Genomic DNA, 144179 nt, shown 5'->3' with positions numbered 1-144179 from the left:
GCAGGAGAGATGCCCTGAGAGGAGGTAGAAAGCTTAATAGAGAACATGACAAGCAAATAAATGTAAGAAAGATATTCCCAACTGTTATGGGTTTAACTGTGTTGCCAAAAAGTCCTCACCCTACAGCCTAAGAATGTGACCTTCAGAAATAGGGTCTTTTGCAGATGTAATCAAGTTACAATGAAGTCCTCAGGGTGGGCCCTAATCCAATATGACTGGAGTCTTTATGAGAAGAGATAAAGAGACAAGTTCCCACAGAGAGGAGAAAGCTACAGGCATATACAGACACACCGGGCAAAGGTCACATGACCACAGAGGCAGAAATAGGAGTTATGCTACTGCACCCCAAGGAACACCAAGGACTGCCCAAAGCCATGGAAACTAGAGGACATGGTCCTGAATTCAGCCTCTTAGCCTCCAGAACTGTTGGAGGATAAAGAGGTTTTAAACCACTCAATGGTATTTTGTTACAGCAGCCCTAGAAACTAAAGCATCAATAAAATGAATAAGATTGAAATAAGAGGATATTATTCCATAAGCTTCTAGGGAACAGAGAAGACAAGATGGAAACTATAATAGATGAGCCAACCATACTGCATCCTGAGTAACAGGTCATAGAAACAGGCCTAGTAAGAAGCAATGGAGCCTGACCAGCCATGGGAAGAGAGTGGAAAAGGGCAACAGATGCCAAAAATATACAAGGGGCAAAAGAGGCAATATGTGGAGATTGGCTTGATACGGTGAAGCAGGTACAAAGGAATGGAAGAAACCCCAGGTGATTTCACAGCTAAAATAAGGAATGGAAGCCAATTAGGAGCATAATAAGAGATTATGGACTCTGTTTTTGACATGTTGATAAACTTTTAGGACATAAAAATTTGTTCTTCCAGCAGTTAAATATGGAAATCTAAAACTCAAGGAAGATTCAATACACGAAGATAAATGTTGAGGAGTCAATCGTATAGATGACCATTAAAACCTCAGAGAGGGATAGAGTTATAGCTCAGTAGTAAACTGCTTGCCTAGCATGAGTGCGGCTGTGGGTCTGAATCTCAGCATCATGTAAAAACAAATAAACAGAACATAGGTTAAATTCTTTAAAAAACAAACAAACATGGAGAGTATTCAAAGTGGAAAAATTAATGGTCAAGGGGATAATCCTGAAACCCAATCGTTATGTAAGTGGGGGGCAGAAGAGATGCCCCACATAAAAGAAGAAAAAGGACAGGCAAGTTGAAATGTGAGCAGTAGGAGTGGAGACCTCTTGGAAGCTGTGAATTAGTCAAGGAGGCAAACATGGAGAATGGTGTTTAAAGGGTGGAGACCTGGAAACATGGGATTAAAGTCCTAGAGATGGCAGCAGTCATGGGGGAACTCTTTAGCAGAGTGGGGGACCAGAAGACAGGCTGTCCTAGGTGGGGACCAAATAGTAGATGGGACAGTGGGGACAGCAAGTTACCAAGCCCTTATAGACACATGGCAGAGAATGAATGAGAAAGGGAGTGTGGTCTCCAGAGAAGGACGGAAAGTCAAGGACCAGGTGAAGGAGACCCAAGCAAGCTACAGGCTAAGAGGCAAGACTTCAATGACATAAATAAGAGGATATTATGTTGAAGCAAAGGAGAGACAGGAAAGGACCTGAGACTAAATTAAGGGGCATTCCCAATATCACCAGGAGAGGGTGGTTAGGGGCAAGTAAGTCTGCATAGGAAACTGAAGAAGATCATTCCTTAGGGGAATTGTGTGTGCATGGGTGTGCATGTTGAGAAAGGGACAGGGTGGGGTCAGAGGGTGTAAGAATGGAGGTGAAGATCTAGAACAGATGCAAGGAGAATGAGGGAATAAATAAAAGAATTGTCAAGGGACAATCAAAGACCAGCTGAGGCTGGAGGCAGCACAACTCTGGTGGCACTCTTTGAGTGACTGATTTAGGATCTTGCTCTATCCTTATGGGAGGAACAGGCTCAGTCTGTGGTACCATGTATCAGGTACTTGGAGAGGTTTGGCTCATCTCTGTTATAAAATAGAATTATCTCTCAAGCCCAGCCACTTCCTTATTTTCCATACTTGCATATAGCTTCTGCCTCCCCTGCCAGCTTGACCCACAACCTCCTTTTCCCTAAGACCCTAAAACCACCTCCTCTCTGCCCATTTTTTTCATTGTTCATTGTTTCATCTCCCATGCTTGACTCAGCTCAACCCTGACCTCATGGTTTCCCTTCCCTGAAATTCCTCCTGACCTTGTTGGCTACTCACTGTGATGTCTCTGTACCTTACGATGGACTAGACTCTCTGGTTGGGTTATGAATACTCTCTGCAGCCAGATATGTGGAGCAGAAGCTAACAAATGGTGAAGACTGGATTGGAACAGAGGGATCCCAACAGAGAGAGGAGACAAGGTACAGGAATCTCAGGTATAAGATCTTCCTTCTAAAAAAAGACAAAGACAAAGCTGGAGCAAGAGCTATCCCCAGTATCTCCTCCCCAGCCATCCTCTACCTCCTCTCTTTGCTGAATCATTCCCAACAGTACTCAAACTTTCCCAAGCCAAACAAATCCTATGTTTGTCCCCATATGCCCTTTCAGCCATGGTCCCATTGCTCCCTGTCTCTTCTCGAGTGACCATTCACATAGCCTCCAGGTCCTCAACCCTCAGACACTCCCCAGATCCACCTGGCTTCCACCTCTGCCGCACCTCTAAAGCAGCTCTGCTTCCTGTTTTTAAGGAAATAAACATAGTCAGCAGCTCTAGGGAGGGCTAACAAACTTTTGTGTCATTTGAGAAAGGGATCAGCTGTGGAGTACACAATTTCCAAATACTCAGGTCATTTACAGAAGCTCAAGGTGCCTAATGCAGCTGGATATTGTGTTTGCATCCTTTCTTTGGTCTATTCTTGCTGCTACCACCTTTGATTCCAAGCTAAGCTCTCTCTTTAGTTTTCTGTTGTTTCTTCTCTGGTTGGTCCTCTAACCTTAGGTTTATAGCCTGCCATTCTGCAAGTGGTCCCCAGATGTCCTATAAAATGTTTTCTGTCCCAGAAACAAAATTTTTTGAGCCAAGTCCCTCATTAGCATCCTCATCAGCTTCCCATACCACCTGAGGTCCCCATTCATTTTCAAGACTTTCCTAAGCAGGGTCTCCCCTGAGGGATCTCAACTGATGACAAATCCCTCTGCTTCCTGTCCCCAAGCTGTCCAACTGATTATACTTCCTTCTGCCCCTGCTTGTCATGCCTGATTCTCTGCTTCCAAGGCAGCAGAGGCCTTGGGCAGAAGCTTTGTGGCTTTATTCCCACTTGAGGTCCCCAAGGTTTATCTTTGGCTTCCAGAGATGCCATGCATGTCTGCCTTATTCTTATAACATTTGCATGCTCAAATTCACCACATATAGGACATGACCAGCTCCCTGCGGGAAAAAGCTATTCAATCAAGGTGTGAGCATTAGAAGGAGAAGCACAGAACAGATAAAGAGAAGCCAAGTTTAGAACCAGGGAAATAGTACAACCTGAGAATATCTAGCAACTAAGAAAAAGTCAGAAGAAAAAGAACTACCAGGTCAACATGGCCAGGAAAGTGAAAGGAAGCACTGCCCTTGGGTGGCATCCAGTGTGGGTCAGACTGTCAGACCATTGCAGGACAGGATGCAGCTGGTTCACTGGTCATCTTCTGATGCCACACCATCAGCCATGGTCCTGAGTGGTAGACTAAGTAACATCCCCAAATATGTCCACATCCTGTTACCTTTCATAATAAAAGGAACTTTTGCAGAAGATAAATCAAGGATCTTGAAATGGAGAGACTATGCTAGATTATTCAAGTGGGCCCAAGACAGAGGCAAGAGGATCGAAATGAATAGTAGGACAGTAGAATAAATTTGACTTAACTTTCCTCTGTACATACATGAATACACCACAGGAATCTCCACATCATGTACAACCACAAGACTGGCATCCTAATTCAAATAAGTTGTACTTCACATTTGTATAAATACTTGAAAATTTACTCTATTGTCATGTATGACTAAAAAGAACAAATTAAAAATAAATAAATAAAAATAAAATTTTTAAAAGGGGAAAAAATGAGTATTAGAAGATGTGGAAATGGAAGCAAGATGGGAGGCAAAGAAAGGGCCAGAAGCCCCTGAATTCAGGTGCTTTGAGAATCTGAAAAGAACAAGGAAATGTAGGCCTGGGATATAGCTCAGTGGTAGAGCACTTGCCTATATGCCCACAGTTCTGGGTTTAATCCCAAGTACTGCAAAAAACAACAACAAAAAAGACAAGGAAATAATTTTTTCTCTGAAGCATCTAGAAGAAACACATCCCCTTTGACACCTTGATTTTGGCCTTCTGACATCCAGAACTGTAAAAGAATAGATTTGTATTGTTTTAAGACCCTAAGTTTAAGACAGTACATTACACAGCATTAGGCAACATATTCGTATAGTGTTGAAAGCCACAGCCGAAGCGGCCCCAGCAAACTTCCAGCTAATTGGCTCCTCTGCAGTGACGCTCATTGGACTGTTTCCCCGCCCTTTCAGACCACGAAGCTGCTCATTAGGGGACTCTTTTGGCTTCGCCCACGTGACCCAGCCAATCGGCCTCAAGTGCGGGAAGAGTGCCAGTTGAGTGTGCTCGCTGGAGGAGCCGGTGGTGGCAGTTGGTCTCTGAGGGAATTCCTGGAGAGCTCGCAGGGAATTCCTGGAGAGCTCGAATGGTGCAGTGTGTGTTCTAAAAATAAAGTTTGTTCCTGCTTGACATGTGGTTCATGAATTGTGCCCAGCCACGCTGCGGCATTTGGTGACCCATGCAGGAATGACTGAGGGTAAGTGATAAGGTAAACTGCTTGCTCCTGAGGGCAGGGCAAGAGGAATGGGTAGCCATTTTAAGATTCTTCTTTTGTTTTGTTTTGCTTTTGTTTTAAGTGGCCTGTCCCTGGAGATGCATGAGATGGAAGAAAAACCGCTCACATCTGAGGAAAAACTATTTGCATCTGAGGAACAGATAGGGAGAAAGGACGGATGGTCATTTCAGGAGGATAAAAAGGCTGATATAATGAATTTTTGTTCCATTTTTGTTTAATTTTGTCTCAGTTTTGTTTTGCATCATCTTAGTGAAGGGTATCTTTGTCACAGAAATATGGAATTAAAAATTAGTAAAAAACAAACCGAAAAAATGTTAAGTACATAGTTAGAGGAATGAGGCACCCCAGTAATATCAAGAACAATTAGGGCATACATTGAAAATTTAAAAAGGATAGAAAAGGAAAGCCCAGGAACTCTGCCAGTTGGCACATTACCATTATGGACATTGGTACAATCTTGTTTGCTTAGTCAAGGAGAAGACATTTTAGATCAAGAAAAAGAGGAGGCCTCTCAAGATAGTCAGAAAGGGGAAGAAAGTTTAGAGCAGAAAAAGCCATCAGGAGAGAAGTTACAACAGGAGGCTGCTACTAACACCTTTCTATCACCAGAGGGTATAAGTGTCCAACCAACAGTTCCACCTCCATATGCTGGGTGGCCCCCAACCCCTGTAGTTGATAGATGGGATCCTGAGACAGAACCTCAAAGATTAGCATGCCCTGTATTTGAGCAGGCAGAAGGGTAGTGAATTCACCATGCTTTAGATTTCAAAACAGTGAAGCAGCTAAAAGAGGCTGTAACAACCTATGGTCCTCAAGCACCCTTCACTGTAAGCATGGTCGAATCCATTACCAACTTGAACATGACGGCAGCAGATTGGACTAGTATGTGTAAAGCTGTGCTAAATAGAGGACAATACCTGTTATGGAAGGTTGCCAATGAGGAATTTTGCAAGGAGACGGCGAAGTGAAATGAAACAGCCAGTTATCCTCAGAGAAATCTAGATATGTTGTTAGGAAAGGGACCTTATGAGGGTCAGCAGCAACAAATTGCAAATGATCCTGCCATATACTCACAAATTGCTGTAGATGTGGTTAGGGCATGGAAGACTTTACAAGGACATAGAAATTTACAAGGTCAATTATTTAAGGTAATACAAGGAGCTAATGAACCTTACACTGAATTTGTAGATAGGCTTATTCAAAGAGCTACCAGAGTTTTGGGGGATACAGAACAAGCAATACCATTAATTAAACAGCTAGCCTATGAACAAGTGAACAGATGATGCAAGGAGGGCATTAGACCATGGAAATATAGAGATCTAAACACATATATTAAATTATATAGAGACATTAATGAACAAGGGCAAGCCTTGGAAGCTGCAGTACAATAGGCTTTAGATGCCAGGCCAAAAACATGCTACAATTGTGAACAAACAGGAAATCTTAAAAGGAATTGCCCCATAGGAGGAGGGTTTAACAAAACTAGGTATCAAAGGGGTAGAATACCGAGTATTTGCCCACGATGCCATAGAGGGAAACATTGGGCTAATGAATGCCATTCTCAAACCACTATAGAGGGTACTTCATTATCAAAAAATGGACAAAGACCAGGTGTTTACCCACAATATCATGAAGAAAGGCATCGGGCTCCATTGCCAAAAAACGGACAGGGGGGCCCAATGCTCCAGGGCCCACAACCACAAATATATGGGGCACTGGAGGAACCCAGCAACACCATCAGGGTAGTGCCCAGGACACATTATCCATTAGATCCCTCACTAGACAAACCAGAGGAAGCGCAGGATTGGACATCTGCGCCTCTGCCAGAGCAGTACTAATTCCAGATATGAAAGTTCAAATCATTCCCACAGGGGTAAAAGGGCCTCTTCCCCAAGGAACAGTAGGCTTATTATTGGGACACAGTTCTTCTACTCTAAAGGGACTTATGATAAGTCCTGGGGTAATTGAACCTAATTATGAAGGTGAAATAAAAATTATAACCAGTTCTCCAAAGGGTATATCAGTAATTTCACCAGGAGATAGAATAGCACAGTTATTAATAATACCCAGCCTGCATGATAACTTTTCCAGTAATACTGTAGAAAGAGGTTCCAGGGGATTAGGCTCCACAGGTGTAGATTGGGCTATGCTTTCTTTAAATATAGATTCTTTCCCCATGTTAAAACTAAATATTCAAGGACATGAATTTAATGGGCTACTGGATACAGGTGCAGACCTTAGCATCATCTCTTATCAAGAATGGCCAAAACATTGGCCATTACAACAAGCCACTCAAACACTTCAAGGCCTAGGAGCAGTGACTAATTCCCATAGAAGTGTGATGGTATTAGATTGGAAGGATCCTGAAGGATGTAAGGGAACTATACAGCCATATGTATTGGATCATCTTCCCATAAATTTATGGGGATGAGATGTCCTAGATTAATTAGGACCAACATTAACAAATAACATCAATTCAAATATGCCCACTATTATGCCTAGACAAGGTATTAGGAAAAGAAAAGGATTTGAAGAAAAAGCACAAAGTATAGTGGCACCAATAAAATAAATCAAGAAATAGATAGACATGGATTGGGTTCTCAGGAGGGGTCACTGAGACAATAAAAATTACTTGGAAATCAGAAAGACCAGTATGGGTTCCTCAGTTGCCCGTGACTAAAGAAAAGATACAAGTAGCCCATGATCTGGTCAAACAACAATTAGCGGAAGGACATATACAAACTTCTGTATCTCCCCATAATACTCCCATTTTTGTCATCAAAAAGAAATCTGGTAAATGGACATTTTTGCAAGATTTAAGAGCCATTAATAATGAGATGGTTATTATGGGACCTGCTCAATTGGGGATTCCTCAATTGTCTGCTTGCCAAAAACCTGATATGTTTTAGTTATAGATATTAAAGATTATTTTTTTTCAATTCCAATTCATCCTGAGGATACTTCATGTTTTGCATTTACTATCCCTGCACTGAATCATGAAGGTCCTGATCAGAGATATGAATGGAAAGTAATCCCTCAAGGGATGGATAACAGCCCAACTATGTGTCAAATTTAAGTTAACAAAGTAATCCAGCCACTTAGAAATCAAAATCCTGAACTACAAATATTTCACTATATGAATGATGTATTATTAGCACACAAAGATAAAAACACATTGCTAGAATGTTATGCTACACTTACAAACTTATTAAAAAATTATAATCTAGAGATAGCAATAGATAAAGTACAATTAAATTTTCCAATTAATTATTTAGGAGTTCTATTATCCTCAACCATGGTCCGTCCACCAAAAATTCAAATATGAATAGATCAACTCAAATCACTTAACGACTTTCAAAAGTTATTAGGAGACATAAATTGGATAAGGCCTTATCTAGGCATACCAACAGGAAAGTTGGGACCTTTATTTGATATCCTAAAAGGTCCATCAGATCCAAATTCACCCTGAATGTTAGCTCCTGAAGCAAGAAAGACATTAAAAATCATTGAAATATATATGGAAAATATGCATTTGGATAGAATTGATATAAGTTTACATTTATTATTTATTGTACTACCAACAAAAAATATTCCTACATGAGTATTTTGGCAAGAAGGTCCATTATTATGGATACATTTATCATATTCTCCTAACACTATTCTTACTAGGTATCCTGAGCCTGTAGGACAATTAATATTCAAAGGAATAAAAGCAGCAAAGGGAGTGTTTGGGATTTCTCCCAATAAAATTATTACTCCATATACTATGGATCAAATTGATGAGTTAGCTAATGAGTTAAATACTTGGGCAATAATCATGTGCAAATCTAATGTTTCATTTGATAACCACTTACCATCTAATCCTTTGTTGTCTTTTTGGTCTTCACATTCTGTAGTTTTTCCAAAAATGACAAGAAAAACACCTATCATGAATGCTCCAAATATATTCACTGATGGGTCAAATAATGGTGCAGCAGCAGTAGTTACCCCTGATCAAACTTTTACATTTTTAGTACCCAAACAATCAGCTCAAAAGGTAGAGCTTAATGCAGTATTAAAAGCTTTTGTGATGCTTAGAGATTCTGTATTTAATTTATTTTCCGATAGTATATAGTTAAGCTATAGTATCCCTTGAAGATGCTGGTAGGATTTCCCGTTCCTCTACTGTTTTTTCTTTGTTTTCCACTATACAAAGTCTAATCTGGGACAAAAAAGATCCATTCTTTATAGGACATATCAGGGCACATACAGGATTGCCTGGAGCCCTTAGTTTGGGCAATGATTTAGCAGATAAAACTACACATGACATACATATTTTCTCTACACTAGAAGAAGCTACAAATTTTCATAAAAGGTTCCATGTCAATGCTAATACTTTACAAAAGCGTTTTAAAATAAACAATGTCAAAATTGTGTGACCTTTTTATCACAAGTTAATCTTGGAGTCAATCCTAGAGGACTGATACCTAACCATGTTTGGCAGATGGATGTCACACATTTGCCAGAATTTGGAAAATTAAAATATTTGCATGTTACAGTTGATATTTCTTCCGGATTTTTGATGGGCTCCTGCTGCAGTCTGGCTGGGCACAATTCAGGAGTCACTTGTCAAAAGAAACTAACTTTATTTTTAGAACCACACACGCCAAACAAAACAGCTCCTCAGGAAAAACCCTCAGAACCCAACTGCCACCACCGGCTTCCCACAAGCCTCTCACCCTAACACATGCCTCTCCACCTCTCACAATCCTCCTGATCTTGAGGCTGATTAGCTGGGTCGTGTGGGTGGAGCCAAAAAAGTCCCCCAGTGAGCAGCTCCGTGGTCTGAAAGGGCAGGGAAACAGCCCAATGAGCATCATCGCAGAGGAGCCAATCAGCTAGATGTTGCTGGGGCCGCTGTAAACCAATCATCAGCTGGCAGTCTGAAAGTTTGCTGGCAGCTGGAAGTTTGCTGGAGCCCCTTCAGCTGTGGCTCTCAACATCTCCCCCTCTCTGTTTAAACAACAGCATGTGGCTTAGGGACCGTGCCTGCCTTAGGTTGTCCAATAGTACATATGGTCCTTACCCATCATTGGATGAGCTGACCTCAATGCATCAGCCTCCTGTCTTAGGTTGGTACCACTGCAAATGGATCTTACCCATCACTGACTACCGGTCCAGTATACAGCCACACCTGTGGAGAGGTCTTTGTACCAGCGGGGGGGCGGTGAGGTTCTTTGCCTCACCTCTGTTGGCCCCCAAATTTTAGCTTAACAATCATGACAGGCAGAAGGGAGGAAGATACACCAAGCCAATTGACGGCTCCTTTTGGAAAATTGTACCACCAATGACATCATCAACAAAAATACCCCAACACTACCACAAGTCGCTGCACCAACAGATAGCTCACAAGGCATACAAGTGAGTTCACAATGCATACAAGTGACACATAGTCTAGGCAAATTCTGCAAGCAGTTCAGTGATGGCTATTGCAGAAGCTGTAGATTGGTTTTATCTTTGTCTTCACCAGCACTGGGATGAAGATAGGAATTCTGGTAATAATGGCTAAAGAAAAAATTATGTAACATTCCAGAAGGCATTAAAAAAACAATTTTCTTAACAATTTACATTATCTTGAAGAGAATTATTAAATATAATGAAAAGGAAAGGTGAAAGTAAACAAACAGATCTGCTAACCTCCTTTTTTGTTCACATATTAAAACAATCCTCAACAGTTGTTTACCCAATTTAAATTAAACCATTTAAATCATGTGAATAAAAAAAAATATTTGGATCCATTTTTTCATGAGCGCGCATTATATATGATATATGGACATACGTACATTCAAATATATAACACAAAACACAAGTGTGCACACATAATATAATACATACAACACATAACATAATAGTAAAGGCCTTATAACTTTTTACAGGTGAAATCTCCATTGCAATGTTTAAAAACTCTATAGTCAAAAAATAGTACTGATCAGCAAAACATTAACCTAGGTCTGTATGAGCTCAAAAAACAAAATAGAACTTCATGATATGGGAAAGGGCAATCATAAAATAGATATTGAAAAAAGCATCCTGATTCTGTTCCAATGAGCATCACCACAGAGGAGCCAATCAGCTAGATGTTGCTGGGGCCACTGTGAGCCAATCATCAGCTGGCAGTCTGAAAGTTTGCTGGCAGCTGGAAGTTTGCTGGGGCCCCTTCGGCTGTGGCTCTCAACAGGCTCCTTTCATGCCGAAGACAAAACTAAAGATATTATAGCTCATTGCCTACAAAATTTTGCCACTGTGGGCGTTCCAAAACAGTTAAAAACAGATAATGCCCCTGGTTATACTTCTACCTCTTTTAAACAATTTTGCTCATCATTTGGCATTACTCATATAACAGGAATCCCATACAATCCACAGGGACAAGGCATAGTTGAAAGAGCTCATCAAACTATTAAAGTGTACTTATTAAAGCAAAAAGAGGGAATTGGGAAGGGGTATAAATCCCCCAAAGATAAAATAACCCTTTTTACTCTAAATTTTTAAAATTTGGATTCATCAGGGCTTAGTGCTGTGGAAAGGCATATGTATCCAAAAAATGTATATAAGCCCAAGGTACTTTGGAAGGATATTCTAACAGGACAATGGAAAGGTTCTGACCTAGTGATTGTCTGGAGTCAGGGGTCTGTTTGTGTGTTTTCACAGGGAGAACAGCAGCCGATTTGGATTCCAGAGAGATTAACTAAAGCGATTTCTACAGACCAAAAAGAAAATGATTTGGCTCAAATCCATAACAGCTGATATCCAGAACTCCAGTTTGCCTATCCTTACATCTGTGAGAGTGGTTCTACCACACCTGGAGGTTAATGAAACCAGGATGTTTTTTTCAATATCTATTTTATTATTGCCCTTTCCCACATCATGAAGTTCTATTTGATTTTTTGAGCTCATACAGACGTAGGTTAATGTTTTGCTGATCAGTTCTATTTTTTGACTATGGAGTTTTTAGATTGTAATAGAGATTTCACCTGTAAAAAGTTACAAGGCCTTTACTATTATGTTATGTGTTATATGTATTATATGTGTGCAGCACACTTGTGTTTTGTGTTGTATGTTTGTATGTGTGTATGTCCATATGTCATATATGATGAGTGCTCATGAAAAAATGGATCCAAATATTTTTTTTCTTATTCACGTGATTTAAATGGTTTAATTTAAATTGGATAAACAGGTGTTGAGGATTGTTTTAATATGTGAATTTAAAAAAAAGAGGTTAACACATCTGTTTATTTACTTTCAACTTTCCTTTTCACTATATTTAATAATTCTGTTCAGGATAATCTAAATTGTTCAGAAAATTGTTTTCTTTTAGTGCCTGCTGAAATGTTACATAATTTTTTCTTTAGCCATTATTTCCAGAATTCCTATCTTCATCCCAGTGCTGGTGAAAACAAAGATAAAAACAAACTACAGATTCTGAAATAGCTATCACTGACATGCTTGCAGAATATTGCCTCAACTATGTATTACTTATATGCATTGTGAACTATCTGTTGGTGCAGTGACTTGTGGTAGTGTTGGGGTATTTTAGCTGATGATGTCATTGGTAGTACAATTATTCCAAAAGGAGCCGTCAATTGGCTTGGTGTCCTGAAATTTTGTATCCTCCTCCCTTCTGCTTGTGATGGTCCTCAGTTAAAATTTGGGGGCCAACAGAGGTGAGGCAAAGAACCTCACCCCCCCACACACACTGGTACAAAGGCCTATCCACAGGTATGGCTGTATGCTGGACCAGTAGTCAATGACAGGTAAGATCCAATTGCAATGGTACCAACCTAAGACAGGAGGCTGATGCATTGAGGTCAGCTCATCCAATGATGGGTAAGGACCATATGTAGTATTAGACAACCTAAGATAGGCACGGTCTCTAAGCCACATGCTTGTTATTTAATTAAACAGAGAGGGGAGATGTTGAGAGCCACAGCCGAAGCGGCCCCAGCAAACTTCCAGCTGATTGGCTCCCAGTGGCCCCAGCAAACTTCCAGCTCATTGGCTCCTCTGCAGTGACGCTCATTGGGCTGTTTCCCCGCCCTTTCAGACCACGGAGCTGCTCATTAGGGGACTCTTTTGGCTCTGCCCACGTGACCCAGCCAATCGGCCTCAAGTGCGGGAAGAGTGCCAGTTGAGTGTGCTCACTGGAGGAGCCAGTGGTGGCAGTTGGGCTCTGAGGGAATTCCTGAAGAGCTCGCATACTGCCATGTGTGTTCTAAAAATAAAGTTGGTTCCTGCTTGACAAGTGGCTCGTGAATTGTGCCCAGCCACACCGCGGCAGTATAGTGGAGGAGGGTTGACGGGTACACACAGGTGGCTTTGGGCTCTGCCAAAACTTCAAGGCTAGGCTGCTCTACATATAGCTACTTCAGCACTTCCTGAAGTCCCCAGCCCCTTCTCTGGGTTGTTTACCCACATGGCAGAATGTTTTTTACATTTTGTGTGTGTGTGTGTGTGTGTGTGTGTGTGTGTGTAATTCAAAATGTACATTTTTAAATACATATATATACACACACATATATGTACATATTATGATACTTTTATGTATATTATGATACTTTAACAGCCTTTAAATTTTTTTTAATCTTTCTGGCTGGAAAGTACCCCCTTCTCAGCCTAGCCAATTTTTTGAGGGCCAGTCCCTGGACCCACCCATCTATCTCAGGTGGCAGTGTTCCTCTGCCTTCACCATTCCAAGCCCAGGTGCCAGGCAGCTAGGGACCACCCCTATAATGCTCAGAGCATTCCTAAATTACTCAAACTAGCCCATCCTGGACGGTTCACCCTGCTTTGCCAGCTCATCTCATTTAGGCCCCCATAAAGGCTTTCCCCTGGCTGCTGTATTCTGCTTCCTGACCACCCTGATGTCTTTCCCATGTGACCCTAAATGGCATGCTGTGCCTCTCACCCCTGGGAGCTGTAAGTATACATTTTGTTTTCCTGAGCATCTTTCCTCTCTTTGGTCACACCTGACTGACCATCACCTAAAAGGATACAGACTACTTTCTACACTACCAACAAGGACATTCTTAAAGTTAGTGAGATCAGAGCCCTTTGAAATACCTTCCAAGTTGGCAGGAATGACTTTGTTAGGGCCAGTTGGTGACAGACACTCAACCAGCCACCAAGCCTCTTACTTACAACATGGCTTGTCTCACCCTGTCAACTGTGCTCAGGGGGAATACTAGGGAGTCTGTTGCACTCTTCTTTCCTGGCTTGCACCCAGAGAATGCAAAGAAAGCCAGGAACAGCGAGTTCAGGAAGACTGCAGATGAAATAAGGGAAGCTCACCAGGCCCAGATGGCCCAAGAGGCCAGTATCCAGCAACAACATCCACGAAGGGCCCCTGCCAACTGCAACTGGCATCCCAGGCACTGCAAATTGAAGGCGAAGAGGTAGGAGACCTCTGGCTGCCAGCAGACTCCATTTCCCGACTCTGTAGGTCCCATTCCTACCATAAAGGCAATTTCCAAGCTACCTTCCTGCAGAGCAGCAATGTTAACAGGCTGAGCCCTGGCCCTGCCATCCTCATTCTTCATTTGAAGCACATGCTCATTATAGACTTTCTTTCAAGTAAATCACAATGCTGATTCTAAAGAATCTTTCTCTGGGCTCAAATGACAACTCAAGATATGACAACAGCACCCCAGTGTCCATCCCATGCCAGGCACCAGGACTTTACTGTCAAAAGCTGGAGAGTGCCTGGAATTATAATTGTGTTCCTACTGTGCTCATAAAATAAGGACCACAGATCCAGGAGTGCACATTCTAGAGAATATTAGTTTACATTCATCCACCCTGCTTGAAAGGAGACTAGAACACCAAGGACAGAAACTCTGGCCCCAGTCTGGGCCATTGTCCCAAGCAAAGGTGACATGGATGATCCTTTTTCCTAAAGCCCCCCAATCCCAGCATGCCTCCTAAAGGAAAGTATAGCTTTTGACATGAGGCTATCTAAAGTCACATTAGCCAAAGTCTTCATTTATGTAATTGTCTCAATTAAAGGAATGGAACAGAAAATGGTCACAGACTGATCAGAACTCCATGAAATAAATCCTGGCCATGTTTCATTAGTGGGCAGAGTTACTGGCCCTTAAAAGTCAGCCCCCGTGTACTTGCTTATGCACACATACCCTGATCCTCAGGAAGCTCATCTGGACCAGGGACAGCTTAGCTAGGGCTCCCTCTCCCACCTCCACTATGCCTGTAACTGAGTGGGAAATGTAGGCTGATGTCCTAAATTTTCTGGAAGTGGGAGTGAACTCTCTCTCTTGCATCTCCTATCTCTGCCTTGGGTGTTGTTGCTTCTGGCAATCAATAAAAAGGCACGTGATTTCCATTTAGCTTGAGGATAAACCATTCACCTGGTAACCACACTGGGTGTTTTAGTCAGTGTTTTCACTGCTCTGAGTAAAAGACCCAACCAGAACAACACAGAGAAGGAAAAGTTTATTTGGGAGCTCACAGTTGCAGAGGTCTCAATCCATAGGCAGCAGGTTCCACTCCTCAAGGATTGAGGCGAGACTGAACATCATGGAGGAAGGGTGTGGCAGAGGGAAACAGCTCATGGGATGATCAGAAAGCAGAAAGAGAGACTCCATGATCCAGATACAAATATATACTCCAAAGCCAAGCCCCTAATGCCCCACCTCCTCCAGCCACATCCCACCTGCCTTCAGTTACCATTCAGTTAATCCCATCAGGGGATCAATTCACTGGTTAGGTTAAGGCTCTCATAACTCAATCATTTCTTCCCTAGAGCTTCTTGCATTGTCTCACAGGTGAGCTTTGAGGGGGGACACCTTATCTCTAAACCATAACAAACACAGAGTGAAGCTTTCTTGGATCTCTTATCTCTGCATTGGAAGTTACTGCATCTGGCACATGAAGAGGCGTATGATTTTCATTTAGCTTGTGGCTAAACCCCGCACCTTATAACCACACTGGGAGGCAGGGTCATTGGGCCCAGAGCCTCTAATGGCTCCTATTTCCCAGAAAATCCTGCGGTCAGTGCTCACCCAGCAGGCGTTGGTCAGTGAGCACCATTAAATATAGAGGAAGGAAATAAGAATCCTGAGTGCTCCACACATAATCCTGTTGAGATTATATCATGGTATGCTGATATTATTAGAATGACTTGAATATTAGTCTTGATAATGATGGCACATGATTTTGATTTTGGATTGTGTTGTGGCCAAAACTGGCATGACAAGGGCAGGGCCTCTGAGGTAGGCAAAATAATTGCCCCTCAAGATGCTCAAAGGCTAGTCCCTGGAACCTATCAACATGTTAGGCTACATGGCACAAACAATTTTAGGTCACAGGCTGCTCATCTTACCTAAAGATAGCAGAAAATCGGATGGCCTGAAAATATCTGGGTACACTCAATGTCATCACAAAGGTTCTTGTAAATTAAAGGAGGAGGAGGAGAAGGAGAGCCAGAGTGATGGTGGCTTCCAAGGGATTTGACATTGAAGCTAAGGAGGGAGCCACAAACTGAGCTAGGTGAATGGCCTATATAAGCTAGAAAAGGAGAGGTGTCCCTCAGAGCCTTGGGAGGAGTGCAGCTCTGCTGACACCTTGATTTTTAGCCCAGTGAAACCTGCTTCAGATTGCTGACCCCCCACAGAACAATACAGAAACAAACGTGCTTTGTTTCAAGCCATTGTGTTTATGAAAATTTATTACAGTAGCAACAGGAAACTAATATTCCCTCTCAACCTAGGTTTCTTAGATTCAGCAACATTTATATTTTGCTCAGGAAATTCTTTGTTGCAGGGAGTGTCCTATACATCTTTAATAGGATTCTTCACTCTTTCCTACTAAATGCCAGTAAAACCTTCTTATCCAAGTTGTAACAATAAATGCATCTCTAAATAGTGCACCAGAACAGGATAGGAGAGGAAAGAAGGGGAAAATCACCCCTTGTTCAGGATCAGTACCCTAAACTCACCATGGATATCCATTTTAATGTATACTTTCCCTCACAGACATGGGTTTCTGTTGCTGCCATTTTATATGTGGATATCTTCTGGATGAAGTCTTTGATGTTGTCTAAAAATGAAGTGCGTAGGGAGATAACACACAAAGTTCTCATCAATCTTTGATGGCTCAGAGTGACTTTCTATCATTTCAAACAAACTACTTTAACAGGGAGAATGTGCTATTAAGTAAAAAGGACACAGAACTGAGATCTAGAAGGGTACAAGAAGAGATCTGACCACTTTGTGCAATATTCTTTATCCCATCTGCCATGTGCATAAGGTCTAAGCTGGACTCTGGGCTGCAGAATGTAAATGAAAAAAATTTGATATCTGTATTGGAGGACCTCACTGCCTCATGGAGGATATTTGTCCATAATTTGGGGGAAAAAATCTTTTATCAGATATTAAAAGGCCTATAAAGACACCATGGTCATATATTCCAAATCAAGAATCCACAAGGAGATCACAAGCTATGAAAAAGTTTAACCATGGGGCCAAATGTTTGAAATCAAGACTGCCTTCAAAAATGTGGCCATGTTGCCTGAAAGAAGAACAGGCAAATTGATTCTGACAGCATCTCAGAGCAGGGGGTTATGTGAACCAGAACTTGCACAAGTGAAGAAGGGGAGGAGGGAACCACAGTTTGTTAATTCATGCAAGAGAAACATATGCATGAAGACATATGTTTTCATATGTCTCCACAGGAAGACATATGAAAGGAATTGTGTGCCATATGCCACACAATTTAGAATTAATCAACAATTCCAGATCGATGTGACCACTTGAAAATAATTTCAAATATGTCACTAAACTTTTAAAAACAGAAAAAACAAAATTTCAATTATCTTTACCTAAAAAAAAAATAGCATTGAGTAAGAGATTATTCAAGAGTAGGTGCTTCCAATAATTTATCCTAGGTTCCCCTCTCTAACACCCCCACCATGTGGTCTTGTTCGAGGTACTCCTCTGCATGTCTCCCTATTTTTAAAATGAAACAATAATGTCTGTCCCCAAATTCATTGAAAAAGGCATGTATACATGTAAAGCCTTTGACAGCATGCCTGGAATATGCTAAGTAATTTATAATTGTTCTATCACTATTTGTGAAAATATTATGAACCGTGTTTCAAAATGGAGGAGACCACAGTTACTCTGCAGAACTTCTTGTTATAGGGTAGAGAGTTTGGTTTAATTCCACCAAGGCACAAGCACACACTGGTTGGGGAGAGATACAGGAAGAGGGAGGAGAACAACCTGTGAGTATGCCTGGGGCAGGTGTCTGGTGGAGCTCCATGGAGGAAATCCAAGCCTCCTTTGCAAACAGGAAAGGATAATGTATGTTTACAGTCTCATCTGTGTACTTCCAGCTCTCAGTCTGTGATGTCCCTCCCCTTCACACACAGCAGACCTCCTACAGTGTAGAAGGACTTGTTAATCTGCAACTGAGATGGACACTGGGGAGTGGCAAGACTTGTGGTGAACCAGGGGTTCAGATGCCTTTGAAAGAAGTCATCTCTCAATTCCAGCCAATTGTTGCCATATTGAAATATTAGAAGGTCTTCTCATTTTTCAGGAAAGGATAGCAATCGGAAATTGTGTGGGGAAATTTCCCAGGTTGAAAACACAGGTTAAATTAGAGTGTGGGTCTACAAGCCAATCACAGCCTATAGGCCACAGTTGTGTGATCCTGGCTTAGAGATTTATGAAATAATCCTCTTGTGATGCCCTTTGATGTGAGAACTCCATTGGCAAGAAGTCTGGGTACTTTTCTCATAAGATTCTAGTAAGTCCCAGTGAAAGAAATTATTTCTGACTTTTCTCTAGGAAAAGAATCCATATATTGATTTTAAAAAGTGTTACTACCTTAACACCACTCTTCCGACACTCTGGCTGGCTCAATCGGAAGCTCATCAATTTCTTCAAAGCCAGGAACGTAGGAGTCATTGGCTGTCTGCTTCTCTTTGCCTTCACAGGCATTCTGCAACCAGGTCCTAGAGTTGGCTTCAATATCTCATATATCTATTGCTCCCACTGACACTACAGGCAATGCCACCTTGTTACTTGCTGGCCAATCCTCATGTTTCCAACTGACCAGACCCTCCTGCATACTCTACTCAGCAAAGTCACTATCCAAGGCATGCATCAGGTACAACTGTCCCTATCATGTTTAGAACTCAAAACTTCCCTATCACAGGTCAGAATCAGAGCTCCTTGGCACAGCACACATACCCTGGTTTTGTTGAATAATTAGCTGTGCCTGGAGTACTGGGGTTGTCTGAGGCCAGGAACACTGGGCATGATCCGAATTGTAAAGACCCTTGAATGCCACATTAAGGACTTGGGGCCACATTATATAGGCAATGGGGAGCTGTGGGAGGTTTGATGCATAGAAGAACCTAGTCTGATCTAAATTCTGTAAACTTTACCACTCTTGTTTCCTTCCTAGCACCTCTTACAGTTTGTAATTATTTCATTGACTTTTTCTCCCATATCTTCCACTAAATTTTGAGCTATTCGAGGAAAGGAACTTTGTCTCTTTTGTACATGTTTATTTCTCTACTGCCCTAAACATGCCTGGAACACAGTAGGATTCAATAAAAGATTATTGAATAAATGAGTAAATAAATGATGAATGTAGTAATGGAGGAATAGAATCAACACAAAATTAACTCTGGGTCCCCTCCAACCTATTTATCATCATTTCTCTTTGTGTTTAAGATCCTTCTGAAATATATCATGATAAAATGCATATTACTGTGAAGCTCTGAAGCAGCAAGATACCGCATTAGTGACTGGATGTCAATTACATGCCTCTTATTGAATGAAACACGATGCAGGGCAGTAACTAGTAATTAATTAGAGAAATAAGACCTTCCAAAGTGCACACGTGCCATAATTAATTGCAAAATATGTTTAGCATTACTGGGAGCATAAATGCCAAGATTTGGTATTCAACTTTGTCTATGAGCATGAAAGATAAAGAGGACTAGCAGTCTTTATTCAGATGTGATTTCTTTTAAGTCAAATCAAGCAAGTTCTTGAACAATTTGGGCAAACATTAAAATATTATTGGGGTCTTCTATGTGTAGTAGGATTTTTCTCAATTATCCAAGTTTTTCATAAGCATGCATTACTTTAAAAATCACAAACACAAGAAAATTTTAAGAAATGATTCCCAAGAAGAGAATCAATTTATTATGTGTTGTCTGGAGCCCTATAATTAATATTTTTAAAAAGTCTTTCTAATACACATTTGGTCATTAAATTCATGAATTTTTATTTGTTTTGTTCTTTCTTTCTTTCTTTCTTTCTTTTTTAGAAACACAACTATTCAAAGTAGGTGGGTATCTTGCAAGATCATCTGTTATAGCTCCCTCATGTTCCACAGGCAGATTTTTTTTCATTTACCCAGAGTCCCTCTCTCACTGCACGTGATTCTCATAACTGTCAATCAGGAAGATGGGCAGAGTGTGGGGATAAGAGAGACTGAAGGACAAGATCCAAACTAAACACTTAACTCAGAGTAACTTAAATACTTTGTTCTTCTGGAAATGCTGATTAATTCAAATGTATTCACATCATTCAAACAGGACCAGTCAGATTGCTTCTGTTGGTGATGGGATTATTCGCTTTATCTTGAACTTCAAGTTGTGAGAAGATGTTGGTGTGGAACTGTCATTAAAATCTTGAGTGATAGATTTGCCTGACTCAACTGCTTAGACTTCCCCAAAGAGAATTAAGCCAATAAATTACACTTTTTTTGCTAAAGGTTTTGATTTATTTTCTGTCATAATGCATCAAAAAGAATTCTTAATAATTCTTAATAAATAACGACCCATAACTAATGCCACCTGTCCACTTTGTTAAGATCTCCTCCAGGCATGAGCACTCCACAATATTCTTGGATCTACCATTTCAATGACTTTTTAAAAAAATAAAACTGATAGCAAAACAATCATTCCTTATATTAAACTTAAATTTTCTACTATGACTTTAAAATGTCTGTTTCTAGCTGAGATAGAACAACAGGAATTGATATATCTACCTACCTTAATCGGCAAGAAAAACAGACAAAACATGAAACAAGGATTTCCAAATCAATAGGTATTAAGTAACAAAGGACAGTGATCCCTTAAATGGTTAAGTAATGAGGTGAGCTCTATTACACCCCCAAATTATCACCTTCTGAGAGTTTATAGGCTATAGCATAAAGAGAGAGAATGAAGGCAGGGCACAATAAATTCTCTGAAGTGAGGAAATATAGCTGAGAGTCTGGAGAGATGAAGAGAGACAGAGCTTGCAAGACAAGAGAATTGCACAGGGAGTGAACTGCAGAGGTTCCCTCTTAAGTATTCAGCAGAGTGCTGAGTAGCATATGTGTTTAAGGAAACTACCCAGGGCTGGGGGAACCATCTGGCAGATTTAGAGAACAGTGCCCAGTACACACACAGAACTGTGAGCAGAGCCTATTCCTACCAGTCACACTGGCAAAACACGTAATTCATGGCATACTGGCAGAGTGCTCAGGAAAGCCATGCCTCAATAGTAGAGGATAGATATTCCTAGGCTGATCACCTCTCTGGATCCACCTAAAAAAAGAATCATAAAATCAAGACCTAAAAGGACCAAATGGTTTCAAGGTAACTTAACTGCGTTCCAAAGCCAAGTTCAAGGATATTTTTAGAAATATAACAAATAATCAGCACCAAACAGAGTAATATTCATAATTCCTGGCATCTAATCAAAGATTATGAGATGTGCAAATAAACAGGAAAATATGATCCATAATTAGAAGAACAATCAATCAAAAGAATGGCCCAGATGGTAGAATAAGCAGGGAAGCAGAGTAGAGCATTTAATAGAAGGCGTTCCAATACGTTCACAAAGGTAGGAAAAGACAAGGTAATATATAAAAGAAGCTCCAAATGGAGCTTCAGAGAATGAAAAATGTAACTATAACTTTAGACATGAAAACTATACTAGTTGGCATTCACAGTGGATTAGACCTTTTAATGGAAAAGATTAATAAACTTAAAGACACAGCAATAGGAAGTATTTGAAATGAAACAGAATGTAAAAAGAATCCTGCTCACCTGACCCCATCCTCATGAAAGAAGCATCAGTGAGCCACAGGACAATGAGAAGCAGTTAACAACTATGCAGAATCTCAAGAAGAGACAAGAAAGAGAGGGATGCCGGCAGAAGATATATTTGAAGCTGGGCACAGTGGTGCACACCCGTAATCCCATCAGTTCAGGAGGCTGAGGCAGGAGGATCACAAATTCAAAGCCAGCCTCTGCAGCTTAGTGAGGCCCTTTGAAACTTAGTAAAAGACCCTGTCTCAAAGAAAAAAGGAGGGGGTGCTGGCGATGTGTGTCTCCTGGTTAAGCACCTCTCCATTCAATCCCCAGTACAGTACAAAAAAAAAAAAAGGAAAGAAAACACATTTGAAGCATAAAGACTGAAATTTTTCAAAATTTGATGAAAATGTAACTCCACAGATCAAAGAAACTCAATGAAATAAATCCAAGCATTCAAAACATGAAGAAAGTTTACTAAGGCACATCACAACCAAATGGGTTAAAAATTGGGAAAAAAATGGCCATTTTATAGCAGAAGAGCAAAGAGAAGAATTACAGCAGACTTTTCCTAGGAAATACTAAAAGCAAGAAGAAGCTAGAGCAACATTTTTAAAGTATTAGAAGGGGGAAAAAAAACTGTAAACCTAGAATTCTAAAGCCACTAAAAACATATCCCAAAACAAGGAAAAAATAAGATATTTTCAGTGATACAAGTACCATAAGAATTTATCACCAGCAAACACTCACTATGAAGAAAGGTTAAAGGAATTCCTTGATATGCTTTCAATATGAGGTGTCCTTCCTAAAGCTTCTCTGTTAATACAGAAACGTTCAGAGGTTAAACAATTGGACTGTGAGAACCGTAATTTTGCCTTTTACTCTCCAGTTTGGATGTGGTTACTCGACCCCACCCCATAGCACAAACCTTTACAATTCTATGAATCTGTGCATGTGTGGGCATTTGAACAAAATTTAAATCTTTAGATCATCAGTCTGCAGATCATTGCAGGGAAAGCAAGCTCATTGTGAAATTGTCATCTGAAAAGACAATGCTCAGAGGTGGCAGTTCTACTTGGAATTGGCAGCCATTTCCCTGTCATCACTTCGTCACTTCCCAGCTCAGCTCAGCAGGCAGGCCTGGCTCTGCTGGAGTGACAGATGCTGTGCTGAGCAGAGCCCCCAGCCCACCCCACCCTGCCAGCTCACTTCAAGTGAAGGCTGAGTGAAAGGGGCAGATGTGGAGCCCAGACTATTTTGACAGGAGGTTCACTGGCTCTTTCTCTCCCTCTCCCTCACCCCGCCCCAAGATTTCCATGTGTTTGGGTGAATTATTTCTGTTCTCAATGAAAAGCAAAGAGGAACAACAAGAAATGATTCTGGGTGGGTTGTCAAGGCACCTGGGAGGAAATGCACAAAAAGAAAACCTTGGGAGGTTTTCCGTATTAGAAATGGTTAGTAATCAGACCCTCCCAGCTCTGATTTGCTCATCTGCGCTGGCTGGGCATTGTGATTAAGGAGAGGCAGTGGTGGGATGTGATTTTTAAAAGATGCCTGCTGATTAAGCTTGATGGTCAGAAAAAATTCATCTTTAAAAGAATCCTGATCCTTTAGTCGGGGGGGAAAAATAAACCCTAAAGACACATTTGATTATAAACAGGAAGCCCCCTAGGAACAGATAGCCCAGATGAGAAGGTTGAACAAGGAGGAAATAAATTGCTCTGCAGAAAGAAGGGGAGTTTAGGATTTGGTCAGAAATGGCTCCCTAGGAGACGGAAGTGGGGAGGGAGCTCTTGACCACAGGAGGAATGAGATTGAGGGGGAGGGAATGACAGCATTCAACAGAAGGGCAGGAGCTAAGGAAGGACGCTTGACCAGTGAGAAATTTCCACTGTAGAAATGGCAACACATTGGCACTACTGTAATGGTTTGGATGCAAGCTGTTCCCCAAAAGCTCACAGGTGAGAGACAATGCAAGAGGTTCAGAGGAGATATGATTAGGTTGTCCTAACCCAATCAGTTATTTAATCCCCTGATAAGGATTAACTGAGTGGTAACTGAAGTGGTATGATGTGGCTGAAGGAGGTAAGCATTGGGGGGTGGCTTTGGGGTATATATATATATATATATTTATATTTATATTTTTTAAATATTTATATATATATTTTAATATTTATTTTTTAGTTTTCGGTGGACACAACATCTTTATTTTATTTTTATGTGGTGCTGAGGGTCGAACCCAGCGCTCCACGCATGCCAGGCAAGCGCGCTACCGCTTGAGCCACATCCCCAGGCCATGGGGTATATATTGTATATAGAGAGTGGAGTCTCTTTCTGCTTCCAGATCATCATGTGAGCTGCTTCCCTTCACCATGCTCTTTCGCCATGATGTCCTGCCTCACCTTGAGCCCTGAGGAATGGAGCCAGCTTCTAATGGATTGAGACCTCAGAAATCCTGAGCCCCTAAATAAACCTTACCTCCTCTACAATTGTGCAGACTGGATCTTTAAGTTTCAGCAGCAAAAAAGCTGACTAAAACATGTCCCTTCTCTCACCCCAAATCTCCATGGAAGCCTGTGACCTGCAGCATCCCAAGTTAGCAGTACTTGAAAGGCTTACAGGCAAACAGGCGGCCCGTTCGGCTCACAGAAAGAGAGAACAGTAATAGAGAGAGGTGACCATGAAGTCAAAAGCCAGCTGGATCACACAGTAACACATGTCCAGTCTCTAGACTGCTTTTATTTTTGTTAAGTGGAAAACCACGAACTGAGAACTTGTGGTAACTCGGTCATGAAAATGGTATCTCATTTAATTCTCATACCAAGGTACTGCAGAATCATTATTCTTATGTTACAAACATGGAAATATCACTTTAGAAAGGTCATTGCGTCTTTGAAGACTGCTTAGCCTTTTTAAGAGAATGGCCAAGCCAGATGGCATGCCTTGCTCCAGCCCACTCAATATGTGTGCTTTTAACCAGTCTACTTGTATACCCCCAGACTGAAGTCTGGGTCTCCTTGCTGGTAAGGAGTGTGTCTTCTTTATTCTATAATGCTTGCCCAATACCTGGCATGTAGCAAGTACTCATTGTGTGTGTGCTAAGTTGGAACATAAAAATGAAATTAGATTCTACAATTTTTTTTTCATGCAGATAGCTCAAAAGTAAATTGATCTGCCTGTAGTCATATAGACCTGTAGTCAGATAGAAAGAATGTAATGCACTGTGATGTGACTCCTATGTGCTCCACTATGTGTCTACTATATGCCAGCTTGAGCGACTCAGGTGAATAGCCAAGTGAAAAGCTAATGACAGCCCAGACATCTCCTGGTGTCAGGGGAGCACAGAGCAGGGTACCCCTTTGAGTGAGAGGAAGAAAAGGGAAGGATAGATTCTTGGCAGGTAACACCTGACAATTGACAGATGAATGAAAGTCACTCAGTTCCAAGTCTTGTAAAAGCCAAGGTTGAAGCAGGGAGGGATGGGGGGAAGCACTGACTTTTTTTCTCCAGCTAATGTGGGTCAAGTCTTTGTTAGAAAAGAGAAGCACAGGAGTCCTTCTCCATTGGTCAAGACCTCCCTGTCTGAGCTTGAGTCTTGGGAACCAGCCATCCTCACTCTATGGAATATAATCAATTCAAGAGACCCAACTTCTTGAAAGTTTTGAGCAGCCAGACATTGAGGGCTGGACTGTCCAATATGGTTGCCACTAGCCACATGTGGCTATTTAACTTTTAATTAAAATTAAAAAAAAATTTTAAATGTGTTTCCTTGATGACATTGGCCATGCTTCAAGCGTTTGATGGCTGCCTGTGCAAGAAGCCATCCTGATTGGACAGCACAGATACAGTATGTTTTCATCCCTGCAAAAACAACTATTGGACTCTGCTCCCCTGGGGCTCATTTACCCTCCCAGGATAGCCTGAACTCTGACCAGGAGGTATATGGTATTTCCTCTCTGGAAATCTTGCTGTTCCAATCTGCTTTTCAGTTTGGTCTGGTTTCCCATCCGGGAAGTTTGAGTCTGGACTGCACCTTCCTGGATGCATTAGATTGGCTAGCCCTCTGAATCCTTGTAGGTGGTGTCAAGCTCCCACACACTGTTCTAGCTCTCCTCCCCACCTCTGTTCCTGCACATGGCTGTTCAGCTTCTTCCCCAGCTGGGCAGTCTACACAGCAGATCTTCCAATGAAACCTATGCTTTTCCCTAATTACCTTTTTGAGGTAATTCTAGGAACTCTGAGCAAGTCATATAACCCCTTAGCGAAGAGAAAAAATACACTGAGAAAAATGACAAAAGTTCTAAAATCCTACCAATGCACCTTGGTTGATGTTCTTTTCCAGTGAGATGATAATCAGAAATCCTCCTGGCTTCTCCAGGGGGCTTTTACCTCCAAGGTTCATCTTGCCAACATGCCAGCCTTAGTGAAGGCGTGCCATATCCTACAGAGGGCTCCAGCTACCAAATCCTTCCTTTCCCTTCCACTCTGCCTCATTCTCAGCATCCTGATGCCTGAAGACTGACCCTTGTCTCATGTATATTGTGTTAGCTTTTCGTTGCTCTAACAAACAGCCAAGATAAACAACTTATAAAGAGAAAAGATTTATTTTAGCTCAGAGTTTGGAAGTTTCAGTCCATGACTGGTTGGTCCCATTGCTTTTGGGCCTGTGACAAGGGAGCACATCACATATGTGGCAGAGCAAAACTGCTCACTTCACAGCCAGAAGCAAAAGAGGGAAAGGAGGTGGCCCAGGGTCCCATAAGCCCCTTCAAGGTCACACTCCCAATGACCTAAAGACCTGCCACTAAGACCCAAACCTTAAAGTTTCCACCGCCTTCCAATAGCATCAAGCTGGGGACTAAGTCTTTAATACGAGAAGAGGCTCTTGCTAAGTTGTTTAGGGCCTTAGTTAGTTGCTAAGGCTGACCTTGAACTTGTGTTCCTCCTGTGTTAGCCTCCCAAGTTGCTGAGATTACTCTTGGGTACCAGCATGCCTGGCTCCATCCAGCTTTCATAAGAAGGAGGCTTTCCATCCAGATGCAGTAATGATGGTATCTGTGGAATGTCCTTGTTTGAGTGTTGGGCATCATGTGGGTACCTTGGCACTACCTCTTACAACAACTCTGCAAGGCAAGTAGTGTTAGTTCCACACTTTCTGATGAGGAAACTGAGGCTCACATAAGTTGAAGATTTTAGGTAGCAAGAAGCAAAGCTGGAATGAGAATCTGGAAGCATCTGGCTCAAGATTGACCTTTCCACCGGCCCAGACTCTCTACATTAATGACTCAGAGAGGCTTAATGTGTTAGAACTGCAGGGGCAGGTTTGCTTTCTTTTTCATAAAATTCTGGAAATAAATGTTAATTCAAAGACCATCTTTCTAATGGGTGTATTTATAGACACCTTGATAGGCAGAGGAGTCATATTTGGGATCAGCAATCTGCCTGGTACCCCTCAGCCAACCCCTGAGTGGCCCTGTGTAGGTACACAATGCCCCAGCCTTACACACCTCTCCCTTGAGTCAAGTGAAGGGGATTAAGTGGGATTAGGATGGTGTCATATAGGGCCCCCCTCCCTCCAGAGTAGGAATAGCATTCCAATTCTTTTCCACCCAGGGTAAAATTCCAAAATCAGGGAAAGATAGCAGTCAGTGAGAGCCGGGTTGAAGGAAAAGCAATTAAAAAGTTCATTATCCTTCCAAAAAGAAAATGCTTTGCCCACAGACTTGAAGGACGAAGCCTCCCAGTTTTAGGAAAATGGGTTTTGAGCAGAATATCTTTGTTCAACTAGAATCTTTTGGTTCTCATAGAGATCTTTAGGTGATAACAAAATCTTTGTGTGTCTGGAGTAAACAGAGAATACTGTAATTACTTGCATATATGCAAAGGGAATAGTCTGCTCATCTGGATCCAGAAATAAAATCAGTATGAATATTAGCAACGAACAGAAAAGGGGCATCAAGAAGACATTGTGCTAGAAACATCGGTGTGCTGTATCAGCAAGCATGCACACAGAAGTCCAGGACTCTATCACTCATGCCGGCATGTGATTTCCTGCCTGGGGATGTGTTGGGCTGATGATGTCACATCATTTAAGCCCCCTCATTTGCTGCTCTCATGGGTGAGATATAAGAAAGGAGGTAATATTTACATTTTTTAAATATAAATTTTTTGAAAATTTATATATAAAAATTTTGCATAAGATACTTTAGGAAAACTTTGAAATAGCCTTGCCTTATTAAGATGGGCCTTATTTCTTATCCACACTTTATCTAGGAGGAAATGGGTTTTGGGGAATAGAACTGATTTGTGCTAGTTCATATGACTAAGTGTCAGAGGCTGGACTTTAATCCAGATTCAATGTATTTCTAAGCCCATGTTTTTCCCTCCCATACTATGGTGAAGGGGATGTTTTTAGCTGAGACATAAGAATCAACTTTCAAACTTCAGCTTCACTACTAATTACCAGTGTGAGATGAGCTAAATCTCTTCTCCTAGAGCCTATTTCTTTATTATTTAAAAGTTGATGGCTTCAATCTTATCTGCAGATACTTTCTTCTAATGGCCTGTGATTTTATTACCTTAAGCGGCTACTGCTTAAGGACGACTGTTTCCTTCGTTTGGCTTTCCCTTCACACTGAACTGAGGGCCCATCAAGGAAACAAGGGAAATATTGCTTCTACTTGGGATTTTTCAGCTTTACAATGGTGCAAAAATGATGTGCATTTGTACAAAGAAACTGCATTTTTTATCTTCTCCCAGGCTGTAAGTATGCAGTGAAAACTATTCTTTCATATTGCTAGGAGCCACAGCAAGCTGCAGCCCCATGAGCTACTCAATCCCAAGAGGGAACAGCTAACACTGCAGTGCACTGTGCTGCTAACACTGCATTTTCAAGTTATTCTCACCTTATTGTGGGTTTATCAAGATATAGCCCCTTGTAAGTCTGAGAGCAAATATGCAATGTAATCACATACCCACCACTCAAGTTCAAGAATGTGACCTTTAACTTCAAAGACCTCCATATGCCACTTTCCATCTCATCCTCTAATCTATGCCCACTAACCAAGTTTGGTGTTTATAATTCAGCAAATAGCTTCTATATGTCTCCTGGTGTAGGGAGTCTCTGAGCAATCTGCGTGGAGTGAATACTCTGGTTCACAGTATGTGCACCTAAATTTACTGGATAAAGCCACTTATTTCAAAGTGCTGTTCTGTATCTCAGTACTAAAATTTTACCAATGCTATGAGCTAAAAATGATAGCATTATGGTTTTACTTTGCATTTCCTTGATTATGAGTAGCTTGGATATTTTTGGAAGTTAAGAGTAATTTTAATTTTGTTTTCAATATCCATGTCTTGGTTTTTTAGCATTTTTTCCCCTAGTTTGTGGTTCTCTACTCGGGTTCTAGTCCCTTGTCAGGTAGAAGAGTCATAAATATCTTCTGCACATCATGGTGTGCTTCATTCCCTTTATGATGTCTTTAAGTGACCATGAATTATTACCCTAGCAGCAAATTGAATAATCCTTTACAGATAATGGTTTTTTTGGGGGTGGGGGGGCTCTTAAGACATCTTTCTTTGAGAAACTCTTTGTTAAGGAGGTAAAGATATTTATCCTATATTGTCTTCTAAGTTTTATAGTATTGACACTTATGTTTAGATATTTAATCCATCTGGAATTTTATTTTTGTGTATGATGTGAGGTAGAGATTCAGTATTATTGTTTCCTGAGTAATCAATTATTGCAGCCTCATTTATTAAATGCATGCAGAGGTTTGCTCCTCAGCTATGTGTTATATTAAACAACTGTTTATATGCATCTTCCTATCTGGTAGGAAAACACTTGTTTTTCTAAGGACTTCTATTTCTTGTTTTAGTGTTGTATAATTTTCATTGTAGATGTCCTTCAACTCTTTTGATTCCCAAGTTTTTTTTTTAATGGCTATTTGTGAATGGAATAGTTTTCCTAATTTCTTTTTCAGCAGATTCATCATTGGAGTATAGTAATGTGATTGATTGATGAATGCTGATACTGTTTCCTGCCACTTTGCTGAATTCATTTATGGGTTCTATAAGTCTTCTGGTGAGTTTTTGGGTCTTCAAAACATAGGATCATATCATCAGCAAACAGAAAATTTGAGCTCTTCTTTTCCTATTTGTATTCCTTTAATTTTTTTTTTTTTGCCTGATTTCTCTGGCTAGTTTCAAGAACTATGTTGAATAGGAATAATGAAAGTGAGAATCCTCAGCTTGTTCCTCTTTTTTAGAGAAAATGCTTTCAGTTTTTCTCCATTCAGAACAATGTTGGCCTTGGGTTTGTCACATACAGCCTTTACAATGTTGAGGTAACTTTCTTCTATGTCTAGTTTTTCTAGTGTTTCAAACATGAAACTGTGCTGTACTTTATCAAGTGCTTTTCCTACTTCTATTGAGACAATTGTGTGATTCTTGTCTTTAACTGTATTTATGTGGTGAATTACATTTATTGATTTGCATATGTTGAAGCAATCTTTCATCCCTGGGGATGAAACCCACTTGATCATGGTGCACTGTTTTATTAAATGTGTTTTTGTATGCTGTTTGCCAGTACTTTATTAAGAATTTTTGCATACATGTTCATCAAGGATATTGATTTGAAGTTTTCTTTCCTTAATATGTCTTTGTCTGGTCTTGGTACTAGGGTGATACTGGCTTCATAGAATGAGTATGGCAGTGTTCCCTCCTTTTCCATTTCATAGAGGAATTTGAGGAGGATTGGTATTAGTTCTTCTTTAAAAGTCTAATAGAACTCATTTGAGAATCCATTGGTCCTGGGCTTTTCTTTGTTGGAAGGGTTCGATAGCTGCTTCAATTTCATTATTTGAAATTGATGTGCTGAAGTTTCTATATCCTTCTACTTCAATTTCGATGGGTCATATGTCTCTAGAAATTTGTCAATATCTTCAAGATTTTCTAGCTTCTTGGAGTATAAATTCTTAAAATAGTTTCTGATGGTCCTCTGGATTTAAATAGTATCTGTGGTGACATTTCCTTGTTCATCCTGAATTTTGATCATTCAAAATTTTCCCTCTTTCTTTTGGTTATTTTGGCTAAGGACTTAGTAATTTTGCTTATCCTTTTTTTTTTTTTTTTTAAAAAGAAACAACTCTTTCTTTCATTGATCTTTTGTATTTTTAACTCTCTCAATGTCACTGGCCTTCAGTTCTGATTTTATTATTTACTGTTTTCTACTGATTTTGGTGTTGGCTTATTCTTCTTTTTCTAGGACCTTGTTATGAAATGTTAAATTACTTATTTGGTATATTTCTATTCTTCTAATGTATGAGCTCAATGCTATGAACTTTCCTCTTATAATAGTGTCTGTACTGTCCCAGAGATTTTGATATGTTGTATCACTATTCTTATTTACCTCTAAGAATTAAGTATTAAGTTCTTTCCTGATTTCTTTTGCTATACATTCATTATTCAAAAGTGTATTATTTAACCTCCAGGTATTGGAGTGGTTTTTATTGATTTCTAATGTCATTCTATGATCTGATAGAATGCATGGTATTGTCTCTAATTTTTTAGTGCAAGGAATTGCTTTGTGGCTTAAGATGTGGTCTACTTTAGAAAATGTTCCATGAGCTGCTGAGAAGAAAGTGAATGGAGGAAATATTCTATAGATGTCTGTTAGATCCAAATTATTAATTGTATTGTTTTATTTATGTAGACTCTTTACTTAGTTTAGGTTTGGATGATTATACAGTGGTGAGAGAGGCAAGTTAAAAATCACCCACTATTACTGTATTGTGTTCTATTTGATTCTTAATATTATTAAGAAGAGTTTGTCTAATATGCATAGATACTCAATTATTTGGGGCATAATATTTATGAACATTTCTCTTGCTGATGTATGATTCTCTTAAGCAGTATGAAATGACCTTGTCTCTTCTGTTTAATTTTGACTTGAAGTCCACTGTATCTGAGAATAGCTACCTCTGCTTGTTTATGAGTCCCATTTGAATGATGTTTTTTCCCATCCTTTCACCTTCAGTCTATTGAAGTCTTTGCCTGTAAGAAAAGTCTTGCAGACAGCATACTGATGCACTGATTTTTAAATCCTGTCAATCTATGTCTTTTGATTGAAGAATTTAACTATTAATATTCAATGAAATTATTCAGAGATAAAATTTTTATTTCCTGCCATTTTGACTTATTTATGTTTAAATTGGACTTGATTCTCCTTTAATTGACTGTTTTCTAGTGCAATTCTTCCCTATGCTGTTTTTTTTCTTTTATTTTTTTTCATTTCTTCACAAATTATTCTATTATGTTTTTTAGTGTAGATTTTCTAGTTATAAATTGTATTCACTTTTGTTTATCATGGGAGGTTTTTGTGTCATCTTCAGTTCTGAAGCTTAATTTTGCTGGGTATAGTAAGCTTGATTGGTACCTATTCTTTTTCAGATAATGGTGTACAATATTTCAGAATATTGGTATACAATATTCCAAGTCCTCTCACTTTTAGAATCTAGATTGAGCAATCAGTTGAAATTCAGATGGGTTTACTCCTAAATGTGACAAGTTATTTTTTTCTTAAAGCTTTTAAAACTCAATCTTTATTCTGTATGTTAAAGTATTTTCATAATAACATATCTTGAAGTAAATCTATTGTGATTTTGTATATTTGAAGTTCCATCTCATTCTTAAGGTTTGGAAATTTTCCTGATATTTCATTCATTTAAATGATTGTTCATTCCTTTGTTTTGTGCTTCAAAGCCTTCATCTATCCTATTGAATGCTGTTTGTTTTTTAATGTTATCTCAGATTTCTTGAATATTCTGTTGATGGCCTCAATATCTTTTCTTTATGGTTGACTTTATTTTCATGATTATATATTTTGTTTTTGTGGCCTGAAAATCTATTTTTAAAGTAGAATCTGTTGATGATACACTTCATTAATTTTTTAATTTGGTTTATTGATTCTTTTGAGGGTTTCCATTTGGTTTCTTTTCAGAATCTCTTTATTGAAGTGATCTTTCACTTCCTGTATGTTCTTTGATGTCACTTCTTACATATTTTAGCTTATAGAACAGTTTATCTCTGAACTTTCTAAATCCCTCCTCTTACATATTCTCTACTATGTTGTCAATGAAGTCTGTTGTTGAAGCATTATGTTTGGGATGGTTTGTTTCTTTGCTCTTTCATATTTTTTGTATGTCTATCCATCTTTTGGTATAGCTCTTGTTGAGAGCCACAGCCAAAGGGGCCCCAGCAAACTTCCAGCTGCCAGCAAACTTCCAGCTGCTAGCTGATGATTGGCTCACAGCAGCCCCAGCAACTTCTAGCTGCCAACTGATTGGCTCCTCTGCAGTGATGCTCATTGGGCTGTTTCCCTGCCCTTTGAGACCATGGAGCTGCTCATTGGGGGACTTTCTTGGCTCCGCCCATGTGACCCAGCCAATCGGCCTCAAGAGCAGGAGGAGCGGGGGAGGTTGAGAGGCTTGTGGGAAGCCGGTGGTGGCAGTTAGGCTCTGAAGGTTTTCCTGAGGAGCTGTTTTGTTTGGCGTTTGGTTCTAAAAATAAAGTTTGTTTCTTTTGACAAGTGGCTCCTGAATTGTGCCCAGCCAGACTGCGGCATTTGGTGGCCCGTACGGGGAAGCTCTCACTTCTTTTAAGTAAAGGATTACTTTGCAAGCTTCTTTCTCTTAAAAGCCTTGGGTCAGGTGAATATCCAGATAATGATATTTAAGTCAGTGTGTGACCTCTACTGATGTAAATATCAGCACCACTTTAGGAGACACCACTGAGTCCTGTTTACTACAACCACTTCATAGCCAAGATTCATTCTATTCAATCTTATAAGAAACAAAAATTTGTTGCAATTGTTCTCCATGGTTTCTTAAATTTAGGTATGAACTTGTAATAAAGTTCTCTCACTTCTGCTTTTTCTTTGCTGCCTCCTTTCTGAGTTGTGAGGAGACCAGGACTTGATGCCCAATTCACTTCCACCATCTTCAAATCTATCTACATTTATTTTTAGCCTTGAGAGGATGCCATGATCTGGGGAACATTCACTCCTCTTCAGCAGCTTCTGGAAGTAGTGAGTGAGGGAACAAGCAGATGTGGGGGTCTGTATCCAAATTTATTTGCATTGTTTGTAATATTCTCCTCTTCTATGTTTATTCTCTGTAGCTTCTGTTATTTGCCATTAGCTAGTTTCCTATGCCTTCTCACTTTGCTCTTGATGATTTCAAACAATCAATTTCGATGTTCTTGATCTCTATTTAATCAATTTTTACTCCTTATTTCCTTCAATGAGAGGTGTTTGTAGTTATTCCACTATTATCTACATACCTGACAGATATTTTTGGCCTAATGTGTGCATTTTAGAATTAAAGGGGGTGGGGCAAAACCCCCTTAGATCTCAAGACATGCTTTAACCATGCTCCCTATGCTATTTGTGGTATATTTTTGTCTTATTTTTTTCTCAGATTATCATAAGTATTTTGTCTCATGGATTATTTAAAATAGTGCTTCTTCATTTTATATTGATTTCCAGTTTTAGGGTATGCAAAGTACACTACTCTAGAGTTTGTGTTATATTGGTGAACAAAGCACAGAAAAAAGTTTTCCTTCCCTAGAGCTCGTTTTATTATCAATTCTCAGAAATGTTCTATGTGTGAATAGAATGTATATTCTATATTTGTGGGGTACAGTTGTCCTATATCTGAGCATTAAGTCAAGATTGCTTTTCTAATTACTCAAATCATGCATTTTCTTACTGATCTACTAGCTTATTATATCAGTTTTGAAGGGAGATGAGTTAAAATTCCCTCCTGTGGTTTGTGTTCATCTCTTCCTCATAGTTCTCTATCCTACACTAAAAGGCATATTCTTTTGAAAGACAACTAATGCTCAAATGAAGAAACAGTCCTGTCTCACAAAGTATGTAAAGGATGAATCCAGAATTCCAATCTAGTTGCTTATTATCTATTATGATAATAGTAACTGTGCAACTGCTGTCATCTGTTTTACCTAACATCTTCACCTAATAACAACACACCAGTCTCTTCCCCTCCTTCGGGAAATCCTGACTCCCACTTTCACCAAATTACCAGGGCTCTCTGCTCCCTGATCAGTAGCAAATGTGCCCAGGGCTGGCCATCATAGTTTGTCAAACAACCAAACCCAGGTCAATGAAGACCTGGTTCACTGACTAGTAGTCAGATATACCTCTTTGCCATATTGTTTTCCAATGTTCCTCGCCAAGGTATGTTATGGAATCAATCTGTGCCTAGTTGTTTGTCAAGAACATTTTTTCTTCTATGGTATTAATCTCATCTGAAAATGCTCTGTGTTTTCTTTTCCTCTATGGCTAGAATACATTAACTTCTATTTCTTCTAGTTTTAAAAATATTTTTTTAGTGCCATCTGGAATTTACCACGTTGTAATATAAAGTGTGGCTTATTTCAAAAATCATTAAGCAGTATCACTTGCCAGGAACTGTGTTAGGAGGCATTGTGGATTTGGGATGGAATAAGACATATGTTCCATCTGTAAAGATACAATACAGTAGGAAGAAAATGTCAATGATTGTGCACTCGTGTAATGTAGGGGAGGTGGGAACATAGGTAGTTTGGGGTGGGGGGGATTTCTCTCAGTCAAGAGGTAGATAGTTGGGGCAGGCTTTACATAGGAGGTGACATTTGAGTTACATCTTGAAGTAGACACTGATCAAGAAAAGCATATTCTCGGAAAAAGAAGAAAGCAACTCCATAGAGAAGAAATGTGTGTTGTCCTCCACATTTTTTTTCTATTTTGGATTTCTCATTGACACTCCAATCAGTGCTCTCAAATAAGTGTTATGAACAGAGAATTAAAGTGAACAAATTCTTTCCTTAATAAATCTACTCAACTCTAAGTTCCATAATTAGTATAATGTAAATATTAGCTGTCATTCACTAATAACAAAAGAATATATAGCTGAGAGACTTGCTCACCATTTGTGCTTTGATTGGACAGCTTTGGGAAGGAGTGGATACAGGAAAGTGAAGCAGGCAGGGCAGGTTCTAAAATGTTAGCACTGTGCATCAGAACCACTGGAGACACAAAAAATTCCAAATCACAGAGCAAACCCTTCTGAGGGTGGGAAACTTCAGGATCTTTTAAATTCCCAAGTAATTTCATTGTGCAAACAAATTTGAGAATAACTGCCACAGAGACTTTTGATAGAAAATGCCAAATTCATTATCCATGTAAAGGGCTGGAGGGTAATCTATATTGCATCTCCTGGGAAAAAGATTTTCCTGGGCAAGAGGAAATATCTGAAGATGAAGTCTGGTGAATAAGAGATGCCAAAAGGGAAGACCTAAACGGTCAACACATAACCTCACATTCCAGGACAGCTCAGCCAATAAAGATGGGCTCAAGAGTCAGCTGCAACATTTTTTCTCCTTTAATCAGTTCCCAAAGCATGGTGCCAAATCCATTCAGAAATGGTCATTTTTTTTATATTCATTTCCACTTTTAAAATAAATGGATAAGGATTATAGCTGTCAAAGCAATCAGTATAACAACTAAATGAGCTTAATTTTGTTTAATTCAATTCTTTCCCCCAGTTATTAAATATGCAGACAACAAATAAAAAACAGCACCTAGGTATTAAAAATCAATGAGATGATATTACACTGTATTAAAGAGAGCATGCCTAGGTAAACAGAATATTGTGTATCATTATCATTTATTTGAAAGTCATTTTGACAACATTGTGTTTAGAGTAATTATAGAGTTTCCAGTTAGAGGGAACTGAGCACAGAAAACATCTGCTTTGAAAGCAATGCCAATACAATGCTATCCTGATCTCTTAATTAAACAAAGAAAAATCTTATCTCTTAGTTATACAACAATGACTCAAAATCTTAAGAGAAAAAGTCTTCAACTCTCCCATTCATTCAAAATTCTAAAATCCCTCTCATGAGAGAAATATAAAAGGAGTTTCCAAGACCATTCTGTACCATAATATTCCTTCCAACTTGGATTGCAAAAACATATTTGTCCTGATATAGTGCTTTGAAATAAAAACCAATTCAAGAGTGGAATGAAGTTTAAAAGTAGCTCCTCGTTTTCTGCTCTGAGAGCAATTTTACTGATTTAAATTAGGAACTTGTAGTTGGGGGCTGGAGAAGAGGAAGGCAGAAAAGAGAAGTAGGTACTCTGTGACCTCATACTGATTCTCAGCTGCCCTTTAATAGAAGGAGAAGACTGAAAATTTCTGGGGCCAAAACAAAAGTAATAAAGTGAATAACTAAGTATACCTGTTTTCTCTTAGGCAAAGTAACATTACAAAAGAAAGTTGTATTTCAAAACATCTCACCTCTAAACTGAAAAGAAACAAGGACTAATTTACAACTTCAAAATATTTAAATGACAGTCAGGTGTGGTGGTGCATGCCTATAATCCCAGCAGCGTGGGGACTGAGGCAGGAAGACAGAGAATTCAAAGCTAAACTCAACAACTGAGCAAGACTCTAAGCAACTTAAGAGACCCTATATAAAAAATATAAGACTCTCAATATAAAAAATTAAAAAGGGTTGGAAATGTGGCTTAGCAGTTAAGTACCACTGGGTTCAGTCCTGGTATAAATAAATAAGTAAGTAAGTAAGTAAGTAAGTAAATAAATAAATAAATAAATAACAATCCATGACCCCAAAGTACTCTAGTTAAAAATTACCATTTGACCCAGCTATCCCACTCCTCCGTCTACACCAAAGGACTTAAAATCAGCATACTATAATGACACAGCCATATCAATGTTTACAGCAGCTCAATTCACAATAGATCAACTGTGGAACCAACCTAGATGCCCTTCAATAGATGGAAGGATTAAGTAATTGTGGTACATATACACAACAGAATATTACTGAACATTTAAAGAGAATAAAATTATGGCATTTGCAGGTAAATGGATGGAGTTTGAAGATTATCATGCTGAGCAAAGTAAGTCAATCCCAATAAACCAAAGGCCAAATGTTCTCTCTGAAAAGTGGATGCTAATCCATAATGGGGGTTCGGGTAGGAAAAAATAGAGGAACTTTGGGCAAAGGGGAAGAGGGATGGGGAGGAGGTATGGGGACAGGAAAGATGGTGGAATGAGATGAACATCATTACCCTAGGTATATGTATGACTGCATATATGGTATGATGCTACATCATGTACAACCAGAGAAATGAAAAATTGTGCTCCATTTGTGTATAATGAATCAAAATGCATTCTGGTGTCCTACATACCTAATTAGAATAACTAATTTTAAAAATAAAAAGTTTTATGTTTGCTCCTTGCAAGACCAACTGAAGAAATGCCTTCCAAGAGTTAAAACGGGAACTATGAATAATTAATTAGTTCCAGACATTGAAATAACCCAAATGTGCATGAGTAGGATGTCATGTTAGAAATGGAATGTGCCTTAGAGGCCAGCCTTTCAGGTATGGAGCAGTTGTTCTCAAGTGTCATCCTAAGACAATGCCACCTAAGAAATGCAAATTCTGTGATCCTCATCTTAGGCCAAGGGAATCAGAACTTTTGTGGGAGGGCCAACAATCTGGATTTTCCAGGTGATTCTGATGCCTGCTTATTTTGAGAAGGACTGGGTTAGAAAATCTCATGTCCCAAAGATGTCAGAATCAAGGTGTCTCTGTTAGGAAATTAGTTATGCAGGAATGAACAAAGCTAAACTGACTTTCCTCCAAAGGGGAAAAAAAATAATGCAAAAACATGGAGTTACAATTTAGATACCAAAGCATGATACCAAACTGCAGTTTAATATATAAAAAAATAAAACTTTTAGCCACTATGTATTTATCCCTAATGCTTATGTCCCTTGCTGAAAATGATATAAAGTGACTCTTGCCATAAATATAAGAAACGTCTGATAATGCCCATGCCTATCATCACCAATGAAGAACAGGAGTTTCATGGAACATACTAAAGTTTCTTCCTTTTTTAAAAAACTACAATCTGAGTCAAACCAGTTCATAGTTATCTGACTATAAAAGAAGACTGCACATGTTCACTGTCAAGGTAGAAATGAAAATAGAGGCAAGAAAACCACTTCCTACATTTTCATGATCTTTTTTATTTAACATAGATAGTACATGTAAACAAGTGGCATAAAATTCATAAAAATACAATACTCCTACACAATATCAATTTATTCCTGATACATCCTTTCATTTTCTCCTTAATGTCACTGGCCTACTTTAAACAGCACTTTTTCTGCCAAGCATTTTTAGAGGCTTATCTTTTTATGGAAACACTGCCCCAGCTTTGTTTTTTAAAATATCACAGCAATAGCATTTTCAATCGCCTCTTTGCCCATCTTTCCTTTTCCCCTACTAAAGCAAAAATATTTTTAAGTGCTAAAAATATGTAAAATACTGAGTTTTAATACTGCTTTGTCATGTATACTGAACCTATTACTACTCCATGTTACCATAAAAGTATTTAATATCTTACAGCACCGGCTGCTACTGGAGGTGCTCAAGGCTGAGTGTGCCATGGTCCCTCAGGCTTCTGCTCTAAACAGACTCACCTAAAATAGAAGCAGAGATTGCTGGTGGAGTTACATTAAGAAATATTGTTACAAAATAATTCTTCTGGAAAAAACTAATTTAGACTGCTTTTAATGTTTCCCAGCATATGAAACAATTTGTAACAGTATTTTTTTTTTCTGTACAGAATTTCCAATCATTACATGTGAACTTACTAGGAAGGGAATTGTTAGAGGGTGAGAAGAATAGAGAATGACTTTAAAAGTACGGTTGAAAAACTATCCTGAACTGCTGGATATGCAACAGCAGGTGCACTTGTTGAGGAACAACTGCAGATAATGCAGCACACACCTGCCCTCTCCCACCCATGCTGACTCTTCTCTTCAGCCCCAAATGCCTTCTTCCCATTTTTCTGGATTGCTGCATTATTGATCAAATGTTACTCCTAATCCAAAAATTCCCCAGCTGCTTCCATACTTTTGGGCAACTGGCAAAGCCTAAGAAATAAGATGGTCAAGTAGCAAATGAAAAAGAGTGACTGTACATCTGCAGAACACTGACAGAAGCAATCTCCTGAGCTGACTCCAGATAAGGAGAAGCCCTGGGAGGTGCCGGCTCTGGAGCAAGGCTGGAGATGGTGCCCCTCTCGGAGGGTACACTCAGCTGTGCATGCTCTCTCTGCAGCTGATCAATACAAGCAAACTAGTGCTTCCCCCAGACCAGGCTTGTCCTTGGGCTCTGGTAAGAAGGCAGAAAGAGAACAGCTCTTCTGTGGCTCCCAGGAGTGGGCACCGGAAACCATCCCTGAGGACTCAGGTCTCAAGGACAATCCACAATGAGGTTAATCTGCCTGTGGTTAATAAAGAGAACACTGTATAATTAAATGTGTAGTCAGCCATAATCATGGTTTGCTTAGAATTTAAAACCTGAAAACCCTTTCTCAAAATAATGAAGATTCATCATTTTGAACAATTTCACTTCACACAAATTAATTTCTAAGAAACAAAAATTTATATGAGGAATTCAAAGCAGGTTTGGAAATTTTTCAAAATAAAAATAGAAAAGGATAAAGAAGAAGATGGAACGTACTTATTCCTCATACTCAAATGATGGTTTTTAGAACCAAAATTATAACATAAGGCTTAAGGCTTTGTCTTAATAAAGACAGGCAATCTGAAAGTAAAACAGAAAAACTCATTCGTTTATCATTATTCATTTACTTTTTTGACAGAAAAAATTAGTCATGTTTCATTGTATCTTAGTAGTAAAAGAAGAATTACCATATGCTACAGTCTACTATATATTATGTCAACCTGAATTTACATTAGTTTGTAGATGCAATATATTTGGGGTTGTTCAAAATAGTTTGTTTTTTTAAAACTAGAATTAAACATGAAAAATTTTAAAGTGGTTTAAAGTCATTAAAATATAAACATTTGAATAATACTAAAAATGAGAAAAATACAGTTACCATTATTATTATTATTATTTTTACTAAGAATAAGTACTTGATAAGCAACTTGGGTAAATAGCACTTATCTGAAAAAACCTTGTGAGTGGTATAGAGACACAAGAATGCCATATGGTTGGAAGTTAGAGGGATTTGGTCCTAACCATTAGCTTCAAGAGTCTGGATTAAAAATGGGCAGAAAAGGCCTCATTCACAAGAGCAAACAGAGAACAAAATGAACATGAGGAAATGAGATGAACAGATAATTCCAGAAAGCAAATACCCACATTTGTGCCATTTACTAGAACTCAAGTAATGAGAGGACTGGCAGGACTGAAAACCTACATGAACACTGCACTGTCCAAAGACAAGAGCAGGAGGCGAAGAAGTAAGCAAGGGGCGTTAATAGTCCACAAACTGTAAGGGAAGCCCCAACAGAATTCAGAACTGATTACATTTTCATATCGCCTTTGTCATGACCATCATATATTTTTTACATTGCTGGCTTTGCTCACTTTAGCACAAATATTGAAGTACAAGCACAAGCATATACTCATTTGCATAGCAAATTTTAAGGGGTGCATTAAAATGGTAACCAACCGATGATGGTATATGCCATTTTCACAATCAGAATAACATTCAAATTTACCAAATAAAATGTTTTCTATTTGAAAACAGTTACCTATAAAAATTTTGGGGATTTGAATTAAAAACAATACATGACTTATTAGCAAAACATTAAAACCATTACTGATGTAATTCTCTGTAGGAGGCAGGTCATGAAGTAGTAGTCATTCTTTTATAACTTCTAGAACTTTGTAAACACTGTTCTGGAATACAGTGGTGAAGTGAGGCTTTGATTCCTTCACCAAGAGATTACATAAGGGAGTTTTCCCAGCATTGGCAGGATCTTCCACATCCCAAATTTCAGGCATGCTGCAACCAGGCCTAGGAAAAAATGAATGTACCCATTAAAAATCAGTGCACATTATATATCTACAGATAAAGCAGAGCATACTTTTTATATTCCTGATCTCATCTCATTTTTTTCTTCTTAACTTAGTTTTTAAAAAAATGACAGTTATTTATATTTTGGTAATCTGCTGTAATTCCTCTTTAGGACAAGGTAATGCAGCAGAAGTGACTATAAAAAAAGAAAACAGACCTGCAGAATACATGCATGCAGCTGCTGGAACAAGAGAGACCTCAGTGAAATTCTGTCCCAGTTACTTACCAAGAATGAAGTGTTGGGCTGTTTCCTTCACTCATCTCAGTTTCCACATTTGTGAAATGCCCATGACATAGATTTGTTGTGAGGATTGAGAGAAACCAGATATCTAGCATCATGCCCAGCACATAAAAGTATGTATTGATTTTTTTAAAAAATTATAAATGGTAATTATGTTTAGTTTATAGGGAAGTTGCATTAATTATATTCTACATGCATGAATTTAAAGAAAATTTGTAGTTTTAAGTTTATATCTTAGCAAAATGAAGAATTCAATCTTAAAAGCAATACATTTTTATAAAGAATGGTGTGAGAGAGTTTGGTACCAAGTAATATTTGCCTAAATAAGTGCTTCAAAAAAGCTTCATCCTTTATTTTAAATCAAAAACACTTTTCACAGATACAAGGTCTAGAGTCTGATAAAGTTCACTTTCTTATTTGGTTCTGGAGAAATCTTACAAAACAGAAAAACTATAGAGAATTGACCACTGCTTATGTTTTGTTATAGTTGCTTCACTTGTTTTTGAAATAACAGAAAAAAACATTTCCAACGAGTTCTGGGAGTTCCATGGCAATCTCACCCAGCTTTCCCCAATGTAGTAGGAGAGTAGCTGCTTCCTCTTTTTTAATAACAGCTTTAACCTTAAAGTAATTTTGCCGTTATAAAAATATCAAAATACAGAACTAAACAAAGTAAAAAACTGAAAGTCACTCTTATCTCCAAAGTTATTTCCCAGAGGTGACATCTAATAAGCATTCAGCATATATTCTGCAAAACCTTTTTGTAGATCATATACATAAACAATTACAGACAAGAAAATATTTATATACACAGATGTTCCAGGGTTGTTTTCATAGAAATGGGATTATTTTTAAAACTTGGAAAAATAAAATGAGGCCATTTTCCCCACCTTAGTAGATAAAAACCTACTTCATTGGTTTTAATAGTTTTTAGATTAGTGTTATTTAACTTTTCCTTTAAGAATATAATTGTTTTCAATTTTATAATTAAAAGCAATGCTATTATCAACATTTCTATGCCTATCTTTCTTTTTTAAGTTAAACATCTGGAAGCAGCATTATCATTCAGTCAAAGAACTATACAACTTTTCATTTTGTCAGATTAACTCTCAGGGAAGTTTTGCCAATGAATATCCCCAAAAGGTGGGTTCCAGTGCATATTTTTGGGTGTGTCCTCAATAATACTGAATTCAATGCATCTTGAATATCTATGGTAATATGGCTGGGCTTGGGGTTTCCACATTTTAATTTTCAAGCAAGTCAAGATCAATCTATTACAACACTGAAGAGCCAGAAATGGTAAATAGTGAGTAATATAGGAAGTAGAAAACTACCCTGAGTTTTCCAGAGTTGGACAGCTTTTAGGAAAAATAAAGGGCAAAAACTGCTTTTGTGAACTCTATGAGCCAGCTACAATGCCCTTCAGTCCTTCTGTGAATTCCCTGAGGTTTCCCCAGGCTAGTCAGCTGTATTTTCTAATAACATTAGTGATGCTGGACATGGTGGTCAGTCCACACCTGTAGTCCCTGCTATCTAAGGATAGGAGTACAAACAAGCATTAATGAGAATCTGAGTTATTTTCTTCTGAATATATGTATTTTACTTTTAATTTTATGTCCACTCTAAAATTAGAATTACTGAAAGAAAACAGGGAACTGAAAATAAAAGAGTAGTATGCTAAAAACTCACCTACAATTTACATTCAGGTATATTTTAGTATTTGTATTTGTAGACAGAGTGTGATGTATGCAAGGACTAATCAAGGCATTGATGAAGCCACTTGCAATAAGATCATGTACATTCAGTGCTCATGAATGTGCCAGGCACAAATTGAGCACTGAATAAACATTAGTCCCTCTTCCCTTTCCTTTTCTGAGTTCCCATTTCCTTCCCAGGTTCTGACATATTTTTATATTCCAATAATCTAAAAGTGTACCCGGCTGGCATAACCAATGGAGAATGAAGGTCACAGCGATAAAGAAAACCCCAATTCTGGTAGAAAGTTTTGTCAAGAAACTCAGTTCTGGGCTGGAGTTGTAGCTCAGTGTTGGAGTGCTTGCCTAGCACATGTGTGGCACTGGGTTTGATCCCAGCACCATATAAAAATAAATAAATAAAATAAAGGTATTGTGTCTATCTACAACTAAATAAGTAAAAAAAAAAAAAAAAAGAAACTCAGTTCTTTATACTGTAGATATCAACATGAAATAAATATTTGTTCCTCTTCCTTTTCCTCTCAAGTGTCCCATTTACTTTCTGGTCAGAGGAGAAAGCACAGTTTTCGTATTGTTTCAGATTGCTCATAGTGGACCTGCCCACGGTCTCTTGAGAGCATATAGTTTGGCTGAAAGCTTGAAGTAATTGACAGTGTTAATGAGTGGGGAAAACAGATAAGAGAAATGCTTCTGGACACCTGCTGGAACCAACACAACTATGGCACATCCAGGTCCTGATGGGGGAACCCAGCACCCAGCTTGTGAGTCTAAGTGCTCATAAGTGATCTGAAGCCAGTTGAATAGCCGCTGTCTTTATATTCCTGCTTATGTACATAAAACAATGTTCTGACTATCAGAATATGACATTACTACAGTTATGCAAATCCAAAGAGCTTTCCTAACACTTTAGAATGCAAAGCCTCTGCAATTTGCACATATTCAAAAGGGTCTAGAAAAATAACTGAAGAATCTTGAGTCAAGGTTCACTGCTCACTTAGAAGATAAAAATACTATAAAAATTATTTTTATGTTCCAATAACCTGAAGGAAAGTGAAGCCTAAGAAAATAAATACCCCAATTCTGTAGAAAGCTCTTTCAAGAAGCTTTCTTCCCATTGCAAATTTTGCCCACTACTGATTTATTATAATGATCTTATAACACTATTATAAGAGATGCTTATATCTTTTTTGTCCTAAATTTATAAATTAAAGGTAGTACGTGAATTTCACATATATATCATATATATTTCAATTGACATTGTCGTAAGTACTTAACAGGATTTTCTAAACTATAAGAACAATAGCATTTTCTATGAATCATGATTAAATTCAAGTAATCTGGTACATATTCATAGAAAAAGCAGTTAACAATTATTTAAGTTCCTTTTGGGCAAAGCTGAGTAGATGTTATGTAATAGAACTATTTGCACACAATTTTGTCTTAATAGCCTTGTATACTGATGAAGTATATGGTGGGAAAGTATAATCAAGCCATAGATACAGCACAGAAATAGCAACAGATACACTGAGAATCTTTAATATGATAGTGTTTCATAAAATAGTCTTGATTTCTGGTGAAACTGCTCATGAGCTGGGCTCCTCCTGGAGGAAAGCTTTGGTCCTTTAATAGTAGGCTTCTGTCTGTCATCTGCTGTCTAGTCACCCAAGTGTAGCATTTCTACACAGTCAACTCAGAGTCTACATTTGCTTTTGGGATATTACTGATACCTGTAGCTATACTCTGCTTAGTAAACTCTGTGAGAACAGAAACTTTTAAACTATTGTTTAAAACTATTAACTTTCAAACCATAAACTCCATGAGTCACAGTTGATTTATTTCCTGCTCATTTAAGACGTGATATATCAAGAAGGAAAAATTTCATTCTCAGTTGATGAGAATCCATCACATCCATTCACTGGACACCGCACAGTACAGACATGTGGTTTAGACCAGAGAGGCCCTGATTCTCAGCTGCTTGGACCACTTTACTACAATGAGACTACCTATTATTTGGTTTCAGACTCTGGAAGTCTTTTGAAAGAAAATAAATCCAGCTTTAAGTAAAAGTTTTTTAAAAATATCAAAGACAAATATGAACAATTTGGGAGATTATCAGTTCTAATATCCCTTTAAAGTTGTTGAGTGCAAATAAATCATTAGAAAAGATACTTAAAACAACTAGAAAAGACAACTCCAAATAATAATATAAAAAGCTTTTCCACTTCTACTTTACAAAGTTTTAAATATATATGTATATAAAATATATGTATACTATATAAATATATATTTTAAACATATCACCAGCGAAATGCCTGTCATGAGCCTACATTGACTCTTCATGTTTCAGGATTATAAAATATTAACTGTGTTAAATACTCACTTGGATCTTCTTATACACCATGACTCTTCTAGAATGTAATAATTCACTTTTAACTTTACCAATTCTTGCTTCACTTCTTCAGCTGCTTTTCGACTATACATTGAGTATACTATTTTCGTTCTGGCTCTTCAAACAAAAATATGTGGGCAGAAAAAATTAAGTTTAAAAGGACAGAGCTAGTATTATTTAAAAGAAAACATGGAATGAGACTACAAGAAAGGATCATGCAGAAGAATCAGGACAATAATAAATTCCTCATAGTAGTTTCTACTAAGGGGCAATGGTGAGATTGAAAGCTGAAGGCAGACTAGCATGAGAGTCCTAAGAGAAGAAATGCAACTTTAACACAGGTCAGCAATTTGTTTTTGTTAACTGTTTTTAAATTCTTCATCACTCTATCACCCATAAGAGTGAAGAACCCTTTTGGTGGACAGGGATGATCGACAACAAACACAACAGAACTATTCTAAAAGGGCAACAGTCTCAAATCTTGATATCAATAACACTCAGCATTAAATGGCTTTCCATCCGACTTCTAGATTTATGAAAAATTAAACTTATTTTAAAAAATTGCTCTGGAAATTAGTTTATTGTAATTGATTTTTAAATGAAAAGCTTTTTGTTTGTAAAATTTACTTCCTGCTATTATGCAAAATAATATGCTAAGAGGATTCACCTAATCATTTAGGAAATAAATAGCTTTACCTACCCTAGAATACACATCAAAATTAAATATATTTTCTCTTCTAAGAGAACACAAGTTTGTAATTCATGGGAGAAAAAAGTCTCCAAAAACAATCAAGGATCATTCTAGCAGGTAAAATTGGTGAAAAGCAGAAAAAACTCTCTGGGAATGAGATTGTATTTCAACTGACTCAGAATTCAAAAACAATGGCCTGCAAGAAAACTGGGAGCCAATAATTTTCTGGGGGAACTTCAAGATAATGACTAAGAACCTGGGTATTTTGGAACTTGTTAACCTCTACATAATTGATATATGATTTCTTTCTTTCTGCCTTGTAGAAAAGACAACTCCAAAGGTTATAATCTTACTGCCCTTACAGTCTTCTTTTGTTTGTTTTCTCCCTAGCATAGCAGTCTTATTTCAGCATTCCAACCCTGATAACTGAAAATCTCAGTTCACTATCCACTTTTTGAAACTTCCTCATTTTGCTTGTTTCTCCACACACGATTTATATAGGAAATTTGTTTTGAACAACATAAGAGGTACTAACCTCAAGCCTGCATCTTCATAATGTGGATGGTTCACAACCGGCCGAAGGGCAGACAACTTCACACTTGCCATAGTGGGCATGGCACCTGCAAACACTGCATCTGGAAACAAGCAGAAGGCCCAAGGAGGATACTGGTGAGCGTGAGAAGGGGTTTCCTTCTAGTTCAACACAATCACCTCACAGGTAAGAGCTGAGGCCCAGGGACATTCATTACTTAAAGATTTAGTGGCAGAAAGCATGAAGCCACGTGGCCAATAAAGCAGAGGTCAGCAACTAGGCTTGGATAAACTGTTTTCTTGGAAATTAGAGCTTTATCACCTCATCATTGAGGATTTCTTTTCTTTTCAATATCTCAGAGATCTCACCTGATTCAAATCGATGAGGAAAGTTTCATAGCACCAAGGAATTCTGGAAAATGGTTTTAATATTCAATCATATTAAATGATTTAATATTCAATGCTAGTATCATAGTTCCCTTTTTGGTACATGAATAAAAGATTGTATTCCATGAGTTCAAGAAGGAATGTAAAGGACTAATACTAAAAACTTATTAAGAAAAAAGTGCAATAAATTTATTTTTAAATGTAGCATTTACAGTTTTGGATAAAGTTTGAAAAAAATTCAAATATATGGAAAAATAGCAGAATAAATTACCAAGAAAATATGCACGACATTAACATTTTCCCTGCAAACCATTTAATAATAGTCAGGAATAACATTTACTATCTGATGCTTTCTCTGTGTTTTTGGATACACTAGAAGCAGCACTACTTAGAAACAATGACCACTGGAAATAACTTGGGGAAGGTTTTTCAGTAGTATATAAAATTTTGAGAAAAACTCCCATTGAATGTCTTTTTACCTGGTTTGGTACTATATTTGATCCATTCTATAAGTTCTTCTTGTGGCAAATTGCTGAACTCCCCTACAATATTCCACTGGGTTTGAAGATTCGCTGAACCTTGAATTGACATTGCTGCTAGTACAGCAAAAACAACAGCACCAGGATGTACTTTGCAAAAGAGCCATCCAAATAACTAAAACCAAATTAAGAATACATCGATAATTGTTAGTACAAAACAGCAAGTATTCAATAAGGAAAAGATCTTCCCAGAAAAGAGCACACTTTCTGCTACAGCACAAGATAAGGAATAACTATCCTAAGAAAAGGTCCCAGAGACATTGATTCATAGGATCAAATGAATTCTACTATTAGCTTTATATAAGAGGGATAGGACTTAAGAAGCCATTCTCTCAACCAGCTCTCTATACTCCATATCCAGGTGAAGCCAGGACCAGCTACACAATTTAAAGGCCCTTGTTCAAAATCATTAAGTATGTTAGAAACAGCAAGAACAAATATTACCCAAGTGCAAGGTCCTTCTGAGCTCAGGGCCCCATGCTGAGATGACACAAGAGGCTCCAGTCCTGGGAAGCCAGGCCAGGGTGAGGCTCTCTGTTACTTGGCACATTGTGGGATGGGTTTGAAGATAAATGACACCCAATCAGCCTCCTTTCCTGGCTCAGCCTAGAGAAGTCAGAAACCAGGGAAGGTGGTGCCCCTCCAATACAGTTCCAACATTCTGATGGGAAAACTTGAAGCTGGTCATTTATTCCATACTCAGATAGTCCACCCTCAATATCAGCACTTTGTTCTGAATGTTCTCTCCTAAATTTTTTTTTTTTGTATGTCTGCAGAGTTGGCTCTCAAGCTTCTTGAGGTCATATATATAAACTTTTTTTTTCCTGTCCATTACTATTCCCATCCCTAGATACCTGTGGCTTAGTAAATATTTGCTAAATTTGAGAGAGGTGCTACTTTTGCACCTTGGCTGGTTGACTGATGAGAGGGTGACACTATGGAGAAGCATAAATCAGTGAAAGCAGAGCAAGGGGGCAGTTCCCAGAAAATACAAGCAGTAAATAACCAAGGATGGATTAAACTAAATTTCAAAAAGTGAAAATCAGGAATGGAAATAGAAATGTACACTCAGTAAATGAGAAAAATAAGCTTGATACTGAAGAACATATTATTTGGAAGAATTTTTATAACTTGAAGTTAATTATTAGAATTCTTTTGTGACATGAATGTTAAGGAAATTATTTCTATAATTAAGTCCTGCTTTCTATCAACACCTGCATTTATTCCTCATGAATTCAGCATGCACAGATTAATGTGTTGAATAGTGCCAAGGACTATTTTAGAAGTTAGAAGACTAGGCAGTGATCAGTGTAAGTCCTTACACCTTAAAAAGCTGAATACAAAACCATAAAGAAATTTAACTATAATGACTTACAGAACCATGGGTAACTCAACATCACTTTAGGGCCACTTAATAATTAAAGCTGGGGTCAAATTATTACAGCAGTTAAAACTCCACCATTATGACCATGTTACCTGTCTAGAGCAGATCAAGGAAGCCATAACACACATGTGTGGTGTCAAGAAGAGTTTTAGTCTCATAATCAAAATGCCAAGGGCTGTATAAGCTAACAGTTGCAATGCATGATAAACCAGCTGAAAGAGAAAAAAAAGTATTTACTCCTGCTATTCATAAAGTTTAAGAATATACCATTAAACTGGGAAGTATACAGAAAAGGTTCCCTTTTTCTTTGTAACAAAGATTAATACTATTTTCATTTCTGAAATTTCTAAAGCAGTTCTTAAGATTTACTTTCAAACTGTATCATTTTAGTAAAAGGCTAAAAATTTAAAGTCTCTAAGACAAATACTTCTGTAATTCCACTGAAGTCAAGACTGCTGTTGATAAAGCTTACATTTCTGACCCTACCTTGGTGCTACCAACAAACTAAGGCAAGGAGAGTGGTAAGAGAAATGATTGCTCCTGAGGTGCCAAGGAAGCCTGTGGCACAACATTGAAGCTGCAGGACCACGTAAGCTCAGAGGAAAAGTCGTTACCAAATCACACAAAGACACCTCACTCAATGGGCTCCAGAAATCAGATGCTGTTACTATGAGGATTATCCAAGCAAAGCAAATGACTTTCCTACTTGTTTTAACAAATGAGTGGCCAGTAAACCTACATGTAGCATTCTCATAAAAACATATACTGGGCTATTTTGAAGATTATTAATGACAATTGTCAATAAATCAAGAAACCAAAACTAGAAAGGAAGATCAAATATATATATCATATGTATATATATAAACATTAAGATAATTGTTAGTAATGTTAAGTCTTTACCTCTCCATGATCAAACTGATGTTTTCTGAAACAGAAAAAAAATACTACTATTATATCATTACTGAAGCACTTACTTCATTAATTTGTATTTTTATGTTGTGAATATGAGTTTTACAATCTCTATAGTATTCCCCCAGGACACATATATGTAAATAAAAATAACTAAAATTTATACACCAAAACTGGTATTATAACCACTTAAGACAGTTTATTTATTAAAATGACAATGTTGTATTATATCCTGAATATATGACTACTTGGTATTTATTATTATGACAATAATAGCATGCTTTGTGTACCAGATCCCTCACTGGTGATATGCTAGCAGAACAGAGAGTGCAAAAGAACTCTGTGGCTTCACATTCCCACACACCTGCTTCCCACCCCCAGTGAAGTGGGTCCCTCACTTTCCCCATATTCTGCAGCTACAGTAGAGACAACTGAAGGTTGGGGGATCACATACTAGATTTTTCTCAGCACTGGCTGCAGAATATACAAATATGCACAACATTCCACCTTTAACTTTTCTTGACAGCCCTCATTTCTCTAGAAAGATCCATGCTTAGAGGCTGATGACTCTTACCCACATCTCTCCCTATCCCTCCACTGATTCTCATCATAGCAGTAAAAGCAATCTTTTAAAAATGGTAAGGTGGTCGTGCCAGTCTGTCTTTAAAGTCTCTGATGGGCACCCTTTGCAATTAATGTAAACTTGCAAATCCCACCAACTGCACATGGTCTTCCCAAGCTGGCCCCACTTGTCTCTTCCCATACTGTCTCTAGTGCTCTTACCACAGACTAGTTCACCCCTTACTATATAGAGAGGCCTCTGGCTACCCTATATCCAGTGTCCTCACCTTGATCATTCCTACACCTCTTCCCTGATTTTTCTTACACAGAAAATGTTCTCATTAGTAGTGTGCTTGATTATCACCTGTCTCTATACTAAAGTGAACCCTTCAGGAGTTCAGGGTACACATCTATCCATCCACTCAATTTCATTGAGCACTAAACACTCTGGAGACAGAAGATTAACAAGAGAAAAAAAAAATTCACCCTCACAGAGCTTACATATAAGTCAAAGGAGACAAACAAAAAGCTAATACACATGTCACACGGTGACAAATGCTGCAGAGAACGGGAAACAGAGTGAAAGATGCAGGGAGCATGGGGTGCCTGGAAAGGCATGCATTAACCAGCCTGATCACCTAGTCATCAGAATATTTGTATATTCTACAGCCAGAATCTAGTATGTGATTCCCCAACCTTCAGTTGTCTCTACTGTAGCTGCAGAATATGGGGAAAGTGAGGGACCCACTTAACCTGAAGGAGCTAAGGGGAAAGCACTGAAGACCCTGAAGGGAAGAGTACTTCAGGCTGAGAGAGGAAAGGGATGTAAGAGCTCCATGGCAGGGAGGTTCTGATGTGCTTACCACAAACTCAGTATGTTGAGACAAGAGGGAAAGCAGAGAATGAGGAGGAGCATGATGGGACAGATCACAGTGGATAAGAGGCCAAAAGACACAGGACACTAGAGACCAGGATGAGGGCTTTGATTTATTCCAAGTGATTTGGAAAGCTGCTTGAAGACAGCAGTGACACAGTTTGCCTTCTGTTGAAAGGCTTTTTGCTTTTCAACAACAGAACAGGCCTGGGCAGCAAGAGCAGAGGCAGAAAGTCATCAAGGAGGTCAGGAGGCAACAATTCAGGGGAGGTACTTGTGGTATGGACCAGGATAGAGGCGCTCAGTGGTACTCAGAGTCTGCATATAATTTTGAAGGTAACAATGGCAGGATTTGCAGATGGATTGGGTGTAGAAGTGAATAAAGAAGAGAGTCAAGAATGAGGCCAGGATTTCTGAGCTGAGTCATCAGGGGGTTGAAGATACCATATGGAATGGACAGTAGGGCAAACAGTCAGAGGTTCAGGTCATACATGTATAATTTGAGATTCTCACTAGATACCCAAGGAGAGATGATTTTTTAAAAAGTCTGGAGTTTAGGAGAGAAGTCTGAGCCAGAGACAGAAATGTGTGAACTGACAATCTACATCTTCTCTTGTGAATCACTGGTATATCACCAAGACTTAGAACAATACCTGAAACTTAGAGCTCAACACTTTTTGAATGAAAGAACAAATACATCAGTAAACCCCTACATGTGTTTCATGTAATATATCTGATTTAGGAATTTCACTCAAGAATATCTATAAATTATTATCAAATTCAGTATGTATATGGATAAATAAAAGAGGGAAAATGGTCCCTTCATTCTTCTTCTTTCATGACAAGTAAAAATTAGCAGTTTCCAATGTTAATATGCACTTATTATTGCAATTTACAGTCAAAGAAGGGGAGTTCCACAGCTACCAAATGTTACCAGGACTACATTTTGACTGGCTTCAGAGCTCATACAGTTTCTACCACATGATGCTGCCTCTACTTCACTTTGCCTCCTAGGTCTTTGAATGAAGGGAATACAGGTACTCATGCCTTGATCAGTAAAATGTATCTTCAACTCCTTGCCTTTTTATAATGACATGACTTTGATACTTATGCAAAAATGAAATGTCAATATACCATTTCTTTTCCAGAAAAGAGCTCTAACTCTTCTTGAACTGAAAACCTCATGAAGCTCAGTGTATTTCTATAGCTGAGTTGTCTTGAAGGGACAGTTTATTTCTGTGAAAAGTTATACCTTCTTCTTTCAAAGCTACATACTACAGGCTATAACTTGATACCTTCTTCCTGAGCTCTTCAGAAATAATCTTATCTCAAGTGAAGAGAAAGTTTGGCAATATATGCCAGAACCCTTCTCCTTTCTCCTATCAACTCAAATGCTTCAGGTTCAGGTGAGAGCACAGTCATAGCACTATTTCCAAATGAAAACAAGGATCCTCTTAAAAGCACATGCAATAAGCTATCACTGTGTTAGTAAAAATTATGAGGTGAAGGACTAGGCTGTGTATATTCTTGCTATAAAAGAAAATTCAGACACACAAAAAGTAAGTCAACAATCCCTACCTGCCCACATCCCCAAATGCAAAAGAATAAAATTAAAACATCCTTCACTCAATCTTCCATTCCCATATCTTAACAGTTGTGGATTTTATCCTTCCAGATCATTCCTATGAATAAGTAAATATATAAAGTCTTCATATTTAAATAAAAAAGTATAATTGCTCTACATGTATATTGTTTGGCAATTTTTAAATCTACTGATATATGATGAAACTGTTTTCATCAAGATGGCTCAACATTCCACGCTATGACTGGATCAAAATTAAGTCAATTCCTTCCTAATACATATTCTGGTTGTTTAAATTTTTTCACATTGCCCATGATAGATAGATAACATACTAAACATATTTTTACCATTATTTCTACATTTCCATGAGCATTTCTATACAATTAATTTACATTGTGGGAACCTGCTGGCTAAACTCCAGGCCCACTGCATTGTTTGCTATGTACTGTTAAACTGCACTCCCACCTATTTATTCCAGTATGTACTGAATATTATTTTTACAAATCTTTTATGTAAAAAAGCTTTTTTTATATTGTAAGCATATTCTCTGTGTTTATTTTTGTTTTTACTAAATTTTAATATTGGCTTTATCTGGAATTGACTTCATGTAGAAAGTGAGATATGAATCCCAGTTTTATATTATACTGCTCATTTCTTAAAAATAGGTAGTTCATTGGTCCACAAACCACTTGCAGAAAAATTTATTTTCCCTAATTAACTGAGAAAACTATGTCCTTCAAGTACAGAAGATGTGCAGGGCTACTGTAACATTGTACTGAATAAAATATGAGGGATACGTAATTGATGTGCTGTGCTCTCCACAAGTAGGGAACAATGAGAAAAGCTAAGAGAAGGAATGAAAACAATAAAAAATATAAATTATCAAATGCTGAGTACACAAAATGTAAATATAAAATTAAATAGCTAATAAATAGAAGAGGTAACAAAATTATTTTCTTTTAAATATTTTTTAGTTATAGATGGACACAATACTCTTATTTACTGATTGATTTTTTATATGGTGCTGAGAATTGAACCCAGTGCCTCACATGTGCCTGGCAAGCGCTCTACTACTGAGCCACAACCCCAGCCCCCACAAAATTCTTAATAACATGTTTACCTTATATGTGTCTGTTGTTTAGCTAAGATGCTCCACATATCACTAATAATCTGTAAATAGATTTTTAAACACTTTAGTAAAGACAGTTTAAGAAAACAGCATCTTCTAAACTTTAAAACTCTTAGTTAAAAATATGCTTAGAAATAACAGAACACCCAAAAATAGTAATTTACAGCAACATAAACTTATATTTGTATAATATTTGCTCATATATAATACTTAATATTCCTATTAGGTAAGTTATACTACTCTCCTTTAGTAAGTAAGCAAGAAGCTCTGAAGGATCTCCCTAAAGGAAAACAACTACTAAGAAGCACTGCTGATCTTGAAACCAGATATTCTGGCTTCAGATTCACATTTGGTACTGCTTCCATTATGCAAAGGTGTTGGGAATTATCTGTCCTTAATCACATATATACAAAACTAGAGAACTGGCTCAGACATAATTACAGTCAGAGCATTCAAAAGCCAAAATCACTCACTATTCTTTTGTACTTAATAGTAACTGGGAAGTCATCTGATCTAAATCCTATCCCAATATGGATGTTTCTACAGCATTGCCAACAGTTTTCAGACCTTGGCAATATTACCTAGCTGCTGCTTGAATCTGTAACACTTTCCTAATTAACCAAGATCATTTCTGGTTTGAAGTCTTTCCTTCCTGGAATTGGCCATAACTTTAAGGAACCAGAATAAATGTAATCTTATACATGGGAAACTTTTAAATATTTGAAAATAATTATCCTTTCTCTAATTGCATCTTTTCTTCTTTAACCAAATACCCCAGCTTTCTTAACCTGATCTAATAGTTTCTATTATCTCTTGCCATCCAGGTTGCTGTCTTATGAATACGTTCTGGATGGTCAATGTCCAATATTTTTTCCATATCTACCAGGTGCACACCACCAGTAAGTATACAAAAGAGCAAAGCAGGCATGTGCCTGGCACACAGTGGGAACTATGACCTGACTGAAATTGAAAAGTGAGTCCAGAGTTGAAAACTACACAGCACTCACTGAAGGAGATGGTGTAGAGCCCATCTTGTTCTTTCCTTATATTTTAGTGGACACAATAATCTTCTAAATCAGCATGTGTCAAATGGGGATGGTGATATCTACCTACCCCACAGGGATGTCAATAACCAATTGAAATGTGCATGTAAAAAATGTTTTGAGAGTGTACAAAGCACAGACTAAATGTATCATATGAGAAATAATTATAGTCCATAATATTCTACAAATATATGATATTGGGTTAACACATCAATCACTAGTTACAATTCAGAACTTTTAGGGCTTACTGCCTCTTTATTTAATCACAGGTTAATATCAATTCATTCTCTTAAAATACTCAAGAGTTACAGTGTTTACAAATTACTAAAAAAATTGAGAGTATCATACCTGTTCTTCCCTGAAGACTGGACCCTCTTGGGCTTGGTTTACATGTGGGCTTAGAATTGCATTATCAAAGCCAACCTGGAAGCCTAAACGTTATCTAGCTTATCAGTACATTGTTAATTCTTTTTTCTTTTGAATAAAGACAATTCAAAAGTCACTGACACTAATCAAATCATCTAGAAAGGTATATGTTAAAATATTTTGAGGGAAATATTACATAGAAGTTAAAAGTAATAATTTGCATAGGCAAAACTAACTTGTGTCTGGGTTAATACAGTCTCTGATCATGTCTTCCAAAACTACATGACTATCAAACTGGAGTCTCCCTGTTCCTATGTCTATGTTACAGTAGCAGAGAACAAAATATTTTTAAGATTCATAAACATTCATTAAAGGCTATTAATAAGAAAATATAGAATGTTTCAATAAATCAATACAAAACATTGATTATTAAATAGCCAAATATATGTAAGTATTATGCAAAAAACAAGTGAATATTTTATTGTAAGAAAGAGATCTAAAGTACATGCATACCTTTCTAACGATTGCAATGAATACTACAAGTACAGCTGGGAGCAACAAAGTCTTTGTATATCTCAGAGGAGTCTGCAATTGAGAGAGACGCTTTATTAAATGGAAATGTAGTTTTACTAAATAAAATTATTTCAAATAATGAAACAGGTAAATTTCTAAATGCATAAGAAGAGCAATATGAACATTCCACCTATCAAAGGTCCAATCTACTACTGACTCTCATCATAAAAATGAAGGTGTATTTCCATAGAAACAAATTTCACCAAAGCATTGAGTTGGAAACACTAAAATACAGTTCCCAAATACTTGTAAGTGTGAAATGTGAGCAGAGATTGCTTTTCATTTTTTGCATGCTACTTGCTTACTACTCATCTGAGATTAAGTAGAGAGCCTTTAAGTGGATCAAGCTTCCCTGTGCATTTTGTGGGGGGTATCCACAATCTTTTTTGATTCATTCATCCCCCACAACTCACAAAAAAATATACATATGACAAATATTTATGAAGGAAACAAAAAGATATTTTTACATTTGCTTTAATAACAAATAAAAAACTACAAAAATGTTTTTAACAACAAAGCCTCTACACATCATAATACTGTGTACCTCTCGATTATCTCCCCACCCCAAACCAGTGTTAAATTTTGATCTCTTATACTTTGTGTGTTAATTATAGGTAAATAATATCCTACCATTTTATTCACTCCATAATACATCTCAAACATTACATGTTAGTATGGTACCATAATAGGGAATAACTTGCTAAAACTGTCCTTCCTCCACACTGAATGGATATACATTCCCTAAGATGGCACCTCAGGACTGTGTCTCAGAAGCACAGTTCCTGAATTCAGATACCCATGGAAATGGGGAATAGCATGTTGCCAACAACTTTTCTGTTTGCTTCAAGTTGAATGAAGTCTGCTATGCCTTGGTAAACAATTTGCTTCATCACAGAACCAATTAATACTCTCAGGTTGTAGTGGCACATATGATGTCTTTAATAATATTAAGGGACTTCTACCATACCCTACTTCTCCACTGGTGTGGAGAAGAAGGAGTTTACCTTCTATTTCCTTTGCCACTTCCCTGAAGGAGGCTTTACCTTCTGTGAATATGTATTTTCATTTTATCTTGTAAAAAGTACAAGATACTCTTTTGATTCTTTCAGCAGGTTCAACACCATAATTCATAAAACTTTTACCAGCCATTATATGTCAAAACCATAAACACAATAAATGAAAACTGAAAGACCAACTGGAGTAAGCTGGACATCTTCAGGATATACTTAGCACAGAACGGCTGGTGGGTAAGTTTGCACTATGGTCCACTGGTTTGGAACTCAGGACAATGGGATAACAGTGGTACTGCAGAGGAAACAAGTATGTCCATAAAATACTGTTGGCCATTTTTTTTGGGGGGGGGGGTACCAGGGATTGAACTCAGGGGCATTTGACCACCAAGCCACATCCTAAGCACTATTTTATATTTTATTTAGAGACAAGATCTCACTGAGTTGCTTAGCACCTCGCTTTTGCAGAGGCTGGCTTTGAATTCACAGTCCTCCTGCTTCAGCCTCCCTATCCTCTGGGATTATAGACATGTGCCAACAGGCCCACCACTGTTGGTCAATTTTATACATTCATACATACAGGCTGAATAGAAAATGTGTAACAGATAATAAAATTCAAGAAATCAGTGCCACATTGCTGGTGTTTAAATGGCAAATATATGCATGTTTATTGAACCAAACCAGCTTATAAAGTATTCCCAAATAATATTTTATTTAAAATACCAAAACTACTTTCTATAACATCTCATTTTATCTTCACAATATCTGTTTGTAGTGTGCCACTAGAAACTAGTAAACTCTAACACAAAGAATGAGATTCACTTGTTCAAGACCATTAAATAATATTGCAGACTCAAATCCACTAACCTACTCTGGTTTCCTTCTAAACATATGAATAAAGTTTTAGAGAGAGAAACATTGTTGGAATGAAAACCTGTGCTCAATGATATTTAAAAGCAGTGAGATCATTCAAACCACCACAAAATGAATGGAAATGTAAAAGCTTGAGAGGGCTGTCACTAAAAAGACAGAACTTGAAAATGCCCCTGTGTTTACTCATCCAAAAAACTGTGGCTAGTCTGAATGCATATTTCGAAATTACCAAAATGAAAAGAGACCATATATTTCAGGGAGCTATACTAATGTAAATAGAAACATCTTCCTTTTAGCTGCCAGATTTTCCTTTTCCTTTAAACTGAGATAATAGTACATATAGAATCTGAAATAACAGGGAACCCTTAATGAAAAATACAGGGGCTAAAATCCATTGAAAGAAAACTAGAAATCACATCTTACCTCCTTTTCCATAAAATCGAACTCTGCTGCACAGGTATACAATAAAGTATCAAAATCCTTATAACTGAAGAATTTTGATGTTAATAAGTTGCCAATATGAGCCTATTAAGAAATAAAGTGAGGAACCATTACATTAAACCAATTATTGTCATAATGCACTTTAATCTTACAAGTATTTACAAATAGTTTTTACTGCATTACAGAGCTCATTGTTTCCATACTAGACTTTTTTGTTGACGTTAAGTGCTATTCCCTCTCACAGCAGCCCCTTCTTTTGCTGATCAATGATAGTTCCAACACCATCCCATCTTCCACTCTCATCAATGTGCCAAAGGCTTCTTACTGGGTTTTCCTGTCACTGTGCTAAACCTGGTGAAGCCAACCAGGAAGTATGAGCTTTGGAACTCAGACAGACTTAAGTCCATCATACAGGAACCTAGGCTATGGAGTGAAGAAGGGAAAATATTAATTCTGAACTCTGGAAATGGGATTTAAAAAAGACTACATGAAGAAAATAAAATGGTAAGGTGTTGGAGTAAAAGTACCTTTTGACCAATAACCAACCCTCGTGTAATTCTTCACATTACCAAATGCACTCACTTACAACTGCCCACAAAAAGCAAGACAAGGGAGGTGGGATTATTTTCAATTTATAAATGAGAAAACTAGGGCTTAAAGACAAAACAATTGCCAAACTTCATTATTGTCTAAAAAAGCAAAGACAAAAGAAAAGAGGGGAAGTTATATCTAAGACACACCAAACCTAAAATTCATGTGACATCTACATGAAGGAGAGGAACAGAGTGAGAATAGAAACTGAAGTGTGGTAGGAATGTGATGATGCAGTGCAAAACACTCTGTCTTGCTGAGGGAAGACATGTATGGTGATAAGTTTAAGCAATCAGTAGGGAGGATATATGGCACCTAAAATAGCAAAAGAAAACAAATCCCAAATAAAATGGAAGAAAAGGACCCTACTATTATGTTAATTGCCACATATGCAAAAAGATTAAATTCACTAATTAAAGGACAGATGCTCAAATTGGGATTAAGGAAATAAATCCACTATTATGTTTTGTATAAAAGATATACTTAGAGATAGAAAAGTTGAAAACAGAGAATAGAAGAAGATAAATCAGATAAATTTGAAACAAAGAAATCTAGGTTTGTTATTATAATATCTCACAAAACTAAATTCAAGCAAAAATATATAAAAAGAGACAATGAATAATATTATGAGCTAGTAAAATTAACAGAAAAACAAAATTATACACATCATGAACATATTTGGAAATAACCATCTAGTCAAAATATATTAAAAAAAACTGACAAAGCTGTAGGAAGAAACGGATAAGCTGACAGTGTTCATTAGAAATGTTAAACCCTGCTCCCTAGAACAGAAAATGCTGACAAAATTAACATAAAATTTGAATAATATAATTAATTAGCTCATAAACACTACAGAATATGAACTTCACAAAGAGATCATACACATTTTTCTTTAACACTGCAAAAATTTTTAAGTGTTCTTATACCATTTATTTAGCTGATTCCAAAATATTGATAATTTTTTTTCCTGATGATTAATGCAATAAAACTAGAAAATAACTAGGATGGCTTTTAAAATCATATTGTTTAGAAACCAAATAACATAAAATGTAATACTTTTTAGATTAAAGACAATCATAAAATGATCAATTTGTAAAATACACAAAAAAGTACTACTTATAGTAAATTTTTAGCTTTAAACCATTTACCAGAAAATAAGGGCAGTGACAACAAAAAAGGTAAGTGCTCCCTCAAGTTTGATCTCATTCATATGAGAATCTAAAAAAACTGTTATCACAGAAGTATAAGAGTGATTCCCAGAGGCTGCAGAGAGCAGAAGGAAGAAGGGTGGTAGGAGAAATGTTTTATTGCATTACTGATCAGAAAACAGTAACAGATAGGAGGAATGAACTCAGGAGATGTATTACAGCAAGGTGATTAGAGTTAATGACAGTTTATCATACTTTTGAAAAATGCAAATAGGGTGTTTTTAAGTGTTCTTACCACAAAAAATGCTAATGATATAATAATGTATAGTGTATGTACATTTATATGTATATACTTAGACACATATATACATACACACACATATAAAATGAAATGGTTAAATCTAGTTATTTAAGTTGACTAATATATATCAATATAAATATATATTCCAAAACATCAAGTTGAACATAATAAATACAATGTTATCTGTCACATTAGAAAATAAAAACTTGTAAATTTTCAAAAGTTAATAAATACATAAGTGAACATTTCCCATATATGCACATATGCAAAAATTTCAGTAATTTTTAAATCTAATTATATTGAATGTTTTTAAAAAGTTCAACTAAATTATCAAAGCTTACTCCATATGAATTAGAAAGTTTCCTAAAGACGTTTAAATTGAAGTGAAAAACCTACTCATAAAGAAAACTCCCAGCCCTAAGGGCTTTCAATATTGAATTTTACCTAATATAAGGAAGAAATATCAGTTCTACAGAAATTCTCTCTAAAAACAAGGGAACTAAACATATTCCCACAATTTTATGGGGTTATTACTCTAAAACCAAAACCAGACAAAATCATTATAAGAAAAGAAACTATTACTAATCATCATGAATATAGGCAAATTGTATAAAAAGATGAGCCTAGAAAATCCAGCAATATATAAGAATAGCACAATGTGAGCAAGTAAGGTTTATCCCAGGAATACAAGGCCAGATCAAACTCAAATATCGGTCAATGTGGGATTTTCAGACATGGAAGAGGTAAAAAAAAAAAAAAAAAAAAACAGGTAAATACCCTCCCCCAAACAACATAAAATTGAACAAAATTGCCACTACCAATCATATCAGGTTCTAGAAATCAACCAAAAGGAAACAACCCACTGAGAATTATTCAGTGGTTTAAAAACACTCAAATTTTGGTAAGAACTGTAGGATGCTGCTTTCCTGCCTAGGCTACCCCACTCACCATCAGTTCCACCACCACCGCCCCAGATAAGTCAGTGCAATGGTCCTACCAGGTAGAGCTGGCCAGGAAGAAACCAAAACTTCACCTGGAAGAAGCTGCATTGATTTGGGCACAGAGCAAAAACACACCTGAGTTCAGAGGTATTATCTGTAAAAGCAGTAAACTCAGTAAGAAATAAAAGGCAAAAGACTTTCTTCCTGTCAGAGCCTAGGTTGCAATCCCAATGAGGTAAACAGAGGACTGTCAGACTAGTCAGAAATTCTACAGAAAGAAACTGGAAATAAGGTAACCATCATGGCCACAGATAAAAGTTTTCATATCCTTGGAGGACTGGAAACCTGCATACATGCCCAGAGGAGATCCAAGAGACCCTTAACTCTCCAAGAGTCTTTGGCTGGCAGGATGGAAAGTGACACGCACATTCATTAAAGACCCAAGAAGGCATGACAGGTAGGAAAAAATGGGACAGAAATGAGTTATTTGGCCAAATAGGCCTGAATGTGACCATTTGAAAAATCTGCTTGCAAGTTGGCCACCTGGATTTTAGAAGAGTTCCCACTGCTATAACCAGTAAGAGTGACTTATTATACCTGATGTATACTAATAATGTGGTTTATTTATTTATGAAAACCTACATTCCTTCTAGGAGTCTGGAATTTTGATATGTGGTAGGCAAGGATGCCAACATGACCAACCCCCAGTAAAATCCTTGGGCATTGAAGTCTCTATAGTTTCCCTGGTAGATAATATTTCATGCATTTTGTCACAACTCATTGCTGGAAAATCTAAGGGCATCCCATAGCTAGTAGGGAAATGTTAGAAGTTTCTACTTGGTTTCTCCCCAACCCATGACTTGTGCCTTTTCCCCATCACTATAATAAATAATTGTCATGAGTATGACTATATGCTGAGTCTTGTAGTGCTTCTTAGTAAGTATCAAGCTAGGAAACACTGCAACACACTCAAAAACAGTCTGCAGCACAGAGGTTCACACTTATGATCCCAGCAGCTCAGCAGGCTGAGGCAGGAGGATTGCAAGCTCAAAGCCAGCCTCAGCAACTTAATGAGACCCTGTCTCAAAAGAAAAAATAAGAGCTGGGGATGTGGCTCAATAGTTAAATGCCCCAGGGTTCAATCCCTGCAACAATAACAATAAAAACAAAAACAAACAAACCAAAAAATCCAATCTTCACTCTGAATTTGCTCACCAACCCACATTCAGATCCATCAGGAAAGAGCAAAAGATATACTGCTTCAAGATATCTGAGCTACAATTCTGATTACTGGCTGAACACTAATTTATACAGACAGGAGAGTGACATCTAGAAAGTCAAGCTAAAAAACAGTAATAAAACAAAAACAAAAACCAGAAACATTCTACCACTGAAGTATATACATCCTCAATTATTTTTCAAAATTTTATTTTGAGACAGAGTCTCACTGAGTATATACTTCAATGGTAGAATATTTACCTAGCATGCTCAAGCCTCTGGGTTCAATCCCCAGTACTGGAAAAAAAGAAAGAAAGAAAGAACTTATAAATAAAAATAAAATAAAATATCCCAGTTTTGGAAAACTTAGACATGCAAATGTCTAAGTCTGACACATATTCAGGAAAAAAATTCATCAATAAAAACTGACTCTGAGGGCTGGAGATATAGCTCAGTTGGTAGTGTTTGCATCACATGCATAGGCCCTGGGTTCAATCCCCAGTGCCACCAAAAAAACAACAACAACAAAAAAAAAATCAGTGACTCTGAGAAGGCTCAGATATTATACTTAGCAGACAAAAACTTCAAAGTGGCAATTACAAATTACAAATATGTGAAATTTTTAAAATCACATTAAAAATTAAAGCATTATGCTAATGACTCAGAAAATAGCAAATTTCAAGAGAAAATAGAAATTTTGATAAATGAAAACTCCAGAGTTAAAATGTATAACTGAAATGGACACTTCACAGGATGGGCGGAACAGCCAGTGTCAAAAGGCAGTATAATCAATAAACTTAAAGACAGGTTAATAGAAATTATCCAGTCTGAAAATTACAAATAAAGAGACTAAAGGAAAAAAAACAAGCTGAGCGTAAGGTGCATGCCTATAATTTTAGCTACTTAGGTTACTGAGGCAGGAGGATTCCAGTTCAAAGCCAGCCTGGGCAACCTAGCAAGACCCCTTCTCAAAATAAAAAATAAAACATGGACTGGGGATGTAGCTTAAGTGGTAGAGTGCTAAGACATACCCCAGTACCAAAGTAAGTAAATAAATAAATACTGGCAGACAGACAGAAAATAGAGGGGGAAAAAAAGAAAGAAAAACAAACAAAGCCTCAAAAACTGAATATTAAGCACATAAACATGTTAATGGAGACATTAAAAAATGAAGAATGTTTGAAAAAATAATGAACAAAATCTTCCTAATTCAAATGAAAAATTGTAACTTATAGAAATTCAATAAACATCTAGAAAGATGAACAAAAGATCCACATTCTGACATATGGTGTGTGTGTATAAATGTGTATGTGTGTATGTATACACAACGATAATAAATGACAATAGCAACAGTAATATAAAATAACAATGATAACAACAACTAATATTTATGAAGTACTGACCCCATGTTATTCTGCACAAAAACTTTATACTTATTGCCTGAGATCTCACAAGTAAAAACAGGACAATTAGGATTTAAACCTAGGTCTGTCTGACACCAGAGCTCATAAACTTAAAGGTTGCACTTTGCTGAAAAGAACAACTGGTTTACAAAGCAGAAGTTTTAAAGCCTCTAGAAAGTTACAAAACAGAAAACTTATCATTTTAATTTTTCTCATAGTCAAACATCAAAGCAAAAACACCTCTATTAATAAGCCTAACTTAGACTAAATTACCTACAATGGCTTATAAATAGAGCATTCACAACATTGACCAGAAAACTCAAAGTGGGAGCAGTGAGGATCTCCAGTTGAGGCTCTGAAGATAGCATCTTTATCTGTTACAAAAGGGGATAATTAAAAAGTCAGAGGCTCCATAGACCTTAAAATCTGGGCTTTAATTTCTACTGTTTCTTTGCATTAAATATTTAAATATTTGTGATGTAGAAGATATAAAAAGATACAAAAGAATTATGCCAAGATTAATTCTGGAGAATAAAAACTATATACATAATCACATTTGCTTTCTATCATATTAAATAATAAAAAATGGGTGAATAGACTTCACCTAGAATTAGGTTTAAATAGTAGCACTTTAATAACTCAAAAATTTCATTCTCAGCCTGTTTTGAGTCTTCTCACGTCTTTTAAGTGAAAACTTACATCATCTGCAATCCCAAAGATTCTAGATGTCAAATATTTGAGTATAATGGTTCCAAACAACCAAAGACATCCTTGGATAATCTACAAAATAAGTGAATGAATAAATAAATAAATAATTTAAAAAGAAACAAAATGAACTTTGAGGCTTCAAATTCTATAGCCTAAAGCTTTAAATGTCTCTAAAAGAAAATGCTGCAAAATGTATCTCAATTTTAAATAAAGCATGGTGCTCCAAAACGAGGGACACTAGCTACAAGTGAAAATATATACTTAAAATTTTATTAACAAAAATTAATTACTGGGGCTTTGTATGAATTCTCCTTCTATGGAGATTACTTATATATGTGCCATTTCTCAAAAGAAATGTAGATAATAAAACTGGAACTATCCTAGACTAATCTTAACTTGCTTCATGAAAAGGGCAAAGTGGTACATTAATATTGAGTCTTAAAATATAACAAAATTGTAAGATATATTAAAGGTAAAACATAAAATTCAAAGGTCAAATGTTTTCTCTTATATGTAGACTCTAGAGTAAAATAAAGGGAAGGGGGAGGGAAGGAGAAGATAACATAAAGAACCAATCAAATATAAATTAATACATGGGTGAAAGGAAGTCTAGTAGAGGAAGGAGAATGGGAGAAGGGAGGGAGGACAGGAAGAAAAAAAGGAAAAAAAAGAGGGGATCTTGAAATGAAAACTATTTCCATGCATATATGAGTTTGTCGGGATGAACCCAACTACTACTATTATAACCATAAAACTTTAATAATAAAAAAAGTAAAACATAAAACCAAAATATTTTAAAGAAAAAAACATATGCATTAAAATAGACTGATTCTTACCCATAAACTAAGCTCAGACACATTTATTTTCACAAAATGTGGTTTCAATGCCAGCATGCCCTGAATAGAGAAAATAACAGTTAATAGAATTTCAAGAAACAAATAATTACTCTAAATAGACTCTTAAGCATCTAAGATTCAGCACACTGTTGATTTTCCACATAGTATTACTATATACTCATTTCTGTAGTCAGTAATTTCAAAACATAGCCTTTATTATATCCAAAGATTAGGTCAGTTAGTAACTCTGCAAAATTGAAAACAGAATCACCAGATAGAAATTTCTAGGATTGTTTTTACATATCTGATTTACCTAAGAACCAAGAAGCAAGTAACAAATGCAGAATTTTAGGCAGCAGTCATATAGGCATAAGATTTTATTTAAACTAAAAATTATTGGCTCCTGGGAGCACAAATGTGATTTTACTGGATCAACTAAATACTTCTCTGACAAATCTAAAGTCTTTCCAAGTACATGAACTCCCAAAGTATATCACCTTTAGAGAACAAAACCTAATTGAAACTTGGCAAATATAATTAGATACCAAAACACATATATTTGAACCCAAATTAAGTCATTTCAGAAGTTTTCTGAGCATTTGCGAAAGTGATACAATTCAGGTTTCAAAATCATTAAACACAACAATACACAGGCAAATATACATAAATATACAATATTCTATAACTGTTAGTATTATTTATATACCATGTAGAAAGTACACATAAATCTGCTTAATTCATACCTAAGACAATGTCAGTGTCAAGCATCTGGCAGTGTGCCTGACACACTGTCAAAGCTCAAATGAACTCAAAAGAAATTTCTTACAAAATGAACTTATATGAGATTGTATTCACATGCATTATTCAATTCAATGACTTCCCTGTACACAAGTACAAGGAATTATATATTTTATCTTAAGGAACTGCAACATTTGCTAACATAGGCAGGTAATTTATAGAAGTGAGTATAGTGTCACATTTCCTAATTATAGAGTATACTGATTTTAAGAACTAAACTCATTACTGCCAAAAGCACAACAACTCAGTTAATGACTTTTGTTGAAAACACTGCATAGAACATGCTATTGATTTTCCACATAGTATTACTATATTATATTACTATTTTTGTGGCTAAATACATTCAAGTCACACATCTAAAAAGGGTAGGAGCCCAGATTAGGAAGAGGAATATTTTTTGAAAATGGGCTTTTTATAATTATTATTTGTAAAATGGGATAAACATTAGGAGCTACAAATGTATTGATGGGTTCTAGTTTGTAAATAATTATTATTTGTACAATGGGATGACAACATAGGAGACTCCAAATTTGTTAATGGGTTCTAGAAATCAAGAAAACCAACATAATCTAGAGTAATTTAAATGATTACTCAAAAAGTAGAACACATTCCAATTAAGACAATGCAATATGCTTTTGTCTTCAAGAAACTGGCCTATACTAAAATGCATATATTTTAGATATAAGGAATAACTTAGGTTTGCAAAACACTGTAATAGTGAAACCCAATGGGAAAAAAAGTCACAACTACCTCTGGAAGAGATAACTTCTTATTTAGAATGAAACTGAAAAAAAAGAAAGAAAAAAAGAAAAGAAAAACAAACTTGTACCCTCATGGATCCCAAGCCAGTGATAAAGAAACTGATGCCACTAAATTAAAAAACAGCCAAGGAACACTTACCCAAATAATTACCAAAGAGGAAGCGTAATAGGATGTTAACAACATTGAGTTCCCAAACATCAAAACAAAACAAAGTGCAAGAGAAATCTGGAAAAATCCAAAAAAAGAAATAATTAATTCAGAGAATCACTGATTCTTCATTGTGAAAACTGCATATGCCCATGATAAGCAAAATTCAAACCGGAATATATAATAAAAAGAGCACATCACACTGTGCACAATGGTTTTCATGCATTTTTCTGGCACTGAAATGAATAAATTCTATTTTACATTTTGTTTAAAAGCCACAAATGAGAATCTATTCATAAGGTAACTATGTTTTGCTTTTACTCTTACTATGTTTCAGAGAGTTTTACACATTAATCCAAGCCAATCTAGTTTATTCTGTTTAAGAATTGAGGAAAGAGCCAAGTGTGATGGCACATGCCTATAATACCAGTGACAGGAGGCTAAGGCAGAAGGATTGCAAGTTCAAGGTCAGTCTCAGCAATTTAGCAAAGCTCTAAGCAACTTATTAAGAACCTGTCTCAATAGTAAAATAAATTACAAATAAATAAATAAATAAATAAAAAGGTCCGGGGAAGTGACTCAATGATTAAGCTCTCCTAGGTTCAATCCCTGGCACAAAAATAAATAAGTAAATAAAATTTTAGAAAATTTTGTGTTCACTTTATAGATGTCCCACAATTTATTTAACTGGTCCTCTGATTATTGGCTTTCAGTTCTATTTCGTTTGTTTTTCCTATTACAAACATGCTATGATAAACATCTTTGAGAACACATTTTATGTGCAAAATACATTTGTAGACAAATGGATCAAGGATACACAAATCTGAAAAACAATACTGACAAATTGCTTTATCAAATGATTGTACCAATTTACAGCCCCATTAAGAGGATAAGAGATTTCCTGTAGATACATGCTCTGGCTCACATTATCTTATTTTGTCTTATTTAAAAAAAAAAAAAACTTTCCAACCTTATAAGGTAAAAAAGTTATTTCATTGTTTCATTTTCCTTTTTTAATGCTTTTGTGTGTGTGTGAGGGGTGGGTTACTGAGAATGAACACTTTACGTTTTAACACTGAAAGACATCCTTGGCCCTTTTCAATTTTTTCTTCTCCTAAAATTTTAAGACAGGTACTCATTGGGTTTCTGAGGCTCTTGGTTAAGTTGCTGAGGCTGGCCTTGAACTTGGAATTTTCTTGCCTCAGCCTCCTGAGTTGCTGGGATTATAGGTGTGCACCATTGTGCTGGCTTTCTCATTCTTGAAATAGTAGAAAAGATACAGTATCTTGTTCCTTATTCCCTGTTTATGTTGTTTTATGTGTGTGTGTTTGAATTGCTTATTCCTAGTGCAAGTGTTTCTCCAATCAACTTGCAAAGTTTAGGAAAATAATATACACTTATGGCCAAGAATCAAGCAAAACAATGCCAATAAAATATGATAGTACTGAAAAAGGAAGCTCTAAATGTCTCAAGAAATATTGGGGTTGAAGTTAGTAAAATATACACTAACTTACTTTAAAAAAAAACTGAAAATTATCTTAACCATTCAATGATCAGAATTGGCATATAGGCTTTTACTGAGATAAATGTCTCAGAGTCATTAAATATGAAAAACATAATTCTGGCTTTGTTTTCAAAATTATGAAAATTAAATCACATGATCTCAATTTCAATCACCAGTTGGAGCCTCCAGATGTAAAGCACCAAGTGCTTCAGGACCTGGACTAGAAAGTAAGAAGATCAGAAGGAAGGAGTTGAATAGGGAGTATTGAAAGGGGAGAATGCTAATAACAGAGGAAAGAGCTCAGAATTGAAAAACAAGCTTTAAACAATTTGTTTTCCTAATTTCTCTTAGCAGTGTTTTGTTGCTTTGATTGTATGGTCAGGATTCTAACAGTAGCATTGGAGAGAAGTGATTATACTCTGGACATATTTGGAAGCTAGAACTAATAGTTGGATGTAGGATGTACAGGAAGAGGAGAAAAGGAGAAAAGCTTTTGGCTTGAGCAAATAGAGGTGAAATTTTGTCCATAAAAAGAGGGAAAATATTTTGCGAGAAATAGAGCTTATCAGAAAAACAAAACAAAAAAAATCTCAGAGGATTGGTGTAGGCAGGTATTATGTGTAAGGTGTAAACCGATTTTTGTGTATCAACTTTGTATCCTGATTCTTTGCCAAATCAAGGTATAAAAAGAAACAGAAGGCATTAAAATTGGAATGAAAGTAGTAAAATGATCTTTATTTACAAATAACTGTATTTAATATGGAAAGAATTCTAAAGGCTGCACAAAAATATTGTTAAAAATTCAGCAAAGTATCAGGGTACAAAGTCAACACACAAAAATCAGTTGAATTTCTGTACACTAACATTGAACAATCTGAAAAGAAAATTTAGAAAATAATTATTTTATAAAAATGCTGTCAAAAAGAATAAGATACTCAGTAATTAACTTGACTTAGGAGGTACAAGATTCATAAAATGAAAGGTATCAAACAATGCTGAAATAAATTCAGAAGACAGAAATAATGGAAAGACATCCTATGTTCATGGATTAGAAGACAGTATTATTAAAATGTTGGGAGAAAATATTTGCAATTATATATATGATGAAGGTTAATATCCAGAAAATGAAACAAACACACATACACACACACACAGACACACACACAAAAATCTATTCAAAAACAAGCAAAGGACAGAAAAATGTATAAGTTACCAAGAAGCCCATAAAAAAGTTGCTCAATATAACTAATTATCAGGAAAATGTAAACCAAAACCAAAATCAGAGTAATGCATATAAGAAGCTTACTGAGAACAAATAAAAACACTAGCCAACCAACAATTCTTTTTATATCTGACAGAGAAGTGAGATCACAGGGCAAATGAAGGCCAAAAGGGGAGAGACAGACAGGTAAATACAGAAAATCACAAAAAATCACAGTGGAGCAGGAAACCATGAATAGACCTCTTTTGGGAACCAGTGCAGAGGCAGGAAAACCCAAAAGATAATCGATGAGTGCTGGAGGCTCAGTATGGACAACTTTGCAAGTTAAAAGCTCTAGTGAACCTAGTCATGGGGAGGGCCTACAGTTCTGTTTTATTTCCAAGAGCTCTACTGCTTCTTCACAATGACTATCAGAGGAAAATCCCTTTGTGTTTATGAGAGAGGAAACAGGAAAAGTTCCACTTTGAGCATTTCATTCATAGAAAGAAACTAAAACAATTCTCTCCACTCACTTCCAGAAGCAGAGGAAATATTTCCTAACTCATTTTATGACGCCAATATTACTCTGAAACTAAATCAGAAAATAACATTACAAGAAAACTATAGGCCAGTATCTCATGAACACAGATGCAAAAACTTCAACAAAATATAAGCAAATTGAATCAAACAATGCACATAAAGAATCATACAACATAACCAAATAAAATGTATCCCAGGTATACAAGGATGGTTCAACATTCAAAGACCAATTAACATACTACTTTATATCCATCAATGGGTTTAAGAAGAAAAATTACATGACCAATCAATGCATGCAAAAAAAATTATCTGACAAACTTCAATACCCATTTATCATAAAAACTCAGTAAACCAGGAATAGAAGGAAACTTCCTCAACTTAACAAAGAAAATTAAAAGAATTACAGCTAGCACATACTTAATGGTGAAACTGAAAGCTTTCCTACCAAGATCAGGAATAAGGCAGAGAGGTTCCTACCCACTACTGCTTTTCAATATCATACTAAAAACCCAAGATAATTCAGTAAGAAAAGGAATAAAAGGTATAAAACTTGGGAAGAAATAAAATTGTATTTGCAGATGACAGGATTATTCAACATAAACAACAAAATCAATATTCAAAAGAATCAACAATGAACTACTAGAACAAGTAAGGGAATAATGCAAGGTTGCAGGACACAGGTTATTGTACAAAAGTCAACTGTTTTCCATATGCCAGCAATGAACAAAGTAGAATTTGAAATTAATAACACAAAAAGTTAAAAAGTGTAAATATCCAACAAAATATGCAAAAAAACTGTACAAGGAAAACTATAGAACACTGATGAAAAATATCAAATTGAAGTTAAGTAGATGCAAAGATATTTCATATTTATTGACAGGAAGACACAATATTGTCAAGATGTCAGTTCTATCCAACTTGAGCTATATATTCAACAGAAGCATAGTCATTATTGTAGCAAGTTATTTTACAAATATTAACAAACTGATTCTAAAGATATATGGTTATGCAAAAAAACTCAGAAGAACCAACACAATATATAGAAAAATTATATATATTTATAAAACTCAGAAGACTGACAGTACTTGATTAAGCTTACTATAAAGCTAGACAGTGTTAGTGTCAGATTGGTGAAAGAACAGACAAAGGAATGACTAGACAAACAGACATCAATAGAACAAAGTATACAGTCTAGAAAAAGACTCACATGAATAAGTTAACAGATCTTTGACAAAGGAGTGAAGATAATACAATGGAGCAAAAACAGTATTTTCAACACATAGTGCTGGAACAAGCAGATATCTACATACCAACTATATATCTATCTAGAAATAGGCCTTAAACCCTTCACAAAAAATAATTCAAAATGAACCACAGATCTAAATGTACATCACAAAACCATAAAACTCCTAGAGTTAACAGAGAAAGAAACCTAGATGACCTTAGATACAGTTATGAATTTTTAGATATAATATCAAAAATATATTCCAAAAAATAAATAATTAATGAAATTAACTGCATTAAAATAAAAAATTCTTACTCTGAGAAAGTCAATGTAAAGAGAATGAGAAGATAAGCCATAAAATGGAAGATAATATTCGAAAGAGACATATCTGATAAAAGACTGTTAACCAAAATATACAAAGAATTCTTAAAACTCAACAATAATAAACAACCCAATAAAAAAATGGCCAAAGACCTTAACAGATACCACACCAAATAAGATACAGAAATGGAAAATAAGCATATAAAAAAATGTTCATCCAAACTGAAACAACAATAAGATACCATATACATCTATTAGAATGGCTCAAATCCAAATTCTAACACCACCAAATACTTGCAAGGATGTGGAGCAATAGGAATTCTCACTTGTTGATAGTGACAATGTAAAATGGTATGGCTATATTGGAAGACAGTTGGGCAATTTCCTAAAAAACTAAATATACTCTTAACAAACAATCCAACAGTTACTTTCTTTGGCATCTACCCAAGTGAATTATAACTCTATGTCTACATAAAAACCTGCAGGCAAATGTTTACTAAAGCTTTATTCATAACTGCCAAAACATAGGATTAACCAAAATGTCCTTCAGGAGGAGAATGGATAAACAGTGATGCATCCACATAATCAAAATGCTATTCAGCACCATGAAGAAATGAGCTATCAAAACTTGGAGGAAACTTAACTGCATTTTACTAAGTGAAAGAAGCCAATCTGAAAATCTATACACTGTGTGATTCTGAATATATGGCATTATGCAAAAAGAAAAACTAAGGAGACAATAAAGAGATCAGTGGTTACTAGGAGTAGGGGGTGAGAATAAAGTGAATAGGTAGAGCACAGAGGATTTCTAGGGCTATAAAACTATCTGTACAAAACAATAAGGGCTGGAAAGATGGGAGAATAAGGAGTTGTTGTTTAATGGGTACAGAGTTTCAGTTCTGCAAGATGAAAAGATTTAAAGATACAGACTGGTGATACTTGCAAAAATACATGAATGTACTTACTTCTTCTGAACTATATACCTGAAAGTGCTTAAGATGGTAAATTCTGTTACATATATTTTATCACAATTTTTTAAAGTAAAAATAATTCTTTTGTGGGCAATCTATATTTTTATAGCTATAGTAAATTGACAATTCCACTGCCACAAATAAAAAATAAAAAATTAATTAAAAATTTTTAACAATACATAAAATGAATTGCTTTATGTAACACCTTCTATTAAATTCCTAAATGTATTTTTAATGATGTTTGGTACTATGAATCAAATTTTTAACTAATTTTCAAGTTGTTCAATGCTAATATGAAAATAGAATTGATGTTTGCATATTGATCCTATATCCTGAGTTAGGTTAAACTCATTGGTTTTAGTAACTCTGTTATAGATTCCTTGGAATTGTCTACATACATTCCATGTCATATGCAAATAAATATATTACTATTATTATTAAAAAATAAAGAAAAGAAATTGACAAACTATAAAGTAATAGTGAAGACAGAGAAGTAAATCACATAACTATATATTATTTACCTAAGAAGGTTCACCTACAAATTAAATCTGTATAAGTTCAGTAATTTGATAACTACAACTTTGAGTCAAAGCACTCAGCTATAGTTGCCTATGTGACTACATGATTGTGCAACTCTCAACATTTACCATTTATTCTGATTTGAAAAAAAAATGTATTAATTGGTTTGGAAAAATAATTAGCCAAATATATATAAAAGTTTACTGTTGGATCCATTCACCAAAAGAGATGTAAAAATCCTATAGAACAAATCAAATTCAACAATATATATAAAAAAAAGTATCTAGCCCAGAAAAGAAAAAGTTTTTTTTGTTTTGTTTTGTTTTTAAATGTTAGAAAAATCAGTTAATGTGCCTGGCACAGTGGCTCACACATGTAATCCCAGTGACTCAGGAGGCTGAGACAGGAGGATCTCGAGTTCAAACCCAGCCTCAGAACTTAGGGAGGCCTTAAGCAACTCTGTGAGAACCAGTCTCTAATAAAATATTAAAAGGGTTGAGGATGTGGCTTAGTGGTTAAGTGTTCCTGAGTTCAATACCTACAAAATAAGAGAAAAAGAAAGAAAAGAAAAGAAAATCAGTCATGGCATATTTGCCATAGTAGCAGATTAAGGAGGGAAAAACAGGATCATCTAAGTAGATGCAGATTTCATGAAACTTCATATTTACTAAGTACATTTTAAAGTGTTCAAAGCATGATGAGGACAAGATAAAAGGAGAAGCTGGTCCAAACAGTTGGACAAATTCGGAACAATGTGAGCATCAACATAAAAGCAACAATAATGGATTATACTGCCCTGAATAAAATAGATAGCATTTTCTCTTGAATATAAGAGAAAAACTGATAGAAGGTTTGAATGGGAATATCATAAAAATGGAAACACAAAGGTCCATAAACATAAGATGTTCAGCTTTACTGAGAGAAAATGTAAATTAAGGTCACTAGATACCATTTTATACCAACCAGACTGAACAAAAAAAAAAAAATTTAAATGTAGAATAATATGAGCTGTTATACACTGCTATTTGAAGTAGTTTGATCATTTTAGAAAAATCATTTGGTATTTATGGAGTTGAACATGTGCATAATTTACCACCTAGCAAGTCTAGTACAGGGTAAATATTCCAGAGGAACTTTTTAATATATATGCCTCAGGAGATAAGAATAAGAATACAATGTTATTCATAAATGAAAAAAGAAGTACAGGTGGTAGAGAGGAAAGAATCTAAATATCCTTCTGTAAGAAAATGGATAAATTGTACTTTATTCATACAATGGAAAACGTAAAGCAGTGAAAATATCTGAACATCAATATAAATCTCAGAAATTTGAGTAAAAACATGATTCTCAAAAGAAAAGCATTTATACAAACCAAACCCATGGTAATATTTAATAATAAAAATATATATTATTTGGGAATACATACAGAGTGTATTTTACATAGAGTGAAGTTTAACAGGAAAGCAAGCTTATAACAATTTAAAGAGTGAGTACATTTACCTCTCAGAGAGGTGAAAGATATTTATAGGTCACATAGGACTTCACAGTAATGACAAGGTTCTATTTTTCATTTGGAGGACAATCTCATAGTTGTTAATTTTGTAAATGTGTTCATAATCATAACTTCCCTACACTTAAATGTCCTTTTATGTTTATCAACTACTATAGAGAATAAAAAGCAATAATGGCATACTACAATAACATAAAGATCATCAGGAAGCACCATATATATATATATATATATATATATATATATATATATATATATATATACACATATACATATATATAAATTAATAATAGAGACAAATGTTTTTAAAAGATAATTCATCAACATCAACTCATCAGTCTTGGGACCTTTGCTCTGGTTGCTCCACCAACCTAGAACATTCTTCTCTGTGGTATCTATTAGCTACCTCCCTATCCTCCTTCCAATCCTTGCTCAGTTTCCTTCTTCTTAACGTGATGCAACCTGACCACTTTACTTGATACCTGGATCTTATATCCTGTGATCCTGGCACTACCGATCTGCCCTATCCTGATTTGTTTTCTCTTTAATCCTTATCATCCTCCAATATGCTAATTTACCCTTTTAGCACACTCATTATTTATTCTGTCTTCTCTCCTTCTTCACACTACTAGAAGACCAGTCACATGAATGCTAGAGCCCCTAGTTCTAGTCACCCACCTGTCCAACATGCTTAGTGGTAGATGCCCAGTGAATGAATACTTCATTTTACCAGACAGCTCTCCACAGATAATATACTACTGTTGCATATTTCTTTCATGAATTGCTTTTATTGATAAAGTATAAATTAGATACATCCTCAAACAGATACTATGGCCAAAATTAAAACTCTCTGGGTGGCCTATGTAAAATGAGGTCTGTCAACTATATTACAGTGTTGGAACAACCCTTATCTTAGTTATAGAGTCATTTTACAACTAGTTTCAACAATAAGCAAATTAAATATTAGTCAGAAGTTCATCTTAAGATCAAACAAAACAAAAACAATTAAAATTCATTACCATGTGTATATAAATGATCTTCCGTAATTTATATATATCAATATATCCCACAACATATACTGCAAATAATGATGCAATCTGAAATTTAAAAAGAAACTAAGTTAAAAATAAAAATAATATACATATAAAATAAATAAGTATAAAAATGCAGGAAAATAATTTTGTTGCCTTAAATTTATTTATAGTTACACAGAAAGTGAGATTATGATTTTCCTTTATCTCCCAATTTATTATTGAGTATGGTCAATATATTAACTTGGCAAATTGTGCTTGATTTTCTTCTGTCATACACAGCTCACATAAATTATTTACTTTGTGGATCATCCAAAAACAACACTCATTTTTATATCAGGTTGATTATCATTAACATGTATAATTAAAGTACTCTGATCCATAAAAAATATGAAAATGTAATTATAACATATCCATTAATACATAATTGGGGAAGGTACATTAAGACTCAAAAATAAGCAATACATGTTTATGTAAAAATAATGATTTCTGATTTTTGTCACTCTTCACAAGTATCTCCGTTAGTGTTGTATTTCATTAGTATAAATATTCAAATATTAGTTATAATGAAATTTAGTAAATTTCAAATTAAAAGGAGTACTTTCACTACAAAGGTACTTTTAACTTTCCAATTTGAAGAAAATTGTACATTATTAATCAAGAATTCTATTAGAATTATTTAGATGGATTGATTAAATGATGACACTGTATCTCTTATAAAGAGGTCTTACGTCAGACAATGCCTCTCCACCCTTCTTCATGGAGAAAGCCTTTCAAATTAAATCCCATGCCTCTCCTACCACACATACATGCAAATTGAAACAGCTAAATATTTAAACATATAACTTAAATTACAATCTTTAAGGATTTTATCTCCAAATAATCTACAACAAACGTTCCTATTAGTAAAAACAAACAAAATAACCACCACCACCAAACCAAGATCCAAACCAAGATGTCTCTTCTTTTAGTTACCCATGGGGAAACCATACTGCTTAAAAGTGACTAACAACACACACTCCCTCACAGTTGTTATTCATATTATTTTACTTCATATAATAATAACTATAGGGGAGTGTGTGTTGTTATTCAACATAAGAACCACAGAGGCATGTCAACTCCCCCCACCACACACACACACACACACACACACACACACACACACACAAAAGGAAGGCCATCTTCACTAACTGAAAGCAATGGGGAAAGTAAGATCCTTTTTTCCTCCAAAGGCTAAGCAATATATAGAACACCTCCATGGTAGAATCTTAAAGAGATGATCTCAGGGATAATTTAAATAAAAACACTAATGTAAAATGTCATCAAACCAAAGAAGGTAAAGGAGTCTAAAAGATAAGATCAAAGGAAGAAGTAAGTACAAATCAGGTATATTAAAAAAAAAAAAAAGATGAACGAATCTGGCTAAGTACTGGGTACTTTGTTGAGTCTTAATATATTACCCTCATCTGATCCTAACCACAACCCAATAAAGTGGGTTCTTTTATTTTCTCTATTTTAGAAATGAGAAAATTGAAACTAAGAAAAGTTAAGTTTTTTCTCAAAGTCAAGCAGCTAATGAATAGAATTAGGACTCATATCTAGGTCTGACTTCAGTACTGAAGCAACACATTCCAAAGAATATTAGAAAGCAATTCATCTACTGCTTTATACAAATATGGCTAGCATAATAATAAATAAGTAGGAAACGGGAGGAAAATGAATACATAATAGCTACCTTGTTTTATATGTCAATATTTGAAAAGAAGGAATGAATACATGAAAAGGTGATAAACTGCAAATTGGGAGGGGAAATTATAAAATATGAACTTCATTAGCTATTTATCCTTTTATCCGATGTAGTTATCCTACATGTAAAAAATATGGCACTATGAATAAAAGTAACACATTTTACTTAAGAGAAATACTATAGTTATTTAAAAGAAATAATTAAAATTATAATATTAGTTCTCTTTTAAACCCATAAATATTGAGTAACAAAGATAAGCCGTTTATAAAATGGATTCATAAATGCATTTTTCTAGTAAATAAATAATACTCATTAATAAACAAATCTTGCACATTTCCTTACTCTGAACTTTCTTTAAAACCATTAAATGAACATTTTAGGACTTAGAATCATATAGGAGCTCAGTTATAATGTTATACAAATGAGTTCACTTAATCAAATGCTCTAAGCTTAAATCACTTTAAAAATATAATCACCTTACCTGAGTAAGAAGTACAAACTGAGCAAACTGCCATGGAAGCATGAAAAATATATTGGAAATGCAGAGCGCAATCAAGCTTCCTCTATAAAGTTTTGTAGCCCTTGAAAAGGTAAAATAAATATCAGTAAGTTTAACAACAAAAGAGTCTAGCATGGCTTCCAACCACCGCAAATTAGAATCTCTAACATGACGTGTTATAACACAAACTGAATATAAAATGAACCAATGGGTTAGAAATTATATCTCCTGACACCCAATTACAACAATTTTCTGTAAAAAGTAAATGTCCATTTATTACTGTAAAAACACAAAACCCTGTCATGGAACTGCCCAGGTTAGTATAGAAACTGAATTTTTTTTCCAAACTTTTTTCCAACACTTAAATGTTGATTCAATAGATTCATCAGTTGGAGAGAGAGATGATATCTATGAAACAAATGACAAAAAGTGGAATATTCTAAATGCTATATTATATATATATATATTATATATATACACACACACACAAATGTTGAAAGAATTCAGAATCAGAGCTGAGCAGCTGAGAAGATTTTGTGAGGATGTAGTATAAAAGTTGGTCTTGTACTAGTAGAACATAGAAAGAAAACTAGAAATGAAGGCAAAAGTGGGGCAGGGGAGGGCACTTCTGGAGCCTTCTTTAGAAGATTCACATTGATACTGACTTGTGATTTAGGAGAATTTGGGGAGGGTGAGGTGATTCATCTTTTTTCCTAAATCTGAGCCAGTGCAAAGCCCCTAAATATACCCAACATTCTTTACAGAAGTAGGGTGTGCACATGAACATACCAAGGGTAAGCAGCTTGGACAGAAGAAAGCAAACCTTCTTGGGTTACAACCCCCTAGTGCACTGAGCATCACCATAGAATGCCTTTCTTCACTTCTTCAAATAGCCCTTCCTCAAAGGACATTCCTCTCTGCTCTTCTAACTCAACTGAAGTTATTTTTAAACTCCAGGTAACCTAAATGAATCACAAAATCAACTAGATAAAACCCAGCTTTTTTTTTTTTTAATGTAGACATTTAGAGGAAAACAGAATAGATAAGACTGCATCCTACCCAAAAAGTTTTGAAAGTTTCTTAGATAGAAATTTCTTTACATTTCTCTACAGCTTTTTAAAATTTTTCCCCATGATGTTTGTCATGGAACGCAGGGCCTTGCACATCCGGACAAGCACTCTATAACTAAGCTACACCCCTGACCCCTCACTATTGCTTCTGGATACTAAACAGTATTTCCATTTTATGGGTAACAATAGACATTAAAGATATCCAAGTAGAATTTAATACTAATCTGGCAGTTGGTACAGAATGCACTGGAGGGGGATAAGAACAAATAGAAACCAATGGAATTCTAACTGGTGATGTATGATCAATACACCACTGACCCAAGACAAGAGAAATGAAAACAAATATTGCCAAGAATAATGAAGGAAAAACTAAGACTGTGCTGTTATTAGGTGGCTGATAAAAAAATCCAAATTTCTAAAAATACTTAAAAATTCAAACCTGAACAAAATTAATTTGTTAAAATATGCAGCTAACCTTACTAATAATTGATTACCAGCATTTAGGAATAGTTTCTTTTCCAGTTTTATCACAGTTCCCTCTGCACTGCAGTATATTTCAACACAGCTCAGCTGCTTCTTGCTCACCCAAGCCACTCACCCAACCTCCCTCTCATATTATCAGAGTTTTTACTAAAGATAGAAAGCAAGAAAACTAGAGGAAACAACTATCCTTCCAAAGAGGAAAAGAATCAATAATAAAGATGAAATACCAGAAGATGTGGACAATCAGTAGAGATGAAGTCATTATTCCTCAAAAGAAAGACAAGAAGTCTGCCAAGGATCCAGAAAAGAGGATGTGGTTTCCCAGCTGTCAAGACTGCACTTCCCAAAGTGCAACTGTCACTTCAGGAAAATAAAAGTAGAGCCAGTCCACTTCCAGCAACTAGTCACACCAGCCATGCTAGGTAAGTAGGGAGTCATGCCAACAAGAAGAAAAGAAACAAGGAAAGTTGCCCCCTTAACTGAGAGCTGCCAATCAAGGTGTTAAGGAGGATCAAGATGATGATGAACCAGCACTGGCAAAAGCAGAATAATGAGGAATATGAAAAGGAAGATATCAACCAAGATAAAAACAGAGTATGAAGATTTCTTATGATTTATTTGGAAGACTAAAGGAAGAGCTTGAAACAGAAGTCCTTGGAGAACAAATCAAGAGAAGAATCCAACATTAAGCAGCCCCTGAATGCATGAAACAGCAATTGGAGCAACCTCACTTGTGGTAGGTAAAATAATGGCTTCCAGAGATGACCTCATCCTAATTCCTGGAACCTGCGCATGTCACTTGACATGACATAGGAGAACTAAGGTGGCAAATGAAATTAAGATTTATAATCACCTGACGTAAAGAGAGAGAAATTATCCTGGATTATCCAGGAAGGCCCAATGTAATTACAAGGGTTTTGATTGGTTTGTTTTGTTTGGCAATACTGGGGACTGAACCTAGCAGTCTGCCATTGAGTTACCTCTGGCAGAGGTACTAGAAGGCAGACAGAGGAAACGTCTTCAGTACTATGGATTTTCAAGTTACACTTTTAAAGTATTTTATTTTGAGAGAGTCTCACTAAATTGCCCAAGCTGGGCTCAATTTTTTGATTCTTCTGCATTAGATTCTTCAGACGTTCAAGCTGAGATTACGGGCTAGTAGCTAGGATTACAAGCATGTGTCACCATGCCCAGATCAAAGGGTTCTTAAAAGTAAGAAAAGCAGCAGCAGAGAACGTTGGAGTGAACTGACAGAAGAAGAATTCAATCCTCCATTGGTGGCTTTGATGATGGAAGTGACCCTGACCCAAGAAATTCAGGTAGCCTATAGAAGCTTGAAAAGGCAAGTAGTAAATGACTCCCCCGGACCCCACCCCAGGATGCACTCCAGGAGGAGAGCATCCCTGCCAACACCTTGAGGTTTAGGACCTCTGACTTATAAAACTACAAAGTAATAAATCAAAGTTTGTGGCAATTTGTTATCACAGCAACAAGAAACTAAGACAACCAACTAAGACAGTACAGATGGACTCAGCAAATGAAGCAGCACCATTCAAGCTCCACAGGTTACATCAGATTAGAGAGTAAACAGGAGAAGAATCGAAGGTTTGCCTTCACTGGATTTAAAACAGGAGCAGAGGCAGAAGAAAAACTGGACTGAGACAGTAATGGGCAAACCAGTGTGTTCACCACAGGGAAAAAAGCTAAGATCAAGAACATGGATGTGGAAAAATGCTTCAGTAATGGTCACTCACTCTCCTACAACACAACATTTCTTCCTGAAGAGAGACTATGTCTCAAGGTGCCCCAAAACCAACAGGGCAGAGCTAAAGGTTATTACTTCATAAACATTTACTTTATTTGAAGTAAATAAAGAAGCTTAAAATCCAATAATAAAAGAGGATTTAAGAGACAGCAATAAAGCTAGAGTTGCAGACTTAAAAAGCTGATAATACAAAAATCATCTCCCCATCCCACCTGTGAAAGATCTATTTGAAGACATGATGTAGGGGACTGGAGGCCATGTACTGGTGCTATACCTGCTGAGGTCATTACACAGGTAAATTATTGAGCATAACAGACTTTAACAAGTTTCTTTTGAATTCAACGGAACACTGAAGGGCGTTCTGAGTCCCAGACTGTGTCAAATTTTTATCATATTTTGTTCTCTTTTTTTACAGGCTCCATCTTGTTTTATATTTACCCTCTGAAGCAAGGCAATGTATATGGAAACTCAGTATGTCAACAGAAGGGGAAATGTTCTCCCCTGCTCCCACTGGTGCTTGAACTAGCTGAAGATCAGATGAACAGGAAAAGCCTGAACTTCTAGCATGAATTCTCCTAGAACATCTCTGGTCTACCGGGGAGTTTTCCTTTTATTCCTACTATCTGACAGGGATACTAAACAAATATAGGAAGACAAACTACATGTGTTATGTACCTGATGATGACAACTGTGTGAGGTGTCCCTGACTTCAAAGGACTATATCTTACAAGATTAAAGTATAGCACAAATAATCTCCCTATCTTTCTGCCCACTTTTAGGAGACTGTAGTGGTAACAAAAAAAGACTTGGGTAAGCAGAGAAGAAGTGAAAGCTTTCCTTGAGCAGCCACTGAGGACCACTAAGAGAAAGCAAGAGGACTAGAAGGCAGACAGAGGAAACGTCTTTAGTACTATGGATTTTCAAGTTACACTTTTAAAGTATCTTTACTAATTCAACATAACAAGGTCATCTTAATTAATTTATTATGTTGGCTTTTTTATTATGGAAACTTAAAAAACATTACTTTAGGTTATTGGGGGGAGGAACACCAGAAAATCTAAGGACAAATGAATATTACCTGAGAATATGAGTCACAAGCAACATCTGAAGTACAAGGAAAGGATATGAAAAGCTTTCACGGAGAGGCGGTGTCCACATCACACGGGTACACTGAAAAAAGAACAATCAGAGTGTATGATATACTTGCTAAATTTGCTAAGTAAGACACAGAAGTGAAAGCTGCTATTTATAAATGCAAAGAGAAGTACATCTCACATAATTTAAATGACATTATAAAACAAGTTACTGGACTTTTAACAAACAGCAAAATTGGGAAATAAGAAATCTTACTGAGAAAGACACACAAGGATAGATGTCTTTCCTTGTATGAGAACAAAGAGAAAGACAACATTTTTCTTCTCCATTCATGAGTTGATGGACACATTGGCGAATTCCTATCTTGGTTACTGTGAATGATGCTGCAATGAACACGGAAATGCAGGTGTGTCTATTATATACTGATTTCATTTCCTTTGGCTACATACCCAATAGTGAGTTTGTTGGAAATAGGGTAACTATTAGTTATAACAACATATAATATATTCCAAAATAACCAGAGATGTACAAAAGTTCCCAGCACACAGAAATGATTGATATTTGAGGAAATGGAAGTGTTTATTACCCAGATTCTGGTCTCTAAATATCATTTTCCACTAACAGGATCCAGGATTCCTTGGAAAATAACTGATTCTATATCTGGGGACAAGAAAGTACAAGGCAATACTAGGACAGTAGAAACCTTCAAAGACTGAAGGACACACCAAAGCACTAAGGGACTAAGAACAGTACCCAAAAGTATTAAGCATCTTGGAATTAATCCAACAAAAGAAGTACAAGACACAAAACACTGCTGAGAGAAATTAAAGTAAACTGATACAAATGAAGTGATATAGCCATGTTCATAGAGTAGAGCTGATTCAATATATTTAGGATCTAAATTTTCCCAACTAATCTAGAGATTCAGAGTGATCACTATTAAAATCCTGAAAGGTTGTGTTTGTGTTGAGGAAGAAAGCAATAATGAGAAGCTGATTCTAAGATTTATACAAAAACACAAAGGATCTGAAGAGCTATGGTAATACTAAAGAAGAGCAAGGTTGGAGACTTTACTATCAGATATCAAATATACAAAGCTACCTATTTAGTGTGATACTAGCTTAAAGATAAGCAGACAAATGTAACAGAATTGAGTCTAAAAACAAATTCAGAAATATACAGTCACTTTATTTATGACAAAAGCACCACTAAAAAGAATGGTCTTTTTAACAAAAGGCATTAGGTTAATTGGATTAAATAAAATAGTGCTAGGAATATGGCTTGGTAGTAAGCACTTTCCTAGCATGTGGAAACCACTAAGTTCAATTCCCAGTAGGAAGGAAGGAAAGAAGGAAGGAAGGAAGGAAGGAAGGAAGGAAGGAAGGAAGGAAGGAAGGAAGGAAGGAAGGAAGGAAGGAAGGAAGGGAGGATTAAAAATTACTATTAGCAACGGTCAATGCAAGAACTAACTCAGGAAAGGATCATCAATGGATAGTATAACCTTGTGGTCAAATGTTATAAGGGAACAGGATATTCAGTGGCTCAAAGTATCAACCCACAACCTCTTAATCAATGTAGAAGGAATAGAAGCATTCTTATAATAGATACATCTAGACAGTCACCATCTTAACCATATGACCAAGTAAACTCAAAAATGGGACAAACTGGTCTTACATGCCTCCACATGCACTACAATGAAAAAGACACAACCTCATCTACATCATGTTGTTCACAAAAATATCTAATCTAAATCCATTAGTGAGAAATAATAAGACGAATCTAATTTGTGGGGCTTCTACAAAATAACAGACCTGGACTCCCCAAAAACATCAATGCCAAGGAAAAGAAAAGGACAAGAGAACTGTTTCAGATAAACTGTTCTAGATAAAATCATGACCATATGCAATGTATGATCTTAATCCGATTCTATATCTAAAACATAAGCATAAAGGAACTTACTGGGAAAACTGTGGAAATATAAATATGGACTATAATAAGTTATTATTGCATAATTTTCAGTATTGAACTTCCTGAGTATGATGATAAAGGTAAACTGTGATTATATAGGACTTGCCTTGCTTTCAGGCAATAGATACTGAGGTATTGGGGGGTAAGATGTCATCATGTCTGCAACACATTTCCCAATGGATCAGAAAAATGTCTGTGTGCAGGGGTGTGTATAAGAGAGAAAGCAAATGTGGCAAAATGTGAAAACCTATAAATGAAAGTGAAGATAAATACCACATGATCTCACATATATATGGAATCCAAAAGCATCAAACTGATTGAAACAAAGAACAAAATGGTAAGTTAATGGGCTGGGAACAAGGGGAAAAGAGAGGGATGGGAAAGCAGAGAAAATTAACCAAAGAGAACCAAGTTCCAACTAGATTAAAAGAAAAAGTTTTAGTGATCTATTGTATTACACAGTGACCATAGTTTATGCATTGTATAATTCAAAATTGCTATAAAAATAGCTTTTTAACATTCTTATGAAAATATTGATAAGGTAAGGAGTATCGTTACTAGTTTTGACTCTTTGGAGTACAGTTTGACTATACTCCAAAAATACACTCAATAATTCATCAATTAAAATAAATAAAAATTAAAAATAAAATTTTAAAAGAATTATCTTCCTACTTAGTAAACTTGAGGTAATCACTTATCTTTTAGTGCTTTCATTTTAATGCATAATGGCATATTTATTTTCTATTTATTACATAAGGGTCATCAAGATTGTTCAAAGTATTTTTGAGTATTTTTTCCAAATATTATATAAGGAACATAAGAAGCCTGATAAGTAAAAACATCTATATAATTGATTATGGAATACATAACCTCAATATGATTGATCATTACTTTGGGCAACTTATAGCCCCTTTATTTTCACTTTTCATATTTGAAGGCTTTGTTTAAAATAATTTGATTAATATATTTGTGCTATATATTTCCTACTTTGTTAAGGCAAAAATTTCTCTCTGAGGGAAAAAAAAAATTTTTTAAGTATATCATGTATCCAGTACAGGACAAACTAAATAATGGAATAGAACTAAAAAGCAAGTAACAATTTACAACTATTTGGGGGACACATAAGCAATTCAGTCAAGTGATTAAAATATTTCTTCTATAACAGTAAGATACTAGCCATTAACCAAAAGCAGTTTTAGTGAAGAAAGCTCACTAGATACATGAATAGGCATTACCAGAGTAAATGCTTCCATTCATATAAAAATTGCATACTTTAGGCAACATTTTTAAAAATCAGAAAAAAAATGTCTGAAAATCTCATAATCTGAAAGCCAAAATATATTCAAAATTATGTTTTCAATTACTTGAGCACTCAATAACACTTTTCCCCAAAACTGCAGTTTACACTATCATTTTTTAAATAGACGCTATTCCACACAAAAAAGTCACTTTTAAAGCTACTTTACATCTAAATGCAATTGTTTATTTGGTTATTTCAATAAGACTACAATTCTAATTCTAATCATATTTATCTTTTCTTAAAAAACTGATATCTAAGCATGTTGAAATAAACTCAAGTTAGCTGAAAAAGTAGCAAAAAGAAAATCCATTAGTCTGAAAACTCAGCTAAGTAGTTTGAATTCCATTGTTAAAAACTGAAAAGATTTTATAAGAAATGATGTTCTTGCTACACGAGCATTAAAATTATAAGAAAAACATAAGATAAGGAATTAACAATCCGAAGTTGACATGGAGGGTAACACAATGAACCTTTGTGCTTATAAACAGTGGTCTTTCTAACTGCATCTTAGCTCAAAAACGTTAAATAATCCCTTTCCTCCAGCATCTTGTTGTTAATACACAATGCTTCTTTCTTCTATTATTAAGCCATTATATCCCATTTCTTAGGTCATTTTTAAAGAATCTTTGCTTCAAAATGTTTCATAGTCCATACTATCACAATGAACAGCATCCAGTAAGGAAAAGTCAAATTATTCTTTTCTTTCCTCAAAACTCACACTACACTAAATAACTTATGTTACACAGCAATCATTTGTCAAGCATCTTCTCATCTACAAGGCCACTCCAGCTTTATACTTCTGTGATTCCAGGGAATTAAGTGCATATTAGTGGGCTACCACTAGTAAAGTACATTAACTTTGCATGATTACTTATTCTTAAGAGCTTAAGAATACAATCAAATACTGAAGACACTCAATGTATAAACTAAGAAAAGATGAAGTCACTTGAAAAAAAGCAAGCTGACCTTTCTGAACACAGATATATTTAGTAGAAAGTTGTTTACAAATATGATTAAAGGAAAGAAGTCACTGTCACTTTGAATTTATATTAAAATTTAATTTGAACTAAACTTTTCGTAATAGTAATAATAAGTAAAAATAACACTTCAAGTTAACAATTGCATAGCAGTTATGTTCCAAACATTGCTTTTGGCATTTTACACAAGTGAATTCATTTACTTACTGTAAAAATCCTCCTATAAAACTAGAATATCATTATGCCAATTGCCAAAAGGAAATAAAGGCACAGAGAAATGAAATGACTTGCTCAGCTAGCACAGCTACTAAATGATAGTCAGGATCTGAACCCAGGCAACCTGATCCAGAATCTTTGTACTTCATAATGCTATTTTTTTATTCAGAAAGGCCACAGACATTTGCAAATGTGTAGGTATAATAAAAATTCCTTAAAGGACAATTAAAAGTATATTGTTCCTAAAATATGAGCTTTTATCATTTTAAAAAGAATTGTTATAGATCCACTATTTTCTCATACCAGTAATAATAATATCATGTAAAAGATATAAGGGTCATGAAAAGTTAACTTAAAATAAAATATTACCACTTAAATTTTGGGTCAAAATAATAAGATCAAACATTTAAAGAATGCTACTACAGATTAAATTTAAAGAAATTTAAGGAAGAAAGCTGTATTTCCAAGGTTAATTCTGAAAGCATTTTCTGACCACCTACCTCTCCATGATTGAAAAAGAAGCATAACACTGTAACCAGGCCTCCCAATCGACTTCCACTGGAAAAGAGGATAAGAAAGCACAACTCAAAATAAAACCTTAAAATAATATAACATGACAATCTTTCAGAACTACAACTCTTTCAGCCACACTAGAATTTACTTATGCTTATTTACAAAATAATTTATTTCTCCAAAGTATTTGTCAAAATACATTTCATTTTTAAAAATCTCATTTGCTATCTTCAAAATGTGTACAGTCAGAAAAGCAAATAACCTGAAAAGGAATAGAAAATGATCAATAGTCATGCTACTGTGCATCTTCAGTTGGATTTTTCTTCTTTTTTTCCCTCAGCACCACATATTTATCTATGTCCTACAACATTTCCCAAACTATTTTCCTCAGGATACATGACATACATTAGAGAAAGGGAAGAGGGGAAAGTGCAGAAAGAACTCTGAAACAGTCATGCAGTTGGAAACCACCACACTGTCTAGTCATCCTGCTCTTAGAAATCCACAAAGCATGTCAGCACACTGAAGACTTCATTCACTTCCTCCCAAACCGCATCCCCAAATTAGTTTTGAAAAGACCATACCTAGGAAGCACTAGTTTTCAGATAAAAGTTTTATTTCTCACTTATTATAGAAAAGTGAAATTGAATACAAATATCAAAGTACAACCTTCAGGTTTATAATTTGCTAAGAAACTACAATGGTAAAGTCTGTCAGCCCTAAAAACTAAATCTTGATTTGGTGTTATAGTTAAATATGAATTATCTCTCAAAGCCCTGTGAAAGATACTGCAAGAAACTTTAGAGGGGAAATGATTGGGTCATGAGAATCTTAATATAATTAGTGAATTAACCCACTGATAAGGATTATCTGGGTGGTAACTACAGGCAGGTAGGGTGTAGTTGGAGATGGGGAGGGTCCCCCTGTGGTGTACCTTTGGGCTGTTTATTTTGTCCCTGGTAAGCCTAAGCAAGAGTTCTTGCTTTGCTTCTTGACTGTCATGCCCTGAGCTGCTTGGCTCCACCACACCCTCTACCTTGATGTTCTGCCTCATCTTGGGCCCAGAGAAATGGAGTCGGCCATCTATGGACTGAGACCTCTGAAACCATGAGCCCCAAATAAACTTGTCCTCCTCAAAATTGTTCTTGTCAGTTCTTTTGGTCACAGCAATGAAAAAGTTGACTAAAACATTTGCTTAAGTAAGAGTAAAATGTTCCCTACTTTCCTCCAAGCCTGGGGAGAAGAGTGGGTTGCTTTTAGGTTTTCTCCATCATTTCTTTCATCTATACTCTAGAGGTATTCTTATTCAATTCAGCTCATGTTGCTTTTTCATTATTCTACAATGTCTTTCTTTCTTTCTGTCCATCTACAAGTACCTGTATAACACACAGAGGTCAGAAAGGTAACAAAAAACCCGAGGGTGTGAGCATTGTAGGCCACTGTATGTACTATCAGGGGACATATGAGGAAAAGTGGAGGGCATCTTCCTTTTCTCCTCAGGCAGATAGACAGGGCTGGGATCCCCAACACAGGGGGCCTGCTAGCCTTAGAAAAGGAAGAGGAAGAACATTGCATGTTTAGTGGCAGGTAGTATGTGGAGTTTCCATTTTCCCTTATGGATCTGGAGGTGCAGCCATCTGCTCCTAAAGGGAAAGGTGTCAGCATTAAAGACAGAGGAGAACAGAAATACCACTTGCCTTTAAGGAGAAAAGTAACTAGGGAAAGCAAAGGGGTAGCTGAATCTTTAAGGGAGCAACTGAGGCTCAAGACTTTATAGTGTCCCTAATTGGAAAACTGTGTGACAGCTTTCTACCAGTTATCAGTCTGGACTGGCACAAGTTATAAAGGGGCAAACAAATGGAGGATATTGAACAAAAAGTGGCCGAGTGATACATCATAAAATAAGGACACATTAAAGAGATATAAGTAGTTCAGGCCAGGACACTATGCCAGTCTCCACTTACCACAGGGCACGCTGGCGTCCATTTCTGTATCACCTTCATAGTACCCAATACACTTAGACTCTTTTAAATCTGCTCTTCAGAATAGGTAAAAACTTCTTTCTCACTGTTATTTTGATTTTTTACTTCCCTGCCTACTAGAATGAAGCATCTTCATTTTGTTTCGATAATACAGATTTTTTTCTTTTCTGAACTGCCTGTTCACAACCTTGTTTATTTTTCTAATAGATTGTCTGCTTTCCTATTTAAAGATTAGAGTTATCATATCTCTGGCTGTCGTACAGGTGATGAGACATTTTAGTATAATTTATGATGTATTATTTTAGAAAGAAAATTTTAAATTTCATATAGTTAACATGTCAGTATTTTCCTTAATTTCATCTCCATTTCCTACTTCATCTGTGAAAGTTTTCCCTATCTTAAAAATACAGCCTCCTAAAATTTCTTAAGTATTATTTCATTTTCCTTTATTATCTGAAGAACACTACTTTTGTTCTCTTTAAAAATACCCAATTTTACCCAATTATGCCTATTCCCAGAGAAATGAAATATGGCCTTTATCTTATATGAATGTCTTATAATGCTAGATAAAATCTGTTTTGTAGTCAATTGACTTAATTCTGTATTTTTTTGTGTCACTATTTTTATTACTACAGCATTATGGTAATTTAAACACATAATAAAGGAATCTCCCCACCCCAACTACTCTTATATTTTAAAAAAATACTTTTAGGGCCAGGCATGGAGACTCACATCTGTAATTCCAGTGACTTGGGAGTCTGAGAGAGGAGGATCACAAGTTCAAAGCCTACCTCAGCAACTTAGTAAGGCTAAGCAACTTAGGGAGACCCTGTCTCAAAATAAAACTTAAATAGGGATGGGGATGTGGCTCAGTGGTTAAGTGCCCATGTGTTCTCACCAACTTACTTTAATATTAATATCTTAATCAGTTCCCTTTTTCAGAAAAAGAAAACAAACAACAACAACAATAAAACTTTTGAGTTTCTGGCCAGAATGACATTAAATTTACATATAATTTAGAAAGGATGTTCATTATAATGATGGTAATTCTTTCCATTGGTTGCCCAGTATATCTCTCTCCACTTATTAAGTTTAATTGTATTTCCTTAAATAAAAACTTTATGATGAACAAGCAATATAGCGGGCAAGCATCTAAAGTTAAAACTTCTAGAAATACAGAGGAAAATATGATAAAAATCTGATCATAGTAGAGTACTCTAACAATATTTGGCAAGTTATGTTAATTAAGGAAACAAAGGATTTGAAATAGATAATCAATAAGTTTAATTCTGTGTATAGATAAATAGATTGATTGACTGATTTTTGACTATACTGGGAATTTGTTTGTTTGTTTTAATGTCCCTGGAGTATTCATCTACAAAGACACCTCATTCTCTGACTATAGTCAAAAACAACTTAAACCACAAAAAAATGAAGAAAAAAATTGAAAAAGTCACAAATCCAAATTTCCTGACTAAATCTCTAGATGTAGTTTGTCTTAGAAGTCCTACACCCTTCCTCAACAGCTACACAGCCCACAGGGAATTGAGGCTGGACATTCTACTGAGGGTTAAACCAGTGTGACAATGCTTGCTTCTCAACAAATTACAAAAATAGGTTCCAATCCAGTACATCCACGAATATAGACTCAGTTTTGCTCAACTAAGGGAGAAAGATTTTCTGGTAAACATATATACTCACAAATCTAGGGACAGTGAAAAATAAAATATGTTTGTCTATAGGATACTCTGAGTTATAATCACTATGAAATGGTCTAACTTCCAATAATCAAAAATAGCATCCTTAACATTGAATTCCCTCTTATCTTGAACCTAAAGATGTGTCACTTCATTTTGCTAAACAGAAAATATGAAATAATCAAAATGTTTAAAAATTTTTAATTTTTCTTTTTCTATTACAGTTGATCAGTTGACATTTCAGCATTCCTTAGTGGTTAAAAAAAAAATTTTTCTTTTGCAATATTACCACCAAAACTGTCAGGAAAAAAGCAAGCTCCTGTTATGTAATTATTAAAACACTTCTAAGCTTGCTAAATATTTACCACATTTACTCATACTTCTCATTCATTTTTTGAGCCTCAATTTCCTTATATAAAATACAGACATATTAAAAATTAAAAATACTTTCTTTTTTAAAATGTAAATATTTTGATTCAAATAGTTTTTAAAATTTTAAGATTTAGAAAAGTATTTTTAAATCTTCAAAATTCTTTCCAGTATTAAAATTTAATAATTCTATGATTCTCTTCTTTCCTATCCCTACTGATTTGTAAAGTTTCAAATCAATCATCAAATTTTGATGGGCTTTATTAATCACTGAGATTTTTGGCTGTATTCAGTGATGAAAGATGAGAATTAAGAATGATGAAACATTCAAAATTCAACAACTGAAAAGGTTAAAAAAGCTATCATAATTAATTCAAAACTATACTAAATAGCTAAGTTTTCTTCTTATATAACTAAGAGAATGAAAGGATAATTTGGAAATAACAAATTATTTGAATAATCAAATATCCAATCTCACGTTTGAGAAGGCTTTGACCCTTTCCAGCCTGATGATGAAACATCGGGCAGGCCTGCCTCACAGATGAGAACCTTCCCATATACCTACCTACAACAGTGGGAGTTCACTGATGCACAGACAAGACAGAAAGTAAAGACGAGGAAAGAAAATGAGAATTAAGAAGCATTAATAAAGTTCTTTATGTGGACCTCTCCAGCCTATTACAAGCAATTAATTAATGCCTTTATCTCTTCAATGGCATTAAGAAAAAAAGTATTTTATTTACATTATTGTGAACTTCCCAATTCTTTGAAGTTGACATGGTACTTAGTACTGAGCTTTGCCCATAAGAGATTCAAATGTATCTGAGAGGTAAACAAATACATAAATACCATTCAATCAAGCACTGTTAGCATTCATTGTTTTAGAACCTTGCCATCAAACACTCCATGCCTCATGTCATTACTGCTCTTGAACACTGGTTCAGATATAGGCTCCAATTCACAGTAAGCACCTTGTGGTCAGTGGAGCCTCTATCTGTCAACCATGTAACCACTTGACTCCCAAGCAGTTTTTTCCTTTGTGCCCTCCAGTGGCTTCATTCCACTGTGAACAACAACCTACTCAGGCTTTCAGATCCTTCCTTTTCCTCCTACTGGAAATATCACTGCCTTCAGATGGTTCCCTGAAATCTCCTCCCAACTCTACTGTCTAATATCTGAGTCTATCACTTCTCTGCATCCTACTCCACACACTAGCCCAGGCTGACCTCCTCTTCCACCTGGATGCCTCAACAGCTTCCCTTGCGGCCTCCCTGTTTCTAGGCCTGCTCCCTCCACAGTGTATTTTCTACGATCTTTAAAAGCAAACAAATTCAATCGACCCCACCTTTCACTATTATCCCATTTCTCTCAGGGTCAAATTCAAACACCAAAATATGTCTAAAATGCCTTGCAGGGTCTAGCCCTGCTACTCCTCCACAATCCTTTCATGATTCTTGCTCCTACCCAAGCTCTGTGCTCTAGCTGCCCTGTCCTTGTTGTAGTTACTCAAGTGAAAAAAAAAAAAAAGAAAGAAAAAGAATCCCATAGATTTTAGTATGCAAAACAGCATAGTGAGGGACAAGGCTGGTGGGGAAGCACAGGCAATTCTAGTGAGATGATGCTTAAGTGTCTTCAAGTGACAGTGACACAAACAGAGAAGTGAGAAGACTTCAGAGATGTTCTAAAGAAAGAAAAAAAGATTTTGTGAGTACTTGGATTGCAGAGGTAGGGATAGGGAAGCCACAAATATCTCCCAGTGGTCAGACTAATATCCATTAGTGTAGACAGAAACGTCATTTGCTAGGATGGTGAAAACATAATGCGGGACAGGTTTTTAGGGAAAAGATGCCAATATTTTCAACCAATAACTTTCATCAATTTATGCATACTAAAAGAAATACTTATCTTTTAAATATTCATATACAACTGTTAGACCAAATGGGTTTGATCATGGATGTGATAGCAGGCCAAGTTAATAGAACATTCAAAAAAACAGCAGCTGGAAAAGTTTGAGATGGTGTAATTCACAGCATATTTAAGATATACTTTTAGCCAAAAACCCCATCTATATAAACAGTAAGAGTTTGAATTTTTAAAAAAGTTAGATAATGAAAAAAAAATAAATAAAATCAATTAAATATTAAAAAAGAAACATTATTCAAAAAAAGTATAGTCATTATGAAACTACAAAAAAAATCAAATACAACAATGGAAACAAAACAGACATAAAAGAATTCACAGGTGAGGGATAGCAGGGGATTAAAGAATTGAAATAAAAAGCTGTTATATTTTTTCACAAAGTCTAAAAAGAAGACTGAATAACTTCATAGGTAAGTTTGGTTGGATGATGAAAAGAACAGAAAAATTAGTTACAATGATTATTCACTTTAGTTGTAAAGAGAAACATTAAGGAAAATTAAAAGGGGACTTTGACATACAGACTAATTTTCTAGGTCCTCAGAACTACTATAACTCCTCTAGAAATAAAGTAGTTTCAAAAAGATTCTCTCTAGTATAAAAGGAGCCACTCTGAACCTCCAAAGACCAAATAAATAAATAAATAAATAGAAGAACAGAAAATTAGAAGATGAACACAGTATTTTCTATAATTGGTGGGTCCATATGTGGAAGAAAAGGCATCTTCTGCGGACTAGCTATATCCACAAAAGGATGGACAGGCTTTTGTCAGAAAAGCTGAGAAGTAAAAACACTCAAAGCACTCAACAGAGACAGAGGATGGTAAATATTCAAATGGAGAGGAACAGAGACTGGGGTAGATCTGAGCCACAGGAATACTGAGCTTCAGACATGAAATCGAGAGGAATAGTAAAAATCTTTAGAATGTTCTTGGGGAAAAAAAAAAACTCTCTCTGTGCATGAGAGGAATGGGAGAGGAAGAGGAGTGAACTCTGGACCTTGCCTTAGGAGTTGGACTCAGGCCCTCACATACATAAATGTCCCATAAGTGGGTATAGAGACATTAATTATCCAAGTGTCACTTCCCCACAGAGATAAACAAGAATCTCAAGTGCCCCCTCAACTTTGTCTATCTGCTGACCATAAACAAAGGCTGCTGAAGTTACAAGATGAAAGGGGCCTGGGTTTCCCCCCACAAAGCACTTTACAGTCTAATCTTCTATAATAAAGCCCGCCAGTTAAGAAGTCCTGTCTACCTTACCTTCCACCCACCCCTTAAAAGCTCCCTCATTCTAAAATAGAAATGTCAAGCTAAGGATTACCAGGCTATAGGGAAGCTTTTAACGTGAAAAACAGAAAATAACACAAATTCAAGGGGGAGCCAGAGACTACCTAGGATGCAGAAGAAATGTTTAAACCCAAGATTCTTTAGGAAAGTTGGAACTTTCACAAAATGAACCATAAAGCCTAACAGACAAAATGAAGAACAAAGCTCCAAAGAAAATTAGATTTTAATCCAAAACTTTCAATGTCCAGACAATAGGATTTTGGGAAAAAAAAACAGAAAAAAAAATGGAGAAGGAAAAAATCATATAAGAGAAATAATAATAGAAGTAGTGTTCTCTAAAATGCCCAGACAGGGAGAGCCCAAAGTATCCAAGGAAAAGGATGAAACATTATCTATCCACGTCACAAACTTGCACAACAACAAATATAAAAATATGAAAAGCTTCCAAAGAGAAAAACAAGGCCACAAACAAAAGGAACAAATGGCAGAAGAACATCAGACCTTTGAAAAGCCAAACTGAATCTCTAAAGACAATGAAACAGTCTTCCAAAGATGGAGGAGCCAGGGCTGTAGGGCTTGCAAGCCGACAATCCCAGCAGCCTGGGGGGCTGAGACAGATGGAGAATTCAAAGCCAACCTCAGCAAAAGCAAGGCATTAAGCAACTCAGTGAGACCCTGTCTCTAAATGGAATACAAAATAGGGCTGAATATGTGACAAAATGGTCGAGTGCCCCTGAGTTCAATGCCCGGTAACAACAAGAAAAAAAAGTTGGAAGAAAAATAAAATTCCATAACCAGGCAAACCAGTAATCAAGAATAAAAGTGAAATAAAGAATGTTCAAACATGCAACATGTGTGTGTTTTAAAGTGACCTCTATTCATACTGTTACTTGGGAATGAGACCCTCCAAAATGAAAAAATAAACAAGAGGCCAAAATGGGGTCCCAAATGGGGTTCCAAATGCAAAATCCCAAGCAGCAATGAATCAGACAAGAGAAAAAGGAAATTCTCAGGAGAGTGGTGAACAAAACTTCCAGAATACAGAATACAGCAAGCTTAGAGAAGGGCCAGTCGAGTAGGATGGAACCAGAAGACAAAGGGCTCCAGAAGGGAAAGCCCTGGGACTCCATGTTAGGGAAATGAAATAACGGATTTTATACATATGGCAAAAAAAATGTGTTTAAAAGTTCAACTGTAGAACTGGTGAGGAATTATCAGTATATAGAAAACTAAGCAAAACTAAATATTAGGCAAAAAGGAAAAATGTTAAGTTACTAAATAAAAATGATTTGCACTATATGACCTATTAGCAGTGCCCAGTGTTCACAGAGTCATAATGATGATAACTGTTACTACTAGTTTATGTGTCAGAACTCTAGAGGTTTCACAGATTTAAAAGTGGTTTTTGCTGGACAAAGGGATGAGTGGGGTGAGGAAACAGACGGGGCAAGGGACTACTGCTGTGTTTTATCATTAAAAAGGTCAAATAATACCAAAAGATATGTGTGTACACACAAAATAATGAAAAATAATTTTTAAAATGTACTACAGATAGAGCATCTGTAAATATGAAATTAATTCTGAAAAGCTGAATTTCAAAATGCTCCAAAATCTGAAACTTTTTGAGTATTAATATGATGCTGCAAGCAAGTCTGATGGTTCAAAGTACATAAACTTTGTTATATGCACAAAATTATTAAAAACACTGCATCAGATTTAGGCTGTGTGACATAATGAGATACAAATGAATTTCATGTTTAGATTTCAGTTCCATTCCCTAGACATCTCATTTTTTTATATAAATATACACACAAAAAGAAAGCCCAAAAATATTCCAAAATCTCAAAATTCAAAACACTTCTAGACCCAAGTATTATGAAAGTAATATTCAATCTGTAAGAAATATCATATCCAGTTATATGGCACATTAATAGAAAGAAAACTGTCCAATAAACTCATTTGGAGACCTGTTGATATTTGTCAGACAAATATCTACAAGAACAAAATCATAAAAATGTTCCAGATAACACTAAAACAGATATTCTTACTAATTACTAAAATAAATGAAATAGTAAATTTCATTTACTTTAGCTCAAAAACTATTGGAAAAGAAACTTTCCAAGGAACAGACTGATTCAAATCATCCAAAACTAGGAAGTTACGGGCACAATTATATATGGAGGATGATGAATTGGGTGGAGATGTGCAATCACAAAAATAAACACTTAAGGAAACAGAAAATGCCACATACAGTATGTTATCTTTCCATTTTAGTTAAAAAGTCAACAGTGATTCTAGAAAAATTAACTGATGAGGAAACTATTAAAAATATTATAAAACCATGTGATAGTCTAAAAAAAGTTAAAAATTGGATCCTAATAAATGACAACATTAGAAAGAATAAACTTCTAGGCATCAAACCAAAATATATAATATACACAACAAGTACTGGCATAAGAACAGCAAAATCCTAGTATCCTCGGGAAATGAAATACTACAGAGAGGAAAATGGAAAGCCTATATTCTTCTAAGTACCACTATTAAATTATTTTAGCTGAAACTTTTTAATAAAACATAAATACCTCTTTTTGGAATAGGCATAAATCATTTCTTCTTCATATTTGAGGTCTTTAAATACAAATTAACTAAAGCTGTAGACAGTTTAATTTCTACAGAAGTAACAGTTCTGCAGATAGCAGAACACAAACTCCGGAGCCCCTATCTGTGTTCAAATCCTAACTGAAACTGAGTAGTTCTGTGACCTTGGAAAAGTTACTTGACATCCTATGCTTCAGCTTCCTCATCCATAAAATGGTTTTCCTATTTCATAGGTTATCATAGGATTGAGTTTATGATCATAAGGAGCTTAGACTAAAGGCTTGCAAATAATGTCTTAAATATGTATTTCTTCCATACAAAAATAGTATCAGTAAAGATCAGAATATGAAGAAAGAAAACCTCAAGATGGAGTCCACTGGAAAATTTTTCCTAAATTGGTAAATACTGGTAAAGTTTATATGAAAGATAATAATCTATTTTATTGTGCCTTTTATATATGGCAACAACGAGCTAAGTTTTCCCCTCATTAACTTATAAATTCATTCACTTTATTCAATCAAACATTATTTTCTGAAAGCAGATATTCTTCCAATTACTTTGCAAACACTATTTCATTCTTAGATAGAAAATGGTGTCTTCTAAACTCATTTATGTCTTTTTCCCTCCTACCTAATCATTTTTAAAAAATTCTTCCATAATGTCCCATTTCAGTTAACCTTTTAGGATTCTGTTACAATCCTAAAAGATATTTGTTACAATATATTTTCTTTTATATCAAAAGGTAAACCAAAGAACTGGTGGTCACTTCAAATTCTTCTCACATCATATTCAAATTATATAAAAATTCAACATTAACAAGTTCTACCATACAATTTTAATCACAAAAACCTACCACTGCCAGCTATCTAAGGCTCCTAACATGAAAAATAGAGATCAAAATATATTTTAAAAAGCAACTAGGAGATGCCAAGATCACCCAGACAGGAAAAAAACAAAAACAAAAACAACAACAACAACAAAAAGCATTAATACCCTCAAAAAGAAATTAGTCCATGAAACAAAAATAAGTACAACTATTTTTTTAAAAAAAGAATGTTCATAGAATAAATAATTTTTGTAAATTAAAGCATTCCCAAAGAATTGAAAATGCAGTAGTGTTGAAAAAATAAGTTATGCTAGATAAAATTTTCTGGAATACAGAACAAAGTAAAAGATATTTAAAGTGAAAAAATATGTAAAAACTAGAGAATTGGGAAATAGGAAGTGAAATAGTCAAATAATGTAACTCATGAAAGAGAAAACAATAAATTAAAAAAACAATCCAAGAAAATTTCTCAGAAATTAAGGACATACTGACAAGACTAAAACTAATCCAATGTCTAAGATAAATTAAAGCAGATCTATACCAAGACATACTATTGTGAAATTTCAAAACAAAGAGAAGATTCTATAATATTCCAGAAAAAAGAAAGAGAAAACGCCACATACAAAGGTTTTAGAAATCTAAATGACATTAATATCTGGATAGCACCATCTTAAGCAAAACAACAATAAAGAACACCTTCAAAATTCTCAAGGAAAGTGTTCTCAAATCTAGATATGAATATTCAACCAAATAATCAAATAGGAAGGCAAAATACAAACATTTTCAAATATATCAAAATATACAAATTCTTATTTATCTACCCACTCTTAAGAGCTACTAGAAAAAGTACTCTAATCAAGAAAAAAAAAATAAAACAGGAACAGAACAGGAATCCAGGAAAAGAGAGCAGCAAAGAAAATCCCAATGGCATAGTTCTATGGTGTGGATCTTAATTGTCCCCCAATGACCATATGCTGAACTCTTGTTCTCCAGCTTGTGATGCTGTTAGGGGATGGTACAAATGTTAGGATATGAAGCCTAATGGAAGGAAGTCGGGTCACTGAAAGCATGATCTTAAGGGAATATTGGGACCCTGGTGCCTTCCCTCTCCTTGCTTGCCAGTCACCATAAGATGAGCAGTTTTGCTACGTTGCATGCTCCCTGCTCTCATGTTGTGCTTCATCACAGACCCAAAGCAACAGAACCAGCTGATCATGAACTGAAACCTCTGAAACTCTGAGCCAAAATAAATCTTTCCTCTTTTTCAGTTGTTTATCTCAGGTATTTTGTTACAGTGATGGAAAACTAACACAAATGGTTAAGGAAATTGCCAAGAGGATAAATGTGTACAAACCACATTACACAGACAGTCCAGGACCAAATACTGATCCATGCCCCATATCCCATCAGCTAAAGACACTCATTTCACTCACAAAAGTTGTTCTTTGCTGATGTGCTCCTCAGAGCTAAAGTATATGGTGGTGAATTTAATAACAGGGTTGCTCCTCCATCAACGATATTTCTGCTGGACATTCCATACCACTCTAAATTTCTGCCAGATGCCCCCAAAACTGAATCTTACATTTACCTCAGGACTGGCTCATGACCTTGCCCACTGATGTCCTGAGGAGTTGAGCTACAGGTTAAATGCCTGCATGTGATTTCTCACAGCTGGCCTCCTCACACCAGACTTGGTGCACAGTCAGAGTACTGCAGTCTCTCAGAGGGAGTTACAGTCTAGGACTTGGGCCCCTCTGGCTAGTCATGATCTTGGACTGGTGCCTTTATTTAAGGTCTTGGACAGAGGTCCTTTTTAGACATCTCCTACAAAGTGGGCAGAGAAGTTTTAAGACACTTTTCCCCACTTTCAGACTTAATACTTTATTCTTTTCCACTCCTAATCCTTGGCCCATTCCCCTGTCCCCATTACAAGATCCATAAGACTTCCAAAGCCTTTTTAGGGCTCTCTTAACAGTGAGATGACCCTCTAGTTGTGACCCTTAACTGGGGTAGGAGGATGCAACAGATAGAGTCAGTAATTTCTCTAAATCCCTGGAAGCCCAGTTTCCTCTCAAAGTTCAGCTTTTTGTGTTTGATATTCAGTTTTTCAAAACCAAACAGTATGACATTATTTAAGGATATAGATATAGATATAGATGAAGGTGGGAAATTATCAAGAAAAGCAAGGAAAAAATTAATCCAAAAGTTAGGATGTCATTTCCTCTAAGGAAAGGGAAGAGAAGAGAATGCACTAAGGAAGACTTGTATGGGTATGAAAGCTTACAACAATTTGTAATTTCTCTGAGTGATGGGCACACAAGAATTCATTTTATTAATCTTTAAAAATGTACATATAAAGATTTTATACAATTCCACAGGTGTAATATATTCACACATTAAAAGTTTTTTAAAGGAAGATACTGAGTGATAGATAACGGACTCAAATTATAGAGATGCACAAACATAAAGCAAAGAATTCCATATAGCTATTTGTTAAAAGACCCTTAGCATAAGTGAAATAAGCCAATCCCAAAACACCAAAGGCTGAATGTTCTCTCTGATATGTGGATGCTAACCCAAAACAATGGGGGGTGGGGAGGGGATGAATAGAAATCTATTGGATTAGACAAAGGGAAACAAAGGGAAGGGAGGGGAATAGGAAGAACAGGAGAATTAATCGGACATAACTTTCCTAGCCTTGTACTTGAATACACAACCAGGGTAACTCTGCATCATGTACAAACACAAGAATGGGATCCTAAATAGAATAAGTTACACTCTACATATGTATAATTTGCAAAATACATTCTACTGTTATATATAACTAAAAAGAAAAAATACCTCAGCACAAGCTGAAGCAATCATTTAAAAGTAAAGTTCAGTAAAAGTATTCTTTCTATGGAGTACAACAAAAACAAGTCAAAGCAGGCAGCAGTGACCAGAAAAATAGTGGTCAACAGATAGACATTGCTGTGTCCAAAAGTGTCAGAAACCCACAGACTGACTACTGTTTTCTCCAGAAGACCTGCTCAGATGATCCTTAATCTATTATGGAATCAAAGATCTAAGAGCCTAAAAACAAATGAGGATATTTTATTTCTTTCTCTTTTGACATAGGAAATGTGGGAAAGGAAATTTTGTGTCCTTCAGCTGCAGTTTTAACAAGGGGTGTAGAAACTTGGCAATGGAAGCAGGTATAATGGGGTGGGGGGAGGGACTCCAAGAGAAAGTGTAGCAAAAAGGGATAAAGCCAAAGTTCTCTTAGGTAAGCCATAGTACTTTTCTGATGGTTTTGTGCATCCTTTTTGCCATCTCATGGTTAAAAAACAAAGCAAGCAACCAATGGCAGAGCTGCCAGGTGATCACCATCCAAGAACAGAGGTGTGCAAGGAGGATGGCACCACTTGTCCTTTGAAGGGGCGTTTAGGAATGACACATTCTTAGGCAGATGGGGAAGAACCAAAATAGATTGAAGGACTGAAACAACTAAAAATAACAGCAGCCACTGGGGATGAACTCCAATGCCAACAGAGGGAGAAGCCTTACACCAAAACCTTCTTTTCAATGAATATTCCCTAATTCGTGACCAAATTCTATCCTAAATTGATTTTCTACTAATATTCACCTGCTAAAAATTTTGATTCCAAAGCCATGCTAGAAAAACAAATCCACTACTTACATCTCTATCACAGAAGTAAGAGATGGTAAACAAATGGAGTAAGAGGTAGAGAGAGAAAGACAGGTGATGTGGAAAGTGCAGGTGCTATGGTTTGGATCCTGAATGTGTTAAAGGGTTGGTCCTCAACTTTGTGCTACTGAAAGGTGGTGGTACATTTAAGATGTGGGGCGTAGTGGGAGATTTTTGCCAAAAAAATCTGGGGTCAGGCCCCTGAAAGAGATTAGAACACTACTCCTTCCTTCATCTGATTTTTGGTGGGTTTTTTTCCCCTCTCCCCAGCTGCCATGAGGTGAGCAGCTTGATCCATCATGCACTCTCCTCATTTACCACAATCCCATAAAGAAGAGGTCTACTCAACCATGCAATAAGACCTCCAAAACTGCCAACAAAAGTAAACCTTTTTTCTTTATAAGCTGATTATCTCAGGTATTTTTTATAGTAATAGAAAGCTGACTAACACATTAGGCTTTCTTGGTTAAGACAGCTTTCTAATACTCAGTTTCAGTTTTCATGAGGCTTGAATGCTTTGTTTCCTATCTCTGATTCCACAAATATCTGTCTCCCAGTATTGTACTCCCTCTTTGATTTGAGTGAGTCAAAGTATTTCTGGTGCACTCTTTCCAAAAACAAAGAAAAATAACCTATTTAGAAATCCTGTTATTATTTACATGCATCTTTTATGTCATTAAAGTTATGATAAACTTTATGTACATGTGCATTTTTTTCCAGAAAAGCTGGCTATAAAACTTATTACAGTATATCATTGCCTAATGATATACTGTAATTAATAGCAAAACATAGAAAATACTATTCTTATCCCAAAATGCACCTTGTTAGCAATAACCCCAAACTCCAAAATAATACTAGAATCAAACTAAAATACCAAGAATAAAAAGTTCAATATTACCTGTTTGATATTGTCCCCTGGAAGTTATCAACAAAAGGTTTTGATACTTATTAATCAGAGAATTTCATTTCCTAGGCATATTTAAATTTCCCTCAAAGACACAATAAGGGAAGTCCTAACTAAAGAAATTGGCCTTCAGAAACTGTCAGTCTTTGGCTTAGAAATATCAGAGTATCTTATGAAATGAATAACTGTGACTGTGAATTAAAAATATAGCTCCAAAAATAATTAACAATGGACATTTTAAATAAATAAGAAAATACTAAGAATGTCAGAAAAAAAGAATTATACCATGATTTGCAAAACAAATCTCACTTCACCTCCTCTAGTCAGAGCTTGGTAACCTGGTCCCATTTAGCATGTAGCTACTTTCTATTTTCTCTTCTATTTCCATTTTTGGTAAAATGGATTGGCTGTTTGGCTTCTGAAAACTTACATCTGTATTAATTAAAAGCAAATATTCTTCTGGGATAAAAAATGTCACACTTGGTCTACTCTGCAAATTTCTAATCTTCTAGACAAATTTCAACGTTCATATTTCAATATATAATAATTTCTCAAAAAACTCTAACCACCATTTTAAATGTCTTTCACTTTATTCTTAACTCAGATTTTAAAAATATGAAGGTTTATCTCACTCATAAAATCAGAAGGTTGTCTAAACTAATCAAGGAAGAAATCATCAAGAACTAGATAATGATTATGAAGCCACTGAAAATACTTAAGTCAAAAGTATTTTAAAACTGTACTCCATATATGTCAGGATCAGGGTTTCAGTGTGATTTATACCTGTAATCTCAGGAAGCAAAAAGAATTCCAGCTTCCTGACAAGTGTCTCCATTACGCAGAGGAACTATAAGCTTAGCTGGTGATGAGGAATGCAAGGAAGATCTTTGAGCATAGGATGCTGTAATACTGTAAAATCCTTGGAATCTCCAAAGTGATAAGGTTTTTATTGTTGTTGTTGTTGTTGTTGTTGTTGTTGTATATTCCAGTGAGTTAACTGGTGGCTGGGTAGCTTAAGGATGAAACTGGTCACAGGAAAGACCAGGGCAGGATTACACATTTGAGACTTTTTATCCCCATCCCCAACCTCTAAGAAGGGGAAAGGGACTGAGGTTATGTTGACCACCAATCACCAATGATCTTATCAATCTTGCCTATGTAATAATGAAGGTTCCATAAGACAAAGGCTGAGGTTCAGAGAGCTTCCAGATAGCTGAACACACAGTGGTATCTCCAAAGTGGTGCACCCAGAGAGATCAAAAAATCACCTCACCCAATTCCCTCATACCTTACCCAGGGCTTCTCTTCATTGGTATCCTCTGCAACATCTTTAGGATAAACCAATAAATATAAGTAGGTATTTCTCTGAGTTTTGTGAGTCACTCTAGCAAATTCCCAAACCCAAGAACTCCTAATCATAGTCAATTAGTCAGAACACCAGTTTAAAAAAAAAAAAAAACTGGGGTTGGTTTATGAGTGGCATCAGAAGAGACAATTTGTGGACTTTGTCCTCAACTTGTGAAATCTGAGGCTATCTCCAGGTAGACAGGGTAGAATTGAATTAGAGGACACAGCTACAGAACCGAATAGTTGTTAATAATAAGAAATCCCCATACATTTCTTTGTGAAATCTTCTGAATTGATTATGTTAAGTAGAAATTATAATAGAAGAATCTAAGTTCCTTCTTCCTCTTTATCCTCAGAGATGCCTTTGAATAGGACTAAAGAGATTAGGGTTAAGAAAAAGCCCACAAAGAGCAAAAGTAGAGCTGCAGACCAAGGTGGAGCATGAGAGTTGTGCAAAGATAGAAGAGGTCAAAAGCAGTCAAGTGGGAGTGAAATAAGCCCCAGCCCTTGACACTGTGAGAAGAATCAGAGGCAGCTATTTGGAAATACCCAAGTGCTCAAGTATCAGTCGATCCCTAACACCACCTTAAGCAGTAGTCTACAGGCAATAAAACTACAGTAAGAAATGAGAATTTACACTCTAAATCAATACACACAAATGTACACACACATATACATCAAACCAAAGTTCCTCTGATATCTATGCCATTAAATGTAATATATTCTACTATTCATATTTGTCTTCTTTCATTTTTCATGCTAAAAAAAAATTCAGGGTCCAATCAACTAAACTGGTTTTTAAAACTCTGTAACAGTTTGACAAGCTCTGTACTGGAGCACTCACTATGTGACTTTGGGAAAAGGAGAAAGTAAGGATACTGTGGGATCATAGCTCAGCCTGAATCCTGTTTCTCTACCAAATTTCTGATTTCCTTCACTAGTTTTGAATAGGTTTCAAACCATCCTGACACAAATGCTTCTGTTTCAGCACCCTCTCAAAAACATACATTCCAATAAAACTGGTCTGCTTTCCACATCCCAGATTTCCCATGTTTGCCTATCCCTGGGATGCCCTCCTCCTTAGAATTTATTTCCACCAATCCAAGTCCATCTGATTTCCAAGGTCAAGCTAAAGTAAGCCCTCCACATACAACAAATTTCTCTTTGCCTCTGAAATTCTAAAACTTCATCCTTTCTTACAGTCTATCTTCCACTCATACACACAACCTGCAGCTACCCTCATTTCCGATCCTGCCCCATTCCCGTGCAGAGTACAAACACAGTCTTTATAAAGAAACTACTTGATATATACTTTACATGGTGATTAACAAGTGAATATGGATCTCCCATACAAGGAAAAAACTGACTACCAATAAGAGTTGAGGTTCAAAGACCCAAGTCACCAAGAATCCCTCAACCCAATCAGAAACTTATATTCTCTTCAGCAGATACTTCACCTTCAGCCTTTGAAATGACAGTTATAACAAGCATCATAGGAAAACATGAATGTTTAATAAATTTTTTAAATTCTTCTTTCAATTAAGAAAGTAGAAATTTAGGAATAATACCATGTTTTATATTCTGACTTCTGTTAATTGAAATTTAATCTCCCAAATGTGATAAATGTATCTGTACAACAGATATGACAGCAAAATGAACGTATCCCATCAAATACCCCCCACTTTGGTTCATTATGATTCAAGCAGACTGGTCTATTGTCCCTCAAGTAAGCATCCTTTCCTGACTATCACCCTTCTTTTGATTATGATATTTTGTGTATCTCTTTTAAATTTTTTTTTATGTCATCTTTTAATCATACATTTTCATATCACTTTCCCCAATAAAATAATTAAAAAGACCTAAATCAGAAATATTAGCATCAAAGTGTCTTAAATCTATATTCAAATGTTTTAAGTTGATCTAGTAACTTCCTCACTTGATAAATATTTATAAAGAAACTGCTGTGTACTCAAAAGCTGAACTAGAAACAATAAACCTTTGAAGTACTAAACTGAAAGTGCCATGCTTCCAAAACAAAGAGGATAATGGGATAATAGTAGATTCAAATTCATTATCCTAAGTTGAAAATCATATACATACATATGTTTGCATTTCTGTACTACAAAGAATCAGCAAGCAGTAAGGAAAAAAATTCTAAAGATACTCTCAAGGTCAAATAGTTCAAACACATATGTACGATGTGACAAATTGTCAAAAAAAAACATAAAACCTTTAAAAACTTATCACTTTTAGTTTTAGAAATGCTGCTCAACTGTGAAGTAAATCAGGACAGAAATATTAAATATAATTATCTATACAGACTATACTTCTGTTTTAACACTAACGAAGTAAGGGCCATTTATATTGGATAGTAAGTAGTCTTTTCACTTACATTTTTCAAGAACAATACATACTGTTTAAGCTCAAATGCCTATAAATAGTTAAAATTTATCAAGTATCTCTATATGTTCTTTTTAAGCCTCTAAAACTATTTTAAGTGTGGTGAGCCAATAGTGAAATTATGCAAATATGAAATAATTTTATAACTACAACTACATATTTTAAGAATACTGCTATAAAATTGAATAAGTTATCAATGATTTCACTATTAACTAAACAACTATTTTTATTAATGCCTTATGAACATACTAAAATATTCTTACCTTAAATATGTGCCGTATATGAAGAATAATGCCATCATTAGTCCATTTAAAATAAAAATTACAGCAACATAAAAGCAAGCAGGATCTCCCAATCCTTTAAAAATAAACAAAACATATGTTCTAACCAAAATTACTTTATATGTCTAGCAATGTAAATTAAACTGCACTTATTTTGAAAATAGTTGCCAAATAAATGGTCTCCTTGGTTCCCACCTGAAAACATGATGTTAATAAAGACTAAAGATGAGAACAGTGTAGTGGGGATTTAAAATCAGGGTGGAAATCTTCTGATATGCCTCCTATCCAAGTGCAGAGTCTATGCCCTGTTTTTTTGTGTGTTTGTTTGCTTCTTTGTCTGTTTCTCTGTGTATGTATGTGTGTATGTGTGTGTGTGTATGTGTGTGTGTGTGTGTGTGTGTGTGTGTGTGTGTGTGTGTATGTGTGTTATTAGGGAATAAATCTAGGGCCTTACACATGCTAGATAAGTGCTTTACCTCTGAGCTATAGGCCCAGTCCTTTGCAAATTTCTATTTTAGGCACAGTCTTGCTAAATTGCATAGGGTGGTCTCAAAACTCGAAACTGTCCTGCCTAGGCCTTCCAAGTAGTGAGGATTAAAGAAATGCACCACTGCTCCCAGGTTAAACCCTATTTTTCAGTTTGTGTCAGGATGCAACAGAGTAAGGCATTAAGTAACACCAAGTGCCTTGTAAGGCTAGGGCATAAGAGGTCACACAGTGCCATCCTGGAGCCTAGAGTTACAATTAGGAAAAGCATGTCTACTATGAAGTATTTTGCTATAAAAAAAAAAAAAAAGCCCAAGGCACATGAAAGGCCCCAAGCAGGTGTCCTAGCTGAGCTCAACCTCATAGTCACCTCAGCCCAGGAGCCAGAACGTGGGTGAAGTAGGTTCCATTTAAGTCCACTTTCCCAGACACTTGAGTCTTACTAGTAGAGCCCCTGACATCAGGAGACAAATCAACCCTGTCTAGCCAGCCCAAATTTCTGACTTGCAGAATCTATAAGCATAATAAAATGGTTGTTATTTATATCATTAAATGTGGGACAAGCTTATTATGTTGCAATGATAACTGAGCAATATCAGAAAAAAACTTACCTTCACAACTTTCAATAGGACTGAGTCCTTCTCCTCTGGTAACTGTCCAACATATCTTGGTTTGAATACCAATCATGTCCATTATTTTGGTATAAATTCGGTACCAGCTGGCCAAGATAACCTATTTTTAAGAAAATAAACACATTATAAAAAATATTATACTAGAACAGTAATCCCAGCTACTTCAGAGGCTGAAGTAAGAAGTCACCAGTTTAAGGCCATCCTGGGGAACTTAGTGAGACCCTAGTTCAAAAATGGCTGTGGGTATAGCTGACCTCAGTGACCTCTGAGCTGTATCTCCAGAGCATTTGCCTAACATAGTATCACAAAAACACATAAAAAATCATGTACCATGCAATCCCATTTCTGAAAAGTCAGAACATACTCAAAAGCAATACTTTCATGAGAAAATACTAGAACTTGATAGTTATTTATTTGTTGTAACATTCATGTCCTCATTAATCTATTAACTAATTGATTTGGAGGCTGCTGCTGAGCAGAGACCCAGACAGACACAACCTTGCCATCCGGGTGCCTTCCAGCACATAATGAAGGCAGATATAAGGAAATGTGCTTCACAAGATGCTCCGGTTAAATCAATGAGGAAGTAAACCTCAGGCCCAGGAGAACGTTTAGGGATGTGTCAAATAAAAGCAGGGAGGGCAATGAGAGGCCAAAAATCATTCCTGATATCACTGCCTTCCTCCCTTACTTTCTGGGTATACAGACTCATGCCCACCCCGCCCTAAAAAAGTATGCTCAGTTAAATGAGGAACCCCTGAGAAGCATTATTTGGCAAAGACAAATAGAATCTAGATAGTTTTCACATTTTTCTAATCAATGCAATCAAAACAATAGTTCTCATAGAACCTGTTAAGGTTCTCCCAGATCAATAATGATCTGTTTCCCATATTCCTTCCAGAGATACACATTTTCTTTTTTAAAAAAATGAATAAAATTTAGTATATTAAATTAGATCTTAGATATAGAAACAGCATTTAATACCAAAAAAAGCAAAAAAAAAAAATCACAATTGGAAAAAAGTAACTTACCTCAGGGTAAAGATTGAACCTTTTTAATGTATTAATAACAAGAGGGTATTCAGTCAGTTTATCATTCATAATCATCCATACTCCATTCAAAAATGAGGGGGCTTCCACAATAGTCTTGAAGTAAGAATAATATAGCCCCTGAAATAAGGGTAGTAAGTTCCAGTTATAAAAAAGTACACAGTTATTATGTCTCCTCTTAGCCTAAAAAATGTTTCAAATACACTGTCTCTGAAAAAGAAAGCACTGCAGAAAGTGATGGCCACATTAATATTACAGGTTTCTGATCACTGATAAATTCTTAGTTTCAAAAAAAACTACATATTTTAGAATAACCGTCTTCATTAAAATAATTAAACACAAAATAGTTTCAAAATTTAAAATATATATATAAATAAAACTCTTAAAATATATATATAAATAAAAGTTTCAACACTTAAAAGATATATATAAATAAAACTCAGCATACTTGGTCTAAGAAAAGTCTATAATCCATATTAATATGTATTAGAAAAACCTAGCTTATGAACAGAGCAAGTGGCTTATTTTGAAGCTAACATTTTACCATGAACCAAGAAAAAATGCTTCGGCCTATTTATCTGAATCCCCCAAACAACATCAGTCATCTTTAGTCCAGATTTACATGCAAAAATGCAAATACACTGAGAAAGCTGCATAATGCTATTATGTATTAATTTCATTCACATGCCAAATAATTCTTTTAGATCATTTTCCCTCCTATCAATTCAGCATAAGGTAAGAACCCTGTGGGTCTGGGGATGGGGAGGGGTCCTGTTTTGACACAAATAATGGTTTAGTTTGACTTGCTACTTTGGAAACGTAGCACAGACAGAATAAAACATGGGACAAAAAATGTGAAAGTACTAGACACCAAGGGAGAGATCGAAGTGGCAATATAAAGGCAGATAAATACAAAATACAAATACCATATTCTAAACAGTTTTACCTATTAGCAGCTATCAAACTCAAAACTGGGTTTGGGCTCATAAACACTAAAGTGGTTTAACAACGTAGATATTTATTGAAAAAGAAAAATGTTCTTGATATTATAATGCTTTAGCTCTTTGTTTTTAAAATTAAATTTCCTACTGTACTGAGTTAAATAGTGACTCACAAAACTTCATGTCCACCAGAACCTAGGAATATAAGCTTACTTGGAAACAGGAATAGAAACTTACAGGAAACAGATGTAATCAACTTAAGATGAGATCATACTAGATTAAGATAAACTATAAATCCAATATAACCAGTATCTTTTTAAGAGGGAAATTTGCATATAGAGAGACAGGAAAAAGGGCCACATGAAGATGGAGGCAAAGACTGGAGTGACACATCAACAAGCCACAGAACACCAAGACTCCCAACAAACCACTAGATGCCAGGACACAAAGGGAGATACCCCCTACTGCCTTCAGAGAAAAGGTGGCCTGCCAATACCTTAACCTCCCACTTGTACAGAACTATAAAAAAATACAATTATGCTATTTTAAGCCATCTAATTTGATGTAATTTGTTATGGCAGCCCTAGAAAAGTACTACACTTACCTTGTTTTGTAGGTTTGATTTTAGTTTATTTAATCTTAAAACAAAAAATTTTACAGTCCTAAGAACCAAAATAAAAATAAAAGGAATTAACTATCAACTGGGACAAGAACTTCAAGTAGCTTTAAGATACAGCAATTTTACTCTACATCCTTAGTGGAATATTGCCTAAAGTCAAAACACATAATAAGAAATTCTTGAAAACTGAAAACTATTTTCAGTAATCAATTTTTCAAAAATATCTTCAGTATTATTATTCCTAATAAATGTGTAATTTGAAATTAAGATTCTCAGACTAAGCAAAAATGTAGAAATTTACTATCAAGTAATTAAAAATCATCTAAAATCTTATTTTAAATATAACATAAACTCACAATTTATTTTCATTTTTTAAAAATTTGTTTCTTAATTCTGTTTGCTAAAAAGATCTAGACACAATGGTCAATCTAGTAGGAATAAGTATTTTCAGTGCTGAGATGTGGTCTCTAAATACCATTTGCCATTAAAAGGAATTAGGGCTCTTTAGAAAAATTGGCTGAAGCCAGTTCTGGGGAGAAAACATTTTTCAGTACTTGAAAAAGTAAGGAAGATATGAGATACTAGTAAGGTCACATCAAGGGCATGCAGAGCCAAATGCAAATTTTTCACCAGCTATAGATAGCAAAATCTACAAAACATGTTAAAATCTATTAGATCATAAGGATACTGTAAGAAGGAACTCCACTATTCATGACTAAATGATACCAGAGAACCAACTCATCTTTCTAAAGAGTGGCAAATGAAAGAAAATAATTGCACATTTTCCTATCTTTCCACTAAAAAAAAATACCTCCCAGAGAATCCAAATAAGTATTCTGAGAAAGTTCTTCTTTATAAAATTACAGGGCATAAGTTCAAGAAAAAAGTAATAGAACAATCTCTGTTTGACATTACTAATGAGAAAACAGAACTAGACTGATAAGCTGGGTTTTAAGGAGGGACCAGCAAGACAATTCCTGAAACCACTAATTAAACTTAAAACTGCAAATTGGGCTGGGGATGTGGCTCAAGTGGTAGTGCACGCACTCGCCTGTCATGCGCGAGGAGCTGGGTTTGATCCTCAGCACCACATAAAGATGTTGTGTCCACCGAAAACTAAAAAATAAATATTAAAAAATTCTCTCTCTCTCTCTCTCTCGCTCTCTCTCTCTCTCTCTCTAAAAAAAATATATATATATATATATATTATACAAGACCACCTAGGAAGCATTTGTTCCAGAAAAAGAAGTTAAATCTTTGCCATGAAGATTTTAATTTATATAAAATCAATCAACAAATGTATGAAAAATTGTTCATCATCTCTAGCAATCAGAGAAATGCAAATCAAAACTACTCTAAGATATCATCTCACTCTAGTCAGAATGGCAGCTATTATGAAGACAAACAACAATAAGTGTTGGAGAGGATGTGGGGGAAAAGGTACACTCATACACTGCTGGTGGGACTGCAAATTGGTGCAGCCAATATGGAAAGCAGTATGGAGATTTCTTGGAAAATTCGGAATGGAACAACTATTTGACCCAGCTATCCCTCTCCTTGGTCTATACCCAAAGGACTTAAAAATAACATACTACAGGGACACAGCCACATCGATGTTTATAGCAGCACAATACACAATAGCTAAACTGTGGAACCAACCTAGATGCTCTTCAATAGATGAATGGATAAAAAAAAAATGTGGCATATATACACAATGAAATATTACTCAGCAATAAAAGAGAATAAAATCATGGCACTTGCAGGTGAATGGATGGAGTTAGAGAACTGAAGTTAGCCAATCCCAAAAAAACAAATGCCCAATGTTTTCTTTGATATAAGGAGGCTGATTCATAGTGGGGTAGGTAGAACATGGTAGGAAGAGAGGAACTCTAGACAGGGCAGAATGTGGGGGAGGGGGCTTGGGGTTAGAAATGATGGTGGAATGTGATGGACATTATTATCCAAAGTACATGTATGAAGACACAAACTAGTGTGAATACACTTTGTATAGAAACCAGAGATATAAAATATTGTGCTCTGTATGTGTATAATATAATAAGAATTGTAATGCATTCTGTTGTCACATATAAATAAAAAAATAATTAAAAAAAGACTTCAATCTATCAATTTTCAGAAAAATCAGAACAGAGAAACACAATAAACATATGAATTATTGTGAATAATTCTACAAAAAAAGTAATCTGAATTCAAAAAATAAATAGTCAAAAACAAAACAACAAAAAGTGAGAAGGGAAATTTATAGATTTTAAGTCTCAGGAGCTACATCAACTAAATGCAATATAGAGACATTGTTTGGATACTGATTCAAGCATACCAAGTGTTAAAAAGTGCCAGTCAAGTCATTTTAACAATGATTTATTTTGATGATATTAATTGTTCATTCACTTTTAACTGTGATAAAGTACAGCCCTGAGCCACACCCCGAATCCCTGAGGATACAGATGAAGGAAAAATGGCTGTGTTTTCAGTTGTTGAACAGTGGGCAGAAGAAAGTTCTCTAGTCTTTCTACTTTAAAATATTTTTGGGAAATTTTCTATGATAAAAAGCTTTAAATTTTTTAGATTCCTAAAGTACTACAATAAACCACCACCTGAAAACTAACCATTTCAGTGCGAAAAGCCATCTCCCTTTCCAATGTTGAGAGGTGAGAAAAATGACGATCATTTTCAAAGAGGTGTGTTATATGGCTCCTGGAAAAAAACAAAACAAAATAAGTGTTGAAGCTCACCCTCTGTATTATTTGTAAAAGTAACTCTAAAAGCAAAAATAAGAGTGTCTATAAACTTATAGATATATTTGTAATAAAACTGAAATACAATGGTGTCTATATTTTTTCACTCAGTATGCATTACATTTCTATTACAATTTGTCTCCACAAAAAAAGCACACCCAAACTAGATTTTAAAATTAAAATGAACCAGAACAATGGTATTTTAAGTCAAGCACAATAAAAACAAAGAGTAAACTGTAAATGTCATTGTGTTACCACTTCAGAAATGTATGATTAATAAAATTCATGTCTCTCTATCCAGAAGATTAAAAAAATTAATCTTCCTCTCAATATGAATACTATAATAATGTTAAGCAAAGTAGAGTCTCTAATATAGCTTCTTTAATAATGAATGTCCTTTTTATTAAAAAATTATATCATTCTGACCCTGACTTATCATTTAAACTACTTTTTTCAGACTACTGTTATTAGTAATAAATATTCACTCTTCTTATAATGAAATTTTTTCCTTTAAACATTTGGTAAATAGCTTTGGTAAGTTAAAAACATTTGCATAAAATATACCATTGGGGATAAAGCAATCTTACCAGTGCAACACGGCTGCAAAGGCAGCTGAAATAAAACAGAAATTGAAATTATTATTTTAACATAAGGAAATATTTTCATTTTATAGAGATACCCTTCAAAGACAAGCTTGCCAAATTTTGAGATGTGGAACTATTGGGACTAACCTTAGAGATTGGGAGAAGAATATTAGATCTTTAAAAGTACTGGGGCTAAGTTTAAAATACCAGCAGAAGGGATCAGAGGGGAATGAAGCATATATGCACAATTTTCATTCATTCATATATTTCAGCAAAATACATGAGAGCCTATCATTTGCCAAACACTACCTAGGAACCATAAGATGGAAACTATCAAGAATAGACCTGAAAGAAGAATAGAAGCAATAGGTGAGGGTAGCATAAAATAAAGAAATATGGTGGCTTGAGGGAACAAGACTGGAAGAAGTAGTAAAGGAGTAAGTATCACTTTTTATATACTATTACAATGTCAGAGTTTTGACAATAAGTCTTACTCCTGTTTTTCAACAAATACAAAGTGAAAGACGTAAAGGAGGGAGAAGGAGGTGGATTAAAAAAAAAGGAAGAATGAAAATATATGAGAGAAAAAGCTAACAACATCATCAATCTCACATGAGAATCAGTAGTTTGCTTTCTGTCCAAGTACAAAGAACATATTAAGATGAATCCAGACAACACCAATCAACTTTCTTATATAACAAGAACACCTGATTGCAGGTTCCTAATTAACAACTGCTCAGGACTCAAACTATGAAAATGTTCTTTGAAGTGAAAATTAAATGGCTCATATCATACTGCTTTATTTTTAAAGCAGTATTTTTTTATTGAAAAACTCATTTTGCCTTTAAGATATTAATGGTTACAAAAGACAGTTATTCTTTTTAATCATAGAAAATTATGAACATTTATCTTGGTTTGTCACTTAACTTTTTAAGTTACTGGGTATTTTATTCACTGAAATTTTAATTTTTTTTCTTTTAAAAAATAGATTTGTTGCCAAATCTACCATTTGCATCCTTTAAAGACTTGAGCTTTATTTTCTCAATGATTCAACTATTATTTTCTGAATGAGTCATTCTTCTTTCCTGAATGTAAATGATATCTTTTTCCTATAGAGGACTTGTAAAATAGACTTTGGTAATTCCTTTGAGTTTATGATTAGAATTTCATTTATAAATTAAATGAAGAAAAATTTACATTTTATTTAGTCTTCATATCCATAAACAGTGTATTACTTCAATTATTCAATTGCTTTTTAATTTTCCTTGAGGAAAACACTATCTACATAGTTAATCCAAGGGGAATACCTCTTATATGCAATTCTTGGAACTAGAAATGTTTCAAAGTTTGGATGTTTTCAGATTTTAGAATATTTTCATACACATAAAATATTGAAAACTTGGGGATGAAGCTAAAGTCTAAACATGAAATTTACTTAGATTTCATATATATCTTATACATGTAACCTGAAGGTAACCTAAGTACAACTGCATTTTGACTGACCAGTCTCATGAGGTCAGGTGTTCAATGTTTCACTTGTGGCATCATGTCAGCACCCAAAATGATTCTGATATTGGAACATTCCAGATTTAGGATTAGAGATTATCTATTCATATTTCCTAAGTGCTCCATTTCAACATTTTTTTGCTGCTAATATCCATGAAGTCTTTTTTCATATACTATTGGATATTACCTTTAATATATTTATTTTTGAAGAGTATTTATTTTGTAATGCAGAAGTTAGCTTATTTGTAAACTATTAATTCATAGGGTTCTTATTGTTTTCAATTCTCCAATTTAAACAATATTACTTGCAAATAATAATTTTTCTCCTAAACCATAATTTTACTATTAGCATCTTCTTCCCATTTGATAACAATAATAATAAACTTCTAGAATACTACTAAACAATTGTGGTAAAAGAAGGCATTCTTGACTTCAACAGACTTTAATAGCAATGCATTTCACATCGTGCCCTTAAGTTAACTTCCGACCTTCACAATTCTGGAATGAGAACTAGAACTTTTAAAGGTCATCATCCTTCTATATCCCTTTCAATTTTGTAGAATAATTTGAAGAGCACTGGCATTAGTTCTTCTTTAAAGGTCTGGTAGAATTTAGCTGGGAATCCATCTGCTCCTGGGTTTTTCATTGTTGAAAGGCTCTTTCTTAGTGCTTGTATCTTGTTGCTAGTTACTGGTTAGTTTAGGCTTTCTACACCCCCCTAACTCAATTTGGGCAGGTCATATGTGTCTAGAAATAGATTCATTTCTTCTAAGTTTTCCAATTTCTTAGAGTAAAAGTTTTCAAAATAGTCTCTAATGATCTTCTAGATTTCTGTCTATGGTGATCTCTCCATTTTGTCTCTAATTTTGTTAATCTGTGTCTTCTCTCTTTTGGTTAGTTTTCTTTTTTACTTTTTTTCCTAAATTTCATTGATTTTAGTTCTGATTTTGATTATTTCCTTCCTTCTATTGGTTATATAACTGGAATGTTCTTGTTTTCCTAGACCTCAGGATGTAATTGTTAGGTTGTTTATTTGGGATTTTTCTGATTTTCTTATGTAGGCAATTATAGCTACAAAATTTCCTCTTAGAACCACCATCATAGTGTCCCAATGGTTCTGGTATATTGTATCACTATTCTCATTTGATTGTTAAGAGTTTTTTAATTTCTCCTGATTTCATCTACTACCCATTCTTCATTCAAAAGTGCGCCATTCATCTCCCATTTGTTTATATAATTTCTGTAGGGATTTTTGGTGTTGATTTTTAATTTCACTTCATTACAATCAGATAAGATGCAAGAAATTGTATCATTTTTCAAATACTTGCTAAGAGTTACTTTGTTGCCTGGAATATTACCTTTTTGAAGAAGGTTCCAAGGGCAGCTGAGAAGATAGTATATTCGCCTTGTTGGATGAAATATTCTAGATGTCTCTTAAGGCCATTTGATTTAAAATGTTTTTACGTCCATACAGTCTTCCAAGTTGACATCTGGATGACCTATCTATTGGTGAGAGAGGTGTGTCACAGTCACCAGTATTATTATACTGGGGTCTGCTTGAGTGTTTCTGTAGGGTCTGTTTTATGTAACTAAGTGCACTAACATTTAGAACATAAACATTTATGCTTGTTATATCTTCTTGTTGATTGTTCCTGGTATTATCAGTATAAAATTACCTTCTTTGTCTCTTCTCATTCATTTTGATTTAAAGTCTGCTTTGTCGGATATGAGTAGTTACTACTGCTTGTTTTCAGGTTCTATTTGCATAGTATATCAATTTCCATTCTCTCACTTGCAGCCTGTAGCCATCTTTTCCTATAAGGTGAGTCTCAAACAACATACAGTTGAACCTTGTTTTTTAATCCATTCTACCTGCTTATATATTTAATTGGGAAGTTGAAACCATTCACATTCTATGTTATTATACAGAGTTGATTATTAATTCCTGCCAGTTTGACTTATTCCTAATATTTAATTTGGTCCGTTTCTCATTTGCTTAGCAATTCTTCAAATGAGATTTGATCACTAGTGGGCTCTGGGATTTGGGGTTTTTGTTTGTTTGTTTCTGTGTGAACGATTTAAGTGTTTTCTGAAGTGCTGGTTTAATAGTCATGAATTCTTTAAGTTTCTGCTTTTCTTGAAAAGTTTTTATTTCTTCTGTGATTCTAAAGGATAGCTGTCCTGAATATAGCAATCTTGGTTCCCAGTTATTTTCTTTTTTTTTTTTTTTATTTCTCTCTTTCCCCTCATTATTTTATTTCAGGATTTGGAACACATCATTCCCAGCCCTCCTGGCTTTTAGAGTTTTTGCTAAGAAATTGGAAGTAATTCTAATTGGATTGCCTCAAAAAGCAACCTGACCTTTTTCTCTTCAGGCATTTAAAATTCTGTTATCTTTCTGTAACTATAATGTGTCATGAAAAAAGTTGTTTTGCTCTTGTCTATTTGGGGTTCTAAATGTCTCCTGTATCTGGATGTCCAGCTCATTCTCAAGGTTTGAAACTTTTTTCTGTTATTATTTCCCTGAAGAGGTAATCCATGCCATTAGCTTGAATCTTACAACCCTCTTCGATTCCAATCATTGTTAACTTCGGTCTCTTAAGTTGTCCCAGAGTTCTTGTATATTCTGGTATTTCTTTTTTTATCATGTGAATTTTCAAAGTCAGCCACTTTGTCTTCCAGTTCTGAGATTTTGTCTTTGGCATGGTCTACTCTATTATGGAAACTTTCAGCAGAATATTTTATTTGATTTATTATGTCTTTTGCTTCCAAGATTTGTTTGTTTTTCAGAATCTCTAACTAATTGAATTTCTCATATCCTGTACTGACTTTCTCACTTCATTCAGTTGCTTTTGTGTTCTTTTCAAATTCATTATTTTTATAATCATTCTTTAAAATTCTTTCTGATATTTCATCCACTTCAGTATCTATGGAGTTGGCTATTGGCAAATTATAAACTTTAGAAGGCACTGTATTACCTTGATTTTTCATAGTCCTTGAATCTCTGTTTTTGTTTTACACATATCCTGGAATATTCTTCCACTCTTATGTGGGGGCCTTTTTAGAGTATAACCTCCTCCTAAGTGTTCTAGAGCGATCTAGATTAACATCCATCATAGTATGGTATCCACATCCTTTGTGTTAATTATGTTTTTGCTAAAGGAGTGAATATCCTTGAGTGGGATCTGAGAGACATCCTAGCTCTTCCTACTTAGAGGTCTGGCTATTAGTTTAGAGGTTTTTGACTCTTCTACTCTCTTTATTAAAATATCACTTTAGTCTAGTATGGTTAATTTGTGTATGTGCTGTCTTCTGAGTGGGATTAGTTCAGCAGTAGAGTCTCTGCCCTGTCAATTTATAGTGTCCTTGAAGATTCCCAGCACCTCACAGAAAAGGGGGAAATAAACATTAGTAACAACCAAAGCAAACAACATACAGCATTAAAACAAATACCCATTGCCTACTATGACATCTACAGCATTAATTACCACAAAAAGAAGAATGATCGGGTCAACAAATGCCAACAGCAAAACATAATCAATAGCTGTAAAGCAGACTTGGCACCAAGTATTAACTACGTCCTCCACAGTACTAATAATTGCAACAACATGAATGGGGGGCAGGAGTTATATAAATGAAACAGTTCTAAATGGCGGTAAAAATACAGTTCATTAAGAGGAAAAGATGTAATAATGTAATGTAAACCCCTCAGGTAAAATAGAATTTTGAAAATCCAATGTCAACAGAACAAATGTAAAAGAGACTGAGAAAATAATGGAACTATATATAAAGGAAAAGGAAAAGAAAGAAAAAAGTAAATTGAGAACAAGAAAATTTGACTATTAGAGAATAAAAGAAAGAGAAACAAACTACAGAACAAAAAACCCTAACCCTCAAAAGAAAAGAAAAAATAACTAATGTAAAAAATGCTAAAAATAAGAAAACAGAAATGAGTACATATATGTATATATATCCACAAACCAATCAGCACAGCAAGAACACCAAATTAAAAATAAAAGAAAAAAGGATTCTTAATGAAAAATGAGAATTGTCTCCACTAAGGCAGATAAAACTATCAATAAGGCTGGATGGTCACTGCCTATGCCCAACTGTCTTTTCCATTTTTTTTTTTTTTTTAGGCTATGTACAGCAAGAGAGTGTGCACACAAGCATGCATGCTCAAGCTAGAGCTATAGGTTGTTAACCCCTTTCTTTTTGTGTTGCTCACCCAGCTGCCAGTTGGAGTAGCCTAAAACTGAAGCTGTTTGAAACAGCTCTCACTTCTCTTCTCATCAGTGTAAGGCAGAGTACAATGGGAAATACTATAGACTGGAGTTTTTTCCAGACAAACCAGATCAATATACGTCTAAGGTGGGGCTGCTATAGAGTTCCAAGAAGGGAGCTCTGGAAGCTGGGGCTTAGGTCTAATCATGATTAGGAATTTTGTTGGGTGGTATCTGCAGTGGAGAGATTAGATCAATATACCTGGAGGGCTAGGCAGATGCTGATCTCTGCTGAGAGTCTGGATCTCAAAAGCCTCCCAAGAATTCTACTTCCTGGGCAGGGGAATCAGATCTCCACTAGTCTCATACACTCTGCTGCCCACAAATATGGCCTCCCCAGGCTTTGTCCCTAAGTATATTCACACCCACCTACTCAGTCTCCCAAACCTCTTCACCAGGTCATGTGAGTCACTGCACTCAGAGGGAAAGTAAGTTGGACTCCCCTCCTTATTTCTGACTTGAATTCCCCTGTGTACAATCCTTTCTGTGCCCATTTTACTCAATTTCTGCTAAGTATTTGCTAGGTCACAGGATAGGTGCTTGCCAGGGCAGTATGGTAATGTCTGCTACAATGTCCCAGGTTCCCACAGCAGCCAGTTACCATGTGGCCTCCTCAAGATGGTTCCCTTTTCAGTTCTCCACAGCCAGCTGTGAAATCATAGCACTTTTCAAACACCAGTTCACTGTGCAGCCTCTAGACCAGCTATGTTCAGGTTACAGGTTTTTCCAGGCCAAATCTGTCCATTGTATTTCTCTTTATTTTATCTCTCCCCTCTGTAGTAAACCAGGACCACTGTCATGGGCACAAGTCATGTACTCTTTCTTGTTCTTTGGTCAATGCACCCAAATTTCTGGGTTTCTAAGACACTGTAACTATCCAATATTGAATTTCAGTGACATTCCTCTTTCACCCACCTTACTGAGAAGCAACATTCCTGCTGCTTACATCCAAACCACAGAGCAACTGGAAATGCAGCCTTCTCAAATCTGCCTTCTTAAAGCTCCTTAGGTGAGGATTTGTAGTAGATAACCATAAGACAAATACAACAAAACAATGTGAACCTGGATCCAATGTGACAAGAGTTCCCATCATAAATACTGACTATATGGAATACAATAATAGCAATGTGCTAATGTTTATTGAGAGTCCACATATTATATACACAATATGTCACTCTCTCAGTGCTCTGTGAATATCAGGTAAAGAGTTTAGTCCGAGCTTACCAATCAGTAGGCCTTGAAGTTACAAGAGTAAGAGAGAAAGTCCCTAAGACCAGTAACCTCTTGTCTTTCAAAAAAAAAAAAAAAATCCATTTACCTTACTGTGCTATACAAGTATACTCAATTTCTATGTGTCATGATGTGAAAAGGACTGAGAAACACTGAACTAGTTTAAAAAAGGAAAAACAAGCAAGGTTCAGAGAAAACATCATTCAGCAACAATATAGAACTCCAGTACTCCAAACCCTAGTACTAACTAGAATGGAACTAAATAAAACCACAGACACTTAAGTATTTAATCCAGGGATATTTTTAAAACTCACAAGTGATTCAGATGTATAATCAAGGTTGATATTATTGACACAGAGAAAGCCTGGGACAAAATCTGGGTAATTTTTTACAAACTTCAATGTGAGAATTGGCTCCTTGCTATTCCAGGTATCCTGGAGCCTAAAAATAACTGCATTACCTGGGAGCTGGTTGGAACACAGGACTCAGGTCCCACTCCTCCTGACTTCCAACCTATATTTTAACAAGATCACCTGAGGTAATACATAACCACTTCTAAGAGTGATGTCTCAACACTGATACCATATTGGAATCCTCTCATAGCTTTACCTATTTCGAGATCTGACTGAGGGCTGATTCTAACATGGAACTGGAGGTAAGGTGAAAACACTGACGGCAGAGAGGCATGCTAAGACACATCCCTAAGGCCCACTCTCAATTAGAGATCCTAATTCTACAGATCACTCTAGGGTTCAGAAATCTACATTTTTAACAAACCCTCAGGTGATTTCATATAGTCCAGACTTTGAGATGTGGTATAGTTATAGCAGAAAAGTCAATAAGACGAACATGGTAACATTTCAGGTATGAGATAAGGAGGCCTGAATAGCAGTGACATGAGCTTAATTAGAAAAAGGCAAATATAAATTCAAAAGATAACTCTGAAGGAGAAACTGGCAAAACTTGACAGGTGAAAAGAAGGATTAAGAAAGGCAAAGAATTAAAATTATTTTTTTACTTCCCTGCTAAGAAAGTCATTTCTAAGAAGAAAAATTTCTTAGGTTTTATATGATTTATAACTTAATTAGCCTCTCAGAGTCTCATTTGCACAAAGCAAAAAATGTGGAATTTTTACTTGGTTATCTCTAATCCTAGCACTTAATGACCTTGAAGAATAACCTACAGCTTTGCAAACACTTTGGACTTCATACTCTCCAAAATAACTGCACAGTGTTTTTCTATTTTCTATTTTCATTTCCATCTTCCCCATCTCCAAACTACAAAGTGTTGACAGGTTGGGCCCTTTTAATTGGTTTTCTCTTTTGAAGTTGGGGAAAAATCCAATTTTGAATAGGAAAAGAAGCAATGAGTTCAATTTTCTAGTAGAGATATTGAGTCTCAAACCAAGAAGCAGAATTGCTTTTAAAATTTAGAGTCATGATTTGAAGAAACTACAGCTCTAGTAAGTTGGAGAGTTCAAGGTGGTCTACATGGTGATGGTTTTTAAGACTGATTTAAGTTAATCAGAGTCTCTGCCATATATTTGGCATGGAGCAAAACAGTGCTTATAAAGGGTTTTTAAAAAATTAGAAACTCTTAATTATAATAACAATGTCTCAACATCTGTTTATCAGTTGCAGTTTTCAAAGCACTTTCGCATATCAAGCAGAAATGATCCAGGAGTCCTTTTGAGACAAAAGTGGTTCTTATTTTCTCATGAGGCCCGCGGTCACATGACTGGAATGCAGTAAGGTCTGGAGAGAGCCCAGGGTTTCTTTCACTCCAAGCTCAGGCATGAAAATGTTGAGCACATTTAACCAAAAGGGTGCACTGCCACACAGCACACAAGGATGCCTTAGAAATCACAAAAACATAAAGTATTGAATGGTTTCTTTTAAAATGAGTATATGAAAACAGCAGAGAATTAAAAGTATGTATCACCACCCTAAACAGAACATAATTACGCTTCTAAAGAGAGAAATTTACAAAGTTGGTTTTCATATATTTAAATATTTATGTACAAATACTAAAGTAAGCAATGCTTAATGAAATTATTCAGTGTATGAGTTTTAAAAACAATAAATTCTAACTTCCTTCAAAAGTCTTTGCCTTATATAATGTGAAAATATTTCTAAATTGACAGAAATTAATAATCTCCATAAAGGATCTTCATCTTTCTTGTTGGAAAAAAAAATGCATTTCAGTGTGTGAAGAACAAATAGCTAGATAAAATATACAACCAAAATAATAATGATAGCTTCTTAAATACTTCTGAACATACAGATGGAAGCTGCAAAACTTTAGTAACCATGGGAAAAGTGTTGAAGCTTTGTCTCTTCACTAGAGGAAAAAATAAATCAACACACATGACATACATCCAGGCCCATCACATTCAAAGATTTTAACAAGTTCATTGCCTGTTACACCATTCCAATCTTAATATTACAAAGTCACTCCAAATTTCAAACTGTCCTTGGATATCACAGTGTCTTGCTTATCATTTAATTTGGATGATTACAAACATTGTGGCACTATTTTTACTCTGCTTTTATAGCATTGCCAAACTACCAACACAGTTTTTAAAAATCAGAATTTATTAGTTTTTAAAAGTTAATTATGAATTACAAAATGAAAACTAACAGGATCATAGGATAAAAAAATCAGAGTGATTCCCAAATGTGCAGAGCCAGCAAAACAATGCTCTTTTTAAGAGTTGTCAGGTCTTAGAGGACATATGAGGTCATCTTCCCATTAATGTGCCTTTGACTGTTGCCTAACACTTTAGATCTGAAATCCACAGTTCAACAGATGTGATTAACAAAGGCGAGAGATCTTAATCTCAATACCAAACTTAATCACAGGGAACTCATCAATGATATTGGGCTACTGACCTGGTCCTACTTTATTTCCCTGCAAGTAAAATTCTAGGCAGTAGACTTTAAGTTCTAGAATCTTATGAAATTTCCATGGACATCAAAGATAAGAAAAGAGTGAAAAACAAGGAGCAGGGTGCATTGGTGCATGCCTACGATTCAGGCTAAGGTAGGAAGACTGCAAGTTCAGGCCAACCTAGGCAACTTAGCAAGACCCAAGACCCAGTCTCAAAATAAAATTTTTAAAAGAACTTCAGGGCTTATATATATGTAAACTCTATATAGGGCAAAGAGGAAGGAGGGGAAGGGAGAGGGCATAGGGGTAGAAAAGAAGGTGGAATGTGATGGTCATCATTACCCTAAGTACATGTATAAGGTCAGGAAGGATGTGACTCTACTTTGTGTACAACCACAGATATGAAAAATTGTGCTCTATATGTGTAATACGAATTGTAATGCATTCTGCTGTCATATATAACTAAAAATTTTTTAAAGATATTAGTGCTACAGTATACTAATAGATAAAAAATAATCTCCATCTTTGAGCAGTACTATGAACTACCCTGAAACTTTGGTAAGTGATTTTTGGTAACAGTTATGCAGTTATGTTAACCCTCACTGCTATAATAAGCTAACATTACAAAATACCACCCAAGCATTCATCACGTGGTAGTAACAGTGCTGAAAACATACCTAAAAACTGGCTACTTTAGAAGGAAGTCAAACACAGGGAAAGAAGCCAAACAAACATGAAGGGACATAAACTGTTCATTTAAAAGTGCCCTCAGGGAAGAAAAATAATAAGGCTGAGAATATAAAAATAGGACTAAAGCACAAAAATATGCTACAATAGTTGTAGCATTATGTATTCTGAAAATTAATTCTGCCACTTTTTAAAAGTATTCCTATTAAATGAATCTTAATTGAATTATGAAGGGTCATCCATGAAGAACTAATCTTCTTTATGAGACTAAATAACAAAATAAAGTCTGGACCTAAAAATAGGTGTAATTTTACTACTTTTAATGATCCACAACCATCAAAAAGAGTAAAGAAAATTAGCAGATTCAAGCTGATGACAAATGATGAACTACCAATGTAAGAATTTACGACTAAACATACAAAGTCTCAAGCTACTCCACCTGTACATAGGTACACAGGTCTATAGTCTTGTGAAATGTAAATATCTCATTAACATGAACTTCAGGAGACATTAATACACCTAACATATTCATTAAAAGACATTCATACAACTTGACAGGATTGTTTAAAATGTTCAAATTTTAGTAACACCGAAACATATGTATATGCATAATTAAAATGTTATCTGCTTTCAGTCTTTATTGGCCAAAAGTTAACCACAAATTGAGAATACATCCTTCAATTTACACAAACTAAATTCAGCACATTTGTTATTTATGACTACTCATGAGCATCTCATATTCAGAAATCCTCAGACCAGAGCATCTTTTTAATAATAAAATATGGCATTTATACACAATGGAATATTACTCAGCACTAAAAAATAACAAGATCATGGCATTCGCAGGGAAATGGATGGCATTAGAGCAGATTATGCTAAGTGAAGTTAGCCAATCCCAAAAAAAAAACAAATGCCAAATGTCTTCTCTGATATAAGGGAGGTGACTCAAAATGGGGTAGGGAGGAAGAGCATGGGAAGAAGATTACCTCTAGATAGGGAAGAGAGGTGGGAGGGAAAGGGAGGGAGAAGGGGAATTGCATGGATGGTGGAAGGAGACCCTCATCGTTATACAAAATACATGTATGAAGATGTGAGGAAAAAAAGAATAGAGAAGTGATGGGAGGGGAGAGGAGGGTATGGGAGGAAAGGAAGGATAGTAGAATGAAATAGACACTATTATTACTGTGTGTATTATGTGACTACATGACCAATATGATTCTGCAACCTGTACACTCATAAAAATGAGAAATTATATCCCATCTGATTCAAATGTATGATATATCAAGGTCACTGTACTGTCCTGTGTAACTAATTAAAACAAATAAAAAATTTTAAAAATATGTTTAGGTGATGATAAATATTCTTTGTGTTAACCAAAGTCTATTTTGGGGGAAAAAAATTGTTCTAAGCATTGAAGAAATTCTCTAAAAAAATCTCAAATTTCCTCTTACTTGGTGGCCTTCCTGGGAAATTATTGATATGATGTCTATGTATTAAACACACACTCCTGCAGCTAATGCTCAGTTGTGTCCAAGTGTTTGTCTGAAAGCAAGCACAAGAAGATGCCTAGTGATCCCTGGGTCTCAGTTTCTTTAGCTTTTCTTGTTCCTTATTCCACTTAAAATAGCCTCTGTTTCCACTTCTTATTCTAGTACCTCTATGTACGATCCTCTTTCCTTATTCCCTCTGAAGAAGGAAGAAACAAGAAAACTAACACTTATGAGCATGAAATATTCCCAGAACTGAATGCTGGAGATTCATTTCTCACCCTAGACAAGATGAAGTCTAGGGTGAGAAATGAACAGCAGTTAAAAGAATAAACTCAGGAGCCAAACTGCCTGGCTTCAAATCCTGACCCTTCCACATAGGAGGGATGACCCTGGGCAAGTTAATTAACACCTATGCCTCAGATTCCCCTCTAATAAAATAAATATGGTAATCACAATGCCATGATGATTACTGATTTAACAGTGAAGTGAGTTAATCTAAAGCTCCAAGAACAAAATCTGGCACAGATCCCCTCATCAGTATAAGATGCTTTTCACGGGAATATTCATGAATTCAACTCCTATAAATTTGAATAGTACTGATTGGATAATAGTACTGTCTCTCCACTCAGACCATCTTTCTTATGTTCTACCACCTTACCTGACTTTCTCCTTGGACATCTCACAGTTGTCTCCAAAATAATACAACAAGATAAAATTCTAGCTCCTTTTCCTCAAACTTGTCTTCTCATCCACACCCCTAGTCTTTACTGTCTCTGTGAATACTACCATTATTTCCCCAATTATAGCAGCCAAAATTCTATTCATATCGCCTCCCTTTCCCTAAAACCAACACCAATTCATCAATAAGTTCCATCATTTCTACCTCCAAAATATACCTGAAAATCCACCCACTTCTCTCCCTCTCCACACACCTCCTTTGTCTGCACCAACAAATCCCACTGGGTCTCTAGAAGAACTTCCTCTCTGGCCTCTCAGCCTTCATGAAACCAAATATTGCCTCAAGCCATTTGTGAGTTTCTCAAGGTAAAAATGTAAACAGGTTACTCTTGTACAACACCCCTCAGTGGTATCCCACTGCCTTAGAGGTGTTAAGCTCCTTTTTGAGATCTGGTCCATGCACTACCTCCCTCTTCTTTCAACACACCTGTCCTTCCTTAGCACTTGCTGTCTGCTGCATCCACATGCTGTTCCTCTCAATCTCTGTTCAGCTAACATCTTTCCTTCCTGAAAGTCTCACCTTTAAAGCCACTTCCCCAGAGCCTTTCTTGTCCTTATTTAAAGTGAGTGTTTCCTGGCTTGGGGCTTTTGTTTGTTCTGTTTTCTCTTCAACTGCTTTTCTTTTTCCTCTCATGCCCTTACTACAATGAACAATTATCTTTTTTTTTTTTTTTTTTGGTCTACCTCCTCTTTCTAGGTTGTAAGTTCCACAAAGGTAAAAGCTACTGAGTCGTATAAATCTTATGCCCAACAACAAGCACCTGATGTAGCAGACATTCGATAATTGATGAATATGAATAAACCCACTGTCTATTTTACATATATTCTTGTTTTGTTAGAGGAAAAGTTTATTTGGGAGCTCATGGTTTCAGGTATCTTCAGTTCATAGCCAGCTCCGTTCCTCCAGGCTCAAGACATGATGATCAGGAAGCAGAGAGTGACTCCACTGCCTCATACAAAAGATACACCGAAAAGCATGCTCTCACTGCCCACTGTCCCAACCTGTCTACCAGCCACAGGCTACCTGCTTTCAGATACCACTCAGTCAATCCCTATCCGGGGATTAATTCACTAATTGGGGTAAGGCTCTCATAACCCAATCATTTCACCCCCCAATGTTCTTGCACTATCTCACACATGAACTTTTGGGGGACACCTAATATCTAAGCCATAACATTCCACCCCAGCCCCCAAAAGCTAATGCTCATCTCACAATGCAAAATACATTAAGTCCATTTTCAAGAGTCCCCATAGTCTCAACAGTTTCAAGATTGCCCAAGAGTCCAAATCCAAAGTCATCACTGAGACTCAAGGCAAACTCTTAAGTGTGAGCCCCTGTAAAAATCAAAAGCAAGTTACATATGTCCAGTATATATGATATTCTTTACTATAACCAGACAAAACTTTTATATCCCATTTTAAAGAAGAGGTAATTAAGAATGAGAAATATTAAGGGAGTATAGATGCACCTTCTATGTATAGAAACAGGATTCAAATGCAGGTCAGTATTGAAATGCCTGTGCTTCTTTCATCGTACCACACATCCCAGTTCCCAATACCTTGACCCAACTCTCTACCTCCATCCAGCTTCTTTCCTCTCGAGCAACTAAGAAGGCACGGTGCTCTCAAATGTTGTAAATAATAAAATCAGAGATTCTAAATGTTAATTTTGCCTCCTGGGGTATATTTGTCAATAGTTGGGAGGCATTTTGCTTGTCACGAGGAAGATACTAATGGCACTTAGTAGGCAGAAGCCAGAGATGTCTAAATATCCTGCCATGTATAGGACAGTCTCTCATATTAAGAAATTCAACCAAAAAGGTAAAACTGCAGAGGTTGTAAAGTCCTGACAATAAGAACTAGTTTAGAACAGAGGTGCAGTTGCTCCTGACCACAGGAACCAAGCAAGTAATGTGAATGAATCGCACAGGACAGATATGAGGGGGAAACACAGCTTTTATCATCTCTCTTTTCCATACTCGGGTTACCTTTATTATGTGTGTTTTATAAATGGCATTTTATTTTAGCCCCTCACCACAGACATGCTCCATGTGCATGTTTAACTTCTACATTTTTCACTTCCCCTCCTGAAACCCAGAGCCTTCTCTAGCTATCCCTCCCTCTTCCTTCTTCTAATAAGGGATGAGGGTACAAGAAATATATAGACATGTCAGATAACAAATGGCAACTGACAGCCACAGTTTAGGAAAAATAATAGAGATCAGAGAAAGCTATGGCAACTGGACTATCCATGTCCCCATGTAAAGAAGAATGTGGATTTATGTAGTTCTACCAGATTGCTGCCATGTAGGAACACCAGTTCAGTGACGCTCAGGACAGGCAAGACATTAAACTTTAAAAACCACTGATGTTTCTGTCCACCATCACATCCCAACCTCCATATTCAGCTTTAAGTGGTTTTATGTGTGTGGCTTGATCATCAGGGTATTTTAAAGTTTCCAGGTTACTTTAGTATATAGCTAAGATTGAAAATCACTGCTCTAGTGCAGGTCTCTCATTTTACCTGTGCATAAACCAAAGCTCAGAAAAGCTAAACTTTGCTCAGACACCCAAGAAGTTTAAATAGGCATAGAATCAGAAAATAAATAAAAGTTCTAGAAAGGCATTGTTTCAAACCATGGGTCATAACACTGGATCATGAAATCAACTTACTGGTTCATAAACAGCATTTTTTAAAATAGAAAATCGGGGTATACTGCACATTATAGAATCAACATTGTTACACAGAATTTGTGTTTTTAATATGTGCACATTGCTGGCTAGTCTCCATTCTCTTTCCTTCTCTGCTTTGTTCCCAGCCCCAGGAAGCTCACACTATATAGAGTGTTTCAGTAATGTTGGTTGGTTCTGCCAATAAACAGCACTAGTGGGAGACCAGAGTGTGGGAGCAGAGTGTTTGAATAGCGCTTCTTGGTGACCTTGCTCCCACAACCAGCTTTCACTAGGTATAGCTCCTGATGGAGACCCACTTCCCCTTCAGGTTGGAAGATGATTCCATGTTCCTATGGTTGACAGTCCCTGGGTGCCTTAATGGTGCCTTTATAGTGTCCCTAAACCTGCTCAAACTTCTTCTCTTTTTTTAAATTGGTACATCATGATTATATATCATAGTGGGATTCACTGCATATTTGTACATGCACATAACATTATTTGATCAATTTCATTCCCCAGTACCTCCCCTTTTCCTCCCCTAATCCCACTCCCATCTCCTTAATCTACCCTACTGGTCTCAAATCTGCTCATACTCTAAAAATAGTTCATTAAGTGTTTCCAGATAGACCACTGATATACATAAATAGATTAATAGTCACAAATATCTATCTACTTACTGGGTTGCATTTTCAGAGGTGGAAGCAAGTTTAACTTAACTGTATTATTTACTGTGGGCTGTACTTGAAAAAGTCTGGGAAATATTGTTAATGTTCTTTCTACATCACTGCCTTCTTTGGCTGATAACAGGAAGCTATTAGGTTAAAAACTAAATATAAACATTTTGAGAACCCCTCTTTACAACTGTTATCATTAAAAAGCTAGTAAACAATTGTCAAATAAAAAATATATTAAAACATAATTTTAAACAATGCTTAACATTGCCCAACAATGGAAAGGGCCACCTTAGTAAGGCTTACCAGTGCCTAGCACATGTGGAAAAGAGCCTTAGCCACCTTCTAACTCTTAAAAATCCATCCTTCTTTCATGGAGCTTCCTTTTCTCTTTCTAAAGAGAAATGAATCCATTTTTTATCACAGCTTAATATTTAGTTGTTTACTTGATCAGCTTCAAATTAACTCTCAAAGAACCAAAGAACCTGCAATGCCTCTCAATAAAGAAGGCCAAAGAGCTATTTTAAAAGTTTCATTTTCAAATACTACTCAGTGTTAGCTCAACACTCATTCTGAGAGGGAAAAGAAAAAAAGAGCTGAGGCAATTTTCAAAAATGTCTAAACTATTCCTCTCTGCAGAATCTGAGATGCTTTCTGATGCTTGGGCAAGGCATGATGGTAGGGAAGGATTAGGTATAAAATCAGTCTATGAGACAATCTCTAGACCACAGTTTGTTCATCCAATCTCCATACATCTGATGACCATGCACCAGGATAATACCCAAGAATATGATCTCCCACTTTACTGTACCGCCTTCCAATGCCCAAAGGGAAAGTCAAGCAAAGTGCCACACTATTACATTGATAATTATATTTCAGTATGAACATAACTAAATTCAAATACAAGCCAATCAATATAAGAAGACTCAAATACAAGAAAAGAAGATATGCAGATAATAACAATATGAATTATATAATTATTCCAGGGTTTTTTTCCTCTCATTGCCACTTCCTGAAGAACCAATGCCATTCCATATTTTACTACAAAGTGGTTAGTTTATACTAGCCTTTCAAGAAAAGTGCGAGTTTATTCTGCCCTAAGATCTCCAAACAGTATTATGCAGTTGCTTTTACAATAGGAACTAAAATTTGTTAAATGCTTTAGAAACAAAGTACTTTCCCAAGCCTCATCCACCCCTTTTAGTTTTGCTCCTCAAGACATCCCTGTGGAGTAAGTAGGGCATGTGATAATTCCCCATAACAAAGAAAGAAAGGCTTGCAAAGGAACTAACTTGAGACTTAAACCAAACTGAACTGATGTGCACTGGCTCTGAAGGTCTGCCTCATCCTCTGTATCATGCTGCCTCCCCAAGGTGAACTTAACCTGCACACTGGCCAGGTTTTCAAGCTAGCTTCTGAGGAAAAAATATAAGGGGGGAGGGTTGATATTGAATTTTTCTAGTCTTAAATCTACAACTTAAAAAAAGTACCCTAATAACAATACCAACCTCCCTGAGCCCATTAAAACGCACATAGTGATGATGACTGGCTTTTTGTGATTGACTGGTTTCTTAATGATGCCTGTGATCTCACTGGAAGCCGATTTTGCTGTGTTCTATTTCTTCGTCTATACGGAATCGCAAACTCTTGGCTAAGGGAACTTTCGGTCACGAAAGGAATTTTAAAAGATAACAAGGAATAAATCACCAGTAATTAAATAATGCAATAGCCAAAATCCATTACGGCAATATAGGGAAAGGGCAGTGTTACTGCATTTCACTGGTTGACTTAGAAAAATTAGGCCTATTTCCAAACTGCTATAACTTGCCTTTTTGTAATGTCAATCAGGGAACAAAGGAAACCAGAAGTCAGTCCACAATACACGAAATGTTTCAACTTTCTTTTCATCACATCACACATCATCCATTTGGTGTATGGTAAAGGGATGGGAGAGAGGCTCTCTTCACCAAACGTCCCCAAACCACCAGGGAAGGTTAAGGCTCTGGCATCCAAAAGACAATACAACCTGGAAAGTGACGTGTACAGGGGAATCACAAATAAAGTGCCACCCGCGGTGTTTGAAGCCAAGAAGAAAACAGCACGCTAAAATTAATTATAAGTTTGGCAACTTTCTAGGACAGGCATCGTGCGTTTGCTTCAGTCTCCACTGAATCGCTCCCACCAAAAGCAAACCATCCTCGCGGTCAGGGGCCAAATAACGGGAAGGCACCAATCAGCAACGTTTTAGTCTAGTTAGCGCAGACCTGTCCATTTGCGGACAGGCCGGGCAGCTGTTGATCTGGGGCCATTTTTTTTTTTTTTTTTTAAGCTTAGACAGACAGCGGTGGGAATGGGTGCGCTGAGAGCTAAGCTCTGGAAACAGGAGAGGAGGAGGTAGGAACGTCCCAGGAAAGAAGTCAGAGAAAGCTGCAAACTGGCGGGGACCATCCGACCAGGTCGGGCGGCGGAAGCAAGAGGAAAGGGACAAGAGGGGAGAGAAGGAAAGGAGAGGAAAGGAAAGAGACGAGCCATGCCTCAAAGTTCCGCGTCCCGCCAGCGCTCGCGCGCTTGGGGCTTCTCACCTAGCAGAAGCGTGGTCCAGGTCCGGCCGCGCCCCGCGCGCCGCAGGCCCAGCGCCCCGCGCAGCCCGGCCACCAGGCGCCCCCCCAGGCCGACCCCGGCGGGCGACACGCCGGGCTCCGCGCGGGGCCCCTTCCTGCCCGCAGCGCCCTTGCGCCCTGAGGACGGGGACGCGCGCTCGGGTCCTGGCTCCCCGGCGCCGACGTCCGGAGCCCCTCTTAGCGGCGACTGAGAGGCGCGGGGCGGCTGGGGCGGCTTGGGAGCCGCCTCCCGGTGCTTATTCCGCGCCTGCAGGACCATCTTGGCATAGTCGCGCTCGCTCGCTGCGCGCGCCCGGACGGCGGCTGGGGAACCGCGGGCTGGCTGGGCGGCCGGCGCCGCTCACTCTCTGGCTGGCGGGCGGGCGGGCGGAGGGCGGGCCGGTCCCTCCCCGCGGGCTGGGAGGCGGGGAGAGCACGAAGGCCGGGCGGCGGCTGCCTGCTTGGCTGTACGGCCAGGAGGCGGCGCCGGACTCGGGCGCCTGCCGCCGTTGCCGCCGCTCCGGTTGTCACGGCGACCGCGGAACGCCGGGGGGCGGGGGCGGGGACACCCTGCGAGCAGCGCGGCCCCGCCCCCACCGCCCCTCCGCGCCGGACGCGCGTTCCAGCTGGCCAGCGCGCACGCGCAGACTTCCGGCGCGGGCGGGGCCCGATCCTGCGGCCGCCTGGCGACCCCCGCCCTCCTCCCGGCCCTCTCCGGGCCCGTCTTCGGCTGGGGCGCGGACGGCCTTCCGGAAACTATCGCTCCGCCCTTCTGGGAGAGGCGGGGAAGAAGGAAGAGCCTTCTGTAGGCGGGGTCGCTGGTCGAAGTTTTGGAGCGGATGAAGGCTGTCATGGAGCCCCGCGGAGCTCAAGCGTCCGAAGCGGCGCGAAGGCAGCGGGGCGGGGCGGGCCGGACGCCAGTGGCCGGACAGCGGGAAAGCCTCCCGAAACGGCCACGGAGGGGCGCTGTGCGTGCGAGCTGGGAGTTTCCTCAGCTAGCTTTGGCTTGTAGGTAAAAATCAAGCCACCGTCTCCATTTACTCCACTAAGTATGGTCTGGCTACTCGGAATGCTGCCAAGTGCAACTTCCTCTCCACGGACGCGCAGAAACGTTCACGATCCGATTTTTAGGAGAAACAAAGTATCTTGTGGGGAGTCCCTAGGGGTTGAGTGTAAACTGAAAACTAGGAAAGAAGCCAAGCTGAAGTCATAAAATGGAATAAGTGCCAAGCAGGAATGATTATCGGCAAGTTAAGTTGTTAGTTTGATCTGCGGTAACTTTGTCCTTTTTTTTTTTTAGTTGTAGGTGGACACAATACTTTTATTTATTACTTTCATGCAGTGCTGAGGATCTAAACCAAGGCCTAGCACTTGCTAGGCAAGCGCTCTACCGCTGAGCCACAACCCCAGCCCACCTTGTCTTTTTTGATAGAAAGAAAGCAGAAAATGTTTATGTATTGATAAGATGGGAGACTTTACTCCAAAACAGTTTTTCATTTTCATAGCAGGAGAATGCATGAGTAAATGAAGACCAGGAAAATGCAGAAAACCTGGCAGATTCCAGTTGACCCTCCTTCCCCTCCGTCCTACCATTATTTGTGCAAAGACCCAAAGCCTCATATATTACAAAGTAGAGAATCTTTTCCTTGCTATGCTCAAGGGTCTTGTTTCAAAAAGTTGTCTTTAAAACATGGACCGGGCACTGGGTTGGATCCTCAGCACCACATAAAAGTAAAATAAAGATATTGTGTCTGCCTAAAACTAAAAAATATTAAAAAAAAAAAAAAAAACCCTATAGGCCCATGTCTGTAATCCCAGAGGCTCAGGAAACGAAGACAGGAGAATCTCAAGTTCATAGCCAGCCCCAGCAATTTAGACTCTATGTGGAAATAAAAGGGTGTTGGGAGCTGAGGATGTTGCTCAGTGGTTAAACACCCCTGAGTTCAATGCCTGGTACCATAAAACCATAAAAGACATTTTGTAGATCTAGTCACACCGTTTCACTTTATCTCCATTGTTATTCCAGGTATTTCACTTGTCTATAAGTTCTCACCCTGTATTTCTTTCACACCGATTATTTTATTAATATTAGTGTTCATTCACTGTTACACTTTTTGAAAGGGCATTGGGTTCTTTTGTAAATGGAAAGAATTTCCCCATGCTAATTCATAATTCCTCATGCTTTGTATATTTTGCGAATTTTGATGTTTGGATAAATGCTGGTTTTTAAAAGATAAAAGTGAAATGCAGAAGGCATGGATTCTGAAACAGTGTGTCAAATGAATTCAATGTTCTCTCTCAGATTAATGCTGAATTTATTGGCCACCAGGTTAAAAAATAATAATTCGATATCTATTAAATATAATAATTTGGTGCTTGACTTTAGAAAGACACATGAATAAAAGGGTTTAACATTTGATCTACAATATTGGATTGCTTGTCACTCTCCTATGAATGGATTTAGGAACTGCTTCCCTTTAACTGGTACAATTTTACCAGAGAAAATGCTGCTGAATGAATAAATTAATGCATAAATGCAGGAGATAACATAATCAAATGATCATAAACCTGAAAGTTACTTAGCGCTAGCTCTCTTTTGCCCATGGTCTTAAATTTCTGGAATATGCACAATCTTTCCTCTTCATCTTGTTCCTCAGAGCCAAGCCCAGAGGCTGGCCATAAAGTTTATTCAATTGCATTGAAAAAGGACCACTTATAAAAGATACACTGTAAGTTTTTATCACTTCCACGTCTGTACTTGGCACCCATGTGGACAATCCCAGAAAGGGGTAGCAAAGGGTGTTAATTTTTTTGTTTTTTTATTTCTGTTTTTTGTTGCTGTTGTTGTTTTGTTTCGTTTTGTTTAAGTTTCCTTTAGGCCTATATTTCACCCCCCTTGCCCTATCTATACTGGCCCTGTGTCTATGGCCAGGATACTCTAACTTTTTGAATCTCAGTTTCTTCATCCCGACAATGGGAGTAATATAAACATCTACCTCAGATTCAGAAGAGTTAAATAAGACTGTGTAAAGTATCTTATTATACCCATCAAAGTTATTGCTACATGAATGTTCAAAGTAGTTGTCTGAATCAAAGTAATTGCTCAGTAAGTGTTGAAAGCAGTGGATCAACAAGGAGGATGGCAAGCACTCTGTCCTCCTAGAGTCTAAGGTTGGAATCCAGGATGGATTGTGAGCCAGAAAATGAGAGAGACATAGGGCACGTGATCAAGCACAGCCCTGCAATCTTGGGATCAGTCCTGCTATCCTTGGACTTCACACTTCTCTGAGCCATCTAGTCCCCCTGAATTGTTCCCTGCCTTCCCCTATACTTTACAAAATTTCATGAGTCATTAAGCCTAGACCAAAAATGTAGTTCCTCATGACTCCCTCCTAAAAAAAAACAGGAAGATGTTTCCTCATTACAAGTTAAACTTTTAGTTAAAACAAAAGTTTTATTTTTTTAAAAAAAAATGTTTAAGTTCCAGAATGGAGATGGAGGAGATTATAAAGATGAAGTAAACATAAAATGAATATGAAGAGTATAAACTTATGGAGGAAGACAACTGTGTCCAGAAAAAGAAAAGGTTAGAGATATTACAGTATAAGAACCATCAAAACATCAGATGGGCAATGAAAAAAAGGAAATATGATCAAGGGAAACTATGTTGCAAACCAGTCTCCTTTATTTTTTTTATATTGGCATTTTAAAAGCCCCATTTAGAACTTCCAGATGTTCCCCTTTTCTTCCCACTTGCTCTCCTACCCATGGAGTAATAGACAAATGACAAATCTATAGCATTTATTTCTTACCACCTTGAACTAGGTTACTTGGTACCTGTTTTGGAGAAGAGTTCTAGTGCTAAACTTTATATGCTGACAACTGTCTGGCTCAGAAGTTGGTTCTACCAAGGATGGAACTTGCATAACCCCAATGTACTTCCTAGAAACCTAAAATTGTACAATAAAACCCTAAAATGGGTACAATAAAGTGTATCTGTGTAACATTCAACTTTCAACAAAGCTTCAATATTAAATTGTCAATGTGTTTGTAATAATGTATTCTTATAGTCTGGTGAGAACAAATGTAAATTGCTACTTTATTGCTCTTCAGATTTTATCTTCTGTCTTTCTTGTAGCTGACCTTGTAATTTAAACTGTTCATGCTCCAATTAATGTTCCTGAGAAACTCAGAGTTCATTATTAGTCCTAGTTATAGTGCATCATCAAGAACCACTCTGCTATAGAGGGGCATGACTGTCAACGTGGAATTCCTGTCACTGAGGTCTTATTATGTCCATAGTGTCTTGGCAGATATTAGAAGACATTTGAAATTCACATCCTAACTCCCTCATCCCCAAAGCACTTACAGTTCATTTGGAGAGACACAGTAAGCTAGAAAAAATATAGTAATATAGCAAAATATGTGATTCAGAGCATAAGTACTAATAGAATTCCAAAGAGAAGAAATGATGGCTGATAGATTGAAGAATTTTCAGGAAGAAAGAGAAATTTGGTCTAGATTTTATTTGAATAAAAGGGAACATGGAAAAGGCATAATAGGCAGGGAACAATATATTTCTGAAACTCTTAGTATCTGATGAATAGTATGTGCTAATATGAACATCTGAAATAGTTTTTGAAATGAGAAAGGGAAGAAATAACTAACACAAGTTTGAGGAACATATAAATTACTTACTTCGGGGTACAGTGATGCACACCTATAAATCCCAGCAACTCAGGAGGCTGAGGCAGGAGGATCACAAGTTAAAGGCCAACCTCAACAACTTAATGAGGCCCTAAACAACTTGGTGAGCCCCATCTCACAAAAAGTACTGGGGGTGTGACTCAGTGATAAAGCACCTCTGGGGTTCAACCTTAGAGTTACCTGAATAATACTGGGAGCCAAGAATCCACCTTGCTTGCCTGCAAGAACTTGCTTATATCCAGCATGTCTCAACTAACTCTTTCCAGAAACCTGAGCTTCCATCTCATCCATGTGGCAAAATTTCACTGTCCAACTTTGGATCTATACCTATGCTGCTAAGGAGTGCGAGAGAAATCCCATCACTTGGAAGGCAGGAACCCCTATGGATTCTTTGTTTCCATCAGCAAATAGACACTAAATGCTTCATTCCTCATTCTCCTGGTCCCATTCTCCAGGGCAGATATAGCAAATGTCTGCTAGACTCTGCCACATGCTCCCACCATAAAAAAACATTATGGCTTCCACATTCTACAGATTTACACATAATTCTCCTTCCCGCCATCACAAGGAGGAGTCCCTCTTCCATACATGACCAACCTCTCCTTCAAAGGATGGCCTGTACCAGTCCACCATTCTGGTGTGTTTCTCTACCAAAAAGTTGCTTGGTCATCTTTCCACTCTTCTGGCTGACTTCAAGTCTTATAAATGTCTAAATGAGTCCTATCTTCATTAAAACCCACTCCAAACCAGCATTTTCCCAAGACAACCACACTCTGTCTCTCTTTCCTTCATTCATAGACAATCTTGTCAGAATTCCTTATACATGTTATCTCTGCTTCCTCACTTTCCATTCACCCGCCAGGCTCACAGAAGTCAGCCATCCGCATCTACTGCTCCACAGAACTACTCTTCCCTAGATCACTAATGACCTCCATGTTGCCAGGTTCAGAGAACACACTAGTGTTTAACTATCTTGCCATCCAACCACTCATTTCCGATGGTTCCTCTGACCCACACACCCTTGGGGTTTGTGATCCCTTTGCTCTTAGCCAGTCTCCATGGTAGGCACTTATTTATCACAAACATTGATGTCCCCTGGACTTGAAAAATAAGATTCTTCTCTTTTTAATTCACACACATTCCCTGGGCAATTTCATGGCTATCTTTTCACTGCACATTTCCAAACCTCTGTCACCAGCTCTCCTTCCTGAACCTCAGAACCATATGCCCAGCCACCTATTGGATATTTCACTGAGATGTCTTTTTTGGTACCTCTTCCTTCTTCTCCAGTCTCTTTATCAGTAAATATCACCACCATTTCCTCATTCACTTATCCATGAAGTGATTTTTGTTCCTTCTCTCTTTATTTCATACATCTAATCAGTCACAGATTCCTGGTGATTCTGTCTTATAAATGTCTCTCATTTATTTCCATCCCCACTGTCATAATCCATCATCATGGCCTACAACAGCACCTCCTAATTGGTCTCCTTGTGTCTTCTCATGCTATCATGCTTCCAGAAAGCTATTTCTAACATTCATGTCACTTCTCAGCTGTAAGGTGAGCTGATTTGCCCTGCGACATGCTCCTGTTATAAAAACAATGAGGCTAACTGATCATGAACTAAAACCTTCAAAACTCTTTCTCTTTATAAGCTGATTATCTCAGGTATTTGTTATAAGACCTGTTGCCACAGTCTGGCTGGGCACAAATCACGAGCCACTGAAGCAGGAACAAACTTTATTTCTGAACTCCACCAGCACACTCCACACACGCTTCCCCGGAAATTCTCCCTCGAACCACGCACGAAGCCTTCTCTCGGGACACACTACACCAATAGGAAATCCCTCCTCTGGAATTCCCTCCTACCACACTTCCTCAACCAATGGGAACCCTCTAGGAGTCCCCCCCCCCCAGAGCTCCAAAGTAGCAGGCCAAGGCGGATAGCAAGAGTATAATCTCCAATTGAATGCACATCTTAACATAATCATTATCATCTCAATAGCTTGCTGGTGTCACCTTTCAACCAAAAATGCCATACGTCATTCCTACTTGGCTATGGCTCTCAGCATCTTCCCCCTTCGGTTTAATTAAACAATAAGCAATGTGGCTTAGGGACCATGCCTGTTAGGTTTTCCAATACAACATATGGTTCTTACCCCTCATCAGATGAGCTGACCTCTAGGCGTCAGCCTCCTGTCTTAAGTTGATACCACTGCAATTGGATCATACCTGACACTGACTACCGGTCCAGCATACAGCCATACTTGTGGATAGGCCTTTGCACCAGTGAGTGGGGAGGTGCACCTCACCTCTGTTGGCCCCCAAATTTGGCCTTTGCACCAGTGGGGGGCTGAGATTCTTTGCCTCACATCTGTTGGCCCCCAAATTTGGCCTTGGTGCCAGTGGGGGGGTGAGGTTATTTGCCCCACATCTGTTGGCCCCCAAATTTTAGACCATCACTAGCAGAAGGGAGGAGGATACAAAAATGCCATGACACTAAGCCAATTGTTGGCCCCTTTGAAAAATTGTACCACCGGTGACACCATCAGCAAAGATACTCCAGCATTACCACAATTCGCTGTGCCAACAGATAGTGCACAATGTATACAAGTGATACATTGTCCAGGAAAGTTCTGCAAGCAGTTGAAAGCAGAGGAATCTATCAACATGTCCATTTCCTCCCAAAGTAAATCGACTCCTTGATTGAGCATTACTTGTTGAATTGTTATTCATTGATGCATCAGTTTATTGTGATAGCTATCAAGAAGCTGTAGTTTAGTTTTATCTTTGTCTTCACCAGCACTGGGATGAAGATAGGAATTCTGGCAATGATGGCTAAAAATATATATAAATAATTCCAACAGGTACTAAGAAAACAATTTTCTGAACAATTTACATTATCCTGAAAAGAATTATTAAACATAATGAAAAGGAAAGGTGAAAGTAAACAAATAGATCTGTTAACCTCCTTATTTGTACACATATTAAAACAATCCTCAACAGCTGTTTACACAATTTAAATTAAACCATTAAAATCACATGAATAAAAAAAAATTGAGATCCATTTTTTCATGAGCGCTCCTCATATATGATATATGGACATACGCACATACAGAAATACAACACAAAACACAAGTGTGCACACAAACTTATAACACATAAGACAATAGTAAAGGCCTTGTAGCTTTACACAGGTGAAATCTCCATTGCAATGTTTAAAAACTCCAGTCAAAAAATAAAACTGATCAGAAAAACATTAACCTAGGTCTGTATGAGCTCAAAAAATAAAATAGAACTTTATGATGTGGGAAAAGGCAATAATAAAATAGATATTGAAAAAAGCATCTTGGTTAATCACTGTTGCAAATGTAAGAATAGCCAAGGTGGAGCTCTGGATATCAGCTGTTATGGATTTGAGTCAAATCATCTTTTTTTTGATCTGTAGAAATCACTTTGGTTAGTCTCTCTGGAATCCAAATTGGCTGCTGTTCTCCCTGTGGAAACACACAAACAGACCCCCGACTCCAGACAATTACTGGGTCAGGACCTTTCCATTGTCCTGTTAGAATATCTTTCCAAAGTACCTTGGGCTTATGTACATTTTTTGGACACATATGCCTTTCCGCAGCACTAAGCCCTGATGAATCCAAATTTAAAAAGTTTAGAGTAAAAAGGGTTATTTTAAGTTTATCTTTGGGGGATATATACCCCTTTCCCATTCCTTCTTTTTGCTTTAATAAGTACATTTTAATAGTTTGATGAGCTCTTTCAACTATGCCTTGTCCCTGTGGATTGTATGGGATTCCTGTTATGTGAGTAATGCCAAATGATGAGCAAAATTGTTTAAAAGAGGTAGAAGTATAACCAGGGGCATTATCTGTTTTTAACTGTTTTGGAATGCCCACAGTGGCAAAATTTTGTAAGCAATGAGCTATAACATCTTTAGTTTTTTCTCCAGCATGAAGGGAGCCCATCAAAAATCCAGAAGTATCAACTGTAGCATGCAAATATTTTAATTTTCCAAATTCTGGCAAGTGTATGACGTCCATCTGCCAAATATGGTTAGGTATCAGTCCTCTAGGACTGACTCCAAGATTAACTTGTGGTAAAAAGGTCACACAATTTTGACATTATTTTATTATATGCCTGGCTTGTTCCTTAGTTATTTTAAAATGCTTTTGTAAAGTATTAGCATTGACATGGAACCTTTTATGAAAATTTATAGCTTCTTCTATTGTGGAGAAAATATGTATGTCATGTGTAGATTTATCTGATAAATCATTGCTCAAACTAAGGGCTCCAGGCAATCCTATATATGCCTTGATATGTCCTATAAAGAATGGATCTTTTCTGTCCCAGATTAGACTTTGTATAGTGGAAAACAAAGAGAAAACAGTAGAGGAAGAAGAAATCCTACCAGCATCTTCAAGGGATAATATAGTATTAACTATATACTGACATCTACTCGTATTTGAATTTTTGGTGGATGGACCATGGTTGAGGATAATAGAACTCCTAAATACTTAATTGGAAAATTTAATTGTACTTTATCTATCGCTATCTCTAGATTATAATTTTTTAATAAGTTTGTAAGTGTGGCATAACATTCTAGCAATGTGTTTTTATCTTTGTGTGCTAATAATACATCATCTATATGGTGAAATATTAGTAGTTCAGGATTTTGATTTCTAAGTGGCTGGATTGCTTTGTTAACATAAATTTGACACATAGTTGGACTGTTAGCCATCCCTTGAGAAAGTACTTTCCATTCATAACTATGATCAGGACCTTTATGATTCAACACAGGGACAGTAAATGCAAAACATGGACTATCCTCAGGATGAATTGGAATTGAAAAAAACAATCTTTAATATATATAGCTAAAACATACCAGGTTTTTGGCAAAGCAGACAATTGAGGAATCCTTGATTGAGCAGGTCACATAATAACCATCTCATTATTAATGGCTCTTAAATCTTGCAATAATCTCCATTTACCAGATTTCTTTTTAATGACAAAAATTGGAGTATTATGGGGAGATATGGAAGGTTGTATATGTCCCTCTGCTAATTGTTGTATGACCAGGTCATGGGCAACTTGTATCTTTTTTTAATCGGGGGCCATTGAGGAACCCATCCTGGTCTTTCTGATTTCCAAGTAATTTTGATTGTCTCAGTGGCCCCTTATGAAAACCCAACCCATGTCTATTTATTCCTTGATCTATTTGAATTGGTGCTTCTATACCTTGTTCTTGTTCTCCAAATCTTTTTTCTTTCCTAAAACCTTGTTTAGCCCTAGTAGTGGGTGCATTAGGATTGATGTTATTTGTTAATGTCAAACCTAATTGATCTAGGACATCTCCTCCCCATAAATTTATAGGAAGATGATCCAATACATATGGCTGTATAGTTCCTTCACATCCTTCAGGATCCTTCCAATCTAATACCATTGCACTTCTATGGGGATTAGTCGCCACTCCTAGGCCTCAAAGCATTTGAGTGGCTTGTTGTAATGGCCAATGTTTTGGCCATTCTTGACAAGATATGATGCTAAGGTCAGCACCTGTATCAAGTAGCCCATTAAATTCATGTCCTTGAATATTTAGGTTTAGCATTGGGCAAGAATTTATATTTAAAGAAAGCATAGCCCAATCTACACCTGTGGAGCCTAATCCCCTGGAAACTCTTTCTACAGTACGACTGGAAAATTTATCATGCAGGCTGGGTATTATTAATAATTGTGCTATTCTATCTCCTGGTGAAATTACTGATATACCTCTTGGAGAACTAGCTATAATTTTTATTTCACCTACATAATCGGGATCAATTATCCCAGGACTTATCAT

The 144179-nt window shown here is 36.5% G+C and overlaps 1 protein-coding gene across 4 annotated transcripts; it reads right to left on the bottom strand.

Annotated features, from left to right (window-relative positions):
* Positions 1–39056: 39056 nt before the first annotated feature.
* On the bottom strand, positions 39057–134046 carry Dpy19l1 (dpy-19 like C-mannosyltransferase 1). 4 transcript variants are annotated; one of them, XM_040291839.2, is made up of 23 exons: positions 133606–134046; positions 114860–114884; positions 114144–114231; positions 109942–110079; positions 108890–109010; positions 107775–107868; positions 88483–88540; positions 83505–83596; positions 79091–79190; positions 76851–76928; positions 68032–68118; positions 66334–66393; positions 65489–65569; positions 59170–59271; positions 56804–56875; positions 54873–54922; positions 50727–50751; positions 49919–50038; positions 48383–48557; positions 47521–47620; positions 46286–46411; positions 41693–41889; positions 39057–40341 (listed from the first exon to the last, which is right to left on the bottom strand). In XM_040291839.2, exons 1-22 carry the CDS (start codon positions 133901–133903, stop codon positions 41733–41735), a joined length of 2247 nt encoding a protein of 748 aa, XP_040147773.2. In that variant the 5' UTR covers positions 133904–134046; the 3' UTR covers positions 39057–40341; positions 41693–41732. The 4 variants fall into 4 exon arrangements, with proteins under 4 accessions (XP_040147773.2, XP_040147772.2, XP_077895988.1 ...); XM_040291838.2 differs by having other exon boundaries at positions 39057–41889; XM_078039862.1 differs by lacking the exon at positions 65489–65569 and having other exon boundaries at positions 39057–41889.
* Between the last annotated feature and the right edge of the window lie 10133 nt (positions 134047–144179).

The sequence above is a fragment of the Ictidomys tridecemlineatus genome, chromosome 2 (assembly GCF_052094955.1).
Source record: "Ictidomys tridecemlineatus isolate mIctTri1 chromosome 2, mIctTri1.hap1, whole genome shotgun sequence".
Taxonomy (NCBI): Eukaryota; Metazoa; Chordata; class Mammalia; order Rodentia; family Sciuridae; genus Ictidomys; species Ictidomys tridecemlineatus.
The sequence above is the reverse complement of the archived record's forward strand: the minus strand, read 5'-3'. Positions and strand labels throughout refer to the sequence as shown.

Excerpts from the sequence above, each read along its gene's own strand:
- Dpy19l1 (XM_040291838.2), bottom strand. The coding sequence starts at position 133,903 with ATGGTCCTGCAGGCGCGGAATAAGCACCGGGAGGCGGCTCCCAAGCCG. Across the intron at positions 110,080-114,143 it reads TGGCTTTTCGCACTGAAATG|GGGCTATATTATTCTTACTT; the intron begins GTTAGTTTTCAG and ends CCCTTATTTCAG. Across the intron at positions 47,621-48,382 it reads CAAATATAGTACCAAACCAG|ATGCAGTGTTTGCAGGTGCC; the intron begins GTAAAAAGACAT and ends GCTTGTTTCCAG.